Source organism: Danio rerio, chromosome 5, assembly GCF_049306965.1.
Source record: "Danio rerio strain Tuebingen ecotype United States chromosome 5, GRCz12tu, whole genome shotgun sequence".
NCBI classification, from domain to species: domain Eukaryota; kingdom Metazoa; phylum Chordata; class Actinopteri; order Cypriniformes; family Danionidae; genus Danio; species Danio rerio.
In genome coordinates, this window is record NC_133180.1 from 59,422,854 (window position 1) to 59,567,032 (window position 144,179).

Consider the following 144,179-nt stretch of genomic DNA (forward strand, 5'->3'; position numbering starts at 1 on the left):
TTCAATTCTTACAAAATAAACAAACAATAAACTACTATGACAAATCAAACCACTTTTATTGTCACATCACCAGCAGCACGTGTGCTATGATGAGTGAAAAGCTTAGGTGCTGGCAATGCACACAAAATACTAATTTACTTATTATTACATACCTAAAGTAGAGCTGTTCTATTTTCTATAAGACTGTGTACATTTAGTTGTGAATAACCAAAATAAACACTGATTAAAAACATGAAATTCTTTTGCATTTCCACTAAAAACTACAACATATTGTAACAAAGTAAATGCTAAACAATTTAATCACAATGTAGATCGAAGTGTTACAGTTTATAATTAAATAACAAATTTATAATTACATAACCCGTATATAACTGATGTAGTTACAAACAAGTGACGTTACGTGTTGGACACTTGATTGTACAATATGCAATATTTGCAGCTTTTAACTATTGTTATCGAACATTATCTATTACATATCCCTAATAGTCTAAGGCGTTACACCATTATTAGACATACTACGCTACAGTTATCATTAAAAAACATACTGTGTTTGAAATTTAATAATACACCTTCCTTTTGTTCTTATTACTTCAAATTTTTCTCACCTTATAGATGTGCAGGAACTGTAGTCGCTCAACAAAGCTGCAAAGTCTTCGCTGCATTTCAGCTGCCACCTCGCAAACTTCCTGATACGAGCAGCACGATTTCGTGAAAGTTTTCGAGCCACAAAGACGATAGACCGGCTCATCATTATGTTGTGAGAGGGCTGTGCACCGCTGAGGAGCAAATGACTCAAAAAAAATACCCACAAACCTAACAAAGCAATGGACTCCATTGTGCTTAGCGCATCTCCTACTGTTTATTTTGAGTACGTCACACTACAATGACACACTATAGTGACGTAAACGGGCTTGGGTACGGATGCTAAAACATAGTGTGAGTGCGGGCCGTCGGTGGAGTGGGGAGGGGGGACAAGCGTGCTTTGGCCCGGTTCGAGGCAACTGTACCTAGTGTGAGTACAGCCTTACTGTCCATCTCGATGAGACAAGGCCAGACACAGAGTAAGGAAACATGTAGATATTTATGTGTGACTAGTGATTAACCGGATGACTTGCAGGTGTGCTTGGTGATTAGAATTTGGGTGGGATCTTACTGATCAGTGTTGCCAGATTGGGCAGTTTTAATTATGATTGTGCGGGTATAAAATGACATTGATGTGTAGAAGAAATTTGGGCAGTTTTGCAACGGAACGCAATGCACATTTGCTGCATCCCAAATCGCATACTTATGCACTATTCTAGGCCATTTTGTAGTATAACTAGTATAAGTAGAGGGTTCACACTGAAAGATGTCAAAAATGTAAGTGCACTTCAAATACCCGGATGATGTACTTATTCGACCATTAAAAAGAAGTGTGGAATGCTGGACACTTCACGCACTCAACGGTCACAGATTTGATTACGTTGCGTAAGAGGAGGGGCTAACTGGGCAAAGGTTGTATGCACAAGTTGTTGGAAGATGGCGAACGATAACACATCTTATAAATGTAAGCTGAATTATAAAGCTTTATTGTAATTTGAACTTAAATAATTTGAACAACACTTTTTTTGAAAGCATATTCAGATGAATTCTCTTCATACGTATGCACATTATGAGCCACATATTGTTCGTTGATGATTGTTATTCAGATAAATGTTTTGTTAAATTTCTCAAAGGGACCGAGGAAGACACACGCAACCTTATTCCTTGGCGTGCTGCAAATGACGGCCTATTTACACGCCGTCGCTACGTGGCAACAAAATGATATGAGTAAGTATGCATGAAATGCTAATAATTTTAAGAGTGATGTTATAAAACATTGTACTTGTTTGTGTTTGTCTAGGGCATTTATCTCCCAGTATGACCTGGAGGGTAGAGTAACCTCCCCCGGATTATTCAATATTTTACTTTTGTTATAAAGTTCTTATGTATTGGCTATTGTTGTGAAGTGAAGACTGCTTAGATCAGTGAATGTAATTTCTTAAGGGATATCACTGGACAGTTTTGCTAGCAGGGGTGCTTATATGTTTATATATATATATATATATATATATATATATATATATATATATATATATATATATATATATATATATATATATATATATATGTATATATATATATATGTATGTATGTATGTATATATATATATATATATATATATATATATATATATATATATATATATGTATGTATGTATATGTGTGTGTATGTATGTATATATATGTATATATATATATATATATATATATATATATATATATATATATATATATATATATATATATATATATATGTGTGTGTGTGTGTGTGTGTGTGTGTGTGTGTGTGTGTRTATATATATATATATATATATATATATATATATATATATATATATATATATATATATATATGTATATATATATATATATATTTGTGAAGATTACAAGATTGCTTATAAGTTTACCAAAAGGTACATTAGGTGCATTTTAATACAAAAAGTGAGACATTATACTGTTAAGTTAACAGTTAGATGTGCAGTGCCACAGAAATGTTATTGAGAACCACTGCTATAAATCTTTTTCAAATTTTTTTTTTTTTTGCAGGACCTAAAGTGCCCCAAAACAGGAGTCAGCACTGAGGGGGGTGAGAGCACTGCTGCATCCTGGAAGTGGTACAGTTTAATGGATGAGGCAATTGGTGGAAGGCCATCCGTGACTCCACCTGTCCTCATTGCCTCATCCTCCCAGGCTGTGGCAGTGCTCTTATCTCCCTCTTTGGTGACTCCAGGACAGGAGGGGAGCAACAAATTTTGCCTCTAAAAGGAGGCGCCGGCAAAGGGCAGTGATACTTTGGTGGAAGTATTAAGTGAAATGCAGGAAAGGGATGAAAGGCTGGACCGAGAGATATAGAGGAAGAATTGAAGAGTGAGAGAGGAGAGAGTGGGAGGAGGAGAAAGAGAGGCCAAAGAGCGGGAGGAGAGGAGAGGAAAGAGGCCAGAGAGTGGTAGGAGAAGAGAGAGAGAGAGAGAGGCCCGAGAGTGGGAAGAGAGGAGAGAGAGAGAGAGGTCTGAGAGCGAGAAGAGAAGAGAGAGAGAGAGTGAGAGAGGCTCAGCTTAGGGAAGACAGGAGAGACCGGGAGATGGCAGCCAGAGAAAACTTGGCTTTCTGGCTGTACTTGAGAAATTTGTGAATAATAAATAGTAGATGTATTTAAATTGAGTAATAATGGTTTAATTTGGAAAAGTCATTTTTTATTTTGTTTTATTTGTAAGTGCATGCATGTAAAAGCATATATAAAAAACATCTCACTTTCATGTTGTTAAATAAAAGTACTTTCAATAACTCATGTGGTGTTGATTAAGAGTTGTGGTTAAGTTTAAACTATTTACAGTAACTAACTGTCATAAAATACACTTCTTTATAAACATTTAATCAGTCTGTACATACAATTTTTAACTTCATTTCATTGTTTTTTTTTTCCATTTTATCAGTTAGTGGATCCTGAAGTATGGTCTGCAAGTGCTGGAGCATAACACATTGTTGCCATTTTGTTTCTTTCTTCTGCCATGCAAACTGCATCCACTGCCTCCACAACAGCTTCATCCTCATCAACACCGTCATCTGTCTTATCTGGTTCCATGATGCCTCCATTGTTTAGGCAGATGCTATGCAGAACTGTGCAGCAGGCCACAACCTCTGGTGCATAAAGGGGGTCAATCTCAAGGGCTTTCAAAAAGATGGAGCGCCAACTTGTTTTCAGAACCCCGAAAACCCGCTCTACAACACTGCATGCTTTTGACAGGTGGTGGTTGAAAGCCTGCTGGATTGGTGTGTGCAGGGGGTCATCAGTCTGATAGGCTGGGACAGACAGGGGTATCCTCCATCGCCAAGTATATATCATGCAGGGGGAGGAGCCTCTGGTAGTATATGGGGCTGTGTTTTAGCACCCTGGCATCATGAACAAACCCAGGAAACCCTGCAAACACATCTAAAAATTTGCCATTGTGGTCACAGATAGCTTGGAACTGTATTGAATGAAATTATTTTCTGTTTAAGTAGCAGAGAGAATCAGTTGATGGTGGCTTCAGGTGCACATGACATCCATCGATGCTGAAGCCAACTTGTTGAACATTGGAGACCCAGCAAGCCAGGTAAATTCATTGCCTAATGAAGGTAGGTCATCACCAGAAGGGATAGCTATGATCTTTTTTATTACGCTGAGAACTTTTTTACTAATGTTGTGGATTTCTCTGTGGACAGTGGAGCGAGGGATGGCAAACGCTCTAGCAACAACACAAAAAGATGTTTCGCTTGCCAACCAAAACAAAAAACACAAGTGTCTCCATAACTGGACCCCAGCCATGGTCACTTTCTTCACCCAAAGCTGTCATCAAACTGTTGAATGACTGGTGAGAGAGACGAAAATCAGGGCGAAGATCACTGACACCATTAAAATAGATTGTCAGAAGAGGAACAGTGTTGTTTAGCTGGCAGTATTGGTTTGCCCTCTCTCTCTAAAATGGAATAACAAAGTGTATATTACAGATATATTTCAATATTTATGCTCTTTTTTTGTTGTTGTGCTGGCTGGAATGTATACAATGAAAACAAGTGGTCTTTTCAATGGAAGTCAGTGCATTATTTTATCCCATAAAATACAGTTTTACACACCTGAATTGAAATGAAAATGAGTACTGAATTAAAATTTATAAATATTAATGTTTTCCTTGTTAAATATTATTATTATGGGAAAATAGCTTTTAACTTGCATATTTAATGTAATTATGCTACCTTTGAAATTAAATAAGTTAATGTAAGTTATGTTTAAGTTTTGGTAAAATTGGCTTTGTTTGTAATACTGTAAAGAACATGAAATCAAGAAAATAATTACATTTCTACATTAGCATTAAAATACAGGCTGTTGCTACGTTTCTCCTCTGTGAGGCACTATACTCATGTTTACATTTCCATCAGCCATGGCACAACCTTCACCACCGTCACTTACTGCATTTATTGTTGCTTGTGCAAGCAAAAATATCCAACGACGACGATTACGTCTCCTTCTGGTAACTTTTGTTTTTGTTACTGGTACCATTTTGATAGCTAATATTACGTTACAAACGTAACGGCATTCGCCAGTGACGATTTCAATTTCCGGTTAGTACAAACCGTAGTGTGCCATTTGGGACAACATATATACACTATCCTGTTGAGTATGTAAGTGCATAAGTACATAGTGCATGAGTGCATAGTGTATAGTGTGCCATTTGGGACGCAGCTAGAGACTCCCGGATGCCCACAAACGAGTGATAATCTCCCGGAAATAGCGCGTCTCCCTCTCAAGCCTGGTTTATACTTCTGCGTCAAGTGACCGGCGTAACCCACGGCGCATGCAATGCCCGTAGCTGTGCATTTATACTTCTGCGCGCTGTCTCTGTTGGTTTGCATTAACACTTCCGAAACGCTAGTGGGCAGTGAGGTGTAAATGTTCCTCTATTTCGAGTTTCTTCGATGCTGTTTTGCTTTTCCTGAACACTTCCGGGATGTACAAATGGCTCAAACTCGCTCATTTTGAGGCAGGTACGGGCGGACATGCAACGACTTTAACTATGAGATAAACACAAAGCAAAACTTTCCATCCGGAGCTCCTTCACGGGACTCCACACTTGTAAACAATCGCTCCATCAGGCTCGCACCATTCACGCGGCTCTCGGTACCGCCCAGACTCTTCAGTGCTACCAAGCAGACCAATCACAGAGCTTGCGCTGCGCGTCATTGCAACATGTAGTTATAATTTTTGAAAGGTGCACGTCAGCGACGGCCACGGCGAAGGGCTATGCGTAAGCGCCGTAGCATACGCCGGCGTTTGACGCAGAAGTATAAATCAGCCTTCAGTTCTCAAATATGTCATGCACTTTTCTCACCCCTCCCCACCGCATTCCTCCTCGCTCTTCAGACACGCCACGGGCACCCTGTCAAACACCACAAAACCACCACCCCCCTGAGAGCTGAGCAGGACTCTGCAAAATAAACCGTGAAACTCTGACCAATGTGGGGAGAGTTTACTCACACATGACTTGTTTTAGCTATTTTGTTTAGTTTAGAAACTTTGCTTTTTGAAAGCGAACCGCACCAAGAACAAAGAACAACACTATAACAATTGTAATCCCTGTTTAGGAACAAATGATTCGATTCACAGGTGTGAAAGAACCCTGAGAACAGGATCAATAATGTGACTATGAATGTGGAGAATCTGGCCTGGTTGTGACAGCTATTGACAAAAACTAGAATAAATAAACTTAAAGCAATAAATATAAGTTAACACATAAAATATAAATCCTTCATTCATAACTCATTCGGTTTGAGTTTTGCTTAATATTATCAGTTTATGAGTTACCATAACTGTTTCATTAAGCCAAAGCCACTTTTTAAAAAATATGGTTTAAACTAAGTTGTTTCATTTAGTGATTTTCACTGTTCTTACAAGATTTACACTGCAGTGTAAGGGAAAAATGTGTAGGTTCTGCGTGTGATATTATGTGTTTCATTACAGGTGAGAATAGTAGGAAAAGAAACAAAACTTGTTTAAATTAATTCACATCAGATACAGTTTGTAACAAAATTTTTATATTTTTATTTAAGATTTCATAGTCATGATTTTAAACATGAGGTTGAAAAAAGAATACAGAATAAACAGGAAGTATGACTGTGCCTTTTTAAAAGGTGAATGTAATGTGATGTAAGTTTGACACAACGTGGTTGAAGTAGGTATTGCACTTCTGGTTCAAAAAACATTTTCACTCTGCCCTTCCTTTGAGGACTCAGAAGCAGTTTGCCAGATTGACGACATTAACAGGAACATTCCTGACTATTGAGCCTAAAGGCTGATTTAAACAATGACTGATTTAATAAAATATGCATTTTTTTAGCAAGGCAAACCAGGGTGCTGAAATATACTTGGGTAAACTCGAATTGGGCTGGTTAAACAGTACATAAGTAGGAAAGCACCTGGGCTGCATAAGATAGAATGTAAATTGCTTAAGGAATGTGCTGAGCAATTAGGACAGATTTTATGAGATTTTTGTTTTATCCTTTCAACAACAAAATGTACCTGCACTGTGAAAGCAGTCTACAATTATTCCTTTTCACAGAAGTTTTAGACCTGTGGCACTTACATCTTTAGTTATAAAAGGATTTAAAAGTTAGTTAAGAGGGAAATTATGCAAAAGACTCTAGAACCCTAGACCCCTTTCATTTTGTGCATAGGCCTAAAACAGGGGTGAAGGATGCATTAGGAACTCTGCTGCACATAGTGTTTAAGCATTTTGATATCCCTAAACATTGGCCAAGTTACTTTTTATCAAGTTTTCTTCTGCATTTAATAACATTCAGCCACATATTTTAGTTGAAATGCACATCAAAGAATTCAGGTTGGATCATATGCTTGTTGGATGGATTTTAACACAAATAATAGTAATAGCTATATTCTAATATTTGAAGGGGCAGCAAACATTGTATCACTTGCAGAAATGAATGTCATTCATTGTAAATAAATCAGTGATGTGCATGTTTTACAGTTTAAAAATTCAGTCCCTGTTATATTTTTTGGTTTAGTTCAAGTGTGAAAAATAAGAGTTGTTTGGAGAAAATTGTGAACCTAGGAACAAAATTAAGAGGATGAAACTGCATGACAATGGCTTAATTGTACCATAGACAAGTTTTGGGTAAAGCTCAGACTAGTCTTGTCAGAGGATTTTCATTATATGCATAATGTGTTTTACTCTATATTAGTCAATATTATTAGTAAAACAAATCCGTTCAAACTTTCATTTATTAACTCAGCTTTTAACTGTTTAAAGTCTCCAAGAAATGAAAACTAACCATATAATTTGGTTAGCTCAAAATGCTAGTTTTGGGGTAAACTGTTCATCTTTGCATGTCATTATGAAAAACTTTTTTGCTCTTCTATTCTTTAATAAAAATCTGAAAATGTGCTTCCTGCTTGTTTTCAGTTAATTTATGAGATTATGTCATTTTAAGGTAATAGGCGTGGCTAACACTGCTCCAACTGTCAGTTTTAAAGAGAAATGGTGAGCAGGAGGGGTCTTTTAGGTTGTAATAACTCTAATCTTCTAAACCACCTTACCTCATCTCTCTGAGTGAAATGCTTACTTTACTACGTCCATTCAGCCCATGGTAGAAAAAAACAAGCCACGCCCACTGTTCGTTTAAAATTCTGTTTCTCTAGGAACTGCGTCACATTATGAAAAGAATAATGATTGCAGCTTCCGGTTCAAAGGGACTTTAAATTTTGGTTGGGTTTGTATTGTACAAAGTACTTTGTGTATTATGTGTGATATACTTGTATGCTGCAACCAAATTGCCTTCAGGTAAAGACTAAGGGCCCTATTATACACCCGGCGCAAGCCGCGACACAGTTGTTGTTTGCGAGTTTCGGCTTGGCGCAAGAGTTGTTTTGACGTTTTGACATATGTGCGCCCATAGGCAATCTGGTCTAAAAAAGGAGGCATGGTGAGGCGCATTGCTGGCGCATTCAGATCAGATCAAAGCTGGTCTATTGTTCAGCGCAGAGCTCGTTAGTTGTGCGCCTCGCTTACACATTGCTTAATACACACAGGTTGTACAGCAATATGCAAATACCTTTACAAATGAAAAAGAATTTAAGGATGAAATTTATTAGTCTACATAAATATAAAAATCATACTTTCGTGCCTTCTTTATCTTGGGGGGCTTTTTCAGTGTCTCAGTTTTTTGACCACACTTCATTATCATTGTTCATCTACTCATTTGCTGGAAATTAGAACTGTATTTAAAAATAGTTTTAAAACAAATCTTTGTGCTTAACAAACGAAATCAATTATGTGTATGCTAATGGATGTATTTGCATACAACACGTTTCCCGTTTCCCTGAAAGCGTAAGTAAACAATGAGGAGGCTTATCTCTCATTCTCGCACTGTAGATGCTCTGTTTAACTGTTTTCTCTCTAGTGAAGTGTTCAGTTTTTCCACTTGCAAAGTCTGCCATGTAAATAACAAATGCACAATGGTGTGGGGCAAAAACGGGCTCTTAAAGAGAATGGGAGATGAGACTCTGATTGGTTTATTCTCAAAACACACCTATAACTCATTAAGAGAATAAGTTCAACCCTGTAAGACCATGTGCAACGACGCAAAGTGGATTTTTTTTCATCTTTAAAATAGCAAAAGTGTATTCTGACATGCCCTTAATGTGTTTGCGGCCTGTGCTTTGCGCATGGATCGTCAAAATAGAGCCCTAAGTAACGGACTTGGTATCATTTAAAACCTGATTCTGGATTTTAATTATTAGTATTTACTTATTTACTATATTTAATTATTTTCGTAAACCATTGTGACAGAATTATTTTGTATAATAACTCTTGGATAAAGGAAATGTAAAACATTAAATCAATGAATGTATAGAATAAAATGAATGACAAATGTAAAACAATTTTTTGTTTTACACTTGTCGGAACACACCAGGGGCGTCATGTATGAAGACTTGCGTGGAAATCATACTAAAACATTGCGTACGCACAAAGCTGTAAATGTGCGTACGCAGAAAAAAATTCAGATGGATGAAACAGTGCGTACGCCAAATCTCACGCATATTATTTTGTACATCCGAATGAACGTGAAACTAAGCGCAACATGCACGAGCACAAAACCCCTCCCTACCTCCTCCTCCGTATGGATATGCTAATGACTCTACTTTTGCAAAACCCAAGGAAAAAGCAAAGGCAAAAGCAAGCAAGAAGAGAAACTTTGAACAGAAAGTGATATGGAGGTGCTCCTTTCGGAGGTAGATCGGAGAAAAGCGGTGTTATTTGCAAGTTTGTTCTCCGGAATTAACAACAACAAAAAAAACAATAGAGTGGGGAGAGTTTAGCTGATGCGGTTAACACAGTTGGGTCTGAACATCCCACTGAGTAAATTAGAAAATAAATAGTGTGATTTATAGATGTAAAATGTTGCAGCACTCTTAACAGTTTCAGTGGCGCAGCTCGTAAAACAAATGTCAACATGTTTTGACACATTCGAACATGAACTCGGTAAGAATCCAGCATCTGATGAAATCTTTCTTCTTTTTCCCCCCCGCTACATATCAGATTTTGCCAACTATTTATCATGAGAAAGACAAGTAGGAATCATTAATAAGTTTGTGCATCATATTTTATTTGCACATTCATTGAATGGAAATGTTTCTGATTCACGCATGCAAATTCATCTTCAGATAGTGTCTTTATAGCAATGTGCGTGCAGTAGATAGCTCAGATTACATTGGGAAAACAGGCGACCGCTGCAAATTGCGCTTTAATGTTTAGCTGGTCAACTGTATGGTATGAAAACCCTATATACCTGCTAGATGAACCCGTCTCATACAGCTGCCATTGCAAGGCTCAGACACTTTGTAGAGAGCAATTTAACACAACTGCCTCTAGGAGTCGCCAATGGAAATAAAACAGACACGCACAAAAATGTGCGTATGCCAGCCATAAAGCTGGCGTGGAGCTGCACACATTCCCACGTTCAGTTCATTGTTAGTAAATCCAAACGTGAGTGATTCTGAGCGTGAAACCTGGCGTACGCTAAGTTTTTGTGCGTACGCAGCGTTGATACATGAGGCCCCAGGTATGTAGATGTGATACAAATTCAGAAATAAGAAAAGATGCAAGTGGTTTCTTAATTTGTTTGTGTTATGAGAAAAGGCAGCACATTTTTTTCTGTATTTGCTATGTGAGGGTTGTATGCTATGTATTTGCTATGTGAGGGTTGTATGCTGCCAAACCGATAAGGATCTTTTCATAATTTGCTGGAGTTTTTGTGTAATTGCATGTGTTTTCTTAAATAACAGCAAGTTAAGCTAGCTTGGCCACCATACATATTCTCTCACTTATGACTTTATTTATATTCTTCATTTTCTTAAGATGATATTAATATTACTAATTTCTCTCAATTTTTTTATTAAGTCTAAGAATTGTGTTTGCCAGATAACATCCTTTTTAAGAAAAAGCTTCTTTTACTAAATTGTTACTTTTAGAGCAGTATTTTCTACATTATGTAGAGTATTATATTGCCTTAGTAATGGCAGAGGATCCTGCTCACAGATGCATTCATTTTGGGATTATGTCAAATATATCACAAGATAACACCAAGAGATTAGTAATTTTACTAACTAGTTCCAACTTTCTGTTTAAGAAAAGTCACACAGGAACGAATTGTCAGATTATTATATCAGATCATATATATATATATATGATATGATATAATAATCTGACAATTTGTGTGTGTGTATATATATATATATATATATATATATATATATATATATATATATATATATATATATATATATATATATATATATATATATATATATTGTTAAAAAGAGATAGTAAATAGGATAGGCAGCAAATGCTCCCTGGCACTTTTAAAGTAAGTCAGTGGCGATCAGCTTTGACTGTTCTGACTGGTTGACTGTGCAATTTGGTACTTCTCTCTCACGTTCCGTCGTCTTTGATGATCAGTGGTTATTTCTAGTGTGTTCTCTGCTGGAAACCAGCCCTTCTTTCCATCAAAGAGACGTATGCCTTCGTACCAACCTTGAGGGGGGGTAATAAAAAATTTAGAATCCAATTTAGTGTTAAAGACTTGAGCCTACGAAATTTAATTGATTGCTTTTTGTACCTTCGTTGGTTTTGCGCAGCACATTGATGACCTCAGATACCTCCAAGCTAAGCTCATCTGCCTGTTGAGCTACATACCGATCGACACACTGCACTTGAGGACAATCTGATTGATACAACGCAAGCACACATGCACATGATGTTAATTATAAAGCATGATGTCGGTAAAAACAGGCTCTTATTCAAGTTTTTATTCAGAATGCATATTGTAGGACTTTATAGGCACAGCCAAGTCATATCTCAGTTTTTATTTTGAAAGATGTTTTCTGATTCATTTATTTACATACCACCCTCATTACTCAACTATAACTAATAGAATAAATAAAAATTTGTCATATAGCAACTTTACAGTCTTTTTTAATTTCAAGCTTGACATCCACTCATTTGCTAAAGAAGTCTTTTTGTCTTAAAATGATAAATGTTTGGTAATGTTTACAGACGCATGAAGGGGAAAATGGCTACTGGTTAAATTTTTAGAGAGATTTTTACTAAAAGACAATACTACATCAATATCCCCCTAGTGTTACAATCACAAGCTCACCCCAATCTTCATAAATCTTCTCCTCCCCAAAGGTTTCATTAATTGATGGGAAAGCAGCAATCCACCTATGCATGTCTGACCTGGGAAGAGGAGAGGGTATTAAAAGATGTCAATTAAAATTGATTGTATTTCAGATAATATATAATGATGTCATATTACAAACATAGCTGACATTTCAATTATTGGTATGCATAAAACCACTGCACTACATGCATCTTACTCTGTATTAGCCTTGAGCAAGTGTTCACAGGTGCTACCCCGATGGTTTTCCAGGAGGGTCAAACTGAAACAATGATCCAAGTGTGGACCAAGACTGTTTACTGTGGCCTGTACCTGAACCAAAGACCTATGAGCATAATCGATCACCGTAAAGCGGTCTGGACAACCACTGAGAAAAGATGGAGGCACAAAAAGTCACCACATGAGGCCAGAGATATAAAAATCTTGTACTTACACTAAGTTAGAAAATGTAGTTAATATTGCCTGTTTAGATTTTTAAGGATTATACCATCTTCTAACCTTTTCCTAGTTGTGAGAATGAGAAGGTCATTAAAAAGAAACATGTACACAGGGGAGCATCTGTTTCGCATACTGAAGAGAGACCCTCTTTTACTCAGTTCTTGTAGTTCTCCGTGTTTTTCTAGGCAACGCGTTTTAGAGACAATTGGAATGACCTGTAGAAATAAAAAGCATATATAACATGTTTGGAAGTGCTGCAATTTGACAAAAATAGATAATTTGTTTGCAAATTGAAATAATATGTCTCCCTCGTAAACTGTAAAGGCTCCTACACACCGGAACGCTTTTAGTTTGCGTTTATCGTCAGCATTTTATAAGATGTTTTTTCGTATTCAAACCCTGCCGATTTTCACTGGTGTCAAGCAGAAGAGTATGCAAAATCACTCCTTAATGTTAGATGGCACTATACAACTTTAATCTGCCGATTTGATTGGTAGAGAAGGTATTGACGCACTGCGTCAAAAAAAAAAAAAAAAAAAAAAAAAAACGAGCATGAGTCGTTTTTTTTTTAAATGACACTTTTGCGTCTGCCGTTTAGCGTGTTGGTGTGCACGATCACATTGTTCCCCTTTATTTAGTCACGAGACGTTAAACGCCGATGGAAAACGCTAGCAAAAAACGTCTCGGTGTGCAAGGGCCTTAAGAATGTACGGAATAAAAAGATTATTGTACAAAATTAAAAATTCTTGCTGGAATCTTTTTGAAGAGTGTTTGTCATTTCACTAATGCAAGATTAAATTTACAGACCTTAACTTTGTCAAACTCCAATTTGTTTGATGTGTTTATCAGCTCCTCCATCTGTTTCATCTGTCCCACCTGCTGGTTTGCCTGTGTGATAAGCTACAAACAAAAATGCAGACAATGAGAGGCATGATCAGATTTGAACATGTTACTTAGGGTGCTTCTCAGTATACTTCCTTATTCCCTAGCTACTCCATCCTCCGACCCAGAAGCCATTTAAGCTCAGCCAACTTGTAGGATATCTCAATCCTTTTCAATTGCATGATAAGGAAGTGAGAATCAATAAGAGAGGGGTATTCTTGAAGAGGTATGAGTGAAGATACACAGGTCGATCTTTTTTCCTACTGTCATCCATGTTAGGTAAGGGTTCTAAACTCGCTTTGGTTGGTGAACGTGTAAACACAGGACGCGACATTTCTGCAGTCATATTATTATAATCCCCAGCATGATTCAACAGATCTTTCAACACAGGTAGGTCCCTTCCCAAAACCATACACACAGGTAATGCATCCACCACCTCCACTGACATCAAATATGACTGATCATAGATTACAACACTCACTTTAGTAGTAGGACAGTTCTTTTTATGGCAATCCACGCATTGGGTGCTTTGTGTGTGTGTAAAGTACATGTTGTTTTCGGGAATATAGCATCACTTTATCAGTGTAAATGAGCCGCAGGCCAGTGACAAACTCCTTTTTCACAGAGACTATATGTGAAGCATGTGTAAATTTATCTTCTTTACATTTGCACCAATAATCACTACAGTTAGAAAAAATCAAATACACAATAAGCTATGTATTAGGTATAAAGTTATTGGATTGTAGTTTGTTTAAGTTCCTTTCATGTGGATGTAATACTTTTCAACACAAATAAAAAGCAGTTAATAATGGATTAATTCATTATTATTAACCAGTAAAATAATAAAAACGTGGTAATTTGTGGAGGTTGAAACTCTCACAATGTAAATGGCTATCTGTATAATTATTTAATTATATTTAAGAATCTACACAAGCAAGCTAAATAAGTCTTGTACAGTATTTATTAAAAGAAGTGAAGTGACACTAAAGAAAAGGATTCAAATTCCTTGCATCCTTTATTCAAATCCTTCATTGAAATGCAGCACATTATTAATGTTTGTGTTGTGTGTGAAATGCAGCTCGGTTTAGTACACCACCTTTTTTTTTTAGTATTACACCACTGTTAAGGTGTTTATGTGAAGTGCTTTCATGTAGGAGTTTCCTGAAATTTTGGGTGACTTTAACTGCAGTTTGGCAGTTCCACATTCACTCACGAACATTTCATTCATGCCCCCATGACAAACTGGGGTATTACATGCAAATAAGGAGTAAGAAGTGATGGGAAGTTCGGATCATTTTACTGACTCAGATCTTTGAGTCTCGTTCATCTAGATGTACAAATCTTTTTTTCTAGTCATTTCGTTCATTTAGTTCAATTTGCCAAAATATTAATAAAATGTTAAGAATTGCTTCCAAACACATCTACAACTAACCCAAAAGGTTGATCATACGACAAATAAGTCATAAATATAATACTATAAGAAGGAGAAAATAATAATTTAATGTTTACCTGCTCTTTTGTCTATGAAGGTATTTTTTTCTCTTTGCTCAGCTCACCTTTTCATGTCTTCAAATGTCAGTGGTTCATTCACATCACACTGACAGTCACATATAATTTTAACCAATGTTCACAGTGTGAGCCGATAAGAGCCATAATAATTAGTCTACCTTTCGGGTTTTCTGGTTCTTGAGTCGATCATTCATCACGTGACAGAATGACTCAAACCCGAGGTGCTCGAGAGTTGAACGGATCAAATCTCTTTTCGACTCTAAATGCATATGATTAGCTAGGCTTTAGTCTTTCACGTGATGAAGAAACGACTCAGGCCTGATAGAGGACTCGAAATATCAACTGATCTTCTCCCGCACTACACAACATGCGCATGAGCAAATGAATGAATCAGTTCATTCGAGTCATTCATTTTTTTGTCACATAACGTGAAAGAAAGTATAAGAGATGAGTTATTTAATAAATCAAATTGTCTTTTGTTTTGTAACATACAATGCTTCAGGCATTAGAAAAAAAAAAACAATGTTTAGTTGTTTTTTTTATTGTTTTATTATTATTTATTTTTTTTTACCACAAAAGTGTTATAACTAAACAGATTACTTTAAAATCACAATAATAAAAACAATCAAAAGAAAAAACAAAATAGTGCACATCAAGCTAGGCTTTTTTAGTAAATAAAAACAATTATGCTTTAAATTAAATAACACGTTTGTGCCATAAAAGCGTTATATCAAATAGGGTAACTCTTCCCAATAGATGTTTTTATGAATCAGCAATTTAAGTAAAAGATAATACAAATAAAAAAAATTAAAAAGCCACAGAGCCTAATGAGCTTAACAAATTGACTTTGGAATATTAAAACAACAGTGCACCGCAAGCTTGGCTTTTTTAAATAATTCAATAAACTTTAAAACAACATTGGCTTTACTTGTTGGACTTGGCTTAATGTTTGTAAGCAATCAAAAACAAAAGCTCTGAACCTTTGATAGGCTGAGTCTGTTTCTTTTGTCATTACTTATTGGTCGCAGGATAAAAGCTTCTGCTAAATGAGTAAATGCAAATGCAATCTTTCTTTAAAGAAATATTAGACCAATACATAAAGTCTGCATAGAAAAAAACATTTTTAAACAAAAAATGGGGTAAAAATGAACAAATTACAAATCACTTGTAATTGTAGAATTTGATTAATTTCTCATATAGCCTAGCTTAGTGTTTGTTTTCTGATCGCAACGCAGCAAATAGACAAAACAATATTTATATTTATAATAAATTTATTTATTTTATTTTTTCAAAAGCATGGTTTCATTTGTTTGTAAAATAACAGAAAATAAAACCACATATCCAGCAGAAAAAAGTAACAAACAACTTTGTGACAATAGGACAGACCTTTTTTATTTATAAATTTATTTATTTATTTTCCTTTATAAAAAGGATTTTAAGTATACATTGTTTGATGATTTTATAAAAAGTCTAAAATATGATCCATGATGCAACAAAAATTCAGTTTTACATAAATATTACTGACTGAGGTTCTCGTTGCAGTGTACAGTAGAGCTACAGTTTAAAATCATTAATGCACATAATAATAATATAATATTATTAGTAATAATAATATTATAATAATTAATGATAATGATGCACCCGTGTTTAAAGAGGATTTAGAACCATTTACTAATCCAATTCTGCTGTAGTGTCAAGTCAAGTAAGAAAGACGAATGACTCAAACCCGATAGAGGACTTGAGAGATGAACGGATCAATTCTTTTTCCGGCTCCAAACGCATATGATTGGCTTCTGCCTTTTCACGATGAACAACTCAAAGTAGTTCCCGAGTCATATTGAAGATTCATTCAAAATAAATTAATCGTTCAAGACCGGCCTATCACTAGTAAGGAATGGTGAGAGTGTTATAAAATTTAATAACACACGCCAAATGGAAAGAAAAAAAAACTTCCTCGTTTGTACTCACATGGGTGTATGTGTATGTGTGTGTGTGCGGTCCTTTACTGACAGCCTGTGTGTGGATCTTGTCGGAAAAATATAGTGAAAAGTCCTAAATGACGGTAATAGTTTGATTGCAGTTCAGTTGCAGTTTGATTGCACATGCAGCTCTTTCTGCTAATTTCTCTTTTTCCAACACTCCTCGTCAGACAGGGAGAGGGGGCGGGACTGGACTACTGATTTTCAAAGAATGGAAATTCACTCAGAGACCGTCCCTGCCAACAATCAGCTCCTTTGAATTTCATGCAGTATCCATTATCCACCCCTTCTACATAAATGTGGTTGTCATCTACCGCCCACCGTGTACACTAGGTCACTTCTTAGATGTACTGGATGTTCTTCTCTCATCTTTTTCTAATTATGACACTCCCTTGTTGGTGCTAGGTGACTTCAACATTCACATTGAAAGACCTCGAGCTGCTGACTTCCAGACTCTGCTTGCCTCTTTTGACCTCAAAAGAGCACCTACTTCTGCTACTCACAAATCAGGTAATCAGCTAGACCTTATTTACACATGACATTGCTTCGCTGATCAAACACTAGTAACTCCACTACAAATATCGGATCATTTCCTTCTGTCCCTCAAGATCCACATTACTCCTGAGCCGCCACACACTCCAACACTGGTTGCCTTTCACAGAAACCTACGCTCTCTCTCACCCAATAGACTATTCACCATTGTTTCAGACTCTCTTCCTCCATCTTGCAAACTCTCTGCACTTGATACGAACAGTGCCAATGATACACTCTGCTCCACACTAGCATCATGTCTTGACAGACTATGTCCTCTTGCATCCAGGCCAGCCCGTGCCAATTCTCCTGCACCCTGGCTCTCGGATGTTCTCCGTAAGAATCGCTCAAAACTTCGGGCTGCAGAGAGAATTTTGGCGGAAAACTAAAAATCCTGCACAGCTCTTAACATACCAAACTCTTCTGTCTTCTTTCTCGGCTGAGGTTACTTCTGCAAAGCAGACATACTTCCGTCAGAAAATCAACAATGCCACTAATCCTCGCCTACTTTTTAAAAACATTTTCCTCCCTCCTCTATCCTCCTCCTCCACCCGCATCCTCCACACTTACTACTGATGACTTTGCTACATTCTTTTGCACCAAAACTGCAAAAATCAGTGCTCAATTTGCTGCACCTACAACAAACACGCAAGATACACCACCAACACCACACACACTCACCTCTTTTCCTCAGCTCTCTGAGTCTGAGGTGTTCAAACTCGTGCTATCTAGCCATGCAACCACCTGTCCACTTGATCCCATTCCCTCTCATCTCTTGCAAGCCATCTCTCATGCAGTCATACCAACACTGACTCATCAATACATCTCTTGACTCTGGTTTATTCCCCACTTCATTTAAGCAGGCTAGGGTAACCCCACTGCTAAAGAAACCCAACCTGGACCAAATGCTACTTGAAAACTACAGACCGGTATCCCTGCTTCCATTCATGGCCAAGATTCTGGAGAAACTAGTGTTCAATCAAGTCCTGGACTTTCTTACTCAAAACAACCTTATGGACAACAAGCAATCTGGCTATAAGAAAGACCATTCACCTGAGACTGCCCTGCTCTCGGTCGTGACGGATCTTAGACTGGCTAAAGCAGACTCTAAATCATTAGTCCTCATCTTGCTGGATTTGTCAGCTGCTTTTGACACTGTAAACACCAGATCCTGGTATCTATGCTTGAGTCACTGGGCATTGCGGGCACTGTTATACAATAGTTCAGATCTTACCTCTCTGACAGGTCCTTCAGGGTGTCTTGGAGGGGAGAGGTGTCTAACCTACAGCATCTAAACTCTGGGGTACCTCAAGGCTCTGTTCTTGGGCCACTTCTCTTCTCCATCTACACGACATCTCTAGGACCAGTCATCCAGAAACATGGATTTTCCTACCACTGCTATGCTGATGATACCCAGCTATACCTGTCTTTTCAACCTGATGATCCCTCGGTTCCAGCTCGCATCTCAGCCTGCCTGTCAGACATTTCACACTGGATGAAAGATCATCATCTTCAGCTTAACCTCGCAAAAATGGAAATGCTTGTAGTTTCTGCCAACCTGACTCTACACCATAACTTTTCAATCCAGATGGATGGGGCAACCATTACTGCATCCAAAATGGTGAAAAGCCTTGGAGTAACGATTGATGACCAACTAAACTTCTCTGACCACATTTCTAGAACTGCTCGATCGTGCAGATTCACACTCTATAACATCAGAAAAGTCTGACCCTTCTTAATTAAACATGCAGCTCAACTCCTTGTTCAAGCTCTTGTTCTCTCCAGACTGGATTACTGCAACTTTCTACTAGCGGGGCTGCCAGCTAACTCTTTAAAGCCTCTTTAGCTGCTCCAGAATGCAGCAGCACGAGTGGTCTTTAATGAACCTAAAAGAGCACATGTCACTCCGCTGCTCATCCGTTTGCACTGGCTGCCAGTTGCTGCTCACATCAAATTCAAAGCTCTGATGTTTGCCTACAAAGTGACCTCTGGCTTTGCTTCTTCATATCTGCTCTCACTTCTGCAGATTTATTTGCCCTCCAGAAACTTGCGTTCAGTGAATGAACGTCGCCTCGTGGTTCCATCCCAAAGAGGGAAGAAATCACTTTCCCGAACTCTCGCATTCAATCTGCCCAGTTGGTGGAATGAACTCCCTAACTGCATCAGAACGGCAGAGTCACTCGCTGTTTTCAAGAAACGACTAAAAACTCAACTATTTAGTCTCCACTTCACTTCCTAATCTGCAATTGCCTCTCTGGCCATACCACTAACTGTGACTGTAACTTAAAGTCTGTAACTTAGACTTTACATACCTGAAACTTGCCTATAGCACTTATTCATTGTTGCTCTTATAGTTGTGTAAATTGCTTCCTTGTTCTCATTTGTAAGTCGCTCTGGATAAAAGCGTCTGCTAAATGACTAAATGTAAATGTAATTCTATTTCTGTTTAGTTCAGTTATGACTTTAGTCGAATTAAGGTAATTAAAAATCACGTTTCAAGTTCAAGCTAATGTAGGCCTACAGTTTAAAATCCATGGTTAACTGAACAAACAGTAAGTAAACACAAATACATCTAATTGAACATAATTAATTTTATCACCAATTATTACAGTAAAACAGTTTCTCAATGCATTTTGGAAACAGGAGATGAGCCCCTCCTTTGGGTAGCACACATATTCCGAATGCTTTCAGCAGAATTTAAATGAGCCATTTAAATCTAGTTAATTTCAAGATAACAGTGAGATTAATCTAGATTTAAAAATGATCTATGCCCACCTATAATATATATATTTTTCCATTAGCCTATTGATATTATTATTTTTTTATATATATATTTTATAGCCACACCAAAGTAGGTCTATCTTATATATATATATTTTTTGTAATTATTTTGTTGTTGATTTTATTATTAATAAGCATTATTACAGCTAGGCTACATAATCGATTTATTATTTCATTTTTTATTAGAATATATAATTAATAGGATTGGTGGCTCATTTGAGAGCTGAACCAAAAGAAGTTTAAGTGCAATAGGCCTCTACAATAAGGCAATAGGCCACAATGCCTATTTCTCATGCATTCCCTCACACACAACAATCCTTCCTTTGGAGACTTTAAAACACTAAATTAACGTTTGAGTACAGAGGCGCGTGCGTCTCTTTTAAGCAACAGCTGCAGGAGTGACGAGAATGATGCGAAATGACTGGTGTCAGATCAAACAGCGCAAAAGAACAATGATGTTTAATTTCTTAGTTTAATAAAACTTAGTAGGTCTGAATTAAGTAAATTTCCACAAAATCCCTTAATCGACTGTCATTTAAATTAACAATCAATTATAGGTGAGGCCGGACTGCGGGTTATGGCGCGCACTGGTTAGTCACGCTAATTTGAGCAGATGCCACTTTCTCTTTAATTCAATCCTTAAAAGGAGACCAAATCGAACCCGAATGTGATATGCAGTAAAGGAAACACTCCTGTAAGTAACCATGTCGCCAAAAAATATAAAGTCGGGACAACAGGCGAAATTTCAGCCGCAAACTGGCTCTGACAACATAGAACAAGCAAGCAAGCTAGCGGCTAATGAACAAAGTGACGCTGACACGAAAGACTCCACAAACCCAATTATTTTAGCCATACAGGCATTAAGGGATGATATGACTAAATATTCAACTGACATGCTTGAGGCTATCAATGGGTTGATAACAGAATTGGTGTCAGATTCCAAAAGAATTGACGAAGCAGAGGACAGGATATCACAAACGGAGAAAGATGTTGCGACCCTTCACCAAAAGACTAAATAACTGGAACAAACGGTTGAGGTGTTAACCAACAAAATCCAAGACCTGAGGATTGTGGACGTCGTTCAAATTTAAGGATGATCAGACTACCCGAAAAGGCAGAAGGGACAGACACATGTGCTTTCCCGGAGGATTGGCTTCCCAAAACAGGGGTGGACTAGCCATCTGGCAGACCGGGTAGTTTCCCGCTGGGCTGACGTACTTTTTGGGCCAGGCTGATCATCTTCTTATGACCTGATCGGCCCAAAAACACTTAGCAGACTGTCATGTTTTTCTTCCTATGTGATTGGCGATCCTGTGACACTCTGAGAGTAAGATGTTTCTTTTCCAGAAAGAGCAGCCCATGTGACATAATCTGCAGCCCATTGGTTCTTTTCTTTATTGGCATTGGGCTGACCCAATCACAAACTTCCATGTTGGGCTTTGTGTAGCGTGCAACGTAAGTGTGTATTTGTCAAAATAGTCGAGAGTCATGCCTGTTTCTCATGCGCGGGAGAGCAGAAGCGGCAAGAAGGCATTTGAATTTTGCATCTGCAGCGTACAGCGGAGCACAGATCAATACATTCCTGTCTATTCTATCTAGGTACCTATCTGCCAATTTAAATATCCTTTTTTTTTTGTTTTGTTTTACTTTTAATCTACACCACAGCCCGCGGCAACTTCCTCCTATTATGTTTCCTTAACCTGCAAGTCTTTGTTTTACTATTGATAAAGAATGTCTGCTTCTCAAGCTCTATGATTAGTGTCATTCATGTATTTTAAGATTCACTCCGTCAGGAGACAATCGGATAAGATTTCATGACATTGTGTTTTTGATCGTCAGCATGATGTAGGCTTATAGTAACAATAATATTTATACAATATGGTTGTAATGATATGCATACATGACCAAACTAGTGTGCAACTTAAGCAACTTTTTTTACATTTAGTTTTGTAGTTCGGGCACAAACAAGTATTTGTTGCATTTTTCAGTTGTTTAAGTTCATTTGATTGACAATGTAAAATCTTTTAACTACGTTTGATGTTTCATTGTTGAGTAAAACATTTTTTAAGGGTCTCTGATACATTGCTTTTATTATTTATCTTTATTTTATTAATCAACATTAACTGTGTGCGTCAGCAGGCAGTTTTTATGTTTATTATTTACAAGGCTCCCCCATACACACAGGCACACTCAAGATGGACTTCCAGTGTGGATTATAATTTTATTATAATAATAAATAAAAAAAATTAAGTTTTAAATTTGTCAACTCTCGTTATTTCCTATATATGGCTTTTGTAGAATGGAAGTTGGTAAACATATTCAAGGGCGTGCACGTATGGGGAGCATTTTGATAGATGTAGTTTTTTTTATCCCAGTCCAGCCCTGCCCCAAAATACTGACAGATTGCTTTACTACAGCTCCTACAATCGAGCGAGCAAAGATAAGTCGGACAAATAAATGCGAATCGAAATCCATGGACATCAGATATGGAATGCTCTATCCTGCTCACTTGATAGTGACCCACGCAGACAAGCGACATATTTTTAAGTCTCAGAAGTGGAGGAGTTTATCAACGGACTGAAAACATCTACATAAACGAGGCTATATTGGTAAAGGTTTAAAATGAAAGGCTAGCATACATTTTTGCTTTGTTTGTACATGGACATTTTCTGCACATTACTTGTTTTGCCCCCATGATAAAGACATTAATATGAATATTGTATATCAAAAATCTGATAGCCTACTATATAGTCTTGAAAACATAAGGTATCTTTATTTTCCTTTTCATTTTTACAAGGGCAAAGTGTTTGCTTAATTCGAATTACCATAAATTTTCTCATCAGCTTACATTGGTTATAAATTCAAATAGTTTAGCTCAACGGACTGTGGCTCTATTGTTTTCCATGAATGTAATTTGAAACGGGGTCCTCCGAAAAATAATCAAACAGTCAAATCATTGGACTCAAATATTATTAACTCCATTTAATACGAGCTTACACTTATTTGTCAGATCTAAAATTTAATAGTTGGAATGTAAGGGAATTAAATACAATTGTAACACTAAAACAGGTATTAGATGAGATTAAACAATTGAAGCTTAACATACTATTCCTACAAGAAACGCATCTGTTAAAAGGAGACGCAAGTCGAGTTTCAAAAAGATGGCCTGGTCAGGTTTTTTTCTGCCCCATTTACCTCTCATGCCCGAGGGGTTATGATTTTTATCCATAAATCGTTTCCTTTTCAGATGCATAAGCAATATATTGATCCATGGGGTAGATTAATATTCTTAATGGACTAATCGCGAACACGCAAGTAATAAAAAAAATTTCAGAGAACATTTGGTCCCTCTCTAAATTGAGCAAAATTTACTCAGCAGCAGAGTTAAAGTTAATGAGACATTGATGGGGTTAATTAAGTGATGATTGAGGACTGATGATGAACACCTGCTGTTAATAAGCAGAAACAGAAGAAAAACACAAAACTACATCTAACTTCAATCACACATAAATCACAATCGTACATAAAATAAACTAATAAAACACATCAAATCTTTAAAAATCTCAGCAGAGCATCAAGCAACTCCACAAACAGCAGCTTTACTTATTAACAACCTGTTTGGCCTTATTTCTGCCACACTTTACAAAATTCCATATAGTGATATTATTAAGAATTAACGAAGTCATTTTTTACAACAACAATAAAAAATAAATAAAATAAAAAACACTTTTTGTGTTTAAGCTGTCACCATTGAGGAAAACAGTAGTTGCTTTACTTGGACTCAGTTTCTAATGATTGTTACTCTTTGTTTGCCAAATAGTGTAATATAGCAAATATTGAATAAAGAGAGCAATTGTGCTCTGGATAATTGATGTGGCGGTATAGTCACTGTTCAATTCAGTAGAATTGTTTTTGACCTATTAAGTTTAAATAATGATATATCAAAATAGGAGCACTGTATTAAGAAAATGGAGCTCATCAATACTTTTATCAGATCACAAAACGGATAGAACATCTGAAACACTTAAAAACCCACAGACATAAAGAATCAGAGTATGTTTCTCAACTATGGTGTTTCTTTATATTTGTCATAGTAAGCAAAGAAATATTAAAATTAGAAATCAAGTACAGGTAAATCAACCACTTTTCTCCATGATGGTGACATCAGGGGAAAAAAATACATGTTTTTTACATTACATGTTTACATGTGATGTAAAATGTAAAGAACTAAAACAGTAGACTTTTGTGAACATCTGACTGAAATGAAGTCAATCAGGTAAGCAATGAGCGAAACTGCTGCTGCTTCTCTTCTGTTTCTGCTTATTAACTTTAACTCTGCTGCTAAGTATATTTAGCTAAATTTAGAGAGGGACCAAATGTTCTCTGAATTGAGTAAATTTTACTCTGAGGATTTTGCTGTGTACGTAATCGTACAGTAAGGTACAGCAGAGACTTTTAAAAAAGTGTGGTCCCTTTTCAGTTGCTTTATAAATGGATAGAAAAATTATCTCTCTAGAAAGATTACTGTAATTTAAAATTCAATGTAATGATTTTTTTAATTATTATTATTTGTATTTTTTACAGTATTGTATTTTATTCTATGTTAATTTAATAATTTATTTTAAATGTTATATTTGTTCAACAAATGTTGGGGTGGGAAAGTAGATTCTGAAATATCATAAATTAACATTCTGTACTGTTTGTTGGATTTTGTATTATAATTAAAATCAATAAAAATGTTTTACTAGGACTATTAAACAGCTGAATTTGCCACAAGTATGAAATAAAAGCACATCCGAACCGAGAAAAAGGCAGAAGCTCAAGACATAACAACTTTAAAATGTAAAAATATGACAGATGTTTGTGATCATATAGGCCTATAGTTAAATCCTTATTTTCCATGGAGCAAAATTCATCCACTAGCACAGTTGTATATAGAAGACCGGCACAAACAAAAATAAACACTTCATACAGGCTTTTCTTGTTGAAAAGATTATCCATATATTAACATTTTGTATAATTTGTATATTTAAGATATCCTATTTTTTAATTTGGTGAATTAACTTTAAAACAAGAATAACATTTGAGGTGAAGTACTTTAAAACAAGGTCCGCTATAGCCTATAGGCCTGGATTCAGTGCCAAAACACCAAATGCTTTGTCAAACAAAATAATATAAACACAATTGAAATGAAATATTCAAAGTTTCAGAGTACCCTATATTAAACCGTATTCACCATTATTGTCAAACTAATCCATTGCACCAGTTAGTTTTAATTTAATTCCTTTCATCAAGTGAATTGAATAAATCAGGCTTTATACTCTTTGCAGCACTAAACACAAATATATATATATATATATAAATATATATACATATATATATATATATATATATATATATATATATATGTTTTATAACTGTTTGCAACAATTCTGCTAACAGTCTGCTGCACTTCAAAGAAGTTCAACATACAATTATGATGCAAATAATAAAAATTAATAATTTATCATGCACTAAATTTTAGAGTTCCCACAATTCATTAAGACACACAGACATCAAGAATCAGGATATGAACCTCAACTATGGTTGCTAAAAAGATAAAAGATGCATAGTTCATGCCGCAATGCATGCTGGGTGCCAGCATAGTACAGAGCTCCCAGCATGCATTGCAGCATGAATAAATTATACTTTATATTCTTACAATCTCTTTCTTTTCCTTTATTTTGTGTTGTTTTTAGGAGTTAATATTTCAGTAGATTGCTTTGTATTGTTCTGGGTTGTTTTTTAATTTTTTTTTGTTTGTCACCATTATTGAGATTTAAAGACTAATTTTTGATGTCTGTGTGTTTTGCAGCACTGCCACAGAGCAAATATTCTTATGGTAAATTGTGTTTTTAATCTGTCATTAATTGTAGCTTCAGTGGTTTCATTTATGTATATAATTCATTTCTCACACATAATTTTCATCTTTCATGCTATATGTATAGTTAGGTTGACTACTACAATTTATTATAGCAACCAAAATAAAAGATAGATTTATAGCAAGTTGAAGAGCCCAACTAAAGCAGACTCTGTCCTCCATCAACTTCAAAAGAACAACAGAAAATTCATTAACAGCTTTTGTTCACAGAAATAAAGTCAAAGGTCAGTAATAAGTGAAGCTGCATGATGAGTTGTTTAATGTGATGAGTTGTTTTAAAGATGTTGAAAAATAAAAAAAAATATTGTCCAATTTTTTTAATTTTCATTCATTATTATTTTATTTAGAGTTTTATTCTCAGTTGATTTCATCTTTGGTTTTGGCTGTAGTTTGTGTTTTTCTTTCCTTCAGTGATTCTGCTGTTAACAGTTGTTCATCAATAATTCTCAATCCTCCTTTAATTAGACACTTTATCTCATTAACTTCATCACTGCCTGAGTGTTCAACCCACTGTAGAGAGGACACTAGTGAGGATTTTGCTTTGGGATTTAAGGGGTTAAATGTGTTGGATGAAAAATACAGACTGTGGAATGTATTTTAACAGAAATATTCTGTAAACTGAATTTCCGAATGAAAAATGTTGAAAACAGCAGACTACTGGCAACCACAGCTGCCGGTATTTTACCGTAAATTTTTCAGATATTTTACACTATAAGAGTTTGCTAATTTACACTCTCCGAGTGTTGATAATGTTAACACTTTAAAAAGGATTTTTTTAACACTTTTATAGTGGTTCCCATATAAACACTGAGGGAGTGTTAATTTTAACTCTAGTAGTTAAATCTACTATCTAAAATTTGCAGTGTGTGTTCGATAAAATACAGACTGTGGAAACAGTAGATTACTGGCAACCACAGCTGCCAGTATTTTTCCCTAAAGTCCAAAAAAAAAGAAAAAAGAAAAACAGCCAAATGTTTTTTGTCACCATTGTGGGGGAAAGTAGCTTCTGTGTTCAAGTCCAAGATGAACTAAAAGTATTTATAAGTTAAGCTGCATCTTCTTTTGTTTAAAGTGAACTATGTAGTTACTAATGCAGTGAAAATCTGTTTGCTTATTGCAATCACACATGAACACATTATTGCATCTAATGACTTTTTGTGAACTAAGCTATGATTTTGTAAATTAAACATTGCATCAGTTCATGAAATATGGTAATTTTTTGTAAATTTATACAGTTCTACAAAACTTTCATAATTTTCACAGAAAATTCTGCAACCACAGCTGCTGGTATTTTTTCGTAAATTTAACAGATATTTTACACTATGAGAGTTTGCTAATTAACACTCTCTTAGTGTTGATAATGTAAACACTTTCAAAATTGTTATTTTAGCACTTTTATAGTGGTTCCCATACAAACTCTGAGGGAGTGTTAATTTTAAATGTAAGGTAGTTAAATCTACTATTTAAATTTTAAATTTAAAACACAATTACAGTGTTTATATAACCATGATTATCTTTATAATGATATAAATTGTGGTTATTTGTTTATGAAACTAAGAATGGCAAATGTAGCAGGGCATTAAATTAATTTTTTTAAGTTTATTTCTTTGCTTTTTAACTCTGTAAACTATAAAATCATGTGTCTCACAGTTTGTGTCTCATTTTGTGAGCCAACTGACAACAGTTGTTTGCTTTCTTCTTTCTCCCCTGCTCTGCTGGTCATGCCCATTCCTCTCTCTGGTCGCAGCACTCCACGGACCACGCCCATTATTATGCTTTTTTTATTCAGTGATGGGCTTGAACCAAAAGAGGTTCAAGTTTTCCAATATTATTTCACTCAATATTATTTCACCCATAATGTGTGCATTGCAGTATTTTAAGCAAAATTGTGCTATTACTCTGCTAATTAAACACTCACACTCTGCTCTTCGGTGGAATGTGGTGGTTGCTGTGCTGGTTGCTCAGCCCAGTCGCGGCTTAGAGCGGGACATCCGGTGCCTCAGTCAAAGTTTATTTAGTCTGCATGGTGATTAGTCGCTGTGTACAAGCTTGGCACTTAAAACTAGCACACAGTTGGCTGTAAATCTATACAGAGACACAAATGGTTTTGTACTCTCTGCTTGGTCTGTGTCAGAGTCGTACATGTATGGCTGAATGCTTATCCTAGCTTAGCTTCTCACTCTCTGTCTGCCTGTCTGTTGTAAACACAGAGTGCGGGAGCTCTTGGCTCTGCCCCCGTTACGTTGGGCGGGAAGCTGAAACTAATTTTCATGTGAAGCAACACGCCCCTAAAACAGCGTGCTGTGTACACGCCCCCAACATGACACTTTTGTATACATTATAATAAAAACATCTGGGGCCTCATGTATCAACGCTGCGTACGCACAAAAACTTTGCGTACGCCAGGTTTCACGCTCAGAATCGCTCACGTTTGGATTTACTAACAATGAACTGAACGTGGGAATGTGCGCAGCTTCACGGCAGCTTTCTGGCTGGCGTACGCACATTTTTTGTTCGTGTCTGTTTTATTTCCATTGGCGACTCCTAGAGGCAGTTGTGTTAAATTCCTCTCTACAAAGTGTCTGAGCCTTGCAATGGCAGCTGTATGAGACGGGTTCATCTAGCAGGTATAAGGTTCCCATACCATACATTTGACCAGCTAAACATTAAAGTACAATTTGCAGCGGTCGCCTGTTTTCCCAATGTAATCTGAGCGATCTACCGCACGCACATTGCTATAAAGACACTATCTAAAGATGAATTTGCATGCGTGAATCAGAAACATTTCCATTCAATAAATGTGCAAATAAAATATGATGCACAAACTTATTGATGATTCCTACTTGTCTTTCTCGTGATAAATAGTGGGCAAAATCTGATATGTAGCGGGGAAAAAAAGAAGAAAGAGTTCATCAGACGCTGGATTCGAGCCGAGTTTATGCTCGAACGTGTCAATACATGATCACACGCGTCTTACAAGGTGCGCCACTGAGACTGCTAAGGGTTCTGCAACATTTTACACATATAAACCACACTATTTCTATTTTTAATGCACTCAGTGCGATGTTCAGACCCAACTGTGTTGACCGCATCAGCTTAACTCTCCCACTCTATTTTTTTTCTTTTGTTGTTAATTCCGGAGAACAAACTTGCAAATAACACCGCTTTTCTCCTGTCTACCTCCGAAAGCAGCACCTCCAATTCACATTCTGTTCAAAGTTTCTCTTTTTGCTTGATTTTGACATTGCTTTTTCATTGGGTTTTGCCATTAGCATAGTCATTAGCATATTCATACGGGGGAGGAGGCAGGGAGGGGTTTTGTGCTCGTGCATGTTGCGATCAGTTTCACGTTAATTCAGATGTACAAAAGAATATGCGTGAGATTCGGCGTACGCAGTGTTTCATACATCTGAATTTTTTCTGCGTACGCACATTTACAGCTTTGTGCGTACACAATGTTTTAGTAAGATTTCCACGCAAGTCTTCGTACATGAGACCCCTGAACTGTGTGTTGAACTGAACCTAAACTGGCACACTCAGAACAACCATAACATTAATATTAAATCATAAAAAAGGGTTAAACTATGTGCCCTTTAAATTAATGCATTGTCGGTGGAAGCAAATGAAATGCTATTAAATTTACTAAATATAGTTGTGCCGGATATTGTCAGGCCACACAAGGAAGACAATGGAGGTTAAGACTTTCAAGTATTTATGTGAAACAGGTAAGTGTTTAAGCAAAGTTCTGTATGTTAAGTCCAGTTCAGTACTTCTGAGTGCCTGTGATATTCTTTCATTAATTTTCTTGTTGGCTTAGTTCCTTTATTACCCGGGGTCACCACAGCGGAATGAACCGCCAAATTATCCAGCAAGTTTTTACGCAGCAGATGCCCTTCCAGCCACAACCCATCTCTGGAAAACATTCATTTAACTATGGAAGATTAAGTTGTGGTGTGGCGTTGCTCCACCTATACAAAATGTCTAAAATATTCTGAAGCTGCAATACTGTACTCTTGGTATAGTTAGCATGCAATTTCTGCTTTCTTTTTCTTTAAATATATATAAAATTATTGCTCATCAGTAACTAACAGTAACTTTTGTGTCCCTGTAAGCAAACGGGGACACATCATAAATAATTGAAAATTTGACTACTGCAATAATCAAAACCTTGGGAACAACTGTGGTCAGAACCAAAGAGTACAAGGCTGTGTTCTCTAGAAATCTCAAGCAGCGGACTTCATTCATTTACCTTTGGCTCAGTCTCTATTTCAGAGGTCACCACAGCAGAATAAACCACCAACTATTCTGGCATATGTTTTAGAAATGAAACAGTATGCCATGCACAAACAACACAAGGACAAGTGCGCACATGTGAACCAAGCCTCCCAGGGAGCACGCATGTGATCATTACAAGTATAGAATTTATGGCTCACTTGACACCGTGCATTCAGGGACAAGGACAAGAGGATAAGGACAAACTTGTCGCTGCAGCATGATGACTTTTATGATAATGTATGAGAGTCAAAAGTTGTGAATCTGTACACCAAAACATTTGACTGTGTGTAACTGCATCCCAAACAACTAAAATGATATAACTAAAGAAATCTCCACTGTGCTAAGTGTGAGAGGTTCTTTCATGTTAAGCTGAAAGATAAAAAAGATACAGTGTGAATGCAGGCCATCAAAGGAAAAGGGAGGGGGGACAACCATGCTTCGGCACGGTTTAAGGTAAACTGTGCCTGTTTAGAGTACGCCCTAAGTTGGAACCCCAGAAGAGGTTAATGTTGTACTCTTGAGGCACTAGATTGTCCCTAAATCTGCCATAAACTAAACATTGCCCACTGAAATACATTAATCCTACTGACAACAAATCCCATTGTTAACCTATTGCTATCCAATGAGAGAGGACACTGGAGCAATCTGGCTGCCGCTTCTCCACCAGATTCTACGTATTATGCAAACTTATTTAAGTTTATTGTTTTTAGTGTTTGTGGCACTTTGTACATCGTCTGATGTTGTTTGAGCAGGCATCCTACTGCCCTGTCAGGCTTTGTTTATCAATTCGTCCTCAAGCACGTCTTTGTGGCTAGTATGTGGCTATGCTATTATTTATTTTATCTTAGTTTTTATCAGAGCACATGGCAACACCTGCTTTAGTCACCTGGATTTTATCATGATCACCTACTCTGCAATGGGATTTTCGCTACCACTCTTGTGCTGCCCAAAATATTTCCACCGGGGCTCTCAACTGAACTCACAGGTATGCCCTGCTGGTCCAATCAACATGATTTGGTCTCTTAGACTTGTGGATCACCATCAATCTCCTGCGAATCTTGTTCATCTTCAAAAGTCTTTAAATGGAGTTCACCTTACATCAGTCAGGTTTTCTCATTTGCATGTTCTATTAACAACAATGCTGCTTCTATCTGTAATCTTATTGTGGACAATAAACACGTTTCTCTGCCTCTGTGAAACGTGGCATCAGACAAATAACTTACTTAAACTCTTAAGTTAGCCTGCCTGGCTACACATATTTAGAGTGTCCACGCTCCTCAGAGAGAAGTGGTGGCTTGGCTGTTATTTTTAGATCTGATGTGGCACTGCCTTCCTTTCCATCCTTTGAATTTTGGCGTTTAAATTGACTGGTCTATCTTCAGTACTGATTTTAAACATTTACCGTCCTACTAAACATAACTCTATGTTTTTTTCTCAGAACTACACTTGCTAGTGCACATTGTCTGGCTTTTCTCGTAATGGGTGATTTTAACTTTTACGTAGATAACACGGACTGTGTTCATGCTAATAGTTTACTAGACATTTTTGACTGTTCTCAGCACGTTCACTTCCAAATGCATAAATGTCACCACACACTAAAATTTGCTCCACTAAACTTTTGCTCCACAGATGGTTTGCTCCTTTGGAATGTTCTTTTAGATGTGGCTAGCCCAGATAGTCATGCAGTGTGAAAACATCTGTGACGAGTACTTTGAAAATCTTGCAGTCTGTACTCAGCATAAGTCTCTTTGGACACATGTGTCTGCTAAGTCACTAAATGTAAATGTATCTTTTTCATTTTACCTTAGACACTGAGGTTAGGGCCTTAGAAGCTGTCTCCTCCTCTTTCGTGCCTTTTGCAGTCCGCTTTTGGATACTCTACAAAAGGCTAAAATTAATCCAAGAACTACTATGTGATCATTTCACATTTTAGTGTTAAAAATTAGAAGAACAAGTTTTGAAACAAGTTGTTTTGTTTTTTAAGGAAAATTGTGTCTCACCTGTATAAGGATTTTGATGCGTGTTATTCGCTGGAAGGGCAAAAGCATGAAGGATGTGAAAGGCAAACGTTTACAGAGTGGAGATAATTCCAGGCGTCTCATTACAACTGCAAAATCTGTATTACTCTCCCTGCCAACACAGACACATACAGAACAATGCATTTAATAATAATCATTATTATTATTTAAAAAATAACTTTTGGATCATGGGGGTCCAAGAGTAAGATTGTTTTTAAAATTTGTTTTATGCATCCATAAGCTTTCATTACAGTTACAGTTAAACTAAAGTTCAGAATGGTTCACATTGCAAGCTTTATTTTCTGTGTATGTGTAAATGTCTCACATCAGTTTGCTGTAGGTCTTCTCTTGGTACTGCTGATTTCGGACATAATCAATGTAGACAGAAAAATGATTTTCTGAGTGTTCATAAATTATGTCAGACACATCAGATATCACCACACTCTCATCCACTCTCTTCAGCAGATCTCTTATAAACCTGAGGAGAATAGATATGTTTAATCATTACCTTGGAGTTGCTGACAGGGCTCACCCCACCAACACCACTATTAGGACAAATACTTTTTGTAAAATCTGATGAGACATATATCTCTATAGTGGTAAAACATAAAATACAATACAATTTTAGGGTAATATTTTTGTTACATTAACAAGTTATTAGTTATAACATTCAAATGGCCTTGTGGTACCTTTTAAATAAAGCCAGAGAACAGCTGTAACAGAGTTTAAAAGCGAATCGGACTGCTTATATCGAAGATATTAAACGCAGTCCGATATTGTTTTTTGAACTGATATCGGACAAATTTCTGATATCAATATATCGGATCGGGACATGCCTATAGTGGACTGCAGTGCATGTTAGTGTCTAACAACATTTAGTTACATGAATAAATGATAATAAAAAACAGATTGGAGAAACTTTTATACTTAATATTCTAATCATTTCACATGCCATTTATTTATTATTTATTTTTTGTGACAGCAAATGGCATATTATTTCTATGAGTGTGTAGATATGGCTTAATCTGTTTATTAATAACTATATAATGTTGGCTTACATGTTATTGCAAAGTTACGATGATTTTGCAGATAAGCTTTTTAAAATCTGACGATACATTAAACTCCAGCAAAAGTTTTTTTTTCTTCAGATTTTCAGTTTTTCTCTGGTGTCTGCAATGTTAAATGTCTCACGCTGTTGGTACGTTCTTAAAAAAGGAAAAAAATAATATATATATATATATATATATATATATATATATATATATATATATATATATATATTTATATATATATATATATATATATATATATATATTTATATATATATATATTTATATATATATATATATATATATATATATATATATATTTATATTAGTGCTGTTAACGCATGCGATTAATTTAAAATATTTAACGCGTAAAAAAAAAAAAATGCAATTAACGCAGTTGCAGGTTTTTTTTTACTTCCTGTTTTGGTGGACATGTGTTTAACATGCAAGAGATGTGAATAAGACCAAGGAAGCACTTTTTAAAGGCAAGTTTCAGTATAAAACAATTAGTCGCATCTCCAGGCTCTCCAAAGTTTCATGCAATTTCGGGTGTTTCATTTTTAACTTTCGACTTCTGTTGTAAGTTGATATGGCATGGCGAAAAGAAAGAAAATCCTCTGCATTTCGTGACTCGGTGTTCCTTTAAGGTGATAAAATCACTGCTTAGGCTACATGGTAGAATTTTAATAAGAGTATAATCTTAATCATATTAAAATCAGAGTATTGGTGTCTTTTGTGAATGAACTCAGAAAGTCTCTGGTGAAGTCGCGAGCTTTCAAGGACAGGGCATTACTCTGCCTTTCAGCATGAGCTCTCCAAGTTTACCGTGTTTCCTCATTAAACGCAACGAAAGCGTATGCTTCGTGTTGTTGTGTCAGAATCCTTGTGAAATACAGTAATACTTTAGGACGCTTAGTTTAAACAAATTTGATGAAAGTGATCATGCGTGTTGAATCTGAAGGGAGTCGCTCCAGTATGGAAGGCCGTTGGGGCCAAAACTTCTGCAGCGCGTTGTATGTGTCTGTGTCAGGCCCGTTGAGGGGTGTCAGGGGTGAAGTGAGCGACGTATCTGAGTAGGGGTGTGTGCGCGTGAGACGTACCTAAAGGACGGTGGGGGTGAGTTGCGCGCGACATAGGCTACCTGAAGAGCTAGGAGGGATGCGGGGGAGAGGGGTGTGCAATGTATTTAATGACTGGTTTGCAAGAAATTATCATTCATTTGCGGGCATTTAGGAGTCTCTGTGCACTTGCGGGATACTCCTAGTCTTAGCAACTGGATGAATGTAAAGGAGGATTAAGCTAAATTGTTTCTACTCTAATGTTCTCAACTCACAGCAATAAAACTTTACAATGAGTGCAACAGTTTGTATTCTATAGTTTATTATTATAATGGTTTATGGTTTATATCTTAATGGTTTATTGTGGGTATGTTGTTTACATGAATAAATCTGTGTTACAAGTTAAACAAAAATTCTATTAAACAATTATATTTTGAATTTTGAATCTAATAAACAATTATATTTTGAATTTAAATAGTTTTTGTCTTGCGTTTACATTAATTTTACATTTGAAAAGCCAAAATTACAAGTTTCAGTATTTTAAATGCGATTAATCGGGATTAATTTTTAAAAAAAGGTGCGATTAATTAGTAAATTTTTTTTATACATATATATATATTGTGACGAGCGTCCCAAAGGATCATCAGCATCGCCCAGGAAACTAAGGAGAAACACCTGAAAGCCCTCAACTCAGACTGATCGGCCCCAGCTGCAGCCCATCAGCCGGCTTGCATTTAAACTGCAGCAACACAGCAGAACGGGAAGAAGTCTCTCCAGGAGAACAAGCACTATCTCGCTCTCTCTCTATTTTCCCAGACAGCAGCTGAGAACCTGCCGGAACCACAGAGGCACTTCAATAATCCACTGTCACACTGGGAAAGGAGCACAAAGAGCACACAAGCCACCAACCTAAATTCACCACTGGAAAAACCTGTTGTAAATAAACCACCCTCCGGGGCACTTATATGAGCTCTCACTTGTTGTGTGATTCTTCTCCCTGTGACATCTGGTGGAGAATGCGGACAATTACAGAGAAGAATCACAGATCTCCTACCCCACACCATAATTATTATTAGGAGTATTTAAAAAAAATAAAAAAAATAAATAAATAATTTTTTTTTTTTCCCCAGTTTTGGTGATTCCTTAGTGTGGCTCCTGCAATTTATTTAGTTATTTATTTAGAATTATATTTATTTATTTTGGTTGCTTTTCTCTATAATCTTCAGGTGAACGGCCCCCGGTCCCCTCCCAGTATGGAAGAGATTCTCCAACGGCTCACTGAGGTTAGCATCTGCCAACAACAGATTGTGGAGCACCTTGCCACCCGCCAGGGCAATACTGAGCAGGAACTAACTGCCTTCCATGCCGCTGCCGCCCAAAGCATTCCGCTACCAGACCCCCGGGCCCAGGCCACAAAAATACTGCCAAAGCTCACTCCTTACGATGACGTGGAAGCTTTTCTGCAAATGTTTGAAAACACAGCCCATCGTGAAGGATGGCCACCCAAGGACTGGGCTCAGGTGTTGGCCCCCCTGTTAACCGGCGAGGCCCAACGTGCTTACTTCTCTCTCCCTACGGCCTCAGCAGAGAGGTATTCAGATGTAAAGAGAGAAATCCTGAGCCGGTTGGGATTGTCCTCAATCTGTGCAGCCCAGGGTTTCTTCGAATGGGAGTATAAACCCGAGCACCAGCCCGTGCCCAGATAGCAGAACTCACACGATTGGCACACCACTGGTTGTTGGAGGGCAGTCCCACAGCGGAACAGGTAGCGGAACGCGTGATCGTGGATCGCATGCTTCGAGCTCTCCCTCGCTCACACCGACGGGCGGTCGGTATGAGGAACCCCATAACCTCCCTGGACCTGGTGGAGGCCATCGAATTGGCGGATGCAACCCAACAACGGGATGGAGGGGAGCGGATGGTGCCGTTCCCCCGGAGGGTGGTCCAGGAGCGACGCACACCAGAGGGTCCCTCACGACCAGTCAACAGGCCAGCAGCACCCTCTCCACGAAATGAGCCTATGCCATCTGCGGATCCCCCGCAGCCTGGGCGAGGATGGTTGGCAGGCTGTATTGTTCACAGTGACCCACCATATGGAGCTCCTGAGGCCGACATCAAGGTCAATGGAAAACCGCTTCGGGCCCTTCTTGACTCAGGCAGTGCAGTAAGTCTGGTTCAAACTCATCTCCTACCCCCACGGAGAAACACAAAAACATTCCTTCCCATCACCTGTGTCCATGGGGACACCCGACAAGTTCCGGCTCGATGGGTGACAATCTCTGCAGCCCTGGGGGCTTGGTCTATTGAGGTGGGACTTGTGGAGGACCTCCCGGTCCCAGCCCTTATCGGAAGAGACTGGCCGGGGTTTGACCGCCTGCTTGCGACCACAATGCAGCCTGCCAGCCTTCAAGTAAGCCGCCGAAGATGGAGAGCCAGCCGAGGACCTCATCAGCGGCCTGCACTGGTAGCCACAGACAGCGAGAGAGACGGTAAGCCCCCTCCCCAATCTTCTAATCTGTTCTATGATGTGTTCCAGCAGGTAACGGGAGGGGGCTCGTTTGCTAAGGAACAACGGGATGATGACCGGCTGAAACATTGTTGGACCCAGGTGCGTGTCATTGAGGGCCAAGACACTCAACCATCACCCCATCCTCTCCCGCACTTTGTAGTTCAAAATGGGCTGTTGTACTGCGTCGCACAGCGAAGGGGGGAGGTGAAACAGCTACTTGTGGTGCCCCGTGCCAAGACAGAAACTGTGATGGACCTGGCTCACTCCCACCCGATGGCCGGTCACTTTGGAGTTGAGAACACCACACAGCCGATCCGGGATCGCTTCCACTGGCCGGGTCTAGAAGCTGATATAAAACGATTCTGTCAAGCCTGCCCCACCTGCCAGGTGACCTCGCCCAGAAAGCCTCCCCCCTAGCCCGCTGATCCCATTACCCATCATTGAGGTGCCCTTTGAGCGAATCGGGATGGACCTGGTTGGGCCGTTGCCAAAGTCGGCCCGGGGACATGAGCATATTCTGGTGATCGTTGATTATGCCACCCGGTATCCAGAAGCAATCCCCCTCAGGAAAGCCACTTCTAAAGCCATTGCCCAGGAGCTCTTCCTCCTGTCAAGCCGGGTCGGTATCCCAGCAGAGATATTGACTGACCAGGGTACCCCCCCCTCATGTCCCGGTTAATGGCTGACCTCTGTCGACTACTGCAGGTGAAGCAGTTAAGGACCACAGTGTACCACCCACAGACAGATGGGTTGGTCGAACGATTCAACCAAACGCTAAAACAAATGCTAAGGAAAGTAGTGGCTGAAGACAAACGTGACTGGGACCTCATGCTGCCCTATGTCCTCTTCGGCATACGAGAAGCGCCCCAGTCCTCAACTGGCTTCACCCCCTTCGAACTCCTTTTTGGCCATCAGCCCCGGGGCCTTCTAGATGTGGCTAAGGAAGCCTGGGAGCAGCAGCCGGCAGCCCATCGGTCCATAGTTGAGCATGTGAGACAGATGAGGGAGAAGATCGACCGGGTCATGCCGTTAGTCCGGGAGCATCTGGTCAAAGCCCAACAAGCCCAACAGCGCCACTATGACCGGGCAGCCCAACCACGGGAGTTCCAGCCCGGAGATTGAGTGATGGTCCTGATCCCGAATGCTGCCTGCAAGTTTCTTGCCACCTGGCAAGGCCCCTTCACCATTCTGGAAAAAATTGGGCCAGTCACATATCGGGTGAGGCTACCTGGAAAAAGAAGAGCTGACCAACTGTATCACATCAATCTTCTAAAAAAATGGGTGGGTACCAGGGACCAACTCGCAGCCCTCGCCACCTCCGATCCCGTGGTTGTAGATGTCAATCCTCACCTCTCGGCTATCCAAAAGGGAGAGCTCCATCACCTGGTCAGTCAGTTCTCTGATGTGTTCTCAGTACTCCCGGGTTGGACGAACATCATCAAGCATGATATCCACACTCCAGCTGGCAACATCATTCGACAACGGCCTTACCGGGTCCCTGAAGCTCGTCGGCAGGCTATTGAAGAGGAAGTAAAACAAATGCTGAAGTTAGGGGTGATTGAGCCGTCACGCAGTCCATGGTCCAGCCCAATCGTAATGGTACCAAAGTCTGACGGCACTCTCCGCTTCTGCAATGACTTCCGAAGGCTCAATGAGATCTCAGAGTTTGACGGATATCCCATGCTTCGGGTGGATGAGCTGCTGGATCGCCTGGGAAGGCCCGGTAAATCTCAACCCTGGACCTAACCAAAGGTTATAGGCAAGTACCCCTATCTGAGGAAGCCAAAGCCAAGACAATCTTCTCTACCCCAAGTGGCCACTGGCAATACCGGACCCTTCCCTTCGGCCTGCATGGAGCTCCCGCCAACTTCCAGCGGCTCATGGATATTGTCCTTCGCCCTCACCAAGCCTACGCTGCCGCATACCTAGATGATGTTGTCATTCATTCTGAGACATGGGAAGACCATCTAGATCGCCTGCGGAGAGTGCTGTCGGAACTCAGAAGGGCTGGACTCACCGCCAACCCCAGCAAATGCCACCTTGCGCTCCATGAAGCCAAATATCTGGGTTTTCGGGTGGGACGAGGGCTAATCCAGCCCCAGGAAAAGAAGGTGGAAGCAATTCGTAATGCACCAAAGTCGGAAACAAAAACCCAGGTACGAGCCTTTTTGGGGTTGGCGGGATATTATCGATGCTTCATACCTAACTTTGCCTCTCTAGCCGCCCCCCTTACAGACCTGACCAGGAAGGGGCAGCCTGAGAAGATCTGTTGGACGACTGCTGCAGAAGAGGCACTACACAAAGTAAAAATGGCACTGACATCTGAGCCAGTTCTTCGGGCCCCGGACTTCGCCTGCCCCTTCCTGCTGCAAACTGATGCTTCTGACACAGGACTAGGAGCAGTCCTGTCCCAGATACAGGAAGGTGAGGAACACCCAATCTTGTATATTAGCAGGAAGCTGCTCCCAGCCGAGAAGAACTACGCGACAGTGGAGAAAGAAGCTCTGACCATAAAATGGGCAGTTCTGGAGCTGCGACATTACCTCCTGGGCCGCAGCTTTACCCTTGTCACTGACCACGCTCCCCTACAATGGATGGCCCGGGCCAAAGATACTAACGCCAGGGTGACTCGGTGGTTCCTCGCTCTCCAGGACTTCCATTTTGTGGTACGTCATCGGGCCGGAGCCGCTAACGCCAATGCAGATGGCCTCTCTCGGGTCTGGGCAGCTTTTGCAGGTCTGTCAGGGGTCATTCCCCTCCCAACCCCTAAATTACCCCTACTGGCTCACATCACCCCTCGGACCAGGACGACGCTTAGGGGGGGGGGGGTGTGACGAGCGTCCCAAAGGATCATCAGCATCGCCCAGGAAACTAAGGAGAAACACCTGCAAGCCCTCAACTCAGACTGATCGGCCCCAGCTGCAGCCCATCAGCCGGCTTGCATTTAAACTGCAGCAACACAGCAGAACGGGAAGAAGTCTCTCCAGGAGAACAAGCACTGACTCGCTCTCTCTCTATTTTCCCAGACAGCAGCTGAGAACCTGCCGGAACCACAGAGGCACTTCAATAATCCACTGTCACACTGGGAAAGGAGCACAAAGAGCACACAAGCCACCAACCTAAATTCACCACTGGAAAAACCTGTTGTAAATAAACCACCCTCCGGGGCACTTATATGAGCTCTCACTTGTTGTGTGATTCTTCTCCCCGTGACAATAATATATATATATATATATATATATATATATATATATATATATATATATATATATATATATATATATTTAGTGCATTTGTTAAAATGTGTGGTCACCTGGGTTACTGAGACTGCAGCAAGTAATAATGCCCCCAAAAATAAGTAGTAATGGATTGTAATGAGTTACTTGCAAAAAAGTAATATACTACAGAAATTATTTGTGTAATTATTGTTTATGAATATTTAACCTAATATTAATTGCATTATGTTAAATTTATATTTCGTTAATTAATATTTAAATGTAAAAATGTTATTAAATCTGAGAAAATTTAATCTTGAGAAGGTTATCTTTGGGCTCTGGCTCCTTTAAAGGTGTAGTAGGTTATTGTCTTCAGACACAATTTTGTTGTGCTGGTTGAAAGTCTTTTCACATTCTGTGTCAGGGTTCTGCCACTCCAGTCTTGTAAATTCTTGTAAAATCAAAGTCCGGACACTAGCTCTGTCTTGTTTTGTATGTGGGACTTGGTTTTCTCTTGTTTTCTGTCATTGTGTGTTTCTATATGAACACCTTCATAGGCATGCACAGACCGTGTATGCTCCTGTTTGATGCGGGCGTGCGTGGTCTGTGCATGCTTGGGATGTGCGCTCTTGTACTAGTGTTTGTGTTTTGTTCTGTCTACATTGCGCTGTTTCATTCTTAGCCTCTCAGTCTGGTTGGTTTTGGTTTCGGTTGGCGCTGAAATGAAACATGCGCGTTGCATATGTGTGAGTGCATGGTAAGGTGCTTTCATCTATTGTGTGTTTGTGTCTTGTGTCTATGTTTGTGTTGTCTAAGCATGTGGCTGGGTGTTTACATTGTGGCTGCGTTCTTTTGTTGTGTGCTTCAGTGTTGTGCTTTTAGTGTTGTCTTGTGAACACGCGGTTAATGAGTTCTCTCATTGGCTCCCTGTTGTAGTCTGGTTTTATGTGAGCACATGGTTTGTGTTGTCTTTTGTGTCATGTGCTCTCCCATCTATTGTCTAGTCCCTCCCTCCTTGTTAACCTATTATTAGTTTATAAGGTTCAACTGTTTGTATGTTTATTTACTTCTGCTTATATTCTTCTCATGTCTGCTGTCCTGTGCCAGTTCGTTGCCGTATATTGCCTGGTCCTGTTGTGTGTTCCAGTCCTGAACTCTGCCAGCCTGGCCAGTCTACTTTATTTTGTTTGTTTATATCTTTTGTTAATGTTTCCTCCCTCAGGATAGTTTGTTTTTTATTGTATTTTATTAGAAATAAATACTTATTTACCCTGCACTTGGGTCCTCACTCCTTTTCCCCCCTCACAAATCCTGACATTCTTTATTCATGATTATATTCTGGGTAAGGCACAAGAGTAAAAAAAAATTCATCCAATTAAAGTGTCAGGCCGACACCTCCCATAATTCTGATAAATAGCTCAAACTGTCTGTCAACAATTGCAGATTTAAACTAATGCGCAGCCATTTTCATGCAGATCTGCTGTTTGTGCGTACATGTGCTTCGGGTTCAGGAGAGAGAAAGAGTTTGAGTGGTAAAAACTTGCTGAATCAAAACTTTTTAAAACCCTGAATCAATATTGAGTTACTTTTGCATCCAGGATGAAGGACGACAACCATGGTTGAAGGATTTCATTTAGACAGGTAATGTTCTGTTGCAAAACAATTTCAGCTTCTCGCAAAGCTGATGTGGATGTTGTTGCTACAAATGGGTTATATGCACAGAAGTGTTGTTCAGCCATTGAAATCTTCCGGTGAGAGATTGATATGACTATTTTCAGTTTCATAAGGTGTTTTACAGCATGAGTAATGTAGAGTTTTATTTAGTTTAACAACAAAACATCAGTAAATAACGCTATTCTACCTATCTCTTACTGAGGTGAAGTTGGTTTTATATTCAAATCGCATTGTTTAAGTTTTAAACAATGACAACCTGTGACGCGCGCCCAATATATTGTTTACCATGCTACTTTGAATATTCGGTCAAAAATATCACCTAAGTATGGCTTAGTAATGACTGTGGCATCCTGGTTTGGATGGCAGGGTTGGGATTGTGTTTCAGAGATTTACGCTAATTGGTTATCGCAGATCAGCTACTGCACCTTTAAGAGGCAGCAAGAGAGAGAGAAAAAGGAAATGTAAAAAAGTTGTAATGCTGTTGTGAGTACTGTTGTCTATGCTCCAGATTAAAGGAAAAAGAAACTAATTATCACCCCGTAAACCATATTTATTTATGATACCCACGTTGAAGAGAATGGTGTCTAAACAGCAAAAAATAAGGGTTACAAATACACATTCTCTGTTTTGGGGGTTATGGTTAAGAATGGGCACAGTTCAACAGGAGTAAGCAACAAATCTCCAGTATTTTATTTAATTTTTTTGATTAGGCAGAAGTGTTTTTTTAAAAGCAGCTGCTAAACTAAAGAGCTTTCTGTGATGCAAAAGGGTGACAGTACGTTGAAAAGATGATACGAAAAGGTGGAATCCAAGTGCATTTAAACTATGAATAATTGTGTGGACAACAGAAAAATAACAGGATATCCAAAAATCCAAGTGTCAAAAGAACAGTAATAAACAAAACAAGAAACTAAGTCAAGGTACAGGAACACAGCACATGAACAACATACCATACAAAAAACAAATGACTGATTCAGCTGCGTGTGTGATCAGTGGAAGTAAAACCTGGTGTATGTGTAGAGGAATGTAGGGATTTGTAGTTCATGACTAGATTTTAGGTTACCAGCGATCTCTACAGTACTTGATTGTGCTGGACATGACACAAAAGTACAAAATAAATTATGAAAAAAACTTTAAAATTAGGAAATAGTGTATTAAACTTTCAAAAAATTAAGTTCAGCCCTTTCCTTATTTTATTTACAGTAACACTTAATTTTGATGGTCTATTTGAGTATTAGTAGACTGTCTACTTACTGCTCCTTAACAGACATTTAACTGACTATTAAAAACCTAGCAAGTACATGTCAATTTACACACCCTAATCCCAACCTAACAGTCTACTTATAATTTCATGAGAATAAGTTGGCATGTAGATGCAATGTAACTTAAATTCAACAAACAAACCATCCAAATAAAGTGTGACTAAATTTCATTTTGAACATTAGAGTAAAAAAATGAAAAGTTAAGTTTCCATGTATTTCATCTATAACCCTAATGCATTTGTCTTTTAATCTACTCACCTCTCGCTAACTTCATAGACCTGCAGGAGGTTGGAGAAGAGGACTTTCCTATCATGAATGACCAGAGTCTCATTAAGTTCCCGTGACCCTAGGAAATGATCCTTCAGAACCCGCAGGGAGCGAAGGTAGGAGGCTTCAGAGGTGAGCACTTCAAACATGCTCTAAAATCACATTTAAAGATCAAATGTAAGTAAAACTGAAGTTGAGCTTTTCAACAAAAAAGTAAAGTTACGTCTTGTAAGGGAAAATTTCACTCACCTCTTGTCTCTGTTTTTCAGTGCGAGTGAGCTTGTGCAACATTCCGCTTTCCTTCACCACTGGTAAGTCCTGCCAGAGTGTAATTTCCTCAGGACCTCTTTTTGATTGGGTGCCAACTACTCCCAGGCTTCCATGACCCTCAAGGCCCAGGGTTTCACTAACACTTCTCCTGTTGCAATCAGGACTAACAGTTTGGATCTGACTATCTTCTTTCGAGAGCTTAGCCTGGTAAATTTGATATAGAGGTTCTGGGGATGACAAAATGTGTTTGAGAATGCTAGGTTATTTAAAAAGAAGATAAAAGACCCAAAGAAATTTTATTGAACCTAATTGAACCTAACAACCTTCAAACCACAATGTGTTTATTTCTGACTCTTCTGTTCTATTAATTTTAGTCATTTATAAATTTTAGTTTACCCAGATCAGCTGACTGGATTAAACATAAACATGTAAAGCTGGTGTATAATATGTATAAGGAAAAAAATATTAAAAGCAAGTTAATAAAATTATTAAGTTTAATTATTCAAATCATTGTTTATTTTTGGCTGAAATTTATATTTCTATATTGATATTGACAATGTGCCCACTATCTGATCCAAACTGTCTACTCATCCACATCTCAAAGACTTTCAGTGTGGTTGCAGTTGTCAATCAACAAGCTAATCTAAAGCCTTCATTTACAAATTAAGCCTGAATAATCTTTGGCGTTTTCAATCTGGCAGTGGTGTAAATTACTGTTTGTAACGAGTGAAAATAAAGGTGGCTTCTTTAAGAGAGAGAATTGCGTGAACAATCTGTAGACACATGTACTACAAGAACCACTTCTTTCTCTGGTGCTCGAATTAAGTTATTTTTCTTGTAATATAAAGTGATACAATTGACAGGAGGATAAAGAGCAAGATGTGAGCTTTGATTTATTTTATGCTGCAACACAAGTTAGGCAAGCTATCCTGTACCTTTAGCTAACTCAATGCATAACAAGTGGTGCCCCAACATTTTTATTTATGGCTTTGGATCCATGGTTTGCATGTAAATGCCTATGAAATTGTTTTGGTGGATGACGCAGAGAATGTATTGAATTTTCAGCTGTCGAGTGTGTGGTTGCACTGCCCGATTTCCAGTGGAGGAAACCCGGCGACACAGCTGACTTTTGTCTTCACACTTTTCTGTGGATTTCTATGTACACAGAGATGATCGTCATGAGGTTCACATTGCAGCTTTGACGGTGGTACGTTTTGACAGTCAACACTTTTTGCTGTTTGTGAACTTTGACTGGACATGCTATGACCTCTGTGTAGTTTTTGCATCCATTTGTGAGGATTGAACAGAAGCCGCTTTTGAATTAAAAATATTTTGCTCTGGACTTGGCCTAAATTTGAACTGTGAATTCATTTCCCATCGAGGACTCAGGGTGAACCTACTCCTCAGTGGGTTTTTAGTGAGTGGTTGGACGCATATAAGATTTGGAGCTTAATGTTCTTAAATGTCAGCCAATCTGCTTTGAATGCAAGGATTAAGATGGCTTGTCTAGAAACAGAACAAAAAGGAAATTAATGGATCTTATCAAAGACTTTGTTGGCTTGTTTGATTGTCACGGGCTACAATACTTTGGTGGAGCACGAAATCAATACAGGGGATGCAAAACCTGACCATCTCCCACCTTACAGAATGTCACCAGCAAAAAAACAGATCATTGAGGAACAGATTAAGATGATGCTAGATGAGAGCATAATTGAACCCTGAGAGAGCACATATGTTGATAGTAGCCATGTGGCTACGACAGGTTTTGTGTCAACTCATGGGGCCTGAATCAATTTACGCTTAAAGGTTCATATTCACTCCCCAGATTAGATGAATCATTGATTTTTCTCAAGGGTATTGGCGGGTGTCGATGTAAAAGCAGTCAAGACCATCAAGGCAGCATTTTGTATCTCACAGTGGCCTTTTTTATTTCAAAGTTCACCCTTTTGGGCTTAGTAATGTCCTAGCAACTTTTCAAAGAGTGATGACTAATGTTCTTGCTGGGTTAATCTACGGTGCTGTGCACCTTTAAGCAGCACCTAATAGATCTTCAGAAAGTCTTTTTGAGACTAGAGTCAGCTGGTCTTACACTGAACAAATGTCAGTTCTGCTTGAGTGAACTAACCTTCCTAAGATAGAGTCACTCCTAAAGGAATTACATCTAATTGTGGGGAGAACTGGATAATTTTGAGCTTTTGTCAGCTAATTTCATCTTCCAGGTTTAAAATGATTTTTGGGGCGGGATCAAAATCGGTGACATAACGCAAAACTGCAAGTTGAGTCATGACATCAGTTCTATGTCCTATCACTCCAGACCGCCAGAGGCAGTGCTGAAAACACCAGTGGAAAACCCTTCATGCTCGCGCTTGACAGAGAATCAAATAGCAAGTTGTTACCTTGTGACGTGCCCTGAGCTATAATAACCCTTTAACACATCACTTCTATCTCTTTCTCAATTTTACTTGTTTTGAGTTGAACTTGATGATATTCTGTGCATCTAGCTGCTGAAGAGGGCTTCAGGGTATATTCCAAGCTGTTTTGTCTATATTATATCACATAGATTCCAGCCATCTCACGGCGCACAACGATGGCGAGATACTGGTTGCATCATGCAAGTGGTTTGAATCTGCTGGATGCTGGCAGTTTTGAACACCTCTGGAGAAATAGACTTTTACGCCCTGGTTGCCTCGGCTGAGAGTGTGTATGAGCTTTAAACGTAGCATGAACTAACAGACTAAGGGAGGCAAATTCATCGCCTTCAGGGTAAGCTACTGAGATGGATTCACTGCAGTGTACTACATGCCCTAATGTTATGACTATTATGGCCGGACATCATCAATGTCCAATGTGTCTGGGTGTGAATCATCTTTAATAAACTGACTGATTCATGTCCGGAATGCTCTATTATGCTGCAAAAATTCGGCCTAAAACAGATGAGCCACTGTTGTTACAAGAGGATGTTCAGTCTAAGTTACAATTGACACCCGCACATACAGGACAGGAATTAGATGTGATGTCAATGGCTTCCTCTGACTAATTTTTTGAAAGCTTCCCAGACGTCGCGTTGAACGCTGCTAATAATCTGCATGCACAGCCATCACAGCACTCTGGTAGTGAGACTGTATCTGAAAAATCAGGCAGGTCGCTTTCAGTTTTTGCATCCCTGGTGCAAGAGAAGAGAGAATGGCATCTGGAGAGGGACTCTGCGCACAGCACACATAAATGTTTTGGAACTAACAGCGGTGTTCCTTACACTTTTGCATTTTCAGAGTGTTCTCAGGGGAAAACATGTCTCGATACGAATGGACAACAAAGTGGCTGTTTTTTATATCAACAACCAGGGAGGCACAAGGTCAAAGAATGCACTTCGAGGAGCTCACCATCTACTTCTTTGGGCACAGACCAATCTGCTTTCCATACGGGCATCATACCTGCCAGCAGGGGTCCCGCTGGGTGGGGGAAGTTAGGATGGCTCTAAGGGCTCACGCCGTTTTGGGGCCCCCCAGAGATAATATTAGGGGCCCACCAGAACCAGCATGCTCTTCACTTTTCACGACACCCACAAAATGTTGTCACTGGCCTCGTACGGGCCAGCAGAGCCCCTGCCTGCCAGGACGACTCAATCATGCTGCAGATTCCCTGGTCCATGGCTCCGTCTTTACCCGGATGTCATGCAAATGATATAGAGAATGTACGGAACTGCTGCAGTAGATGTGTTTGCAAACAGCCAAACGTCTCTGTGTCCTCATTGGTTTTCTCTGATGGACGAACCAGTATCTCTGGGCTTGGATGCGTTAGCTCACAACTGGCTGGACGTGATCTTGTATGCCTCTCCCCCATTGCCACTAATTTGGAAAACAATTTGCCGGCAAACACCATCTGCTGTTGGTGGCTCTGCATTGGCCTCTTTTCTCTGTGTTAATAGGACCACCCTGTCGTCTGCCGAGCAGACCAGATCTACTATGTCAGTTGGAAAGAAGAGTTTAGCACCAGCATCCAGATCGACTAAAACTGTGGGTATGTGGGTCTCTGGGGCCACCAGGCCTTTCCTGAGGGACACTGTTTTGAATGCGTGTGCTGCATCCACTAACAGGTTGTATTTGTGTAAGTGGAAGGTTTTTTGTGACTTGTGTTCCAGCCATAATATTGATCCTTTACAGTGTTCAGTAGGAAGCATTTTAAACATATTGCAACACCTTTTTGAGCTTGGACGTTCTGCATCAACACTTAAGGTGTACATTGCAGTTTTGTCAGCTCACCGTTCAGAGTTTGGCTCTTCTTCACTCATTCAAAGGGGTGTTACTTTCTGAAATTTGTGGGGCAGCAAACTGGGATTCAGCGTATATGTTTTCACAGTTTTAACTACTGAACATGACTCTTTTGCCAGCTGTGTGTACTACAGTGTCGACTGCCTGCCTGGAAGCTTCAGAAAAGGATTCCTAGTGACTTTGTTGGTATTCCTCTTCCACTAGTGCTTTCAGCACTGCCTCTGGAGCGATAGGAAATAGAACACTGGTTACTAACAGTGACTTAGGCCGTACTCACATTGGGTACAGTTGCCTTGAACAGGGCCAAAGCACGATTGTCCCCCCTCCCGTCTCCCCGACGGCCCTCACTCACACCATATCGGGCCCCGGCACGCTTACGTCATCGCTGCTGCGCTGTTCTGTGAGAAGCGCTCTCTATGGCAAGCCTTTTTAGCATTTAAATCTTTGTTCTGACTCCATTAATATATTTAGAGATATCTCTAATTATATTTTGACTAGTCATAATTATAATTCGACTAGTCAGAATGACAATTAGAGATATCTGCAATTACAATTGTACTAGTACAAAATCAGATTGGAGATATCTGCAAATAATATGACTAGTCATATTCCTTCATTCACGTCCATTTAAAAATATTTGCAGTTATCTCTAAATGAGTTTTGACTAGTCACAATTATAATTAGAGATATCTCAAATAAATTTTTACTAGTAACAATTGTAATTAGAGATATCTCTAACTGAGTTTTTACTAGTCATAATACATTTGAAGATATCTTTAATTCGTCAAATTTAGAGATATTTACAAATATATTTGAAGATATCTTTAATTATTTTACTAATAGTCGATTTACAGTTGTAGATATCTTGAATTGGATTTTTGACTAGTCAAAATTAATTTAGAGATATCTCTAATTACAATTGTGACTACTTGCCATACGCTCTCACTCAGCAGCACAGTGGAGATTTCTCTAGTTATATCGTTTCAGTCGTTTGTTATGCAGTGACATGCAGAGTCAAATATTTCACCAAACAGTCCTTAGGGATGCGGTGACACGCAGTCAGATATTTCGCCGAACAGATCCGCCACTTTTGGCGCTCATAAACAATCATAAAGCTCTCGTGCTGCAGGAATGAGGAGGTCTGCCGAAGGCGCGCAGCTGTCGTGCAGTGAGGGGTTTGCGTCTTTAATGAACTACGGCAGTTTGCGATCACTAAACAGTAAGTATTATTAATAAATCCAATGAAACAGACCCTTAAAAGTCAGATCTCGCTTTCAGTTTCGGGCTTTGGCGCGTTTTGCACTCACACACAAGCGTTTCGTGCCAAAGCCCAAGTGAACCGCGCTCAGGCACACCTCTTCCAACCGGGCCAGGGCCGGCCAAGTGAACCGTGCTTGAGCCCGATTCAGCGCACTCACACTTCCCAAACGATCCGGGAAACGGGCCTGGGCACGGTACGGATGGCATAGTGTGAGTAGGCCCTTAGTAGAAGACCGCTAGAGTCTCTGGTCACTCGATATTGCGAGAATGATCTAAGAGATAGAAGTGGCGTTCTAAAGGGTTATTATAGCTCAGGGCACGTCACAAGTCACGAGGTAACAACTTATTATTCGATTCTTGGTCAAGCGTGAGCATGAGGGGTTTTCCACTAGTGCTTTTAGCACTGCCTCTGCCTCTTCCACTAAGTCATAGAACCACAGTTATGTTAGTAACCAGCATTTCTCAATATTATTCATAGCGGAGTTTTCTTATCCCATGAGAAGAACCTGCTTCTTAATTATTCATGACTGCACGTGCTTTCCAAAGGCAAGACAGATCTGCCAGTGCCCAGCTGTGAGACATTATGTTGATGATTGGGTGAGACCACATCCACGGAACCACAGCACACATTTAGCCATTCATTAAGGGTCGTATGTGTTGTTTCCATGATCCACTGGGTTTGTTGCATGTTTTTCCCTGCAATCCTGTGAGGGCCGATCCAACAAAGCTATATGTATACAGCATGCATTTTTGTCGGGAGAGCAGAATGAGAATTGGAGAATGGCAGACTTTGTCTTTTATCAGTTGAGGTCGTCCACATTTAGACACATCGCTGTGCTGCTGTGTTTGCCTAAATCCTCCAGATTACCAGCAGGGCTAATGGTTGAAATAGGCAGGGCAAGAGACTTACTGCACTGAGTCTGCATTCAGACTCGGGGATTGAGGGAGAAGTCCTAATTTTTAGTGTTTATTTAAACACGATTATCTTTATAATAAATAAATTGTGGTTGTGTGTATATGAAATTACGAATAACAAATGTAGCAGGGAAAAAAATTACTGTTTATTTCTTTGCATTTTAACTTTGTAAACTATAAATGGCTCTTCTCACGGTTTGTGTCGCATTTTGTGAGCCAATTGACAACAATTATTTGCTCCCCTTCTCCCCTGCTCTGCTGGCCATGCTCACTCCTGCCTCTGCTCGCAGCGCTCCACGCCCATTATGATGCTTTTTTTTTAATTCGGAGGTAGACTTGAACCGACAGTTTTGGGTTTCATGGCCCTTTAACTGCAGTTTGGCACTTTCACCTTCATTCAGGAACACTTTATTCATGCCCTGTGACAATTATTGTATGCAAGTATGAACTGCTGGAAGAGTGTTGTTTTAATGGAATTTGAAACCGTGCATCATATGGGAAAAAAAAACGTCTGTGGTCCTACTTAAAAAAATATTGTCGTCTGTATAGACTATCCTGTCACAAAATGACCAAAATCCTAAAGGCAAGTAATAGTTTGATTAAGGTGTCTGTACTGCACTTCAATAATGCAACTAAAATAGGCATACCCCACATCTTAATTTGATTTCTGTTTAGTTTGATTATGATTTGGATTATAGTAATCAAAAATAGCTGTTTACATGGTAGACTCTTAATCAGAGTATTGTTTTGATTGTAATAAAATTACATATATAATTTTGCTTGCTTAGATGAAAAAGTCACCACTCATCACTGAAAGAATCTCACCATAGTCACTGTTTGGCTCCCAGTCACTGGAAATCCTCCGTGGGCTTCCTGTATTGTCAGATAGCCTGTATGAAAGCCACAATTACTACACCAGGCAACACATTCTTAGATTGAACAGATTGTAATGGTCTGGGTGTTTGCTACTTTAACAATACTGTTCGGAGTTTCCCCTGCGATCTATTGCACTTTCTTTCTTAGTAAAGAAAAAAAAAAACACACACACACACTTTCTGCAAGTGACGTGTGACAAGTATGTCTTCTAACGCAATAGGTCACAAGGTCAGTTTTTATTTTTTAAGACCAAAAAAGTTTAAAAAATTTTTTAAATATTTTGATAAAAAAAAAACTATTTTAATTTTAATCAAACTTTTTAGACAGCAGTAAGAAAAGATGGGCAGTACATGTATATTATAAATATAAAATAGTATATTGAAAATATGTATTAAATTACTTTTGAGTATTTTGTAATTTTTATTTTCCTGGACTTTTTTTGTATATTGTATATTGTAACTTGGATAACTAAGCTTATTAAGACAACAAAATATAGTTCTGGCTAAATGTAAGTTGAGATGTTGAATCATATCTGGAAAAAAGCAAGGACATGATACCCTACATTTGTTGAAAACCCTGTAATGGGTAATTTGCTTTATGTTATAAAATGGAAGAATATAGCAAATACCTTTGCTGCTCTAAAACATGGGAATTTTCTTGTTAGAGGAGGAGTGACAGCTTTCTAGCTTATGTTAGCTAACTTCAATACTCATTTTTTTTTTATCGACAATTTTAGAAGCTAAATATCTCTATTTGTCATTGTTGTCGCCAAAAGAGCTTGAGTATACTCTTGCTAGGACCTCTATTTGACATAATAAACACAAAGAAACTGAAAGTATTATCAATAATTGTCACATGCACATCATGGCAGTTTCAGGAGAGCAGCACCAAGCATCTTAGACTGGATGTTTTACTGGAGATTATAAGAAGTTTAGGGTTAGTGATTGGATGAAATTGTATCTGTTATGGCACCTTTAGTCTTATTGTGACATTAAGGCTAGTATTGTGGCAAGTTAGATGATCCACTCAGACTTTAGGTTTAAGTCTGATGGACCGAAGCTTCTGTCCTGAAACTGCTGTACATATACATGTAGCACTGTGGTTCTGCATTTGGGCATATCTTGCTCTGGCACAGATACATGATGCAATAAGCATTCAATCCCTTATTTTGTTCTTTTCAACCATTCTACAATAAATACAGTTAGTTATGTTTCAGGTGAACATAAACAGTTAGGACGTTAGAACAGTTAAGAAAGTAAAACCTAATTTGCAGTTGTGTGATATAGTACATATGGTAAATACACGCAAAGAAAGATGTGAAAATAATTCTGTATTGCTCATCTTTCATTTAAAAAAAATCACAAAAAATGCTGCCTAACATAGAAACAAAATAAATTTAAATTAAAGTCAATGTTATTTCTCCAATACTGTACATATTGGTCAAAACCATGACATAATTTTATTCAATCATTTTTTTAACTTTCATTTGCACAGAAATCAGCTCTATATCTTCTCCTATAATACCTGAAGTTGGAAGACTACTGAGAAGAGTTCACATTTTTTCTTACAGAATCTCAGATCTTATGGTTTCTCAGTCAATTTTGGTGCTCATTCCTCTTCATTTCACCTACTTATTTTCTATAGCTTAGGATACTGGGATGACCATCACTGAACCATACTTTTGTGACACAGCGATGCATTTTTGTGTAGATTTTAATGATATTTGTTCATTGTCATTATGAAAGTTCCAGCCATGGCCCATTGCAAGACCTTTAGAATTTGCTGTAAAGATGATTAAATAGAATGATATGATAGCATGATAGAACCTCCTATGCTTTGCTTATTTAGAGTCCCTATTATGCATTATAAAAGGTTATATTTTGTTGTTTGTAAATTTTCGTTGTTCATATGAACAATGTACTGACAAAGTCCAATACATTTAAGGAAGGATTGGCAAAGACTATTAATAACAAACGGATGGCGAATCCGACATTGCAGGTTAAGTTATTGTTTTAATCAGAAAAATAACAGAAACAAACACAGCACAGGGTTAGCTTGGCTATATTCCGGTACTGTTGTAAAAATGAATTTTAGCCGTTTATTCCTCATGACCAGCTTCTCAAACCGAACCATCTCACAGTGATCAGTGATGACTCATCTTAAGTCACAATTAATTCCACCCCACGCATTCTGCTAGTTTAAAGGGAAGTGCAGGTTCAAGTTTTCCTGGTTCCAGCACCTCATATATGAAAAGGTTTCGAATCAACATCAACATAAATGGCTAAAGATTCAAAAACCAGGACAATTCATATAATTGTATAATTTACTTTTTTTTTTTTTGAGAACTAATAATTTTAATCATGATGCACTTTAAAATTCAAACCTCAGCTATAAATAAAGAAAACATTACAGATTCAGCAGTACCCTTAACTGTGGACACATGCAATAAACTTCATTTAGTCAATAAAGCCATCTTGCCTGCTTTCTTTTTCTTTCTTTTTGTCTTACCATATATCAATATTGTTTGAAGATATAGTATGACAATGGGATTAAATATTGTGGTGGATTTAAATTTTCTTTCTTTCATTCTTTCTTTCTTTCTTTTTTAATTTCTTTCTTTCTTTCTTTTGTGTCTTTGTTTGTTTGAGGTTTTCTGACCCCAAAACTCATAAATGGAAACTCTTTATGGCAGATCCATTACTAATCCTAATTTGGCTGCTGAAACTAACCCTAATCTACTCTTTGTAAAAAAAAAAAAAAAAAAAAAAAATGATGGAAGTTGGTCTCTGTGTTTCTCACAAAAACTCCTGTAAAATATAAATACATTACTGGACTTTTGTGTTTGTACTCACCCTTGTGTGATATAAATTGTGAAAATATATTAAACTATTCTATACGAGTAATGGCATAAGAATTTTTAGAGGTGCTGACAATTTTAGTCACAGTGTATTGGAGAAATGGTGTATTGATTTTTGCTCGTCTCTGGCAGTGAAAAACAATCTGGCATTTATTTAAACTCTTAACATAGTACTAGATCTAGTTGAAGTAGATAAAGGTAAGTATAATAAAACAAGAACATATTTGGGACGGGGAGTCATAAGACCAAAGATATATGACAATAAATTACACTTTGAACATATTTTAGTAACGGGTAGTTGTTCAATTTCTGTGTCACTTCCCGTTTGGAACCATCCCTAACAATGGCGCATTAACAAAATAGCAAGTATCAATACAGCATTTAGAATGCTGTAGAAGCAAAAAATAAATACATTCAACTACAGGAAAAAAAATATACTTCAATAAATTGTTTAAAAAAATTAACTACTCCAAAAACTACTGAATCACTCAAGTATAATCACTTGAGTTTTTAAAAACAACGTATTGATGTTGTATACTTACTTTTCTTTGTCTATGGACTCCCAACCTTCTGCATTTTCATAACTCTCAGCTAGAAAGCAAATATGAACTTTTCAGAAAACTAGACAAATGTCTGATTTACTCAGAATAACATATTAAAACAAAAATTCCTCTGATTTTGGGAGGTATTATTTTCACATGTTCTCAGATAGACATTGGTGTTGGCTTGGCATGTTATGCTTAGCAAAAAATAAGTGTTAAATATCAAATTCATGTACAAACTTTTGAATGAACTGGATTTCTGTGCTGCGCTTGAGTGAAAAGCAATGTTTGCGAATTTTTCTGTGCTCACCTGTTGAATCCGGCAATCTTCTAGACTTGCAGGGGCTGATGTTTCTAATTGGTGGATAGCCTCCCCTAAGAGAGATCACACAGGCCAATGATGGCTGTGAGGACCGTTTTTCTGTTTTTTGTTTGCTTGTGGGGTGTAGAGGAGGCCGAGGAAGAGGTCGAGGGGGGACAGGTGGTGTGGTAAGTATATTGTCTTTTGATGGCAAAAGATCTAAGTATATATTGGCATCAGTGTGCTGTGCATATTGTTTGATATTTTGATACTTGGAGGACTGATAAGTCCTTGGAGGTAGAGGGGGTTTTGAGTGGTTTTGAATAGGCTCCTCAGCATATGCAAATCTCTTTAATGCTAATTTGTGAGGGCTGTGGTGATATAAAAAGCTTTGGCAATTTATGCATGGTGGTAATTCTTGAATGGGTTTTGAATGGTGAGTGGTTCTATTCTCCAGCTTTCCAACTTCATTACTGGTTAGGTGTAAAACACCTTCCTTTTTTTGAAGTTTAGTTCTCTGTCTTCCACTGTTTTGATGTCTATTACACTTTTCATTCACTGTATCCAGATAATTATTCTCTTCCTGTAGAGGTACCCAGACCAGTTTCATACCAGGCCTTTGAAGGTGGCAAACACAATGGCAGTGTTTCTCTTCTGACATGGTAGGTGGTGCTGTTGAGTCTTGACAAATGTCTGAGTTGCCACTTACAGAGTTATTCACTTCACTGCCATCAGGAGCTAAAGAAAAGAATAGTGGGGTGCTTTATTAATCACTATTCTATAATTAATGTCACAGGTCCAGATAAAAACTGCACTTTTATTTTTTCTACATTTTCTACTCTTATGTTTATGCAAGTAAAATAGTAATAATAAAAGATAATAAACAGAACTAAGAACTATACACATTATACTAAGAATATGATCAAGTTAACCAAAATAATAACTGATAATGAAAGGGGACAGTAAATTTGTGATATTTGGGAATAATTGGTTAAATTTAAATCAAATGTATCTTGCAATTGAAAGATTATATGCTCCTGTCCGCCAGTAAAGCAGTGCAAACATATTTATCTTGTTATCAAATTAAGCTGAATTTTTCCTGTTTTTTATTATTATTAATAATAATTAAAAATGCTATTTAAAATACAAATGTTCATCATTAACTATTTATTTTGGTTTAATATTTTTCAAAATACTTTAATACCTATTTCAACAATTTGAATCTTAAATAAATAAATTATGAATAATCTAAACGTACAAAATGTATTATAAATGAATAACAGCTCACAATAGCAGCATCAGCATTTCAGTTACGTTGAATAATTTTGGGTTATACTAAAAGCATAATCATGTTTGATACAGAATTTTCGAAATTTTACTTTACCTGAACGACCTGCATCCACTGCCAGTTGATGATTTATTTCATCTGCCTTCAGTTTTACCTCTAATTCTTTATGTTCACTTTTTGTAACTGAGGGTATATCCAATGCCTTGTCATCTGTTGAGGTAGGACATTGCAATCTAGCTTCAACTCCCAAATGCTTTTCATCTTGGCTTATATCTTTGGAATATCTTCTGTCTTTCCTTGTGCAGTTTAATGCCATTTGATTGTCCATTCCTGGTTCAAAGTTATGCAAAACCTGAGCCACTCTGCTAGAAGAAGCCAATTGGCTTGTCTTGTGTAAAGTTTTCAGGTTTGGTTTTGGTGGAAGGATGGGTTTTTGTGGAATTGTAGGTTTTCCATTGGATATTTTATGAATTGACTTATCCATCATTGATGCTCTAAAAAAGATTTATACATGCAGAAACACACATATACACTCATTTTAAAATGCCTACTGCAACAACTATTGCAACAGAATGAAAACACAAAAGACAAAAATAAGTTAATTTACCTTTCACTGTGCATTCAGGGTTGCCAAACTGTGTGAAATTCTATGCTGTGACCAAACCTGTTCTGAATGCTGTTAATAAATGTCACTTATAGTGGTTACTTCTCTTTTCAGATTTTGTCCTCTGGTCTTTCTCATAGCTAAGACGGAAGTAGGTCACCATGCCAAATGGACTGTTGTTCGTTACATATAGTGAATTACTAGATGCAAGGCATAGATTTTATTCTATTCTACAGAATCATGGATTTATTTTTATATTAAATAGTATATAGTTTAGAATTATTAAGATTTGTAAAGCTAGTTCCTACTTTTTTTGCTTACGTAAAGTACCCATAAAAAGTATTTGCTTCAGCTTTTAACAACTGAAAAGTCCCAGTTCAACATTTTAGTAAAGCAACTGATCCCGGACTGACCATAAAGACCAAAAAGAGAAGATTCTATTTTCCTACATAAAAATATTTTATTGTTATTGGCAAGATTGTAAGGAGAGTTCTAACAACCAAATGTATCATAAACTCCAAAAATGCTATGTGTTTACAAACAGTAAACAGATGACCTCTTTTAAACATCTTGAAATATATATTTGAACTACACAAGTAAACAAGGATCTCACTTCCTCTATGGCATCTAAGCTGATGTGTTACTTTTTCAGTTCCTTTTAAATGTACTTGGTTTAATTCCTGTTTATATAGCTAACATCCTCCATGACCAAACTTTATCTCATGTAACTTTTAATATATAAACATGTAATACAGAATCCGTAATGTTGCCTTACATACTATATAAAAATATATATTTTTACAGAATGTCAGAAGACCTGTTTGATTTGCTTACTGCTCAGTAATAGATTTAAGAAGCTCAAACAAGTGTTCCAAAACATACATATGGAGACCTTCTGAGTTAGATAATTGTTCTCTATTATACATACTTTACATAAATATGTACTTCATTGCTTTGTTGTCCATCATTAATTATTTCCAGCGCACACATCAGTTTCTTGTATGTTCTGCATTTTGCTCCTTTCTTCTACAGTAGCACACATCCCCCTCCTTTTGCTTCTACAAAGTTGGGATCTAGATCATTCGGGAGTTTTCCATTTTGTCCCCAAATGTTAAGTTCTCCGAACACACCTGTCTCAATCATCTCCTCCTGCCATGGAATTGGTACATTCCCAGTTGCAAACTCAGTGTAGAATTCGTCGTCTTTGTTGTCAATCACTACACCTTTCACAGTGCTGAATGCACCCACATCATCAATGTCCTTGGCATATACCATTTTAGGATCAGGGACAAAAGGTGGAGGAAGCATACCTATGTGAAAAATAAGAAGAATATATTTTTAAAGATACCAATAATTTGTTCAAACTGTTAAAATTGTTTGAATTCAAGTGTTTAAAATTATATAATGAATAACTCACCCTCATGTCGTTCTGAACCCCTGAGACATTCGTTCAAGTCCAGAAAGGTACTAAAAACATAATGTGACATCTGCTTTAAGGCTGTTTTTGCTACCTTTCTGGACTGAAACACTGCTCTCTATAGAGGATGAGGGAGCTCTCAGATTTCAAGTTAAATGTCATGTTTTTGAATGTTTGAACGTCCCAGGGATTTGGAATGACACGACGGTGAGTAATTTTACAATTTTGGGTCAATTAACACTTTAATGTTTAAGAAAGAGAGCAGTGGTACAGTAATGGTATTAGATGGTACTTTAAACACAATAGTAATTTTTGATATTTGAACTTTTATGCATTTTAACATTTAAAGCACTATAAAGAATAATGTCAAGTCTTAAAAAAATATGGTACTTTTTCCTAAGTGGTTTGTAATGCATATTCTTCTCTGACTTTATAGCTGATGGGCCATACCAGCTTCTAATCTCCCCCAGTTGAGTTCTTTGAAGAAAGACTGATTCTTCAGCTCAGCACACTCATTGTTTTTAAAGCCAAGTCTCTTCTCTGGATCTTTCTCCATGAGTCCTTCACAGAGGTCTTTAAGCTCCTGACTGAAAGTTGGGGGGTATGAGACAGGGTCATTCAGAATGCGGCGAGTCACTTCATTGTTGTCCACCTTTGATACAGCAAACAAGCAGAGGTAAGATGAGTAAGTTTGCCTTAAATTCCTCTTATTTAAAATGATTTACCTTTGTCAATACACATCTCTATCAGTGTGAAGGGTCCTTAACAGAAAGCTAAAGTATTTGCCTTAATGTACAAACCTGCTCTCCACGACACCTGAACGGTCCCTTGGCAGCAACCATCTCATACAGTGTGACCCCAAGCGTGAAGTAGTCTACAGTGTAGTCGTACTCTTTCTTTTGTAGCAGTTCTGGAGCCATAAAACCTAATGAGACATACAACATAATCTGCTTATTTTTAGTCAAGTCAACTTTGCTTATCCATTTATACAATACAGACTATATTAAAGCAGCTTTAAATAAACAGTCAAAATAATAGAATCAATTATTAGTGTCTGTGAAAATTCTAAGTAAAGAGCATTTTGCAATAAAGTCATTACAATAACAAATAAATGATGAATACATTTTTGTCAGGAACATGAATAATGAGTGGTTTGTATGAAAATGTTTTGTCTTTTACTTAACAGCTTAAACGAAACAGCTAATTCAATCCTAATATAAAGGATTTATTACATTTACGGGGTGGAATTTAGTGGAAATACTATAAGCATAATAACAAGATCATTTGCACAAGGTAAAGAAAGTGGGGAAAGATATTTCAAAAGAGTGAACAAATGAAATCCTAAGTCTTTAGTAATATGTAGGATCTTAGACCTAAACAAATATTATGAATTATTAAAGAAATTATTGCAGTAAGTTTCTTGTTACACATTAGGCAGTTTGAGTTTTGTTTGGGGTTTTTGCTGTTCTTTTTTTTTTCTATCTTTTTCTTTTAATTGGGTGATTTGATTTAGAAGTCTGCATGTGCATAAACCCAGGTAAGCTTATTGTTGGGATTGTTCTATTTATTATTTAGGGACTGATCTCAAGTGGTGCATAAGCCCTATAGGAATTGCTCCTTTTATAATCATCATCATTATTATTATTATTATTATTATTATTATTATTATTATTATTATTATTAGGGACTGAGCACTGTTGGCATGCTGGCCCTATTGGAATTGCCCAGTTTATTGTTATTATTCATTCATATGTTATTCATTCATTCATTTTCTTTTCGGCTTAGTCCTATTAATCTGGGGTCGCCACAGCGGAATGAACTGCCAACTTATCCAGCATTTTTTTTTACGCAGTGGATGCCCTTCCAGCTGCAACCCATCTTTGGGAAACATCTATACACACTCATCGACACACATAAACTACGGACAATTTAGCCAACCCAGTTCACCTGTACCGCATGTCTTTGGACTGTGGGGGAAACTGGAAAAAACCCACGCAAATGTGGGCAAAACATGCAAACTTCACACATAAACACCAACTGACCCAGTCAAGGCTCGAACCAGTGACCATCTTGCTGTGAGGCGACAGCACTGCCTACTGTGCCACAGCGTCGCCACCTATTATTGTCATAATTATTTTAATTATTATTATATATTATATACAACAGGTGAATCTTTGAAATTTTTTACTTATGCTTTTCTGGCACATACAGTGTTCAGAATGTCATGAAATTACACACACACCTCCAAGGCAAAAGATCATAGATGGGTGGGGTTGGGGGGGCTCTCAATACCACCTTTTGTCTACAATATTGGGGTAGTACAGTAACTGGTCACAAAAACTCATTACCACCAAATAATGTCAGCATGATACAAAAACATTTTAAAATGTCAAAATATTTGAGAGGGGTTTGGATGCAGACTTGTTGCAGTTACAATCAGAGCTGCATTCACTGCTTTTTAATGCACTTGTAACCCCACCGGTCCTACATCCCCCAACCCGCTCCGAGCTGGGATCAAACTGGCAACCTTCCGCATGGGAGTTGGTTGCTCTAACAAGGCGCATAAAGATAATGGCCTCTAGCATTTTTTGCTAGAGCCCATTTAGAGGTCAGAGGAGTGAGGTTTACTTGCACAGCACTTCACTAGGTGGCCTCCTTTACACTTACCCCCCTAAACTTCACTCCCATCTGGGTCATGGCACCAATGTAACTCCGCGTGTCCTACACCACCCAACCCGCTCCGAGCTGTGATAGAACTGGTGACCTTCCGCATGGGATCAGTTGCTTTAACAAGGAGACTAAAGACAATGGTCTCTAGCGTCTGTCGCTAGAGCACCTTTAGAGGTCAGAAGAGTGAGGTTTACTTGCATAGCACTTCACTAACTGGACTCCGTTACACACTCACCTAACCCCAACCCTAAACCTACCCCTTAAAGTGACGTCACTAGCTCTTTAAAATATGCAATCTCAGTTTGCATCAACAAGGCTGCATCCAGATACATAGAAATGTTTTGGATATCTTGAAGGGTTTCACTCATAGTGTGGGATTAAAAAAGAGGAAAGATTAGAAAGTAAGGTTGTTATACTTAGGTTCTCTACAAGATGGGGTCATAGGATAAGAAATCTTTTCTGAGAACAGTGTTAAAAACAGTTGTGCTGATTTATATTTTTTACTGTACAATAGTAATATAGCACAGTATAGTACAGTTTATTAAAATGATTTAATCGTATTTCTATTCATAAAAGTTAAATGTATTACAGCTTCCACAAAAAAAAAAAAAAATGAATGATTGGCTGCTAAGCACTGACAGACTCAATGGGAGTGCAAGCCTAAAAGCATTGTAGGAAGTGGTGCAACTTTCATTTTTCATGCGATTTTAGAAAGTAAAGCCCCCGTTTCACCTCCACAGAATTTATTTTTACATCTTTATTGAACTACTCCAAATGTATCTTGTGACCGCTCATTTACAGTGCAAGCCAAATCAGTGCTGCCTGCATTCTTCAATACTGATCCTTTTCACAACATTCTATATTTTAATATTAAGCATTTGGAAAAATCAGACCTTAAAATAAATATAACTTTAAGGTGAAATATGACATCTTAAGATGTGAATTGATACAGCATTTTAGTGTTGATAATGGGGTTTGGGCAAACATTCTATTTAATTATTTTTTTTTAAATACTTGTGCTGTACCACAGAATATTGTAACAAATAGCATCTTATTTAATTTGATGAAGAAGTTTATGCATGCAAATATTTAATTTACCACAGTTGCAAAGTGCAAAGTTTGAAAAAAAAAACACCTGGAAAATGTTTGAAAAGTCCTTAAATTTGACTTTGGAAAGTTATAAGAACCCTGCACGTCATGACGTGTAGTTAAATTTTTGCCACTGCTCGAAGGCTGCACCGTACCATAAGTGTACACTCCACACAATAAAACTTTTTTTAAATGCATATTGTGCTAATACTTTAAAAACACTCCCAAACAACCCAGGAAACCCTAGCAATTACAACTTCCCTAAACTAGCAATTCTCTGGTGTTTGTTGGTCTAATGCCGATTTGACATGCTGAATCAGTTCAACACAATCCAACATGAACCCGACAAGACACAAAATTAGCCAGACCGGCCCTTAGAGTATTAGAACTGAAAGTTTTCTGACCTGGAGTCCCTGCATATCCCTGTGTTTTGTCTTTTCCTGGTGGTAATTCAACAGCCAAACCCAGATCAGACAGACGCACATGTCCTAAAGCAAAGAAACATAAGACATTCTGTAAAGTAAGATATGAGAGATTATCCGTTAGTAGGTTTACATATTTGTGTTTCTCACCTGCATCATCCAGGAGTACATTCTCTGGCTTGAGGTCTCTATACACAATCCTGTGCTGGTGCAAATGCTCAAGCCCACAAATTATCTGAGCTGTGTAATAACAAGCTCTAGTTTCATTAAAGCCTGGATTCTTCTCATCCACATTATACATATGGAATCTGTAGCACAGAGAAAAAGTAAATGGTGGAGTTAAAAGAGTTTGGACAAACAAAACTAGCATTAGTACATCTGTAATATTGTGTTTTTTATTTAAAATACATTACAACATGTGGCAGGAGAGATAATTAGGCTGGGTGGCAATCTGTAAAGGGAGCTTCGTCGGGCGCTCCGCATTTAATTGCGGCTACAGTGCTGTCCTGTTTTCTGTTTTCTTAGGTTTAGTTTTCTGTTTTGTTTTCTTTGTCCTTAATTTAAATTTTCTCTTTTCTTAACTTTTAATTTTCTATCCTCCCGATATTTATTTTTTTTAAATACAAGGACTGTTTATTTAACAAATAATTTTTGTTGGTTTATTTATCTATTATTGCTTGTTTGAGTCCCATTTCACTTATCAGGTTTATTTGATTGTATACATTTACTATAAAGTAGGATCCTCATAGTTTTGGCTGGATTTATTTGTTTATTTTCATTATTTTAACTTATTACTCAAGCTTGTTTTGATTTGAGATTTTTTCCATACATTTGTGCTTTTTTTGTATAGATTTACTTGGGCTCTTTTCTTCATTATTGATGTTTTGGTTTATTTTCCTTTTTGATCGAATTGTTTCTTTTTGTTTAAGGTGGGATTTAATTGACTTTCTTTGTTTTCATTTATAAATTCTACTACATTTGGACTTTTGTTAATTTGATAATTGTGTAAATTGTGACTTTTCGCTTTAATTGAAGGGCATTGGTCCGACTTGTCTGCTTGTGCCAGAGTTCCCAGGGCAGAAGGCTAATTTTATAGAAGATTTTTAGGATTTTTCTCACTGTGTGCTGGTTTATGTTTGTACGTGTGTGTGTTTTTTTACACAGTGGAGTGCAGTGGTTTTCACTTGCCTGAAGTGCAGTCTGGCCACCTTCCCTGGCTGGTGAGCTCTGGCCCTGAAGCACAATTTGTAACTTTACGAACCACAATGTCAATCTTGCAATATTGTTTTTAATCATGTTTTTATTCGAGACATGTTAATAAAGTAATTTTTATTTTTTACTGCACCAATGTCTCTGACTGTAATTGGTGGAGCGAACTTGTGCGTGCCTTTTATATAGGTGGTGCATGTATCTTAATTCTTTGGGTGAAATTCCCAAGGTGGCGTAGTCGGGTTAATTTGCTGTAATTATTATTATATTTGGGGTCTTATAATAATAGGCCTGGCTCAAAAGTGGAGAGGGGTCTGGAAGCAGACTTGGTGCATTGCAATCTGAGCTGCATCCAATTTCTAACACTCTGCAGCCAGGTATTTGTTTCCTCCCACTCTCTGTAGTATTTTTTTCAGTCGCTTGTGTTTAAACTCTGAAACTTTAAGATGCGGAGAGTTACCTTGAGAAGCATCTGCCATGACTCTCTATCAAGACTTGACAAACCCAATCAAAATAGGAAATAAGGCATCTTCATAAAATAAGTGTGGGATTATTTGCATGAAAAGCAACTTTTAAAAAGTTGTAAATATACGGGACAAAACCCGTCCTGTATTGATTTTAAGGGAAGCGTGGCAACCGTAGATTACGCTTGATTGCTTTTTTCCCTCAATATTAGGAATACAAAGTTCAGTCTTGCATCCTTTCCTTGTAAGTTCAGACTTCGCAATTTTGATATGGAAAACAAACTCCTGAGAACACGTTGGAAAATCTTCAAAGGGAACAGTGTATAACCTCATTCACAAAAATAGTAAAAATTTGCATTAAAAATAGCTTAGTTGGCAAAACTGTTATTTTGTCCATCATTTATATATGATGCTACTTATATGACTTATATGATGGTACATTTAAATATGGATATTGCTTAATGTCAATTATTTAATTTCTAGAAATTTTAATTATTCTTTAAGATTTTCTCTTCTACCAGTTTCTGACATATCTGTGACACATCAGTTTCTAAAGTTTTTGACACATCTGTGACAATGTGAAGAATAATACAGCTTTTCAAATTTTTTTTATTGATTATTATTATTTTTTTTACTAATGCTTCTAAATGAATTTGATCACTTATTTACTTATTTTCTCATCTAACGTCAAGTCAACTTCTGGTTATTCTATTAACCAATGTGCTATCTGTGGTATGGTATGTGCAAACTGCTTTAAAGTGTCATGAACACCCTTTTAGTAGGGTATTTCAGAAATTTGGAAAAAGCTAGGCAAGGGGGTGTTTTCAGTTCTGTTGAGGTGGGCGTATCAAGTGTAGTAAAAGGAAAAGAATTGCATTAAAATGGAAATTTTATTACACACATAAAAACTGCAAATTTTCCCACATGCCCACTCAGAGTGAGTCAAGGGGGCATGAATGAAATGTTATTGAATGAAAGAGAAACTGCTGGAAAAAAAAATTAAATACCAAAATTGGCATAATTTTTTAAAAGTTCAATTTGTGGTAAAGAGTTCGATTTCCCATGTGAAGCCAGTCAGTAGAGTTTATAGCTAAATATTTTGCGGTGTTTGCATGTCCTTTACTTCATAAAATTCCAGAAAATAGTAATAAAATACCATTCATCACAATAAAAAACACCTAAATTGTTTTGCATTTTGTGTTTTTTTTTTTTCAGTCGGATAAAAATCTTCCATTCGTATATTAGCAAATATTTTGCTAATATTTCAAATAATATATATAAACGACAAGAGACAGCGCAGTGGGTAGCACAATTACGTCACAGCAAGAAGGTCGCTGGTTCGAGCTTAGGCTGGGTCAGTTGGCATTTTTGTGTGGAGTTTGCATGTTCTCCCCATGTTTGTGTGGATTTCCTCCAGGTGCTACAGTTTCCCCAACAATACAAAGACATGGGGTAGAATTGGGTAAACTAAATCAGAGTATATACAGGAATCGGAGAGTGAAATTCAATACCTATAAGACATTTTTAAGACACTTTCAATATATTTTAAGACCTTATAACCACTTTTCAACTGGAAACACTGGCAAGATTTTAACTTAAGTATATTTACTAGGGTTGCACGATACTGGAATTCGGTACCAACTGATACTGAAATTTTAAAAACGTCCATTTCCGACTAGCATTTGAGCGCTATTGAACACATACTTAAACAGTGCTGGTTAGCCATTGTGTTCACATGCCGTGAAGGTCATCGGTTCACCAAACTCACCGCTGTTTACTGATAGAACCACAGATACAGGGACATGTATCTGCGTTTTAAAGTGGCAATTGATCAGCGCCTCATTCGAATGTCAGCTTTTAGACAAACAAGCTGATCGACATAACTGAAACGCTTTAGTGTCCCTCTATCTTTGATTACACCCAGTAAACTGATGATGTTCACAGCCAATCTAAGTCATTTCTGTTGAACACGTGAACACAATGGCAAATCAGCGCTGTTCAAGAACATGTTTAATAGCACTCAAATGTTAGTGGTAAATGGCCGATTTTAAAATTTCAGTACCAATCGGTACCGAATTCCAATATCATGACAACCCTAATATTTTCTAGACATTAATGTTAAAATTTAATCCAAAACTAAAACATTATTGATACTGAATAAAAATCTATTAAATCTAGCTAATTCAGAAGGTTGGTGCCTATAAAACTGCAGATATAATGGTGTTGCTTTGGTTCCTGCAGTAAACAAAGCAGCATGATGTCAAATCTAGCAGGATTTTATTGATTCCGTAAACTACACATCATCCTGATATTCACAGATTTCAGGCAAACTTTATCTTACAATCATACATTGCATAATCAAAAAATATATAAAATTAAATACCTTGCAAAATAGCATTTAAGACGTTTTAATGCCGTTACGCAAGAGTGTATTGGGTTCTGTGCTGTGTGTGTGTGTGTGTGTGTGTGTGTGTGTGTGTGTGTGTGTGTGTGTGTGTGCGTGTGCGTGTGTATGTGTGTATGTGTGTGTGTGTGTCTCTTTCTCTCTCTCGTCCTGCTCCGTTCCTGTTTCCAGGTCACCCCGCCCTAATTACACATGCTGCGTGCATGCGCTGTGGTTGGTGTTCAGGGAACGCAGCATCTTTTAAAAAAGAAACCGATGTAGTCAGATCGCTGGGGGGAGAGACGGAGACGGAGATCTTATTTTAAACATTGTTTAAGTGTTTCCTATTGATTTATAAATTGTAAACTTTAAGGTGCTCTCCACCTTTTTCCTCTCCCCTCCATTTTGTGACATACATATAACTTGTCTGATATAAAGCTATAAGCTGAACACTGTAGGGTTACTTTGACACTTTTTTTGGTTTAGTTAAGGAGTAAGGGTAGTCTTTGTAATTTATTTTCTTAATTTCTTTTTAATTCATTAGGTAAGTTTTGGTTAGTTTATGTTTTGTTTATTGTTTTGGCCTTGCTCAGCCCTGAAGCTTTTTTTTTTTTCCATTTCTTTGTTTCTTGTAAATACTTGTAAAAACTTTTTACGACTTTAAAGGTCCTTTAAAGAACCTTAAAGGTCATTTAAATCATAAACCTGCAAACTGTTTATTTATTTATTTTCTTTAACTTTTATGTTTGACTTCAGTCCTAGATATTTGAGGTCGTAACAATACTTTTTAAGGGCCTTAAATTTCCCTACATTGATTTATCAACTTTTAATACTTTTTAAGACCCTGCGGACACCCTGGAAATTGTCTGTTAACGTATGTGTGTTAACAAAAGTCTATAGTTGTTTTCCAAATATGGATTGCAGCTGGAAGAGCATCCGTTGCATAAAACATATGCTGGATAACTTGGCGGTTCATTCCGCTGTGTTGACCCTTGATTAATCAATGGAGTAAGCTGAAAATAAAATAAATCAATGAATGAATATGAAAGACAATATTTAGCAGGGTTTGCATGTCCTTTACTGCATAGAATTAGGTAAAATAACGTTGATTACAAGTTGATTTAATAAAATAAAAGTAATTTACTTTTAATAAAAAGTACCTAAATAGTTTAGCAGATTGTGATTTTTTTTCAGCTGAATAAAAGACTTTTTAAAAATACTGTAAAAATCTCGTCTCATTCTCGTGAACCCCATCTCGTGTCTCGTCACGTGGAGTAGGTGTCTCGTCACGCCCCTAATACATTATATGTTTCACTTTTTGTTCAGTATTGAACTTTTTGAAGATATTCTAATTATATGACCAGCATGTTGTACTGTGTTGTAAAGTACACTGCAAATTTCAGATAGTAGATTTAACTACCTTAGAGTTAAAAATAACAGTCTCTCAGAGTTTATATGGGAGCCACTATAAAAGTGTAAAAAAATAACACTTTTGAAAGTGTTAACATTATCAACACCAAGAGAGTGTTAATTAGCAAACTCTTATTATGTAAAATATCTGTTAAATTTAGGAAAAAATACCAGCAGCTGTGGTTGCCAGAATTTTTCTGTGAAAAATGTGGAAGTTTTATAGAACTGTATAAACTGTGTAATTTTTCTGATACAATGTTCAGTTTACAAAATCATACTTTAGTGCACAAAAATGTTAAGTCATTATATGCAATAATGTGTTCATGTGTGATTGCAATTAGCAAATAGACTTTAACTGCATTAGTTACTACACAGTTACCTTTAAACAAAAGAAGATGCAGCATAACATCAAATACTTTTAGTTTATTTTGGACTTGAACACAGACGCTACTATCCTCCACAATGGTGACACAAAAACCGTTTTGCTGTTTTTTTTTCCTTTTTTTGATTTTACGGAAAAATACCAGCAGCTGTGGTTGCCAGTAATCTGCTGTTGTTAACATTCATAAATTCAGTTTACAGAATATTTCTGTTAAAAACACATTCCACAGTCTGTTTTTTTTTTATCGAACTCTCACTGCAAATTTTAGATTTGGTAGATTTAACCACCTTAGAGTTAAAATTAACACTCCCTCAGTGTTTATATGGGAACCACTATTAAAGTGTAAAAATAACACTTTTAATAGTGTTAACATTTTTAACACTCAGAGAGTGTTAATTAGCAAACTCTTATAGTTTAAAATATCTGTAAAATTTATAATAAAAAAACAGCAGCTGTGGTTGCCAGTAATCTGCTGTTTTCAACATTTTATATTCGTAAATTCAGTTTCCAGAATACATCCGTTAAAAATACATCCCACAGTCAGTATTTTTCATTGAACACATTTAACCCCTTAAATTCCAGAGCCAAATCCTCACTAGTGTCCTCACTACAGAAGGTTGAACACTAAAACAGTGATGAAGTTAATAAGACAATTAAGTGTCTAATTCAAGGAAGATTGAGAATTATTGATGAACAACTGTTAACAGCAGAATCACTGAAGGAAAGAAAAACACAAATTACAGCCAAATCCAAAGATGAAATCAACTGAGAATAAAACTCTAAATAAAATAATAATGAATAAAAATAAAACAAATTACACAATATTTTTTTTCAACATCTTTAAAACAACTCATCACATTAAACAACTCATCATGCAGCTTCACTTATTACTGACCTTTGACTTTATTTCTGTCATGTGAACAAATGAAATTTCTTGATGAAATTTCTGTTGTTCGTTTGAAGTCACCATGATGGAGGACAGAGTCTGCTTTAATTGGGCTCTTCAACTTCTTATTATAAAGTGTCTTTTAAGTATGTATTATTTAACACTACATTATTTTTACATATAACATGAAAAATCAAAGGGAAATTTAAGAGTCAGTCTGAAGAGATTAACTATGATATCAAAGTCATACTCTTCTGCTTGTTTTCTAATTAAGTATCATATTAATTATGAGTGAGGAATGAATAATATACATATAGGAAACCACGGAAGCTCCAACAATTAAAGATTTTATAACAGGTTTAGAAACACCATTAACAAAGAGAATGTTTGTTTTATGGCAGAGCTGCAAAATACACAGACATCAACAATTAGTCTTTGAATCTCAATAATAGTGACAAACAAAAAAATTAAAATCAAATAAAAAAAACAACCCAGAACAATGCAAAACAATCTACTGAAACATTACCTCCCAAAAACAACATCAAAAAAAGGAAAATAAAGAGATTGTAAGAACATAAAGCTACATAATTTATTTATGCTGCAATGCATGCTGGAAGCTTTGTACTATGCTGGCACCCAGCATGCATTCGGCATGAACTATGCAGCTTTTTTTCTTTTTAGCAACCATGGTTGAGGTTCATATGCTGATACTTGATGTCTGTGTGTCATAACGAGCAGCTGGACCTTGGTGCAAGTTTGGTGCATGACACTCTGATTATTAATTGCATCCTAATTGTTTGTTGAACCTCTATAAGGAGCAGCAAACTGGTAGCGGTATTGTCCCATGCAGCTTTAATACAAATATATTTGCATATTTTTATGAATTAACTCATAAAACACCTGGCATCATATCGATAACAATTTAGCATATACAGTATAGTTTCTCTTGACCTTTCTGGCTAAAACTGATGAAGTTTTAGAAACAAGATTATAACAATCAGAGAAACATTAACATAAAAGAGTAAAGGTTCAACAACTCAACTTAGCAGCCTCTGATCTCCATGATGGTGAGGTCAAATGAAATGTTTTTAATAAAAAACTATTTTTACAGAAATGAAGTCAAACTGTAACCAGTGAAGCTGCTAATGCTGTTATTTAATGGAGTTGTTTAATCTTCTGTTTTAATTCAGTTGGTTTGGTGTGAGGCTACATCTGTAGTTTTATTTCTTCCTTCAATTTCTTATTCCTTCAGTGATTGTGCTTGTTAACTATGGAAGTTTTGGAAAAACTTCCATAGTTAACAGCAGGTGTTAAACAGCAGGTGTCTGAATTCACTTATTTGTGGTCATTCACTCTGTCTAGTGGACTAAACTAATTGACTAATTTTAGGGCCAGGTGAATGGCGAGATTTCAGACACTCTGATTAGTTTCACAAAAACAAGGGTTTTCTACAAAGGTACATACATGTTACTCTGTATGACAAGGAGGCAAATCAGCTTTTAATGTCGAGAGGGTTATTTTACCTTTATTTAACTCTACAATTTTAACACTTTACTCGGAATAACCACAACACTTAAAATTTAACACCAATGAATTTGCTGTGTAGTATGATATTATGAGTTTTTAATCATAGCATGCTATTATAGTATGGATTTTAAAGTCTTATTTCAGATTTTTTAAAAGAAAAGTGCAGCCTTTTCATCCACTTCCAGTTACAGAGATGTATGCTAATTAATACTTGTACTTCTCACAATATTATTTTATTGCATGTTCCATATTGACAGCATGTGCAGTTTTTAGTAGTTATTGTCAAAATAATAAGTTATATTTGAAAAAAAAAATATATATATATGCCTTCGTGTGGGTTTCCTCCGGGTGCTCCGGTTTCCCCCACAGTCCAAAGACATGCGGTACAGATGAATTGGGTAGGCTAAATTGTCCATAGTGTATGTGTGTGTGTGGATGTTCCCCAGAGATGGGTTGCGGCTAGAAGGGCATCCGCTGCGTAAAAACTTGCTGGATAAGTTGGCGGTTCATTCCGCTGTGGCAACTCCGGATTAATAAAGGGACTAAGCCGACAAGAAAATAAATGAATGACTTGAATATATTGAATATTCATGTGAAGTTGTACATGTACATAAATTAAATACACTAAAAGTTAAGAGTTACAATAATTTAATTAAAATTAAAACATGCCTTGCACAAAGTTTTTAGTTATTAATTTACATTTACATTTAGTCATTTAGCAGACGCTTTTATCCAAAGCGACTTATAAATGAGGACAAGGAAGCAATTTACACAACTATAAGAGCAACAATGAATAAGTGCTGTAGGCAAGTTTCAGGTATGTAAAAAAAGTGTAAGAAGCAAAACATTAGTAATTTTTTTTTCTTTCTGGTAGTTAGTGGAGAAGCCAGAGGGAATTGCAGATTAGTGAGGAAAGTGGAGACTAAATAGTTGAGTTTTTAGTTGTTTTTTGAAGACAGCGAGTGACTGCCGTTCTGATGCAGTTAGGGAGTTCATTCAACCAACTGGGCAGATTGAGTGCGAGAGTTCGGGAAAGTGATTTCTTCCCTCTTTGGGATGGAACCACAAGGCAATGTTCATTCACAGAACACAAGTTTCTGGAGGGCATATAAATCTGCAAAAGTGAGAGCAGATAAGAAGGAGCGCAGCCTAATCATTAATACATTTGAGGTAGGTCTCTACTAACAATTAGTCTGGCTGTGGAGCGCTTGGCATATTTATTTATTTATTTATTTTTACAAAGCCTTAGTTAAATTAAACAACATTTCTATAAATTTGAGAAGTACTTTACTGGTATCTTGAGAAAACTCAATATCACTGACTTATTTTAAAGGTGCCCTATAAAGAAAATCTGGGTAGGCATTTATAACCCTGCCGGTCCTACACCACCCAATCTGCTCTGAGCTGGGATCGAATCAGCACCTTTCCACTTTTGAGTTGGTTGCTCTAACAAGGTGGCTAAACACCATGGCCTCTAGGATCTAGAGCACCTTAAGTGGTCATAGGAGTGAGGTTTACCTGCACAGCACTTCACTAGCTGATCCTCCTAAATCTCACTCCCATCTGAGTCATGGCACCAATGTAACCCTGCCAGTCCTACACCACCCAACCCACTTTGAGCTAATACCGAGCCGGCAACCTTCCGCATGGGAGTCAAATAATAAGAGTTCAATTGGCCATACCATGAGCCTCAAACACCATTGATTTCTTGTTCTTGTTTTCATATAAAGCCTGCAAGAGTAAAACCCAGGTAAAAAATCTGAATACAATACCAACTGTTTGCAATGCTCTGAATAATTGAATGTACTTTTGGTAATGTTCTACATTATTTAAACGTGACTGAGCTGTGTCATCAGGAGATCAGAAGCCATAACACAGACACATTCAATTACTTTCTAGGGACATTTTATGGTAAATAAATGAGCATATAAAACTATTGCTGAAGTTTTTTTTTTAACTTACCTAAGCCACATGCCTACTATGTAGATATCAGAGAATAATTGTTCTTATTTTTATCAATGCATTATATGGGAACTTTTTTAAGGTTTTATTTTCAGTAAATTTATTTCAGTTAAGGCAGTTCAAAGTTGCAGTCTGAAATTGGCCTTGAATCTAGTATCTGAAACCAGGGGAGTATGTAATATTATGTGCAAAAAAACTATTGGCCACTCAATAAAAAGAGTACAACTACAAGCCACTTACAGAATTATATTTTTTGAAATGTCAATAAACAAGTATAAGCCAAATATTTCACAAGACTTAAATAAGACAAGACTTTTCAGTCAGTGTAATCAAGTATACGTAAGTGCAATATTGAGTATATATATATATATATATATATATATATATATATATATATATATATATATATATATATATATATATATATTCAGACTAATATCTAAAATGATAAAAGAGAATCGTACAAAAAAGCCCTTGCTTGCCCCGCCTTCAAGCTCTTATTGGTCCACTGCGCTAGAACAGAACGCAAAAGGATTGGCTAATATCAGCTGTCAATCACTCAGTTCCGATGGCAAGGTGCCACAGCCGCAAGAATGTAAAGGTCTTGATACGAGAGAATGAACCCAACACTGACAAATTTCAGGTTAAAAAAAAAATGTATTGGTTAAAAGTAAAATGTAATAGAGCCCCGTTACATTATTCCTTCATAAGCCCATTTCAGTCAGATAATTCCTGCTTTCAGATCCACTAAAATGGCAGGTGACAGTCAACTCAAGCAGATCTGTGCTGTCTGAAGGCAAGGTGGACACTCATCTTTCTGAAAATAAAAAATTACTTAAAATTGATTGAAGATGAGTTTCAGATAAAAACTAAATTGTTATTTTCTTTTTATTTGTTGAATTACTACAATATTACATTTATTTTTATAGGAAGCTTTTTAGTTTAGAGTATAAAGAAGGATTTGTTTTATTTTCTGCTAAGCAGAAACCCCAGTATAGCTCTATTACTGTTTAAAGCAATCGAAAAAAACAAGATCATACTTTTATGATGTTAGTTTTAATACAATAAAAAAATAAAATTAGAGAAATCTTCTGGCTTTTTTCTTTTTTTACTGTATCAAAAACACACCGAACTATGACACCATTGTCGTATCAAACCGAACCGTGATTTTTGTGAACCAGTTGTTCAACTGTCTTGATCATGCAGCTTGAGCCCTCAACTTTACCTTTTCCACCAGAGCAGCTCACTCACATTCCACACAGAATGTCCGAATTTTAATATGGTGTATCTTGTGAATATTTATGTTTGAAATCATTTAAAATCTCTTTGTGTAATTGGTAAAGTGGTCTTAATTGCACCGTAATATTTCAAAATTTTCCTTATATCTGTTAGTTTGGGTTTTGGCTTTGTTAAGATCTTTGCCAGGTACTGGACTTCAGGGAAAATGGTCTTCACATCAACTCATGACCGGACAAGGTTAAAATCAGCTTATTCCATGATTTATCAGGGATTGCTATAGTGGATATATATGTATATATATGTACATATGTTTTACACTCCCCATGCCCCTCTAGCTACAACCCAGCACTGTGCTGGGAAACACCCATGCACTCTTATCTGTCACACATACACTCAAACACTATTGCCAATTTCATTTATATTCTTTTAGGCTTAGTCCCTTTATTAATCAGGGGTCGCCACAGAAGAATTAACCGCCAACTTATCCAGCATGTTTTTAACGCAGCAGATGTCCTTCCAGCTGCAACCCAACATCGGGAAACACCCATACACTCTTTTATTTACACACATACACTACGGCCAATTTAGCTTATTCTATTCACCGATACCACATGTCTCTGGACTGTGGGGGAAACCAGAGCACCCCGAGGAAACCCACGCCAACATAGGGAGAACATGTAAACTCCACATAGAAATGCCAACTGACCCCGACTGACCCAGCCCAAGGCTCGAACCAGTGGCCTTCTTGCTGTGAGGTGATTGTGCTACCCACTATGTCTGTGACAACATTAATAATAATATTAATAATAGGAATAATAATAATTATTATTAATAGTAGAGCGGGGGCTGCACGGTGGTGCAGTAGGTAGCATATTCGCCTCACAGCAACAAGGTTGCTGATTCGAGCCTCAACTGCGTCAGTTGGCGTTTCTGTGTGGAGTTTGCATGTTCTCCGTGTGTTTGCGTGAATTTCCTCCGGGTCCCCCACATGCCCAAAAACATGCGGTATAGGTGAAATGGGTAGGCTAAATTGTCAGTAGTGTGTGTGAGTAAATGAGTGTGTGTGGTTGTTTCCCAGGTTGCAGCTGAAAGGGCATCTGCTGTGTAGAACATGTGCTGGATAAGTTGGCGGTTCATTCCACTGTGGTGACCCCTACACCACATTAATAAAGGGATTAAGCTGAAAAGAAAATAAATGAATGAATATTAGGGTGATTTCTGAAGGATCGTGTGACTGAAGACTGGAGTAATGAAGCTGAAAAATTATCTTTAAAAATCACTAGAATAAATGATTAAATAAAATTTTTACTTTTGCGTTATTTTATAGTGCAATAACATTCCACAATTTTACAATTTGTACTGTATTTTTTGTTAAAACTTTGGTAAGCAGGAGAAGCTTTTTTTAAAACATTTAAAAATCATACCGACCCCAAACTTTTGACCGGTAGTCTATAAACAGAAAAACATTGTTTACTATTGTAGGCTAATAATGTTCATTCATTCATTCATTCATTATCTTGTTGGCTTAGTCCCTTTATTAATCCGGGGTCGCCACAGCAAAATGAACCGCCAACTTATCTAGCACGTTTTTACGCAGCTGATGCCCTTCCAGCCGCAACCCATCTTTGGGAAACATTCACACACACATTCATACACTATGGACAATTTGGCCTATACAATTCACCTGTACCACATATCTTTGGCCTTAGTGGGAAACTGGAGCTCCCATACGAACGCAGGGAAAACATGCAAACTCCACACAGAAACGCCAACCGAGCCAAAGCTCGAACCAGCGACCTTCTTGCTGTGAAGTGACAGCACTACCTGCGCCACTGCTTCACCCATGCTAATAATGCTGTATTAAGTAAAGTAAAAATAAAAACTTAACACAATGAGAATAAGAATCTTCAGGTCACAGTGCATTCTATATATTGTATAATGTAGATTGTAATCTGCTTGTATGCAAAGCAAAGAAAAAAAGAAAACAAACATCTTACACAACTAAATAAGTGAGAGTGCACAACCAATTTACAAACGCAGGACAAATAATACACAGAAAACCACTGTAAAGCTAACTTTACTATTAGGCCAGGTGTATTTGCATTGTAAATTCCCAAGCTATCGTAAAATATGATTTAGAAATTAAATGATCTTTAAATGCCTTTGGCATATGTATTTATAATGGTGTATAACATGTAGACCTATAGTTCAATTAACATTGCAGTGCTGCTTTCTAGTGACCTCTACATAACAATCATGACAGATATAAAAACCAAAACACTTTTTGTACTGATGTGAATTTTGGTTACTTGATGGTTGCAATGCAATGCCTCGTAATAAGAGAATTAAGAAAAAGAAGGAGAGGAAGCAACAGCAGGCAGCCAAGGGTAGCAGCTCACTTCCATCATGGATCAGGCAAGTTTGTGGCAGAGAAGAATAAAAGGAAGGAAATAGTAATTCTGATTTAGAAAGAGAAGCAATAGATGATGTACAAGAACTTACTGGTGAACAAGATTCAGGAGATACTGCAGGAGAGTTGCAAGAAGATGTAAGAGAGGAAAGCCAGTATAGAACTGCTAGTATAGATCAGGAAAATGTGGAGACTGGAGCCGCTGCAAGAGAGTTTCAGCCAAAAGAATAAGGAGAAAAAAGACAATTTGGAACAGGGATGCACTGATCCCGATACTTGGTTCGGATATCGGTTCTAGACCGGCACCGCATATTTTTGCTGGATCGGTTATCGGTCAGATGGTATCGATCTAAATCCAGTCTTGCATGTGCGCTCCATTCTAATGTACAAACCAACAAAAGCCACGGAGGTAGCAAATTATAAGGCACTAGAAAATTATCATGTAGGCTACTATATCTCAAATGTTCTGAAGCCATTCTATAGTTCAATGAGAAGTACAGTTGAAAATTCAAGGCCTTAAATACATGTTCAGTTCAGTGCTTCATAACGTTGTGCCTTTCAGTCATTCTCCATTTATTCACAATTTGCGGTCATAACAACATGAAAAACTTTCTCCAAGACAATTTGTTTCTATTAAAACAGGTAATCAGTGGAGAAATACATCTAGTTTTGCATTAAATGGGTTAATTTTGACCTGAAACATTGAGTTCATTGCTGTTTGTAAATCATGTGCTGTGTCTCTTAGATCAGCAGATCCCATTCACAACACTAAAGAATACTTTCAGTGCTGCCAATAGTTTGTAAAGCCTGGCTCATTGTGGTCAAAGTATTTGATTAAATTAAAGGGCACCTAGGTTACCCCTTTTTTCAGATTTAATATAAGTCTTTTGCGACTCTAGAATGTGTACGTAAAGTTTCAGCTTAAAACATCCATCAGATTTTTCATTATACCTTTTACAAGATCCTGTTTTATATATGTTTCCACCAGGGGGTGGTTTTGTTGTACTGCGCCTTTAAGACGAGTCATCCCCGCCTACTGTTTCTACGTGCCCTCCCGTGTGCTTTAATCTCCTCCCTCAACTGCGTCAGACAACGGACAGACTTAAAGGAAAAAGGTCTCATGTAGCGTTTGTGAGAAATACTACAGTAAGAACTTTACTAATCAGTATTTGTTGTGAAGTTGCATTGATGAGTTCACACACCCAAAAAGATCCTTTTTCAGACAAAAAATAATTTTTTAGACATGCTTTCAGTTTCTCCATCTCAACCGAGGCGAGATTAAGCGAGGGGATGTTTATTAAGTAAAACTGGCCTCAGAATGTTTAGTTTAGTCTGCTTTAAACCTGCAAAAAAAAAATCAGGCTTTGCTAAAAGGCTGGTTATTTTAGCAACGATTGGGGTCGATAGTGGTAGCCGATTACAGATTTTAAAAAAAAATCTTAATATTTTTGTAGGGAGTCAACGGATCGTTCCAGAACCGAACAAGTCACAGACCATATTATCCTTAAAAGATTGGCTGGTGCCTACATGTCTGAGCTTTGATTTCATTTTCAAAGCATTCCACAGGCACCCAGCAAAAGGCAATCCACAGGATGACTTGCCAGTCGCGGTCACAACTGCGTGCTAATTAACTTTTACACCTTAAAACAATAAGAGGCTCTACAATCAAAAACCCACCAAATCGGTTTTTGAGAATTACCTTTTGGTTCACATCTCCTTTGGCGTCTGCAAGGAATACACATTCTCAGGCAGACACAGAAGCGATCAGAAACGCTTCCAAAGTTTAATGGACATTTTAGTAAAACAGTTTGTTTTAGTAATGTATGTTTGCTTTATGTTTCTGTAGGTTTTTGTGTATACATGTTCCATGTGTTTAACAAAATTGTTATGGATAGTTATTGAGTTCCCCTTCGGGGGGAACTTCAGCACTATAAGTGGATTTGATTGTAAAATCCACGCATTGGGAGGTTCGGTTCAGAAGCTACTCGTCTGAAAGAGTATTGAACGGGCCAATTAAGAATGAATTGGCAGCGCAAGCCTGCGCAGGTGAGCGGCATGAGCAATCAACTGAGTATATAAGCTCACCTGGCGCCAGCAGACGCTATCCTTTTCGCTTCAGAGACTTTCTGATCGAGTCGATGAGGGTTCCTCCTGCTGTGACCAGCGATTCTGAGCGAACGAGAGCATTCTCCCGGTCCAGAGTGTGTGCACGCAGTGGCAGACGGTCGAGCTGGGTTTCTCCCTTGCCTGGCGTTCTTTGGGTCCGGTCCTCCAGAGCGGTGCGTATAAAGTTGCAAACTTCACAGAAAGAGCAACACAGTCGTGCAGCACGTCCTTATCAGGACGGCGCTCCGACTGTGCGTTTCTGGATGCGGTGGTTTCCTGTCCTCGGATGATGGGCGCGGGCACTGCGTTACATGTCTGGGGGTCCAGCATGTTAATGCGCTGCTCGCGGGCAGTTCATGTCGTCATTGCGATGCCATGACTGTTGCGCAAGATCGCGGTTAGCCTTTGCAGAAGGGCGAACCACCCCAGTTGTCCCCTGCTCTGCAGCGGGCACTCGGGCAGATCTGAGGGTTTCAGCGAGAGATAATCCGTCGCCCACGGGCCCGCGGACCTCCCGCTCCTCTAAGCGCTCCATCCAAGCTTCGGGCGGGGGAAGCGATCCGTCTAACAGATGGTAGCCCTTACGCCCGATGACACCGGAGACCAGATGTCCATCGCGGCATCGGAGGGTGGGCTTTCATTGTCCGATGATGATCCAGACCCGCTCGCCCCCTTCGGGCTGGTGAGCGCTGTCACTACGGATCCTGAAACGGACATGTTAGCCGTGCTTTCCCGGGCTGCTTCGGCCGTGGGTTGGAGATGGTTTATCCCCCAGCTCCGCGGCCGGACCGACTAGAGGGGCGTTCCCTTCTTCCCGGAGGTGCACAGTAGGCTCACGCGGTCTTGTAAAGCACTTTTTTCTGCTCGTGCTGCGTGTTCCTCCACCCTAACCACTCTTGACGGTGAAACAGCCAGGGGGTATGTGGCGATTCCTCAGGTTGAGTGCGCGATGGCGGTAAATCCGCGCGGCGCCTCTTCTTGGCGGGGTCCGCCTTGTCTCCCATCCAAAGCCTGTAAGTTATCTACCTCCCTCGGAGCTAGAGCTTACATAGCTGCGGGCCAGGCTGCTTCCGCCTTGCATGCGATAGCCACCTACAAGCGCTACCAAGCGCAGGCGCTGGCCGAGCTGCACGAGGGTGGGTCCAACCCAGGCTTACGAGCTTCGCACCGCCGCCGACTTAGCTCTTCGGACTACTGAGTCCGCTGCGTGTGCGTTGGGGAGGACGATGTCCACATTAGTGGTCCAGGAGCGCCACCCCTGGCTGATATGCGCAAAGTCGACAAAGTCCGCTTTCTTGACTTCCCCATATCCCCAGCCAGGTTCGGCGACACTGTCTGTGAATTCACCCAGGAATTCAAGGCGGTGAGAGAGCAGTTGGTGGGTGATGTCTTATCGGCGGTCCGTAGCCCGCTCCGCCCGCCGTGCCATTCATACCTGCTCCTCGCCGAAGGCGCCCGCCTACGAGAGCTGCTCCGCCCCCGCACACGCCTTCGGCGAAGCGAGCGCGTCGGGCACCTCGGAAGCAGGCAGCCCCCCTGCCCAGAACGCCGCTAAGTCCGGCAACGGACCGCGAAGCGCCCCTGGGACAGGCCATCTGGAGAAGAGGGAACTTGCTCTTTCCCCGCTGGAGGGCGGGGCCCTATTTCCAACGGCACTTTTTACTGCCATGAAAACATTATGAAAGGGCACTTTTCACTTCCCCAGATGTGACAGCCCGAAATCTGCCAGTCTGGGACGCTATGCTTTCTAGCTTGCAGATTCGGTGCGTTTCGCCAGTGGCTCACGAGCGCTGGGAGGACGGTCCTTTCTCCCACCCCTCGAGCCTCCCCTCCGGAGCTCGGGTTTGGAGTGAGAGCAAATATCTCACCTCCAGCTTTTCCGTGGGACCCGCGAGCTTCCCGGATCAGCACACCCACTCCGCGCTGCCCCACTGCTGGTACGTCAGCGATTGTAGCGATGAGTCCATTAGCGAGAGCTCTGCCTGCCTGGTTAGCGCGGGCCAGCTCTTCGCGGTGGCTCATACGCACAATCAGACTCGGCTATGCGATTCAGTTCGCGAAACGGCCCCCCCAAGTCACGGGTGTGTATTCACCAGGGTCAGCCCCCTGTCCGCCCCTGTCTTGCGAGAGGAGATTGCTGTCCTCCTGGCGAAGGATGCAATCGAGCCGCTCCCTCCAGCCGAGATGGAGAGCGGGTTTTACAGCCCACGCTTCATCGTGCCCAAAAAGAGAGGTGGGTCACGGCCAATCCTAGATCTGCGCGTTTTGAACCGCTGCCTGCACAAGCTGCCGTTCAGAATGCTCACGCAGAAGCGCATCCTCCGGTGCGTTCGTCCTCTGGGTTGGTCTGCAGCATTAGACCTGATGGACGCGTATTTCCATGTCTCCACTCTTCCTCGCCACCGACAGTTTCTGCGGTTTGCGTTTGAAGGTCGAGCTTGGCAATACAAAGCCCTCCCCTTCGGGCTCTCTCTGTCTCCGCGGGTCCTCACCAAGCCCGCGGAGGGTGCCTCAGCGCCCCTTCGGCTCGCGGGCATCTGCATACTCAATTCTTTACGACTGGCTGATTTTTGCCCTCTCTCGGAGCAGTTGATTATGCACAGAGACAAAGTGCTCTGGCACTTCCACCTGTGGGGGTTTCAGGTCAACCGAGAAAAGAGCAAACTCGCCTCCGTGCAGAGGATCTCTTCTCTCGGGCTGGAGCTGGACTCCGCTTCATGCCGCTCGGATTATTCTATATGAGTCCCCAGACGCGCATGGCACGCGCGCGCACACCGAGTCTCTGTTACTGCGCTGTGTCGCCGCGCCCTCAGCCCTTGGAGCGACCCCTCGTTCCTACAGGCCTGGGTGTCTCTAGAACAGGCGTCCAGTCTTGTTGTCGTTTCAGCAGACACTTCCAACACGGGCTGGGGGGCTGTGCGTTGCGGGCATGCGGCTGCGGACCTGTGGAAAGGTACCCAGTTGCATTGGCATATAGCCTGGAGCTGTTGGCAGTGTTCCTCGCTCTCCACCGTTTTTTTCCGGTGCTGGAGCGGCAACACGTGCTGGTCAGGACGGACAGTACGGTGGCGGTGGCGTATATCAGCCGTTTAGGGGGTATGCGCTCTCGCCGCATGTCTCAGCTCGCCCGCCGTCTGCTCCTCTGGAGTCATCCGCGACTGAAATCGCTGCACGCCATTCATATTCAGGCAAGCTCAACCGTGCAGCCGATGCGCTCTCACGGCAGCCTTGCGTCCTGGAGAATGGAGACTCCACCCCGAGTCTGTTCAGCTGATATGGGCGCGATTCGGGGAAGCCCAGATCGATCTGTTGCTTCCCCCGAGATCGCTCATTGCCAGTTGTTCTTTCCCTGACCGAGTGCTCTCGGCACGGATGCACTGGCTTACAGCTGGCCTCGGGGCACGCGCAAATACGCGTTTCCCCCAGTGAGCCTGCTCGCGCAGTTACTGTGCAAGGTCAGGAAGAGGACGAGGAACAGGTTGCTGGTTGCGCCCCTCTGGCTCAACCGGACCTGGATGTCAGAGCTCTCCCTCGCGATAGCCCTCCCCTGACAGTCCCTTCGAGAGAGCACCTACTCTCTCAGGGACAGGGCACCACCTGGCACCCTCGCCGATCTTTGAAGAGATTTTAGACGCGAGGAAGACTTAGGTAACCTCCGATCGCGGTGGCTAATACCGTCACTCGGGCTAGAGCCCCCTCCCCGAGCGCGCCTATGCCTTGACGTGGAGTCTATTCACTGAATGGTGTGTCTCTCGCTGAGAAGACCCCCGTAATTTGCCAGATCAGCGTTGTGCTTTCTTTACGCCGAGAGAAGTTGGAGAGCAGGCTGTCGCCCTCCACACTCAAGGTTACGTGGCTGCCATCTCCGCTCTCATAACGCGGTGGCTGGCAGCACCGTGGGAACGCATAACCTCATCATCCGGTTCCTCAGGGGCGTTAAGCGAATTAATCCACCCCGCCCCCTCTCATGCCCTCTTAGGATCTCGCCCTCGCTACACAAGCCGCGTCAGATCCCTTCGATCCTCGACTCAGTATCTTTCTGTCCCTGAAGACAGCTCTGCTGGTCGCGTTGATATCGATTAGAGGGTCGGGGACCCGGAGGCATTTTTCGGTCAGTGACTCGTGCCTGTAATTGGGCTGGCTTCTCTCACGTCCTGAGACCCCGCCCGCGATATGTGCCCAAGGTTCCTACCACTCCGTTTTAATACGAGGTAGTGAGCCTGCAAGCGCTGCCCTCGGAGGAGGCAGACCCAGCCCTTCTTATGGTCCAGTTCGCGTTTTGCGTATTATCCGGACCGCACTCAGAGTTTAGATCATCTGAGCAGCTCTTCGTCTGTTATAGCGGTCGGCAGCAGGGAAGTGCCGTACCGAAATAAGTTCCCACTAGATTGTGGATGCCTTTCTTTCACTATCAGAGCCGAGATGAGCCGCGTCCCCCGAGAGCGCGTGCGCACTCCACTCGGAGCTTCGCATCCTCTCGAGCGCGCGCACGCGGCGCCCCTCTAACAGACTTCTGTAGAGCTGCGGGCTGGGTGACACCCAACACATTTGCAAGGTTTTACAATCTGCGAGTGGAGCCTAATACCTCAAGGGTATTAGGTAACCCTTGGTGATTGAGGAAACAATTCGGTAGGGTGTTGAAACACGCTTGCTGCGCCATTTTCCCTAACACGGAGATACGTGCGCCTTTTTATCTGTCAGTAAAGTTCCCCGTCAGGTGAGCCCTGCAGATTCCTCCGTGGCCCCCAGCACTGACTCAGCGGAGGAGTCACTTGCTGGCCCACTACGTTGTAGGTCTGCCCGCTGGTCAGCCCGCGTTTTGGGTAAAGGTGCCTGCTATGCGCGATCCCCACTAGGCGATCCCATATGCTTATTCCGCCACGGTTAAGTCCCCCCCCTGGGCGGACCCGTGTCTTCCCTCCCCGCTAACCACTCTTTTGCTATGCGAACTCCCCCTTTTTTAGGGCTAGTCCATATGTAAATTCTGCCATCTATCCCCCCTTGGGTAACGGATGGCCTCCGCAGCGTCCTCCCTATCGGGATTGCACGCTTCCCAACGTACTGTCGTATTTTCCTAGAATTATCTAGATGCTCACGACTTCCCAAAAAATATATATAAATCCGTAAAACTTCTGTTGAAGTAGGATAAATTAGGGCCAGGGACACGTTGGAGGACCGCGCCCCCCATGATGTGGGTGCGTCACGCTTGCTTGACTATCTCCTCATCGGGGGTGTTGGTAAGGTGCAGTCATTATGGCGCTTTCAATGGGCTCCCAATGCGTGGATTTTACAATCAAATCCACTTATAGTGCTGAAGTTCCCCCCGAAGGGGAACGTTCGAGGTTACTAAAGTAACCCTTCGTTCCCCGAGGAGGGGAACGGAAGCACTATACTCCGTCGCCATAATGACTGTCCCTTAGCTGTTGAAAGTCTCTTCAGCTTAAAAAGGATAGCGTCTGCTGGCGCCAGGTGAGCTTATATACTCAGTTGATTGCTCATGCCGCTCACCTGCGCAGGCTTGCGCTGCCAATTCATTCTTAATTGGCCCGTTCAATACTCTTTCAGACGAGTAGCTTCTGAACCGAACCTCCCAATGCGTGGATTTTACAATCAAATCCACTTATAGTGCTTCCGTTCCCCTCCTCGGGGAACGAAGGGTTACTTTAGTAACCTCGAACGTTATAGCACTCAGTGACAAATGAAATCTACAGAATGTTTGTAAAATACTTCACGTTTGGTATTGATTGAAAGCTAGAAATGTTTCAAATGCATTGGTTTATATGAAGAAACCACACTATGAAAGGTGTTCATGTTATGAGACTTTATTTTAACAACTATGCTATCAAAGCATCACCGACACAATTTGCCAACCCGGCCTTCTAGAGGGCGGAAATGGGGTGTGACTCCACCCCGCAGCTTCTCTGATTGGACAAGTATTGTGTAGACCCAGCCTCTACCAAAGCCTATAAAACTTCTGGGATATCCAACATCCATATCCCTAGCAACCGACTCCATTAATTCCTGAAAGTAAGGAATCCCCTCTTCACCGACGAAGGAATTCCATCACGTCACTGAAGTTGCTACGCTGACCAATCAGCTGCGCCGGGATTTCCCTTTGGACCAGTCGAGGAAACCAAAATTCCATCAGAACGCAAGTAGCACAAACAAGGTTTCTATCCATTGCTGAAACTGGTGTGAATTATATTAAGGTAGTAAAGAATAGCGAAATTCTCTGCTTTTATGGTTTTTCTCAGGTTGCAATGCTAAGAACTTAGCAAAGGCTAGAAGTTGAATCCAGTTAGTCAAAACTCTCCTCAAACTGCTTGTGCTTGTGTGTATGTATGTGCATTTGTTTGTTTTATGTAGATTAGTACTTTGTGTTATAGAGTAGCAATAAACTTTTGTTTCATTTTAAGATCCGTGTCGGTGTGTTGAGTGCTTTATAAGTTAATGCCTCAGCTTCAAATACTGCTACCTTGCTCATTAAATAATTAGATACTGTTTTTATACTGTTGGCCATAATAATAATATAATATAATAATATAATACAGAATTGCTTTACACTAAACGTTCTTTTGCGCATTGGTCTGGAAACGTTCTAGTGCATTTGCTGGACAAATACTTAAGTTAAGTGTACGCTTTAAATAATTCTATGTGAATCATGTTCGAATCTTTGATTTGAATCCCCAAAGTTTAAACATGATTTAAACCAAAGAGCTGATTCTTACATATTATGAAAGGAAACATAAGCTGGACCACAACAGATTAATGGCACAACGAATGCTTAAGTAATGTAGTTTATAGCAAGCATCATGTTTGTAGTTAGGCTCCGTTTACACTGCCAGTTAAATGTAACCCTATTCCGATATTTCGCTCATATGTGACACAGATCGGATCTGTTCTATGACCGTGTGAACACGAAAAAAACACATGCATTCAGATATTCAGAGATTGGTTTCAGGCCTCCTTCATATCTGGAAATAAATCAGATATAGATCGGATATGTGACAATGTGGCTGTCATTTAAACAGGCAGATTGGATTTGAGGCATTCTGTTCTGTACATCATTAAACTTGAGACAATGTGGTGCTTCTCCGTGGTTTAATGACAGAAAGAAGAGTGTGTGTGGAGATGCCGACGCGGTAAACAACATCAGAGGAAATACAGAGAAGGAAAGTGGTCAGTCGCCACGATTCGCTCCCACCAGACCTGAGATCTCTCTCGTACCCACAAATTCCTCTGAATGGTGAAGGACATCATAAAGCATATAAACCATAAGCGCAAGCTGCGATGACGGCCCTTTCCCACCTCCGCTTCAAAATCATTTTAAAGTTGGGCAAACTTTGTGTTGTAACTTTTCCTTTTTGTCACTACTACTACTACTTTGTCACACACTGTGGGCTACACATAGAATAAGTTTATTCTCTTCAACACCAGTGAGCACACAGGCAAAGGCTACAACTTTAACTACATGCACACATCAGGGCCATACCATTACATAAGCTTGGTTGGCGGTAAATCTGGACTAAATCATTCAAACCATACTACACTTTGCATATTTCGCAGAACTAAAACAAGACAATTTCTTCCATTGTGGCTAGTGTGACACAGATGCTAGAACCCGCCTTCATGCATGCGCTACATCTTAAATTGTATGGCAAGTGTAAACACATGAATTGGATATGGATCACAATCAAACAACGTGTAAACAAACAGGCAAACAAATCAGATATAGGCAACAAATCGGAATTGGGCATCAAGACCTGACAGTGTAAGCAGGGCCTTAGATTGTGCCATCTGTCATAATAGTATACAGCAAGTCTATAGGTCTGTTATTTTTACTAAAGACGAGTTTCACCACAACTGTAAAAACTGTATTATGTTTAAAAAAAAGAAACAGCACATTATCGGGATAGGATCTGTATCTGTATCTGTCGATACGATAAATTTGGTATCAGGATTGGATCGGTTTTTAAAAAATTGTATTGGTATATCCCTAGTTTAAAAGTGCTAGTATAGATCAGAAAAAATGGATTGGAGACTAGACCCACTGCAGGACAGTTACTGTTAAAAGAATCAATAGAAGAAGGCCAGTTTGGAAGTGCTAATATAGATCAAGAAAATGTAGCGACTGGAGTCATTGCAGGAGAATTACCGCCTGAAGAATCAGGAGAAGAAAGCCCATTTAGAAGTGGTAGTAAAGATCTGGAAAATGTAATGGAGAATGGATCGACTGCAGGAGAGTTACAGTCAGAAGAAACAAGAGAAGAAAGCCAGCATAAAAGTGCTGCAAATAAAGAGGATGTAATTGCAAACTAATGGTTTTAAATAGTCCTACTAACCCTGCCCACATGCAGATATTTAATATTAATGTGACAGATATATTGAAACGTGTGAGAAAGTCAAACCTTGCCAGCCTGTTATGACATTCCCAAAAAAATGCAGAAGGACAGTCTCTTTAAAGGGAATGGTAGACAGATTGCCAATGGTTGGAATATTCACCTAAAAATGATGCCATCTACTGCTTTGGTTGTGGCATTTCTCTAAGAGAAGAAAAGTTCAATGACAAAACAGCCTGGAAGACATTAGGCATAGATACATGGAGGAGTGCCATTGGAAAAATTAAAGAGCATGTCAGCACAGAGGCCCATATGATAAGCATATTCAGGAGAAAACAACACAAGAGAGAGAGAGAACGACAAAGGAACAGAAAAATCCTAACATGCTTGATTAACATTTTCTTGTATCTGGCATGATAGGGGCAAGCTTTAAGGCAGGCAACTTTTGCTGCTACTACTTTAGCACTACGCTGGAGGGGATGATGATACAAGCTCAAGTGCCAACCAAGGCAACTTTATTGAACTTGAGAAAACATTGGCCGAATACATGTAATGATGCTGCATTTGGATGCCATCCATGAAAAACAAGCCTCCATGGAAAGACACCAAGTGTCCCTTCTTTCAAACATAAGCCAGATTGACATAATAATGTCTTTGGATACCTTCATTAGGAGGAAAATACATAATTAAATCATAGAAGCTCAAATCCTCTCGATCCTTGTGGATGAGACCACAGATGTCTCTCACAAAGAGCAGGTATCCTTTGTAGTTCGCTATGTAAGTGACATGGAAGTAAAGGAGCATTTTCTACAGGTCTGCACTCTTTGAGTCCACAACAGGAAAAAAGTTGGAGAATATTGTCATCTCTTTCCTTCAAGACAATGGACTTGACTTTAAGAATATCAGGGGTCAAGGATATGATGGAGCTGCAAACATGAGTGAAATGTACAAAGGTCTACAGTCCAGAATATGTGCACACAATGAAAAAAACTCTGTTTATTACCAGCTACGCTAATTGAATTTGGTATTCATTGATAGTACTAAATCCAGTGTGTTGTATATTTAGCTGGTCATTATCTTAAGTTTAATTAATGTGTATATTATACAATTAATAATTAAAGAGCGCAGGTCACATTAGGAGTCTGGTAAATAAGTGATGATGTTGATGTTAGACATGATTACGAGATTTGTCAAGAGTGTGAGAGTTGTGGAACAAGAAAGTGAAGGACAACATTAAAAGTATAAAAAGTTCTATTACATCTTTACAGACATAACACAGTCTGTAAAGATTGTTTTATGACATATTTCTCCTCGTAGAGAAACTGTATGTTTTCTGCACTGGTTCTACAAAGAGGCATACATTATTTTTAAAATGCCAGCAGTCATTGTATCCTGGTCAGCATGTTGTTAATATGCAGAAGTTGTCTGACATTCTGTGGGCCTGCAGAAAAAGATCCCTGAAAGCTGAAAGATTTTGTCCAATGTCTTTCTTATGGTGCAACACTCATCTGTGCAATAAAGTAAAATATTAGTTTTAAAGTGATGTTTTGAATTAGCAACAAGTTTTATTCAGCTGTTTTTATGGTCAAGGAGGGGGTGCACATTTTTGGAATGGGTGATCTAACATCATTTTTAATTATTTATTTATTTTTTGTTTTGGTGAACAATTTCTAATAATTTAACCGATTAAGTATTCAGTCTACTACTTAATTGCAAACAAACATTTTTAGATAACTAGGGTGGTTTATTCAGTGCAGATTAAGTGTGGTAGGCGGCCCAACTTTTTGCAAAGCCCAAAATTGCTAGCAGTGGCCCCTGGTGCTGATATAGAGGAGTATCACACAGCTTCTTATGTAATATTGCTCATATATAATACCTCCAAAACAAAATAACATTTAACAAATTAAAAATGATAAAACAGGTAATATTTTCTCAGTTACACATCTTGGAAAACAATCAATGTTGTGTATGTCACCTTTTACATCAGTTGTTGCACCAAGCTGCAATTGCTAGACAACAAGACAACCCTACACCAGATGCTGTGTGTTTAAAGTTTTCTGTTTGATGTAAAATAATGTCATACATATTGTTTTGATTACATTCTAAAATTAAAATCAATTAATTAATAAAAACCTGAATTCTGCTTATATTAATGACATCTTCACACAAACATATAGATGTAATTAGCACCTGAGGTCTCCTCCATTCATGATGGTCATGACCAGGCAGAGGTCTGTTTTGGTCTGGAAAGCATAGGCCAGTGTCACAATGAAACGACTGTGGACTTTAGCCAGGATTCGCTTCTCGATAATTGCACCCTATGAGAAATCAAGGAATAATAAGAAGAAAAAAAACAACAAGGAAAACAAGGTAAATCAGAAATATTTTTAAAATGGTGGCCACATTTAGTTGTGCATGTTGATAAGTTGTTAAATTACTACTGGACAAAATTGTTTGGCTAAAACACGTATTACCAAAAAAATATCTATTTTACATATTAAACATGTTTCAAGCTTTATTTTATTATTTATTATTTATTCATGTTTCTTTATCACACTGACATGGTATGATTTAATAGGTATTATTTAATTGTTGCATCCAAAAAAGTTTGCAAATTATATGATTTTAGCCAAAACTCCATATAGCAATACTACTATACTTGGAAAGCTCTTGCATTATTTGTAAAAATAAAAAATAAAAAAAATAAATAAATAAATAAATGTATATATATATAAGGGCAAATATTATTGGTATTTTAAATACAAAATGCAATTAAGTGTTTAATTACTACAACTAACTACAAAATAATTACAAATAATGTAATACTTATTAAATCAACAATAAGCCTGAAATTAGTTTTCATATAAAAAACAGAGTAAACAGTTTCTGAACAAGACTATAAATGTTAACAAGAGGTTAATTCCATTTACTTCACTAATACCTTTAAAGGCAAGAAGATTATGCTCATTTTACATTCCTTACTGAACTCTAGTTCATTTGCGTTGCTCCTTTCTGCTATGGCTTTCAAAATGTTTTATGAAAATTCCAAAAGACTTCTATCATTTCTTTCATTAATTCCTGAAAACATTTATCTTCTTCCTTATCTCTCGGTCTTATTCTCAGTTGCACCTGAGCTGCTTTTTGGAGTATCAAGCAGAGCCTGCAAGCCTCTTTGCGCTGAGCCAATACACTGCAATTAGAGCTGCTTAAAACCATGTTCTCAGATTAATCTAATCTCATGCCTTTATGTGTCACTTTCCCCTTTTCCTAACTGCTATTTTACCTACTATTATGGAACTTTGGCATTCTTCCACTTGCACAGTTTTGCATACTTATAGGGATTTGAGGTTTGCACATCTCTGGACTAGTCTGGACACTGGATTAATATAATATGTGGTTTGCATGGGATACAAGTGTGTTTTGTTTTGTAATACATGTATCTGTTAACCTCTATCTCTTACGTCATATCCTTTACGTTTCTTCAACCTCTTCTTGTTCAGTTTCTTGTTTGCATACATCTTCCCTGTTGCCTTCATTTGACAAGCATGGACCTCACCAAATCCGCCCTTCCCAAGCACCCTAAAATCCATAAACCAGTCTTCAGCAACAGGCTGGCTCTCAAGCCATTTAAACTGTACATAACGTAGGAAGTACATGCTGTCCTTGAAGCCAGTGAGTGCTTTAGCTTCAAGGTGGACAAGGAGCTGCTGTTCACTCTCTTTAAACAGATCTCCTCGAATGTTCTTGAAGTCCTCTTTCACCCTGCTCACAGCTTTGTCTCCCAGGAAGTCACAGAAGTTTTTGGAGGAAGACTCATAGTATTTGTTGACTATTTTCTGTGCTTTCTTAGCTCGGTCATTTTCCTGGGCAACGATGTAATCTTCGATATCTTTCCACAAATCTACAGGATTCTTGTAATCTGCTTCACTTTCAAGGTATTGTTGAAAGAGACGCTTACCAATTGGTTGGCGTACGCACATACTGTCAAATGAAGTATCCACTATAGTCTTCATTTGTTCACATTGTCTGATGTGTGGCAGGTTGAGCTTGCTACGGTATTTTTTGTCACGCATAGTTGCTGCAGCAGCACCATCTATGCTCCCACGTGCTGAAACATAAGCAGAGTTGGCCACCACAGTCTCCAAACCTCCAATATCCATGTCTAAGAAAGAGAAAAAAAAGCGCTGAAGGGATATCAGGGTTAAACATTTGTTTATACAGTATGTATGTCTGTCTGTCCATCTGTCCTACCTGTCTGTATCTACACGAGTATAAATTACATTATTTGTGTTAACTTTTACAACTGTTAATCAATATATTTAGCATTAGTTATTGCCTCTTCTTCTTTGAGGTACTGCCTAAGGTGGCCTAAGGCTTTAGGGATCAATCACAAACTATAACATTTCGAGTTCACATCTATCAACTCCCTGTAGATCTGTCAATGTGATAAAAGCTTGTCACAAATGCTCTCATCTATTAATTCTCTTTCTCTTGACCTCTCCAGATGGTATGCAAAGAAATTCTTCAGGTTGAAAGCAACAACATCATTGTCATGTTGTAGATTAGCAAAGAGAACTGCAATGTATCTAACCAAAGATGTACATTTAGCTTATGTGAATATTAGAATCTTGTTTGAAACATTTGTGAATAAAGCACTCTATCCATCCATGTGTTCAAGAAATGCTATACATAGATTCACTATAGACAGTAAATATAAACAGTAATGTTGAATATAGACTTTGACTGATGTTTTTTAGATTTATTAAAATAACTTGAGATACTGTCTCATGGAGCTCTGATCCACGCTCACAAGAAGTAGTAAAAATTGATGGCAGTGTTTCCCAGAACAGCCCTGATTCTTTCTCATCCAATTAATGTTAACTATTAATGTTGTCTCACCCTTAATACTTCAAAGCTGTGAATGTGACAGAGCTAAATTGTTTTGCTAAAATAGTAAAATACTATGTCAGTCTCCCTCCATTACATGGTGTGCTTTTAATGACAGCGGGTGACCCGACAAGTTTACCTTCCTGATGATTTATGGGTCAAGAAATACTCATGACCATTTTAAGAGATTTAATTTTTATCTTGAAGTTTCAGGACTTTTCTAAAACGACCCCAACAATTTATATATATATATATATATATATATATATATATATATATATATATATATATACATAAAGACAAATATATATAGGGTACAGCAATTGTCTTAAAGGACAATGTTGGCCTGTCAGTTATAAAAACCATTCCACAAATGTGCACCCCCTCCATTGATATCACAAAACTATTATAATTCTGTCATGAATTTTACAAAAGCATCATTAAGATTTTTCTTGACCTCAACTACAAGAGTGCAGATTGAATAATAAAACCAATTAATTTAAAAATAAATTAATAAAACGTTTTAATGACAAAGTATGTTTTTTCAAAATATTTTTGACACAATTATAATGGCCTCAAGACAATAATGTTTATGACAGATGTATTACTTCTATGATTGATTTATTTACTAACTGATGTCCATACAGTAGTTTTGATGCCTTAGTAATGAGGTAAAGGTCAACTCAAACAATGTCATTTTTGTATTTAAATTACAAAACTGAGTGAATGGCACTTAATGACAGTTGTCATGAGCATGCATAAAATCTCATTCATATTTATGACATATATCATTATAAAGTTGCCATGGCAGTTTTATGAATACCCATTTTAAGTGTTAGTCATTTTGCTATTGAAATTAATTTTTCAAAAGATTTTTGGGTTAACACACAGAGATAAATTTAAGAATGCACAGTTAGGACATCTCACTTAAGTAAAAGAATGCTGAAAATATGTCTGTACTTTGTTTCCTGTCCTTTTTCATATATATTGATATGTTTAGTTTTAAACAACTTTTAATTAAAAAAGCCAAAAGCATAATACACCTGTGTATTTTGAATAGTTTGCATCTGTATAATTTGCGAAATGTCTCAACAAATAATAAATAAGTTTTACCCTTGCCACATCACACCAGCATAATGTATGCACAACATTAAAAAAAATCATCTTATTACATAAATAATTCATCTTTAATCTCCCTACCTTTGTTTTTGTAACTCTCCCCTTTGTTGAATCCTTGTGACAAAATAAAACCAATTGAGGTTTAAAAGCTCCCAGAATCAAATCCAAAGCATCTGTCCTCTTTCATTCAGCATTGTAAACTTGGATCGCGCACTGGTACAACCTCCCTCAAGATAATGTAATTTATTGGCTTGCCTCATTCTTTCTTTCCCTCCCTAGTTTCACTCTTGGTTTGATTGCAAATAAGAGAGAAGAGTGAGGGGGAGCTTATAGTCCATCTGAAATCCAAACCGATAGTTCATTAGGCTATGTGGATTATGGTCCGTGGCTTAGAATGGAAGAGACTTGTCACAGTCTATTAGTGTAAGTCTCGGTGGGTCAAGTTATCAAAAGGTCACTGCACAAGCAACAAGCCCCTGATCAGGATGCATTAACTGCTGTCACTCCATCTTGTGTGACTTGGTCTCTGTCAGAAATTAGTCATTCGAGATTAAAATGGCAGTAATGTGCACAGGAAGGTTTTTTTTTTACATTACAATACAACATTACATTTCATTACTTACACATGAGCCATGTTTGTCCTAATGAGCCCTGAATGAAGAAATAAGAAAAGCATTTGTAAAATTTGTTTAGAAAGCGAACAATTGCTACAAGCATTCACGCATTTCTGGAAATAAATTTCAGCTTTGTCATTCTGTGTGTAACCATTCTGAACTGCAATCTAATGGTTAGATACATTTTCTGACATTTAAATAAATTTGGCTCTTAAAAGAAAATCACACAGTTAAATCAATTATGAGCTGTTGAGTTGCACTTAATGTTTGTGCTCTCACTGCACCTGCACAAAATCAGAAATACTCACACAACCTGGTTCACAGTGTTACAACAGTAACACGGGACCAATCATGGTAAATCACACAAAGAATAAAAAATGCATGATATTCTAATCATATATTTGATAGATACAAACTAATTAAAAAAAGGAATTAATATGCATTCATATGCATAATGTGAGCAGTCAAGTCACAATCAGGCCTACAGTGTGAATACAGTGTGAGCAAATTAATCATGAGCTTTGGCTTTACAGTGTGAGCTGGTACACTATACAAAAAGATTTGTTAAATAAACTTCACTTAATCAAGTCACATTGTTGCATTCGCTGGGGGTGGGTTGAGTGCAGTCTGGTGAAGGTAGTGGATGCCGTGTTCTGTTGTCTGTTGAAAAGAGAGGAAGAAATGTTAGCATCTGTGTCAGTCTCACAGAAAAAGTGGTGTCTTCTTTGTCACAGTCACAGTATAATTCCTTAGCGATTGAATTAGAGGTTGCTTTTCTAAAGAGCACTGGCTCGGGTAAGCGTGTAGCGTAACCGCCAACTACAAAAACTTATAGTTTTCATAACAATCATTTATGAGTGTGTGTGTCAGGTTTTGTACCTTGGAGACTAGCGGGACTGAGCCAGGGCAAACACAGTATTACACAGTGATGTCTGCTTATCTCCTCCTAAAACAGCTTCTGCAGACAATGTGTGATGTTTTGAATGTTTTTAATATTTTTGTGGCAGATGAACACAAGTTGCTTTCTTTATGTCCAAAACTAAAAGATTCAGTAAAAGTAGAATGACTGCGATATGTAGCAGTCTTTCCATTTTGGCGCTAGGCTTTTGTAACCGTCACCTAACAACAGCCGTAAACAAAACAGCAGCTCGATGAAGCAAGCGTACCATGGTTCAGGAGGAAAAAACACAGTGTGAACACACTCCAACCGAGAAGGCAGCAAGGGGGGAAAATTAAACTTGGATACAGTCCAGGCAATTGAACCAAGTGTAAAAGCACCCTTATTTACAATCCAGAAAGTAAGTGCAATGAAAAAAGGTAAGAAGTGCTCGTAGTATAGGCTTCTGGATGTTGAGTAGGGTGTTCTTCAGGGGTGGGTTGAGTGCAGTTTGATGAAGATGGTGGATGCCGTGATCAGTTGGTCGAGTCTGTCGAGAGAGAAAGAGAGAAATGTTAGAGGTTATAGCTAAATTAAGTAGTGGTCCCTTCTGGTTATATTCTCTCTCTTTGGCAGCAGGTTCTGGTGATGAGGTGAGTCCATGTGATTATGGCTCTCTGGCGACATTGGAGAGAAGTACTGGCCACAGCTGACTAGGGGTGTAACGATACACCAAAGACACGGTTCGGTTCATTTCACGATTTTGGAGCCACAGTTCGGTTCGGTTTCTTTTTGCTGTGCGGTTAGGGTTTATTTCATCTTAACAGCAATGCTAAGGAACAATAGACTTAAAAACAACTTAATAACAACAACATCTAAACTTTTTTTTATTAACTTGCCATCACATTTTACTACAATAAGGATACCCAAGGAAACAACAAAAATTAAATAAAAACCTCAATTAAAGAATAGTAAGAAAAAAACAATTCTCTTCAGTGCAGCCATCTTAACTAAGTAAACTAGAATTAAATAACTGCAGTGTAGACTAGTGAAAGATCAACAGGCTTGTCCTCTGTAAGGACATTTGGAATATTCCATTAAAGGGGGGTGGTCCACTATGATATTATATTTTAAACTTTAGTTGATGTGTAATATAGGTGTGTGAACATAAACAACATCTCTGAATGTAAAAAGTTCCAAGTTCCATGCAAAGGGCGACCTTTGTTTTTACAGAGTTAGCTTTGCAAAGCCTACAATGAACGAATTTTGGGGACTACAAAAAATACTTCCGCCCCCTGTGACATCACAAAAGTTCATTACTGCGCAAACGCTATAGCAGAGATAAAGCTAAAAATGTGTCTAAACACGACTGTTTTCACAGAGCTTCGTCTGTTTCTGTATTTGGGCTCATAAAGGACACGACACAAAGACAGAAGTGCTTACAGTTCAATATTAATTATGTTCCAGAGAATTCTAAAATACACAGCAAGCATGATTTGACAAAACAGCTCCAGAATCTCTCCCAGTTCAGTGCTGGATTTGGCTAAAATCTCCTCAACAGAAGATGTCAGGTACAACCAGTAAGTGTTTTTATTTGTTAAAATTGATCATGACATGTACAGTGTCTAGTGTTATCCGAATGCTGTGGCAACGATGTAAACAATGCGAAATACTGCTTTGCGGGCAAATGATTGAGCTACATATTCATATTTATCAGTCAAACTGCTGTAAACACACACACACACACTCAACCAGCACGTTCGTGTCTCTTATGTGTGTGCGCACGGGACTGCACTGATTGTCTTCAGGCAGCTTTTCCATGTGTTTCACATGTCAGATAATGAAGTCGCAAAAGATATGTGGATGATTCATATTACTTATACCTGCATATTCCAGATACAGAACAATTAATCCAGGCTCAAACAGGTAGCATCCCACATCGTGTGCTTTATTCTTCTGTCACGATATATATTACAGAAAATAACTGAATCGGAGCATCAGGGAAAAAGAAAGTCCAGCGCACATGCGCTTGTTACAGAAAGTTCACAAATTCACACACACACACACACACACACACACACACACACCTACACACACACAGACACAGACATAGATGGAGACAACATTCACACCACACATACACGCAAACGCTATTAAAGGTGCCGCACCCCAGTTTCACTCGTTACAGACACTGTCAGATTTTATTATAAAGAGCAGGCAGAAGGCTGACTGAGGTTTACACAGCAGAAAAGCGCATGACATGGACCCGATTCGCCAATCGCAGCACATTATAACGATGACCAATCAGAGTCACTTAAGGGTGGGCCTTTCAGGGGAACAAGGAAATCTGACAGTCGTTTTGATGTTAGCTGAGTAGCTGTGCATAATCAAAGTGAGATATATGAAAAAATAACGCGATTTCCTTCAAGTGAAACATGAACACACACTGCTTTGCATCTTATAAACACAACCAAGCCTTAAAATTACATTGTGGACCACCCCTTTAAGTTTTAAGTTCTTTTTCAAAAACACCATAATGTCCACATTTATTAGGTAAGCCTTTTTGTCTGTGCAGACACAGACAGTGATGCTCATTTTTGATTATCTTAAGTTATCAGATAACTTAGATAGATAGGTTTCCATTTAAATAATGAATAAATATACATATGTACTTGTAAGGTGAAAAATCAAAAATCCTAAATCAATAAGAATTTCCTAGACAAGCAAAACATATTGTCTTGTTTTGAGAAATAATATGGCAATATTAAGAGTTTTTTCTTAAAACAAGCAAAATAATCTGCCAGTGGGGTAAGCAAAATAATCTTACGTCAAAAGAAAAAACAAGATTAATTTGCTTACCCCATTGGCTGATTATTTTGCTATTTTTACATTGCCATGTATAGGTTGTATTTTGCCTCCCGTTAGTTATGCATGTATGGCCGTTATATCCATGGGCGATGCGGATAATCCGATGGTCGGCTAATGAAAAAATACATTATAATTAATTGCGGGTGTATGTAGTGGCACATGGCAGTGGATCATCAAAAAAGCAGAATAGGAAGAAAAGCTTTGCAGAATAGGAAGATATGAGACGCCCAATAGTGATGGATGAAGTCAGTGCAAGAGTAGCCTACTGTTAAAAGTTTTAGTTGGAGGAGTCATCAGAGGAAAATTGCTCTTGTTCTGGGAGAAACAAAATCGGTTATTTCCACGACTGCAGCGCCTTGCGAGGAGAATCTTGTTCATTCCTACAACACACGGTGCAAGGGAATGCAGCTGGCCGAGGCGGAGATGGCGTAGGGATATAAAAAGGCCACCAGGAAGTACGGAGGAGAGCACTTTTTCCTTTAATCTCGTTTTTCGTGTGTTATGCTGACATGATTATGATTTTCGTTGTTTTTGATTAACTTTAGTTTGGGTAAAATTATTTAGCTTTATGTTTACCAACTTTGAGAATATTTTTGTTTTTTGTTCAATTTTATCTTGATTGATTTGTTAGTTATTATATTTAGATACACCTCCTCAAGTTCACTCTTTTCGCAGAGTAAGTTGGATAGGGAAGATGTCCTACAACTTCTATTTTGCAAACATGAAGAAAATGTATTGTTAAAGACATCAGGTAAGAGTTGAAGGTCATCTTTGTATTTATTTTATTCTACAGTTCAGCATAGGGAAGAATGCGGCGCTTGGCGCTCAAGACCTTTCCTTTTCATCAGTTTTTAGCGAGGTAAAGTGTTATTCATGAGTTAGAATTGTTTTGTTATATTTCTTTTTTTTTGTTTGGTTTCACTATCATCCCCTTACTCGAGTTTAACTAATTTTTGTTCGATACTTTGTGTAAATTTGCCACTTTGTTATATTCCTTTTAATATTGTAAATATTTCTCTTTTTTGTATAAATTTGGGCATTATTCTGGTTTCACTTTTGTACATTAAATCACTTTTGTTGGCAGTTCTGTTGTCAGTCTTTTGCTTCTTCACATTGTGAAATTTCCACACATTTTAAATGTTATTCCTTATAAATAAGTTTCGTGAAACAGTTCCGACAGATAGGCGTGTGCTTTGTCTACGACACAAATTATATTTCTGTACTCCACTGGAAAACAAAAATCTTTCCACACAAGTGACTTAAATGTGTCTGGGGGATCTGCAATCTCAATAATTGCGAAGCAGCCATCCTGCGTACAGTAGTGACAGAGTGTTGTCGCTCACTCAAGTCACATGACATGCACTTGGAAAATACTAACTTTAAAATATAATATTTAGAACAAAAGCTCATCATTACAATATTTTAATCAAATGTGATAAAATACAGTTGTGTTTAAATTATTTGAGTCAAAATTAGTGCGTTAACGCATGCGATTATTTTGAAATAATTAACCCGTTAAAAAAAATGTCCGATGTGTGTTCAACATGCAAAGAAATATGGATAAGGCCAAGGAAACGCTTTTTGAAGGCAAGTTTCAGTATAAAACAATTAATATTGCATCAACAGGCTCTCCAGCGTTTTCTCCAGAGTTTCATGCAATTTCTGGTGTTTCATTTTTAATCTTCGACCTATGTTTTAATGGAATTTGATACCGCATGGTGAATGGAAAGAAAAACCTCCGCATTTCGTGACTCTGTGGTCTTTTAAGGTAGACAAAAATAGCTGCTTACATGGTAGACTCGAGTGTTATCTTAATGATATTAAAATCTGAGTATTGGTGTCTTATGTAAATGTACTCAGAATGAATGTGTCATTAAGTTTGACGTGTTTCCCCCTTACACACAAGTGTCTGCTTCATGTTGTTGTGTCAGATTCCTTGTGAAATACAGACATATTTGAGAACGCTTAGTTTAAGCAAATTTGATGAACGTGATTATGCGTGTTGAATCTGAAGGGAGTCGCTCCGCCTGCCCTGTCCTGTACGCGGTGTGTGTGTGTGTGTGTGTGTGTGCATGTGTTTCTTAGCAACAAACCTGCATAAACGTCTGTAGCCATTAAATCAAAAAGTTACGAATTGCCGTGAGATTGCGCTGCACTCTCAGCTCACATCATTCAACAGAAAAGGGCCACATTGTTCCCGGATAATGTCAACAGACTGGACTGTCTTAGCATATGACTGAATGTAAAAGAAGACTGAGTAAAATTGTTCCTACTTTATAATTACCGTTCTCAACTCACAGCAATACATCTTTACAATGAGTGCAATTGTTTGTATTCAATACTTTATTGTTATTATAATTTTTTACATCTGCAATGCCTGTATTTTGCCTTTTTTTTTTTGCAGTGCACTTAGAATCCAACTTGGAAATCTTTTTTTTTTTCTTTATTGGCATTGATTGTTTTGAAATTCAAATGGCATTAACATGCCTGTGTTTTTATTTCTGTAATAAATATGGCTGTCAAGCCAGGGTCTTGATGGTTTATTGTGGGTATGTTGTTTACATGAAGAAATCTGTGTTACAAGTTAAAAAAAATTCTAATAAACAATTATATTTTTAATTTAAATAGTTTTTGTCTTGCATTTACATTAATTTTACATTTGAATAGCCAGAATTAAAAATTTCAGTATTTTGAATGTGAATAATTTTTTTAAAAAGGTATGATTAATTAGTTAATTATTTTAATCGATTGACAGCACTAGTTTAAATTGCTTCAATTAGTTAGAGACAAGTGACGTCAACCTCAACAATGGGCAGCAGGGGGCGTGAGAGTACTGCGGTACGACACAAGAGTTCCCCTTCGGTTGGGGAACTTCAGTGCCATAGAGTGGATGAAATCCACGAATGGGAGGATTCGGTTCAGAAGCTGCTTGTCTGAAAGAGTATTGAACGGGCCAATGAATGCAATGAATTGGCAGCGTAAGCTTGCACAGGTGTACTTCAATGCCAATTATCCCAGCATATAAGCACACCTGGAGCAAGCAGACGCCATCCTTTTCGCTTCAGAGACTTTCTGATCGAGTCGATGAGGGTTCCTCCTGCTGTGACCAGCGATTCTGAGCGAACGAGAGCATTCTCCCGGTCCAGAGTGTGTACACGCAGCGGCAGACGGTCAAGCTGGGTTTCTCCCTTGCCTGGCGTTCTTTGGGTCCGGTCCTCCAGAGCGGTGCGTATAAAGTTGCAAACTTCACAGAAAGAGCAACACAGTCGTGCAGCACGTCCTTTTCAGGACGTCGCTCCGACTGTGCGTTTCTGGATGCGGTGGTTTCCTGTCCTCGGATGATGGGCACGGGCACTGCGTTGCATGTCTGGGGGGTCCAGCATGTTAATGCGCTGCTCGCGGGCAGTTCATGTCGTCATTGCGATGCCATGACTGTTGCGCAGTAAAGATCGCGGCCAGCCTTTGCAAGAGGGCGAACCACCCCAGTTGTCCCCTGCTCTGCAGCGGGCACTCGGGCAGATCTGAGGGTTTCAGCGAGAGATAATCCGTCGCCCACGGGCCCGCGGACCTCCCGCTCCTCTAAGCGCTCCATCCAAGCTTCGGGCGGGGGAAGCGATCCGTCTAACAGATGGTAGCCCTTACGCCCGATGACACCGGAGACCAGATGTCCACCGCGGCATCGGAGGGTGGGCTTTCATTGTCCGATGATGATCCAGACCCGCTCGCCCCCTACAGGCTGGTGAGCGCTGTCACTACGGATCCTCAAACGGACATGTTAGCCGTGCTTTCCCGGGCTGCTTCGGCCGTGGGTTGAAGATGGTTTATCCCCCAGCTCCGCGGCCGGACCGACTAGAGGGGCGTTCCCTTCTTCCCGGAGGTGCACAGTAGGTTCACGCGGTCTTGAAAAGCACTTTTTTCTGCTCGTGCTGCGTGTCCCTCCACCCTCACCACTCTTGACGGTGGAACAGCCAGGGGGTATGTGGTGATTCATCAGGTTGAGTGCGCGATGGCGGTCAATCCGCGCGGCGCCTCTTCTTGGCGGGGTCCGCCTCGTCTCCCATCCAAAGCCTGTAAGTTATCTACCTCCCTCAGAGCTAGAGCTTACATAGCTGCGGGCCAGGCTGCTTCCGCCTTGCATGCGATAGCCACCTACCAGCGCTACCTAGCGCAGGCGCTGGCCGAGCTGCACGAGGGTGGGTCCAACCCAGGCTTACGAGCTTCGCACCGCCGCCGACTTAGCTCTTCGATATGCGCGAAGTCGACAAAGTCCGCTTTCTTGACTTTCCCCATATCCCAAGCCATGTTCGGCGACACCGTCTGTGAATTCACCCAGGAATTCAAGGCGGTGAGAGAGCAGTTGATGTGTGATGTCTTATCGGCGGTCCGTAGCCCGCTCCGCCCGCCGTGCCATTCATACCTGCTCCTTGCCGAAAGCGCCCGCCTACGAGAGCTGCTCCGCCCCCGCACACGCCTCTGGCGAAGCGAGCGCGTCGGGCACCTCGGAAGCAGGCAGCCCCCCTGCCCAGAACGCCGCTAAGTCTGGCAACGGACCGCGAAGCGTCCCTGGGACAGGCCATCTGGAGAAGAGGGAACTTGCTCTTTCCCCGCTGGAGGGCGGGACCCCATTTCCAACGGCACTTTTTACTGCCATGAAAACATTATGAAAGGGCACTTTTCACTTCCCCGGATGTGACAGCCCGAAATCTGCCAGTCTGGGACGCTATGCTTTCTAGCTTGCAGATTCGGTGCGTTTCGCCAGTGGCTCACGAGCGCTGGGAGGACGGTCTCCTTTCTCCCACCCCTCGAGCCTCCCCTCCGGAGCTCGGGTGCGGAGTGAGAGCAAATATCTCATATCCAGCTTTTCCGTGGGACCCGCGCGCTTCCCGGATCAGCACACCCACTCCGCGCTGCCCCACTGCTGGTACGTCAGCGATTGTAGCGATGAGTCCATTAGCGGGAGCTCTGCCTGCCTGGTTAGCGCGGGCCAGCTCTTCGCGGTGGCTCATACGCACAATCAGACTCGGCTATGCAATTCAGTTCGCGAAACGGCCCCCCAAGTCTCGGGTGTGTATTCACCAGGGTCAGCCCCCTGTCCGCCCCTGTCTTGCGAGAGGAGATTGCTGTCCTCCTGGCGAAGGATGCAATCAAGTCGCTCCCTCCAGCCGAGATGGAGAGCGGGTTTTACAGCCCACACTTCATCGTGCCCAAAAAGAGTGGTGGGTCACGGCCAATCCTAGATCTGCGCGTTTTGAACCGCTGCCTGCACAAGCTGCCGTTCAGAATGCTCACGCAGAAGCGCATCCTCCGGTGCGTTCGTCCTCTGGGTTGGTCTGCAGCATTAGACCTGATGGACGCGTATTTCCATGTCTCCACTCTTTCTCGCCACCGTCAGTTTCTGCGGTTTGCGTTTAAAGGTCGAGCTTGGCAATACAAAGCCCTCCCCTTCGGGCTCTCTCTGTCTCCGCGGGTCCTCACCAAGCCCGCGGAGGGTGCCTTAGCGCCCCTTCGGCTCGCGGGCATCTGCATACTCGATTTCTTTACGACTGGCTGATTTTTGCCCTCTCTCGGAGCAATTGATTATGCACAGAGACAAAGTGCTCTGGCACTTCCACCTGTGGGGGTTTCAGGTCAACCGAGAAAAGAGCAAACTCGCCCCCGTGCAGAGGATCTCTTCTCTCGGGCTGGAGCTGGACTCGGTCACCATGGCAGCGCGCCTCTCCGGAGAACGCGCTCAGCTGATGCTGTACTGTCTGAGAGAGCTCGACAGTAAAATAGTGGTCCCACTGAAACTATTTCAGAGGCTCCTGGGGCATATGGCATCCGCAGCCGCTTCATGCCGCTCGGATTATTCTATATGAGACCACTTCAGCACTGGCTTCACGATCGAGTCCCCAGACGCGCATGGCACGCGCGCACACCGAGTCTCTGTTACTGCGCTGTGTCGCCGCACCCTCAGCCCTTGGAGCGACCCCTCGTTCCTACAGGCCTGGGTGTCTCTAGAACAGGCGTCCAGTCTTGTTGTCGTTTCAGCAGACGCTTCCAACACGGGCTGGGGGGCTGTGCGTTGCGGGCATGCGGCTGCAGACCTGTGGAAAGGTACCCAGTTGCATTGGCATATCGCCTGGAGCTGTTGGCAGTGTTCCTCGCTCTCCACCGTTTTTTTCCGGTGCTGGAGCGGCAACACGTGCTGGTCAGGACGGACAGTACGGCGGCGGTGGCGTAAATCAGCCGTATGGGGGGTATGCGCTCTCGCCGCATGTCTCAGCTCGCCCGCCGTCTGCTCCTCTGGAGTCATTCGCGGCTGAAATCGCTGCACGCCATTCATATTCAGGCAAGCTCAACCGTGCAGCCGATGCGCTCTCACGGCAGCCTTACGTCCTGGAGAATGGAGACTCCACCCCGAGTCTATTCAGCTGATATGGGCGCGATTCGGGGAAGCCCAGATCGATCTGTTGCTTCCCCCGAGATCGCTCATTGCCAGTTGTTCTTTCCCTGACCGAGTGCTCTCGGCACGGATGCACTGGCTTACAGCTGGCCTCGGGGCATGCGCAAATACGCGTTTCCCCCAGTGAGCCTGCTCGCGCAGTTACTGTGCAAGGTCAGGGAGGACGAGGAACAGGTTGCTGGTTGCGCCCCTCTGGCTCAACCGGACCTGGATGTCAGAGCTCTCCCTCGCGATAGCCCTCCCCTGGCAGTCCCTTCGAGAGAGCACCTACTCTCTCAGGGACAGGGCACCATCTGGCACCCTCGCTGATCTTTGGAGGTCATTAGATGCAAGGAAGACTTAGGTAACCTCCGATTGCGGTGGCTAATACCGTCACTCGGGCTAGAGCCCCCTCCCCGAGCGCGCCTATGCCCTGAAGTGGAGTCTATTCACTGAATGGTGTGTCTCTCGCAGAGAAGACCCCCGTAATTTGCCAGATCAGCGTTGTGCTTTCTTTACGCCGAGAGAAGCTGGAGAGCAGGCTGTCGCCCTCCACACTCAAGGTTACGTGGCTGCCATCTTCGCTCTCATAACGCGGTGGCTGGCAGCACCGTGGGAACGCATAACCTCATCATCCGGTTCCTCAGGGGCGCTAAGCGAATTAATCCACCCCGCCCCCTCTCATGCCCTCTTAGGATCTCGCCCTCGCTACACAAGCCGCGTCAGATCCCTTCGGTCCTCGACTCAGTATCTTTCTGTCCCTGAAGACAGCTCTGCTGGTCGCGTTGATATCGATTAGAGGGTCGGGGACCCGGAGGCATTTTTCGGTCAGTGACTCGTGCCTGTAATTGGGCTGGCTTTCTCTCACGTCCTGAGACCCCGCCCGCGATTTGTGCCCAAGGTTCCTACCACTCCGTTTTAATACGAGGTAGTGAGCCTGCAAGCGCTGCCCTCGGAGGAGGCAGACCCAGCCCTTCTTTATTGTCCAGTTCGCGTTTTGCGTATTATCCAGACCGCACTTAGGGTTTAGATCATCTGAGCAGCTCTTCGTCTGTTATAGCGGTCGGCAGCAGGGAAGTGCCGTACCGAAATAAGTACCCACTAGATTGTGGATGCCTTTCTTTCACTATCAGAGCTGAGGTGAGCCGCGTCCCCAGAGAGCGCGTGCGCACTCCACTCGGAGCTTCGCATCCTCTCGAGCGCGCGCACGCGGCGCCCCTCTAACAGACATCTGTAGAGCTGCGGGCTGGGTGACACCCAACACATTTGCAAGGTTTTACAATCTGCGAGTGGAGCCGGTTTCCTCAAGGGTATTAGGTAACCCTTGGTGATTGAGGAAACAATCCGGTAGGGTGTTGAAACACGCTTGCTGCGCCATTCTCCCTAACACGGAGGTATGTGCGCCTTTTTATCTGTCAGTAAAGTTCCCCGTCAGGTGAGCCCTGCAGATTCCTCCGTGGCCCCCAGCACTGACTCAGCGGAGGAGTCACTTGCTGGCCCACTACGTTGTAGGTCTGCCCGCTGGTCAGCCCGCGATTTGGGTAAAGGTGCCTGCTATGCGTGATCCCCACTAGGCGATCCCATATGCTTATTCAGCCACGGTTAAGTCCCCCCCCCCTGGGCGGACCCGTGTCTTCCCTCTCCGCTAACCACTCTTTTGCTATGCGTACTCCCCCTTTTTAGGGCTAGTCCATATGTAAATTCTGCCATCTATCCCCCCTTGGGTAACGGATGGCCTCCGCAGCGTCCTCCCTATCGGGATTGCACGCTTCCCAACGTAATGTCGTATTTTCCTAGAATTATCTAGATGCTCACGACTTCCCAAAAATCTAAATCCGTAAAACTTCTGTTGAAGTAGGATAATTTAGGGCCAGGGACACGTTGGAGGACCGCGCCTCCCATGATGTGGGTGCATCACGCTTGCTTGACAATCCCCTCATCGGGGGCGTTGGTAAGATGCAGTCATTATGGCGCTTTCCATACTTCTCCCATTCGTGGATTTCATCCACTCTATGGCACTGAAGTTCCCCAACCGAAGGGGAACGTTCGAGGTTACAGAAGTAACCCTTCGTTCCCCGAGGAGGGAAAGGGAAGTGCCATACTCCGTCACCATAATGCCTGTCCCATAGCTGTTTGAAAGTCTCTTCAGCTTAAAAGGATGGCGTCTGCTCGCTCCAGGTGTGCTTATATGCTGGGATAATTGGCAATAAGGTACACCTGTGCAAGCTTACGCTGCCAATACATTGCATTCATTGGCCCGTTCAATACTCTTTCAGATAAGCAGCTTCTGAACCAAATCTTCCCACTCGTGGATTTCATCCACTCTATGGCACTTACTTCTGTAACCTCGAACGTTTCGCGATACGTAACGTGGTTGGTGTATCGCAATAATTCAGGTCGGTTTGTAACATCGTTACACCCCTACAGCTGACAGAGTAAATAGTTGACCTAACTACTGAGAAACACCCATACACTCTTGCATTCACACCCACATATGGCCAATTTAGCTATTCAATTCACCTATAGCAAATGTCTTTTGACAGGAAAACTGCAGCAGCCACAGGAAATCCACATGAACACGAGGTAAAAATGCCAACTGAACCAGCTGGTGCTTAAACCAGTGACCTTTTTGCTACGAGGCAACAGCACTACCCACTACATCACCGTGTCACCAGTATAAAGAGGTAAAAAGATGTGCAACATGCAAAGTACCGTATAGGTTCTGAATTTAAGGTGTACCTTTCTATAAAGTGCAAAGGAACAAACTATAATGCTTGGGAAAGAGGGGGTAATAACAAGATATCCAACATGCAAAGAACTGCGTAAGTATATTGAATTTACGGTGAAGTTTTCTGGAAGTATTCCATACATATAAAGAATGTATGCAAGAGGGAGACAACCTTATGCAACCAGCAAACACCTGCTGAAGTATATTATTAAAGGGTCATGACACCCCCCACCTTCGGTTGAGGTCCACCTCAGAATTTTTTCAAAAGTTGCATCAGAGTGGGCATGGCCAGCAGAGCAGGGGAGAAGGTGGGGAGCGAGCAACTGTCAGTTGGTTCACAAAATGAGACACAAACCATGCGGAAACCCATGATTTTATAGTTTACAAAGTTAAAAGGCAAAGAAATAAACAGTAATTTAATGCCATGCTACATTTGAAATTTCATATACACATAACCACATTTTATATCACATTTTACACATTTTATATCATTATAAAGATAATTGTGTTCATATAAACACTAAATGAGGACTTTTCCCTCAATCCTCGGGTCTGAATGCAGACTCAGTGCAGCAGGTGTCTGACCTGTCTATTTTAACCATTAGCCCTGCCGGTAATCTGTAGGATTTAGGTGAACACAGCAGCACGGCGATGTGTCTAAATGTGAATGAACTCCTGATAAAAGACAACACCCGCCATTCTCCAATTCTCGTACTGCTCTCCCGACAAAAATGCTTGCAGCAAACACCTTATCTTATAGGATATCTTATAGGATAAGAAAACTCTGCTATGAATAATAATGAGAAACTGACACGTCATCTTTGCACATGCAGTTCTGCGATACGTCGTCGATTTTTATCACGCCCAAAAAATAATTTTAAACCCGGAAGCTGAAATTAGCTGACAAAAGCTCAAAATTACCCAGTTCTCCCCACAATTAAAGCCTAACAGGTGCTAACATTGTCCTAATTGATGCTCAACACACACAAATCTGTAAAAAAAATCTCTAAACAAGTACTCGAGGGTTTTGTGAGGTCAAAAGACATGCGGTACAGGTGAATTGGGTAGGCTAAATTGTCCGTAGTGTATGAGTGTGTGTGAATGTGTGTGTGGATGTTTCCCAGAGATATTTTGCAGCTGGAAGGGCATCCGCTTCGTAAAAACTTGCTGGATAAGTTGGCGGTTCATTGCGCTGTGGCGACCCCGGATTAATAAAGGGACTAAGCCGACAAGAAAATGAACGAATGAATGAAATCACAAAAGCAGTGATTTGGCTTATCTTTAACTGCGTAAGAGCTCTAGACTTAAAAATCATCTGTGGAGGTTCCCTGGTGAGGCAAGAGGAAAAGAATTGACATGAAAACAAAAAGAGAGAGATCAATAAAGAGAGAAAAAGAACAGAACACTGAGACACAAGGACATTGAGTGGGTTTAGCACAACAAACAAGTGTCACATATGTGTAATAGTTCCTTTCTGCTAGAGATGGGTCCTAGCAGTGCAGTGGAGAAGACAGTGTGTGTATTGGGTTTAGGAAACATAGCTAGGTGTAGGTGTCTTCTTAAAATGCCACATATAACAAAAATTTGTTAATGTTATACTATCAGTGTAGGATAGTGGGTCTGTGTTAGCAAGTTGCTTCCTCCCCCTTTCTGGTCACTTGGAGTTGAGGGACTGGAGTTAGCATGGCACAGGTAGGATTTGGATTGATTCTGAGTACAGCGGAGTGGCAAACAACCAAGACAGCACTCTTAGGAATTGGAAGGGTTTCATTCACAAGTGTTTGTGTGATGCAGTGGTGACCTGAGGCATCAGGTGTTGAGTTAGCGTCTAACTCTGGTGTTCAGGTACAGTCTATTGCGTCTTTAAAGTTATGTTTTCCTTTCAGGGGATTCAGATTGATCAGCACGGAATCTTTGTGGGTTCGTTCGTTGACTCCTTGGAAAGGCTGCGTCAAGGTGCTGCTGCTTTGCCTTGGAGGTACCACTGGACTCCCTCGAGCTTGTCCCCCTTTGGTTTGCAAATGAGGAGGACCTGTTCCACGGTCTCTCCCGGGAAAGTTCAGGTGAGTGTTATCGTCCAGGCAGTCTACCCTAGCGGGTGTTCCGCTGTTTAGGTCTGGTATCAGCATGACAGTCTCGTTTTCGGTTGTAAGACGACACATTCTACTCACTGGGAGGTAGTTTAGCATTATCTGGACCTTGGGCACCCTCAAGGGCCAGATCTTGACTTTAAGTCTTGAAGTCATAAACAGCAGGGATTTTGGCACTCTTTTCTGAAGTCGCCTTTTTTATTTCATATTTTATTAACATTTTAACTATTAACTACAAAACACATTGAAACACACCCACAGACAATGCCCATTTATAACAATGCAACGCTAAATAATGATAAAAATAAAGAAATAAATAATAATAATTATAATAAATAATAATACAAAAAATAATTATTACTATTATTAATTAATTAATAAATAGAATATGTACATATAAGCATAATAAAACTACAATATATATATATATATATATATATATATATATATATATATATATATATATATATATATACATACATACATACACATACAGATATAAAGAGATAAAATAATATTAAAATAAAACACATAAATTTAATTATGACATACCATAACTCAATATGCAGCTAAAAAGAAGCATCAATAAGGTCTAAGTAAGGAATCCAGACTTGATGATGTAAGGAGTCAACGGATCGTTCCAGAACCGAACAAGTCACAGACCATATTTTTCTTAAAAGATTGGTTGGTGCCTACATGTCTGAGCTTTGATTCATTTTCAAGGTAATCCACAGGATGACTTGCCAGTCGCGATCACAACTGCGTGCTAATTAACTTTTACACCTTAAAACAATAAGAGGCTCTACAATCAAAAACCCACCAAACCGGTTTCTGAAAGTGCCTTTTGTTTCACGCCTGCGACCCACGTCTGAGAGGAATACACATTCTAGGCTCACAAAGAAGCGATCACAAGCTTCCAAATTTTAAATGGACAAACAGTAAAACTGTGTTTATTTGAGTAATGTATGTTTGCTTTATGTTTCTGTAGGTTTTTGTGTGTACATGTTCCATGTGTTTAACAAAACTGTTATGGATAGTTATTGAGTTATAGCCCTCAGTGACAAATGAAATCTACAGAATGTTTGTGAAATACTTCATGTTTGGTATTGATTGAAAGCTAGAAATGTTTCAAATGCATTGGTTTATATGAAGAAACCATACTAGGAAAGATGTCCTTGTTATGAGACTTTTTTTAACAACTATGCTATCAAAGCAGCGCCCACACAAGGTGCCAACCCGGCCTCCTAGAGGGCAGAATTGGGGTGTGACTCCACCCCGCACCTTATCTGATTGGACAAGTATTGTGTAGACCCAGCCTCTACGAAAGCCTATAAAACTTTGAACAAAGGAATTTCATCGTCGTCTTATGCCGGTCATCTTTGCCAGTCGTCACCACCGTCGCTGCCCGGACGTCGCTCTTCTCGTGCCATGGCCGTTACATCGCCTCGCCGGAAGCCTCGTTACATCACGGAGCAGACTGCGACCTTTACTTGCAGCCGGCTCGACCCCCGATCTGCTTGTGCAACAACTAGCCATCAGGTCAACACATCCAAACTCTGAAACTCACCATAACTACAGGAACCCAGAAAGGACTTCGAACGCCGCCTCGTCCAACATCTGTATCCCTAGCAACTGACTAAGGAAACCCCTTTTCACCGACGAGGGAATTCCATCACGTCACTGAAGTTGCTACGCTGACCAATCAGCTTCGCCGGGATTTCCCTTTGGACCAGTTGAGGAAACCAAAATTCCATCAGAACGCAAGTAGCACAAACAAGGTTTCTATCCATTGCTGACACTGGTGTGAATTATGTTTAAGTAGTAAAGAATAGCAAAATTCTCTTTGCTTTTATGGTTTCTCTCAGGTTGCAATGCTAATAACTTAGCAAAGGCTAGTAGTTGAATCCACTCAGTCAAAACTCTCCTCAAACTGCGTGTGTATGTATGTGCATTTGTTTGTTTTACGTAGATTAGTACTTTGTGTTATAGAGTAGCAATAAACTTTTGTTTCATTTTAAGATTCGTGTTTAGTGTGTTGTGTGCTTTATAAGTTAATGCCTCAGCTTCAGATACTGCTACCTTGCTCATTAAATAATTAGATACTGTTTTTATATTGTTATTGTTGGCCACGTAATAATATAATACAGAATTGCTTTACACTAAACGTTCTATTTGCTGGACAAATACTTAAGTTAAGTGTAAGCTTTAAATAATTCTATGTGAATCATGTTCGAATCTTTGATTCGAATCCCCAAAGTTTAAACATGATTTAAACCAAAGAGCTGATTCATACAATGAAAGCCTCAGTAGACATATGAATGACACAAGTAAGAAATTCTAAGGGAACCATTTCCCTAATAATATTGTGCCACCCTTTCAAAGATGGGGGTTTGTCACTAATCCAGTTTATCAGTATGTTTTTCCTGGCAGCGAAGGCTAAAATGTCTAATAAACGATTACTGAATTTATTAGATAAACGTCCTACCGGGAGACCTAAAATTAAAGATAGCGGATCCATCTGTAGCTGAAGTCCAAACATACGGCTCATAAAAGTAACTACTTTTGCCCAATAAGCTTTTATAACAGGACAATTCCATAATAAATGGGTGTAGTCTCCCACTTCCACCTTACATTTAACACAAAGTGGTAAATTGTTTGAGTTAAACTTGCTTCTGAGAAGTGGTGTAATGTGTAATCTGTGAACAATTCTTAGTTGAATAGATTTGGCCCTGTTGCAGAAAGAGATCTTTTTAGCCTGAGTCCAGATTAGATCCCATTCCTCATCTGTAATGGTCAGCTGAAGCTCCCTCTCCCATATCCTTTTAAGCTCCTGAGTATGCACCTCTACATATTGTAGCAAACACTCATGCCACGTTGCCCTGGTCGCAAATCCGCCCCAGCTGGACCATCATCAACACCGGATCATTCACAGCTGAAGATCATCAGCCAGGGAGGCATATAAGCCAGCCCCACGCAAGAGGAAGATGAGCTTCATTCTCTAATGACTCCCTGCGCTAATGCTTGTGTCTCTCTGTCTCTCCCACAGCTGACTCCAGCTCGTGACGATCCAACACCCGACTACTCACTGTCCTTCACCTACTCCCCGGAGCACCACACCTAAGTAGAGCACCGTATTTCACCTCACACACTTTGTAAATAAAGCACCCTCCAGGGACTTGCCTGTAACTTAACGCAACTGTGTCAGTGTTTTCCCTCTGCCTCGCTACAACTGGTGGAGAATGCGGGCAATTGCAGAGGGAAAAAAATTCTGAAAAAACACTTACCAGTAAGGAAAAATAACCGCTGAATTTTTTTTCTTTGTGTTACAGACAGGCATCCGCTCTCTCTCTCTCTCACTCACGCTCTCTTGCTCGGCTGTCATCCTCTCCTGAGCCATGTCGTTGGAAGAAGTGGTACGCCATCTAGCGGAAATTTCAAGGAATAAACAAGTGATAACAGAGCAGCTCACCGCCAGACAAGACAGAATGGAACAACACCTCCGCCAAGCGGCTGGTCCTAGCCAGTTCCCCGAAGTGAGCGCCCATCATCATATCACTAAACTCAGCGACCTGGATGATATCGACGCTTATTTACACAACTTTGAAGTGATCGCCGAAAGAGAACGATGGCCGAAGGAAAGTTGGGCGAGGATGTTGGCGCCATTCCTCAATGGAGAAGCTCAACGAGCTTATTTTGCATTGGAGACACCAAAAATGACGATTATAAAGCATTGAAGAAGGAGATACTCGCCAGAATGGGGCTATCAGCGCAGCAATTCTCACAGTGGTCATATGATGAGAAGCAGCCAGTATGTACCCAAGCAGCTCACCTTTCTCGGTTGGGGAGATTATGGCTGTTAGGAGGAGATCCTTTGGCGGTCCAGGTTGCTGAGAAAGTGGTGATTGAAAAGATGATGAGGGCTTTACAAGACGACTACGCACACTTACCAGCATGAGAAATCCTGAATCGCTGGCCACCCTGGTGGAGGCAGTGGAGCTGGCGGAAGCCCACGTTGCCAGGGAGACGGGGGAGAGAGCTGCTCTGCCAACCCGGGGGGTGAACGCACCATGGCGGCCGGTGGAGGGCACAACACGACCCGGCAGCAGACCGGCGGTCCCCAGCCCAGTCGACGAGCCGATGCCCACAGAGCCCACATCACACTCGACCCCGGCCTGGACAGCGGGGTGCGTGGTACACCGCAACATCCCTCCCGAAGCTCCCACCCAAAGGATATATCTAGACGGGGAAAACACAAACAGCCACGTTGGATACAGGAAGCGCCATAACTCTAGTTCACCCGAAAACCTTAAAAAGTCATCATGAAGGAAAAGGTTGAATCCCAATTACGTGTGTGCACGGTGATACCCGCCACGTACCCGCACAGAGAGTGACCATCGCGGCTAAACCGGTCAGCTGGCGCATTGAGGTCGGAGTGGTTCCGGACCTTCCTGTGCCCCTCCTTCTGGGCAGAGACTGGCCGGGGTTCGATGAACTCCTCACCCACCATCAAGCTCTATCGGCTCGTCCAAAAAAGAAGAACAGAGGACGGGCTCAGTGGGACCACCAACCAGCGTTGATGGCCACCGAGAGCGACAGAGGGGGTGAGTCATCATCGGCTAACTTATATTTTGATCTGTTCCAACAGATAACTGCAGGAGGCAATTTCGGAAGAGCGCAACGAGAAGACGAAACGCTTAAACACTGCTGGCCACAAGTGAGAGTTATTGACGGTAATAACTTTTTTAGTTTCCCAGCCCTCACCCCCTCCCACATTTCATTGTACAAAATGGTCTGCTGTACTGTGTCGTAGAGAGGCGGGGGGAAAAGAAGACACTATTTGTTGTCCCGAGGACCAAGAGGGAGACGATTTTAGAGCTGGCACATACCCACCCGATGGCTGGACATCTGGGAGTTGCCAACACAGTTAAGAGAATCCGCGATCGTTTCCACTGGCCCGGTCTGGATGGAGAGGTGAAGAGGTATTGTCAGGCATGCGACATCTGCCAAAGAACGTCTCCCCAACGACCACCCCCCAGACCTCTAATACCCCTACCCATCATTGATGTGCCCTTCACCCGCATTGGCATGGACTTGATAGGGCCTTTGCCGAAGTCGTCCCGGGGACATGAACACATCCTTGTCATCCTCGATTATGCCACCAGATACCCTGAAGCGATTCCCCTGAGGAAAGCCACGTTATCGGCGATCGCAAAGGAGCTGTTTCTGATATGCAGTCGAGTAGGAATTACAGCAGAGATACTGACCAACCAGGGCACCCCCTTCATGTCCCGGTTGATGGCAGACCTCTGCCGCCTCCTCAAGGTAGAAGAAATAAAAACATCTGTTTACCATCCACAGACTGACGGCCTTGTAGAGAGGCACAACAAGACACTAAAGCAGATGCTCCGCCGGGTGGTGGCAGAGGACGGGCGCGACTGGGACCTCATGATCCCATACGTGTTGTTTGGAATCCGAGAAGTTCCCCAGGCCTCCACAGGCTTCACCCCCTTTGAACTTCTGTTTGCCCGCCAACCCCGCGGGCTTTTGGATGTGGCTCGTCAGGCTTGGGAGCAAGAGCCAGCCTCCCAACGGTCGGTGATCGAGCATGTACGGGACATGAGAGAACGCATTGAGAAAGTCATGCCCATCGTCAAACAACACCTGACCGAAGCCCAGCGCGCCCAGCAGAGATTATATAACCGGCCCGCCCAACCCAGAGAATTCCACCCAGGCGACAAGGTGATGATCTTCATACCCACCACAACCTCAGTTCTTCGCATCCTGGAAGGGGCCATACACGGTGGTAGAAAGGGTAGGGCCAGTAAACTATCGAGTCCGTCAGCCGGGACGAAGAAGAGAAGAACAACTATACCATATCAACTTAATAAAGAAATGGGTTGCAGCTCCAGGCCATCTAGTTGCCTTCTCAGAAGAAAGTTCTCCCGTCGTCCACATAGGTGAGCAACTCTCACCAAATCAGAAGGCGGAGCTGCAAGCCTTGGTTGGTCAGATCAAGGATGTGTTCTCAGAGAAACCGGGCCGAACCACCATCATCCAGCACGACATAATCACTCCACCTGGCACCACAGTCACCACCCGGCAGAGGCATTATCGAGTACCAGAGGCTCGCCGGCTGGCTATCAACGAGGAGATCCAGAAGATGAGAAAGTTAGGAATCATCGAGCCATCCCGTAGCCCGTGGTCCAGCCCTATAGTGATAGTCCCCAAACCCGACGGTACCCTCCGTTTCTGCAACGACTTCAGGAAACTTAATGAAATCTCAAAGTTCGACGGGTACCCCATGCCTCGGGTGGACGAGCTGCTGGATAGGCTTGGTGGAGCCCGATTCATATCCACCATCGACCTCACCAAAGGCTACTGGCAGTTACCACTAAGTGAAAGCGCCAAGGAGAAAACCGCCTTCTCCACACCCGGTGGGCAATGGCAATACCGGGTTCTTCCCTTCGGGGTCCACGGGGCCCCAGCCAGATTCCAACAAATGATGGATATCCTGCTGAGGCCCCCCAGCCATATGCAGCAGCATACCTGGACGACCTTATCGTCCACTCCGAGTCATGGGAAGAACATCTATCCCGGTTGCGGAGGGTGCTCCTAGATCTTCGAAGGGCTGGGCTCACAGCTAATCCCAAGAAATGCCACTTGGGACTAGCAGAAGCCAAATACCTCGGGTTCCACATCGGAAGAGGTCTCATACAGCCACCACAAAACAAGGTCAAAGCACTACAAGAAACTCTACAACCGACCACAAAGACCCAGGTATGTGCATTTCTGGGGTTAGCGGGCTACTATAGATGTTTCATACCTAACTTCTCATCCATAGCCAGCCCTCTGACAGACCTGACCAGAAAGGGGCAGCTGGAGAGGATACGATGGAACAGGGAAGCAGATGACGCATTCCGAGCCCTGAAGACGGCCCTCACATCCTCACCGGTACTGCACGCACCTGACTTCGGCTGCCCCTTCATTCTACAAACGGATGCTTCCGACTCGGGCCTGGGCGCGGTCCTCTCCCAGGTCCACGGCGATGAAGAACACCCCATCATGTACGTGAGTCGGAAGCTTACCCCTGCAGAGACCCGGTACGCAACGGTGGAGAAGGAGGCCCTGGCGATCAAGTGGGCAATTCTGGAGCTCAGGTATTATCTCCTTGGCAGGAAATTTACCCTGGTGACCAACCACGCCCCGCTACAGTGAATGGCTACAGCGAAAAATAACAACGCTCGGGTCACCAGATGGTTCTTGTCGCTCCAGGATTTCAACTTCAACGTATATCATCAACACCGGATCGTTCACAGCTGGAGATCATCAGCCAGGGAGGCATATAAGCCAGCCCCACGCAAGAAGAAGACGAGCTTCATTCTCTAATGACTCCCTGCGCTAATGCTTGTGTCTCTGTCTCTCCCACAGCCGACTCCAGCTCGTGACGATCCAACAACCGACTACTCACTGTCCTTCACCTACTCCCCGGAGCACCAGAGAACCACACCTAAGAAGAGCACCGTATTTCACCTCACACACTTTGTAAATAAAGCACCCTCCGGGGACTTGTCTGTAACTTAACACAACTGTGTCAGTGTTTTCCCTCTGCCTCGCTACAATATGTACAAAGAGCATTATAAAAGTATGTGATCTGCTTGCAGGAAGGGGGATTCAACAACATTTTCTCTACAACTGACATGGAAGGATTAGTAGCAAGTGTAGTACTTTTAAAAATATAATCCCGAATTTGAAGAAATCTAAAGAAATTAAATCTGGGTAGCTTATATTTTATGACCAGGTCTTCAACAGACATTAACAAGCCTTCGTCAAACAGATCACAAAGTCTGCATAACCCATAAGTATTCCAAGTTTAAACCCAGAATCTGAGATGCTGGGCAAAAACTCTGGGTTATTGTAAATGGGGGTTAAAGAAGAGGACAAATCAGCTCTGCCCTCTATCTTGCATATAATAGACCAGGCTTTCCAAGTATTACATACAACTCTGTTATCACATAATGTCTTGACTTCCTTAAAACTCCTAACAAATAACAAATTTTGTTAAGGACAAGATGATTGTGAAGCTTCTAAATCAAACCAAATTGATTTAGGGTCCACTTTAAGCCATTCCCCTATGAACCTGATCTGACAGGCCAATTGGTATTTTCTGATATTTGGCAAATCTAAGCCCCCCAGAGAACTAGAAAGCTGCAATTTGGAAAGTTTTAGCCTTGGTTTACGCTTATTCCATATAAATGAGCTAAGCCATCCATTTAATTCTTTTATTTGGGATTATTATTGGAATCATCTGTAGCGCATAAAGAAGCCGAGGCATTATATTCATCTTTACTACAGCAATCCTTCCCAGCCAAGAGAGAGGGAGATCTGACCATTTAATCAGATCATTACGAATTTTTTGTAGGAGTGGAATAAAATTAACTTTAGATAATTGACAGATTGTGGGTGTAATATTAATTCCTAAATAAGTGAAGCCTGAATCTGGGAAGGAAGACCTATTAAATACCTGTGTGCTAGAATGTTTTAAATGCAATGCAACCGATTTGGAGTTTATCCTGTAGCCAGAGAGGCTACCAAAAAAATAATTATATCTACTAAACTCGGTACTGGATATTCAGAATTAGAAAGAATAAGCAGGATATCATCTGCGTAAAGTGAGATTTTATGCTCTTTAGCACCTACCGACACCCCAAAAACAGTAGTCTCCTCTCTTATTGCCTGAGCCAACGGCTCAATCGCTAAAGCAAACAGCAATGGGGAGAGAGGGCACCCCTGTCTAGTACCCCGAAACAGAGGAAAATTATCTGACCTGTAACCGTTAGTGACAACAGCTGCAAGGGGGGAAGAATAAAGTAAATTAACCCAACGAATAAAATTGTCACCAAGGTCAAACCTTTCCAAACTGTAAAATAAATAAGGCCACTCCACCCTGTCAAAGGCCTTCTCTGCATCTAAGGATAATATAAGGGTGTCAGTACTGCGTTTATGTGACAGCTTAATAATATTAAGAAGCTGTCTAATATTGTTACTAGAATTTCTACTCTTAATGAAGCCTGTTTGGTCTTCATTAATTATAGATGAAAGTATTTTCTCCAGTCGTAATACAAGTATCTTGGAAAGCAACTTTAAATCTACATTCAACAAGGAGATCGGCCTGTAGGACCCACAATCCTCTGGGTCTTTTCCTTTTATTAAGATAAGGGAGATATTGGCCTCTCTAAGCAAGAGAGGGAACATGTTTGTCTTCAAAGAATAATCATACATGGCTAAAAGATAATCTAGTAATAAGTTCTCAAATTCTTTATACACCTCACTCCCTAGGCCATCGGGGCCTGGAGATTTACCAGAATGTAACCTACATAAAGCCACTAAGGCTATCCTTTTTTGAAATGGGGGCATTCAGCATTGTTCTTTACTCATCAGATATACTAGGGATTACTACGTTATCAAAAAACGTTTTCATAGCATTGTAATTTTGAGGAGAGTGTTGAGAATTATACAAATCGGAGTAAAACTGCATAAATGTGGAGTTTATAACTCCAGAATCAAATGATTGTTCTCCTGTAGAGTCCCTAATAGATGTAATTAACTGTAAACTAAATTTATTCTTTAGTAAATAAGATAAATACTTATTAGGTTTATTACCATGCTCATACAATCTTTGCTTCGAGAATAATATTTTAGTACTGGCCTGCTGTGTTAACAATGAGTCCAATGAGGCACGTATTACACTTAGTTTTTCTAAATTAGTGGCAGATGAATTTTTTATGTGATCCTCTGTAGCCATTTTGAGTTCTAGTTCTAAATGTTCCTGCTTTTCTTTTTGTTTCCGTTTCTTTGTTATGGAATAAGATATGACAAGTCCTCTAATGTAAGCTTTACAAGTCTCCCACAGTATGGATGAATTATCTATCGACTCTGAGTTAATTGACCAAAAAATCCTAAATTCGGAATTAAAATATGAAATAAACTTATTATCTTTAAGCAATAATGTGTTAAATCTCCAATGTTTTGTGGATTTAAAAAGTCCTCCAACTAACATGTCTAGTGTTACCATAGCATGATCGGATATCACTGTGTTTCTTATAGTAAAACTGCATACATACTGCAAACCAGCATTAGGATTAAAAAAAATCGATTCTTGAATATGACTTATAAGAAGGGGAGTAAAATGTAAATTCAGTTCGCAGCGGGTTTAGAGTTTGCCATACATCAATGTAACCTAATTATTTACATATGGAAGATAAATCTTTAGATTGCTTAGAGGGAGGGTAAGTCTTAGGGTGCAGTCTGTCCAGTAAAGGGTTCTACACAGTTAAGATCGCCTCCTATAATCACTTTACCTGAAGCAATATCTAACAAGTCTGAAAAAGCCTTTGTGAGAAGCTAAGGGGTAAAGTTTGGTGGGGAATATATGTTTAAAAGTGTTATCTCTTCTCCGAACAACAATCCTTTGACAATTATATAACAACCTTTCCTATCCTTAACAGTATTTAAAATCTTAAAATGTACATTTCTGTTCACAAGTATAGCTACCCCCCTACTATTCGTTGTAAATGGAGAAAAATAAATATGACCTATCCACTTGTGTCTAAGACTGGAGTGTTCCTTGTCATTTAAATGAGACTCCTGCAACAGGGCCAAATCAACATTCTCTTTACTCAGCCAATCAAAAACCTTCCAGATTTTCAGTTTTCCATGCAAACCGCTTACATTCCATGTAGAAACTCTTAACTTGTTAATAACCATTTATACACTTTTTAAAATGTTATAGGTAAAATGAGAATAGATGTAACTTAAAGCTTTTCATCCGTATAATCCACTGCAATGAAGTTTCACACACAATAAAGCTAAAGAAACCAAAAAAACGTGTAGACCTTAAAAACGAAGCATTTCTGGGCAATAAAACATACATTCAAATTCAAAAACCAAATTTAACAAGATCAGAAAATAACTATGACAAATATAACCTATATAAAAAAACTCCAAAAACAAAAGGAGGCATTTTTCTTTCTCAGGAAAGAAAGGCACCTGGTCTCGGTGCTAGAGTACGGTGAGCCCTTTCAATCTTAACATGTCCTGCTTTAGTCTGCAAATGAAAAAACTACGGGATCCATTTTGAAGAAATAACACCGCGTTAGAGCCCTCTGCCCCTTTAGGTAAGCCGTGAATGCGAATGTTTTTGCGCCTTCCTCTATTCTCCAAGTCATCTATGTGGTCAGTAAGTGACGCGACTTGACTTTCCAGCGTGAGTACACGGGCATGCATGCCTTCTGTAAACTCATTCGCCGCTGCGATTCTTCGTTCGGCCTCATCCAGTCGAGTCTTGCAAATCTCCAATTGTTGAGAATGAATTTGTAAGAGCTCAGCTAGAGGATCAAGTTTTGCGTCTATCGTTTTTGAAATCGATTCCGTCATTTGTTGAAACGCCTTTGCCATGGAAGCGCTTAACTCAAACTCACCGCTAGTTTCGACCTCACAGGGTACCGGTGATGAGGTCGGGGAGGAGTCTTTCTTCTCGGGTTTCTTTGCAGTGCAGGGCATTTTCAAAAAAGATTGTGGCCAAAAAGATTCCATTATAATCAAACGTCAAAAACCATAAGGTTGCAACAGATTAATATTAGTAATTCGCTTATTGGTGCAGGAGCACGTGAAAAACGTAGTTACACTCTATCCGCCATCTTGCCCTCCTGAAGTTGCCTTTTTTGACATAGGCTTTATATGCCAAATCTTGTATTTGTAAGAGTGTTCATCATGTGGGGGCATGCAAGAACCCCAAGAAGGTGGCTTACCCCAGGATGGAGGTTTCTCAGGAAGAGAATTTTAAAGTTCAAGTCCTCTTCCATCTCAGGTTTATTGTGAGTGCTGAAGTAGGCTTGTCTGAGTGTGCTGTAGTAGGCTTAAGAAGACTCATGGCGACCTTGTTTTATTTCCAGGGCAACTACTTAAATTCTTGTTCAGACTCTGTGTCAACAAACACTTTGATGAGGGCTTTTCAGAGCAGGAGGTAATCAGTCTTTGTGTGAGCAGGCTGACAGTCCAGAAAGCTGCGCACTTCAGGTCGTAGCAAGCGCACTTCAGGCATGTCTTTGACAGTGACATTGTGTCTCATTTCCAGGTGAAAGTCTATAGCTGCGTCCCAAATGGCACACTATACACTATGCACTCATGCACTATGTACTTATGCACTTACACACTCAACAGGATAGTATATGTATGTAGTGCTGTCCCAAATGGCACACTAATGTTTTTTTACTAAGCGGAAATTCAAACCGTTTCCCTGATGACGTTTGACTGTTGCCAAATCAGTGAAATAAACGACTGAATTATCAAGTAATACCTGCCGTGAGTATTGCCGCATTCACCATCGGGAGGCGCTATAATCACTCTCGTAGGAGAATTTTGCTTTCACTATCCAAAATAAATAAAGTTATTCAACATGTGCGTCCGATCGCTCCGCCCCTTCCGCTACGTAAGCAAACCTGCGGTCGTTGAGTGCGTGAAGTGTCCATCATTACACACTTCATTTTAGCGGCTGAATGAGTGCATCATCCGGGTAATTGAAGTGCACTTATTAAAGTGAACACACTACTTACACTATTTATACTACAAAATGGCGTAAAATAGTGCATAAGTATGCGATTTGGGACGCAGCTAATGTCTTGCAAATGGGCGTGAACATTGATGGAGTCCAGCTGCTGCATTAGTCGTCTGATCTCATGTCTTGCTTCATACAGTTGACTTTCAAGGGCTTTGTTTCTGCTGTTCTTGTCTTTAGAATCAGCATTTACTTTTTCCAGTAGCTGTGTGGAATACTTAAGCTTGTTAGCGTCATCAGCATGGTCCGCTTAGGTTTGTTCCATTTCTTTGGTGGTGGCTGCTGGAGTTTCTTGAAGTTTATCGATCTCCTCTTTGATAGCTTGATCAGTCTCATCTGGCTGTTCCGGTCATTCTTGAGCATCCAGTTCTAGCTGGTTGATGTGGGATTGCACCCATGTCAGCTTGTGCTGGAGCTGGGTGGAATGCCTGTCACTCAGCTTGAGGGTGGCGATGTGAATTTGACTTAAAGTACCTGGATCTTGGTTAGATCTTGGTTAGGTCTTTGTGATTGTAGCTTTTGCTTGGGTCTTGCTTCATAAGGCTGTTCAGGTTCTCATCCAGCTGGTCCTGTGTAAGATGCTGTAGCGTTTCAGCGGCCTTAGGGAAGAGGTTGTCTGTTGCAACACTTAGCCATGTTTCTAGGTCCTTCCAGTGGTTAACAGGGTCTTTGTCCTGGTTCAGGTCTTATTCAATTCAATTCACATTTATTTTTATAGCACTTTTAAAATGTAGATTGTGTCAAAGCAACTTCACATAGAATATCATTGTAAATTAAAACAGAGTAGTTCAGTTTTCAGAGTTTAAGTTTCAGTTCAGTTTAGCTTAATTCAGTGTGGTTTAATAGTCACTACTGAGAGTCCAAAAACTAAAGAGCAAATCCATCGATGCACAGCTCTACAGATCCCGAACCATGCAAGCCAGAGGCGACAGCTGCGAAGAAAAAAACTTCACCAATTGGCGAATTGATGAATTAAAAAACCAGGCTCAGTTGGGCATGACCATTTCTCCTTTGGCCAAACGTCTTGTGCAGAGCTGCAGTCAAGGCGACCAGAGGCTGGAAAGCTGGACGTCAGCGAAGACTCGTCTGTCCCTGAAGTGTCACAGGAATCAGTCACATGCTCTCCACTCCTCCATGACCACCACAGCAGCTGCTTAGGATACGGCCTGGTCCAGGATATGTAAACCTTGGGATCATCTCGTCGCTGGTCTTGGATCGAATCAGTGACGCTGCATAGTCTGAAGGCCTCAGGGATAAGTATCCCCGGTGAAAATAGAGAATAAAGAGAATAATTAGCACAACTGCTGTTCATAGTTTAATAAACGAGATACAGAAACCTGCATTGAGCACATTCATGTATAATACAGCTAAGTGATGCACTGAATTTAAGCTTTACTAAAATAATAGGTTTTAATTTAGTTTTGAATTGGGAGATTGTCTAAGCCTCGGACATTATCAGGAAGGATATTCCAGATTTTAGAAGCCATAAATGAGAAGGCTTAACCTCCTTTACTCGATTTTGCTATTTTATGTATTACCAGAAGCCCTAAGTTTTGAGATCTTAAAGAGCGAGTTGGATTGTAGCGAGACAGAAGGTTGGTTAGATAAACAGGCGCTAGATTATTTAAAGCTTTATAGGTAAGTGCTGTGATGAGTCAGAAGGCATTGAATCCATTTGCAAGCTTTATTAAAAGCACACATGCATACAAACACAAAGGGGCAATCCAGGAGACAGAACGTGGGACAGGCAAAAGTACAAGGCAGGCAGATATCTTACTGGTCAGAATAACAGGCTGGAGATCAGGGGCAGGCAGATGTCTTTCGTAATCGTAGAACAAGCGCAGGGTCAGAAACACAGATCAGTCCGAAGCAGGGAGTATGGAACGCTCAGAAATGACAGCCAGGCAAATCAAGACTTCGCAAAGAACCAGAGCGTGAGTGTGGTATATATACACGAGAGCTGATGAGCTGCACCTGGACCGCAATCAGTGCCAGGTAGCAGGGCTTATGGGAGTTTGAGTCCGTGAGTCGAATTAGAATTCTGGCGATGGCTCCCTCTGGTGGTGCACAAGAGGATTGGCATCGCCCTCATTTACAACAGAACCCCCCTCCTGCGAGTGGCTCCTGAAGCGAGAAGGCACCTGACGCCGGGGTCTACCGCGCTGTCGGGGGGCTGGTTTCTCTGGGAACCTCTGATGAAACTCTTCCGTGAGAGTTGGGTCTAGGATATCCCTAGCATTCACCCAGGACCGTTCCTCTGGACCATACCCTTCCCAGTCCACCAGATATTGGAGGGCGCCACTCCGACGTCGAGAGTCCAGCACTTCTCGAACGAGATAGGCTTCCTCGCCCTCGATCATGACAGGTGAGGGGGTCCTGGTTTCCAATTCCTCCTCAGCCGCCTCCTCTCGTGGACCACCAGCAGGTTTGAGTAATGACATGTGGAAAGTAGGAGAAATACGATAATGATTAGGCAAGGCTAAGCGGAAAGACACTGGAGTAATCTGGCGTAAAACTTTGAATGGCCCTACATACCTGGGACTGAGTTTGCGGCAGGGTAATCTCAGACGAAGGTCTCGTGTCGACAACCACACCCACTGCCCTGGTTGATACGTGGGTCCCTGGCGTCGATGACGGTTCGCCTGAATCTCTCTCCTCCTAACTGCCCTCATGAGATGTCTGTGAGCCTGATTCCAAACATCCTCACTCCGTTGCAGCCAATCCGTGACAGCAGGTAACTCAGTGGGTTCTCCGGACCATGGAAACAGAGGTGGTTGGTAGCCAAGAATACATTTGAATGGCGTAATACCCGTAGCTGGCTTTATTAATGAATTTTGTGCATACTCTGCCCACATCAGATACCGGCTCCAGTCATGCTGTTGCTGATGACAGTAGGAACGTAGAAATCGGATGACTTCTTGATTCATTCGTTCAGTTTGACCGTTGGATTGAGGATGGTACCCTGAGGTGAGACTAACATTAATATTTAGATTTTTACAGAGAGCAGACCATACCCGGGAAGTGAATTGGGATCCCCTGTCTGAGACGATATCATCAGGTAAGCCAAACATTCGAAATACATGATTGCACAGGGCTTCTGCGGTTTCAAAGGCAGAGGGCAATTTGGGCAATGGTTTTAGGCGACAAGCCTTGGAGAAACGATCAACCACCGTGAGAATGACTGTGTTATTCTGGGAAACAGGAAGATCCGTGATAAAGTCCACCGCTATATGGGACCAGGGTCGTTGCGGAACAGGTAGCGGTTGTAATAAGCCAGCAGGGGTTTGGTGAGATGCCTTCGTTGTTTGGCAAATTTTACATTTCTGAACATAATTAATCACATCCTTCGTGAGAGACGACCACCAGAAACGAGCTTTGACTAACTCCAATGTTGCAGTGATGCCTGGATGCCCCGAGCTGGGAGTGTCATGAACATGGGTCAGTAATCTGGTACGTATATTATTGGGTACAAAAATTAGGTGAGTCGGACAGTCTACTGGAGGGTTGTTTTCTCGGTTTGCCTCTTGGATCTCGGTAAGTATGTCCCACTGTACTGGAGCCACTAATAAGTTTGTGGGAAGAATGGTTTCATCACTAATTGTGGGTTTATCTTCTGATAGCCTGGATAGTGCATCTGCCTTACCATTTTTACTCCCTGGTCTATAGGTGACAATGAAGTTGAATCTGGTGAAGAACAAAGCCCAACGAGCTTGTCTGGGATTTAGACGTTTGGCTGAGCAGAGATATTCCAGATTCTTGTGATCAGTTAAGATGGTGAATTGCTGACTAGCCCCCTCCAGCCAGTGTCTCCATTCTTCCAGGGCTAATTTCATTGCCAGTAATTCGCGATTTCCCACATCATAATTTCGTTCTGCGCTGGTCAATTTAAGGGAGAAGAAGGCACATGGATACATTTTGGATGGCTGACCCTGACGTTGGGATAACACCGCCCCGACTCCTGTGTTGGATGCATCCACTTCCACAATGAAAGGTAGGTCTGGGTTGGGATGACGGAGAATAGGAGCTGTGGTGAATTGAGTCTTCAGATCACTAAATGCTTGGCGTGCTTCAGAGGACCAGGATAGTTTGTGGGAGTTTCGTTTGGTCATGGCTGTTAACGGTGCGGCTATTGCACTAAAGCCTCTGATAAACCGTCTATAGAAGTTGGCAAAACCTAGAAATCGCTGCAACTCCTTGAGATTCTGGGGTAACGGCCATTGTTGAACTGCCTGTACTTTCGTGTCATTCATAGCAATCCCTTCTGCACTGATGACGTAGCCCAAAAAGGCAATCTGTGTCTGGTGAAACTCACACTTCTCTAATTTGGCGTACAGACGATGTTGAGTCATGCGCTGCAACACTATACGTACATGTTCAACATGTTCCTCCATTGTGTTTGAATATATAAGGATGTCGTCTTCAGTGTGTCCTCAACCCAGTTAGTTTGAGCGGCGAGAGTGCGAAATGACAAGGCGTATTCTGCAGCTGTGTTACGCCCCTGGGTAAGAGAAAGTAACTGCTCACCGGGGCTTCTCCCCTCTGCTGGGTGCTCAAACACTTCCCGAAACTGCTTGAGAAAATTTTCAAACTTGGGGTAGTTACATTCCTCCTCCTTCCATATCGCTGTAGCCCATTCCAGCGCTTTCCCCGTTAACAGATTACATACAAAAGCCACCCGACTAGAATCAGTGGGATATAATGCAGGTTGTTGGTTAACAAATAGTTTGCATTGTAATAGGAAGCCTTTGCAGCGAGAAGGTGAACCATCAAACTTTTCAGGAAAAGCTAATCGGGGACTTACGGTAGCCGGAGCACTGGAGACATGCGTTGGCTGAGGAGCTGTCATGGTAGCAGGCGGGGTAACTGCAGGATTCGGATGACGGAGTTGTTGCATAGCTCTCACCAGTTCTTCCGTGAGAGATGTTAGATGAGTGAGTTGTTGATGATGGGTGGCTAACTGAGTGGCTTGAGCGGAAAGTTCAGTAGAAACTTGTGCTAAAGCTTCTGGTCAGAATAACAGGCTGGAGATCAGGGGCAGGCAGATGTCTTTCGTAATCGTAGAACAAGCGCAGGGTCAGAAACACAGATCAGTCCAAAGCAGGGAGTATGGAACGCTCAGAAATGACAGCCAGGCAAATCAAGACTTCGCAAAGAACCAGAGCGTGAGTGTGGTATATATACACGAGAGCTGATGAGCTACACCTGGACCGCAATCAGTGCCAGGTAGCAGGGCTTATGGGAGTTTGAGTCCGTGAGTCGAATTAGAATTCTGGCGATGGCTCCCTCTGGTGGTGCACAAGAGGATTGGCATCGCCCTCATTTACAACAGTAAGAAGCAATATTTTTAATTAAATACGAAACTTAACAGGCAGCCAGTGTAAGGAGGATAAAATTGGGGTAATATGGTCATATTTTCTAGACCCGGTAAAAACTCTGGCTGCTGCATTTTGTACTTGCTGAAGTTTGTTAATAGAGGATGATGGGCAGCCAGCAAACAGAGCATTACAGTAATCTAGCCTAGAAGTCATAAAACCATCGACAAGTTTTTCTGCATCTAATATGGTTACCAAACTTTGTAACTAAGTGATATTTCTCAAATGAAAGAAGGCAGTTTTTGTGACATGGAATATATGATTTTCAAATTTTAAATTGCTGTCTAATATGACACCCAGATCTTACACTAACTTTGTATCTGTCAGGGGTTTTTGTGTTTTCTCTGTCTCCCTCTTGTGTCTAGTTATTTGTATGCAATTTCACTTGTTAGCGATTCCCGTTTCCCCGTCCCCATTAATCTCACCTGTTCTCCCTAATTATTTGGCTATTTAGTCTCCCCTTCTCCCTTGTTCTGTGCTTGATTATTGTTTTGTGTCTGTATGTGTGAGCTACCTGTCCCACCTGTGTGGAAGACGAAAGCACATGAAGGACGAAATCTACGTCCACGAGATCCCGACCGACTTGGACTCAATTATTGAACTCTCAATCCGCATAGTTAAGCGCTTGGCGCTGCGCCGACACACCCGCTCAACGCCCCCTGATGTCACTGGGATTTCCCCAGTGCTGGATTGTAAATCCCCTGATACACATGCTTCCTTCTCAGTTCCGATGGAGGTGGGAGGGGTTCATTAGTCTCCATTCGGGAGACAGCGAAGAATCAATTTTGGACTGTGTCTGTACTGCGGAGGCTAAGGTCATCGTCTTTTTGTATGTCCAGTAAGAGCCAATGTTCATCAAGTGAGTCGAGACCTTCTGGCGAACTCTTCCACTCTGTTTCCTAACACCCAGACAAGAACTCTGCTGCCTGTCACACTCTGCTGGGGAGGGTTCTCTATTTCCTGCTCCGCGTTGCTGGATTGCGGCGCAGAGGAGAGCTTTATTGACGAGACGTTTGCTACCCCCGCTTCAGCCACATCAAGACGCATCCACAGATAGACTGGATAAATGAATTTGTTTTATGTTCTGTCATACAAACTGTCTTGTAACTGCTGTGTTTCCCGTGTCCTCTTTCTCTGTGTTACAGGAGGAGCCTGTAAATTTATCGGATATCCCCGAAGCTTACCACAATCTGCGAGCGGATATTATACAAAAACCTATTTTATCTCTCTCTTTAATGACCATATACAGATCCACAGGACCCTGTGTCAACTTTCTAAAAGAGTTTTCTGGTTTTATTTCTGACTTACTAGTTAAACTGATAAAATACTAATTTTAGGAGATGTAACAAATATGGCCGACCAGATACATAACTATTTTGCTTTTATTCCACGACAGAGCCAACTTTGCCCAGAGAAGACTCGAAACCTGATTCCAAGGTATTTACGACCCAAAAGGAATGTGCCATGCAGCATTAAACAAGGAACGGTTCAGGACTCTTTAAGCTGCTTGTTTGAGACTGATGTTTTCATATAAACTTTACTCTCTTTATGTTTAATCATGTGTTTTGCAACATTTTCCTTACTCCTTTATCAATATCTTAGTTTTAATTTCTTTGTTTACAATGTTTGACTCCACCAAAGCCAAACAAATTCATAAGCGGTTCAAGTTTGAACTTTTCGTAAAGCTTACTTGCTGTACTAATTGATCGTCGACATTTTATGTTAATACGAGTGCAACATATTAACATTTCAAGAGACTTTGTCATGGTCCTGTCCTGACAGTCTTGTCTGTCCTGTCAGTGTTTAATGTTTGCTTGTTTGTCCTGTGCATATTTACATTTCTAAGTCTTAATTTGTGTTGGCCATGTGCTCCTCTCGTCTTTCCTGCTTGCTTTTTGTTACCCCGCCCTCTTATTTAGACCTTGTTATCCTGATTGTTTTCACCTGTCCCTCGTGTGCTTTGTTCTATACAATGTGCTGTGTGTTCTCGTTTCTTTGCTGGTTCATTCCATGTGAGCTTGTCTTGTATCCTTGCCTTGCATTTGGACTAAGCTTTTGGTCATGCCTGTTCTAGTTCACTTGTCTTTTTATTGTTTGTTTGTAGCTATTACTTTCTTTCGTTGTTTCTAGTGTTTACTTAATTTTGTGTTCTAATCTTTATTTTACTTTTACCCTTAGAGCCATTGTTCCGTTTTTCTGTCAGTCCTAGTCTTCTTAGTAGATAATTATTAGTAGTTGTTTGATTTGTTTAATTACTCTCTTTAGGATTCTAGAAGTCTTTATTTCAGTTTTGTTTTATCAGATTGCTAAAGTCTGTCTTTCTGTCTTCTAGTATTTAGATTTTATTTCAGTTTTAGTTTATCTTATTGTATATTATCACTGTCTGTTTGTTGTCCTGTCTTGTGTCTTATAATTTTACAGTCCTATTCCTTGTCCTGACCTCCCTGGTCTGACAGTCTGGAGTTTAGGTGGCCTGCTCCAGAATCTAGATCTAGTTTTGACCACTGTTGCTCCTACTCCTGGCTGGCTGTTCATTTTAGTACTATCTTGTCACAACCACTGGCTTCCTTGTGTTGTTGTCCCTATCGTTTGGACCTTATCATCCCCCTGTGTGTCTACTTGCGCCTTATTCTGTCAATAAACCTCTTTGTATTGTTACGACCTCAAAAATGTCTAGGGCTGAAGTCGAACATAAAAATTATAGAGAAAATAAATAAACAGTTAGCAGGTTTGATTTTTAAATGACCTTTAAGGTTCTTTTATTGTGAGAAGGTGGAAAAGGTTTGTATTTACAATAAACAAATAAATGAGCGCAAACAAAAGGCTTCAGGGCTGAGCAAGGCCAAAATAACAAACAAAACATTTACTAACTCCACCCCGAAGATAACTTACCTACTGAATCAAAAATAAATGAAGAAAATAAATTACAAACACTGCCCTTACTCCTTAACTAAACGAAAAAACAGGAGAAAATCAGTGTCAAAGTAAATGGCACTCAGCCCCTACGGCGCTCAGCTCATAGGTTTATCAAACGGTATTTGACAATCACAAAAATTGGAGGGGAGAGGAAAAAGGGAGAGAACACCTTAATGTTCACAATTTATAAACAAACAGAAGCACTATGATATGTTTTCCACACGAACGCCACACTCTTAGAAAAACTCTCCGTCTCTCCCCCCAGCGATCTGACTCCGTCGGTTCCTTTTCAAAGGATGCTGACTTCTCCCAGCACCAACCACAGCGTACGCACGCAGCACGTCCAATTAGGGCGGGGTAACCTGGAAACAGGAACGGGACAGGACGAGAGAGGGAAAAAGAGAGACACACCCACACAGTAGCACAGAAACAACCCAATACGCACTTGCGTAACACCCCCATCCACAAGAGTCAAATTAATTTTGACGATATCACTAAACTGAATAAGCACGTGAAAGAGCATCTGCAACAATGTTTTCGGATCCTTTTTTATGACGTATCTCAAGATTAAATTCTTGAACTACAAGTGCCCACCTCATTAACCTCTGATTGGAGTTATACATCCGCGTGAGAAAAACAAGGGGATTATGGTCGGTATACACCATCACAGGATCAGAACTACCTCCAACATACACCTCGAAATGCTGCAACGCCAGAAGTAATGCCAGTGCCTCCTTTTCAATAGTGCTGTACTGTCTCTGAGCTCTGGAAAACTTCCTGGAGAAATAGCATATCGGATGGTTAATGCCAAGTTTACTCTCCTGAGTCAAAACAGCTCCACAACCTACTCCACTTGCATCAATTTCAAGTTGAAAAGGACGCGTAAAATCAGGTGCTGAAAGTACAGGCGCACTACACAGGAGATCTTTAGCTGCACCAAAAGCATGATCACACTCAGAGTTCCATTTAAACTCTCTATTTGTGCTCAACAGATCAGTCAATGGGGATACTATGGTGGAGAAATTCTTGCAGAAAGCCCTATAGTACCCGATCATCCCTAAAAAACGTCGCAACTCGCGCTTCGTTTTAGGCACAGGAAATTCCCTAATCGCTTCAACTTTAGCGTTAACAGGGCGCACTTGCCCCTGACCCACCTGCTTGCCAAGGTAAGTAATCACTGCCTTACCAAATTCGCACTTAGCTAGATTTACTGTTAAAGAAGCTTTGGCAAGCCGTGAAAACACTTCACGCAAGGTGTTAATGTGACTAGGCCATGAATTTGAATAAATGACTACGTCATCCAAATAAGCCTCGCAATTTGTCACACCAGATAATATTCTCTGCATGAGACGTTGGAAGGTGGCTGGAGCGTTTCGCATCCCGAAAGCCATGACTGTATATTGCAGGAAGTTGTCCGGCGTCACAAATGCAGAGACGTCAGAGGCACGTGCACTAAGCGGCACTTGCCAATAGCCCTTCAATAAATCTAGTATAGTGACATAGGTTGCAGCACCCACACGATCAATGCAATCTTCTATCCTGGGAAGAGGAAAAGAATCTTGTTTCGTAACTGTTCAGTTTGCGATAGTCTGTGCAAAACCTGAATGTGCCGTCTGTCTTTGGCACCAAAAGACAGGGCGAGCTCCACGGGCTTGAACTTGGTACTGCAAGGCCATTCTGCAACAGGTACTCCACCTCTTTTTTCATCTCCTCTCTCTTCCATGGATTAACCCGATATGGATGCTGTTTAATGGGAGAATAATTCACAATTTCAATATCGTGAAACAACACGTTGGTTTGAGTGAGGGTGTCAGAGAAGAGAGATGAAAACTGGGTTAACAACTGTACAAGAGCTTTTCGATGGGAATTATCAAGGTAAGATAAATGCTCATCTAACCCTTTTAATATTTCTGAATTTGAAAGTCTAGGTGGTACTGCCATTTCCTCACGAGCAACCCATCCATCCAATTCAGACTCAACACTAGACACAAGTGCAACTGGGACAACAGAATTATTTTTAGCATCACTGGATCTGCCTACATATGCTTTAAGCATGTTAATGTGGCAAACACGAGTTTTCTTCCTACGATCCGTGGTACGAATAATGTAATTGGTGTCACTCAGTTTTTGTTCCACTGGATATGGGCCAGAAAACCGTGCTTGTAGAGCAGACCCAGGGACAGGCAGTAATACCAGCACGGAGTCGCCCACCTGAAAACTCCGGTTAGTACTATGTCTGTCAAAACGTTTCTTCATTTTGTCTTGTTTCACAGCCAAATTTTTTCGTGCTATTTCACACACACGATGTAAACGTTCACACATTTTATTCACATAGTCTAAAACAGACATAGGGTGAGGATTGACATTTAGTAGCTGTTCTTGGAGCAGTTTTAAGGGGCCACGGATTTTGCACGGAAAATGTGCGCAGCATAGATTTTAACGTTTGATGGAAACGTTCTAGTACGCCTTGAGACTCAGGATGGTAAGCACTCGACAGCTGATGTTTAACAGTTAATTCACGCAACACTTGCGAGAATAAAGTCGACGTGAAATTAGAGCCTTGATCTGTTTGGATAACTTTCGGCAAACCGAAAGTGGAACAAAATTTAATCAGTTCTCTGACGACTGCTTTGGCTTTAATATTGCGCATCGGAACTGCTTCCGGATACCTCGTAGCTGCACACATTATTGTTAATATATATTGATGACCAGCTTTAGATTTTGGCAATGGGCCAACACAATCAATCAATATACGCTCAAACGGTTCACTAGTGATTGGAATTGGATGCAGGGGTGCAGGAGGTATAACCTGATTTGGTTTGCCCGCTAACTGGCATGAATGACATGAACGACAATATGCAGACACATTCGATTTAAGTCCTGGCCAAAAGAAATATCGCAATATTCGGTCGTAGGTTTTTCTAACTCCTAAATGTCCAGAAAAAACATGGTCATGTGCAAGCGCTAGAATTTGCCAACGATAACCCACAGGCACAACAATTTGATGAACACAATCATCGTCCTCCCACTTACGTATTAGCAAATCATCCTCCCAGATGTATTGAACTTTGCCATTAACGACAGTGCCCTTATCTGCTGTAGAAATGCACTCTCGCAGTGAAGGATCATTTCTTTGCGCGTCTATTAACTGCGCACTCCCAACTTTTAAGTGAACGTCAGTACCACCCAGTATTTCAGCCAGATTTGTAATTTGCTTACTGTCAAGACATGTATCTTCAGATGTACCTTCACTAGACATCTGCATGAAACTATCAGATAAATCCATCTCCTTCCCTTCATTACGAGCTTGAGCCCGCGTCACTACACATGTAGGAAATGCATTTGGGAATTGAATAGATACATCTGACATTTCATCAATGACTGGGGTATCAACCACAATAGGAACAGGGAAAACTTTCCCACCTGCCAGATCATTGCCCAGAATAAACTGAACTCCCTCTACTGGAAGATCAGAACACACTCCAACACAAACATTTCCCGTCACTAATTCAGTTTGCAAATATATCATGTGCAGGGGAACTGTAACACAGCCTGAACCCACTCCTCTTAGTATGACATCAGAACCAGTATAAGAATCAGATAACAAATTTAGAGTGCTTCGAAGCATCAAAGACTGAACTGAACCTGTGTCCCTCAAGATAGTTATTGGTTTAGGAACACTTTCAGCATCATGTGACACCCACCCTGACAGCATAAAAGGTTCAAACCCCCTCTGGTCTGAATTTAAATCTGTCTCCTCTGTAGCTGCACGTATAAACCCCACACTTTTAGGTTTAACTGACACATTTTTCTTTTTCCAGGCCTCACAGTCTGCTATCAAATGATTAGCATCCAAACAGAAAAAACACACCCTACCGTCCCCGGAGCGGTTTTGAGGAATCCTTCTATTGCTGAACCCAGCCCCTCGCCCTGGTTTAGCAGTATTATTGATCCAACCTCTGACCTGCATTTCAGGACCCTGGACAGCAGCCCTATCAGCACCTTTGACCACAGGAGAGAAAACTGTTCTGTGTGTTAATACAAACTCATCTGCCATTACAGCAGCTGTGGACAGAGACACTACTTTTTGTTCATTCAAATGAATAACAAGATTCTCAGACACGGAGCTCTTAAAGTCCTCTAATAAAACTTGCTCTTTCAATTGCTCAAACGTTGTGGTTTTATTTGAAGCACACCATTTATCAAATAAAGTTCGTTTTTCCCTTGCAAACTCCACAAATGTTTGTCTGTCTGTTTTCTTGTGAGCTCTAAATTTTTGTCTGTATGCCTCCGGCACTAGCTCATATGCACGGAGGACAGTCTGTTTAACAACGTCATAAACAAGACTCTGTTCCACTGGCAACGCGGAGCACACTTCCTGCGCTTTGCCAATTAATTTACATTGCAGCAGGAGAGCCCACATCTCCTTTGGCCACTGCAATGTAGCTGCCACACGCTCAAACGCAGTAAAATAACTGTCTACTTCAGCCTCTCTAAATGGTGGAACCAAATTAATGTTTACTCACATCAAATGCTGGCAAACTCACAGGATCAGTTACGGCAGCAGCAGGACTAGATGAGGCTAGTGCAGGGCCACTGGGTAGCTGAGCAAATGACGGAGAGGTAGGTGAACGTATCGGAGAAACCCCGACCTGCTGAAACAGACCACGATCTCTCTGAAGTCGTTCTCTCTCTATTTCCAGCTCTAGCTCCTTTACCCTAAGCCTTTTACTCTCAGTCTCTGTCCGTTTAACTTCCAATTCCAGTTCCTTCAACTTTATTGCCAACATTGGATCTGACGCGGTCACCGCAGCATTAGGCTGCGCTTGCGCTGAAGACGGTAACATACGTGGCTCGGCGGAAGAGAGCGGTGCAGATAAAGGCTTCTCGTCGGCCGTGACCGGCGAAGCAGCGCTCGCTTCTGCACCACGCTCTACCGTTTCGTCAGGTAGAATTTGTTGCAAAACCAATTCATCATGTAAATACTTTTTAATCGCTTTTTTAGACTCATTCTGTGACATGGGAATTTTAATTAAATCATCTTTGCGGCAGCGATTTAATTGTTCCACGTTCGGAGCCAGCGTAAAAGAAATCAAGTCAAACTCCATAATCCAATCCGAATTATTTTTCCCACACCACAAGAGAACAGATAGACAAAAGTTTGACTTACCACCCACATGCAGTCAAGACAGTTGGTTGAAACAGCTGACACAGAGTCGATATATTCCAGTTTCTGCAAACAGTAAAATACATAAACTATTTCCTCTTCTTCTGACAAACCAAAAGACGAGCCCCCAATTTATGTTACGACCTCAAAAATGTCTAGGGCTGAAGTCGAACATAAAAATTATAGAGAAAATAAATAAACAGTTAGCAGGTTTGATTTTTAAATGATCTTTAAGGTTATTTTATTGTGAGAAGGTGGAAAAGGTTTGTATTTACAATAAACAAATAAATGAGCGCAAAAAAAAAGCTTCAGGGCTGAGCAAGGCCAAAATAACAAACAAAACATTTACTAACTCCACCCCGAAGATAACTTACCTACTGAATCAAAAATAAATGAAGAAAATAAATTACAAACACTGCCCTTACTCCTTAACTAAACGAAAAAACAGGAGAAAATCAGTGTCAAAGTAAATGGCACTCAGCCCCTACGGCGCTCAGCTCACAGGTTTATCAAACGGTATTTGACAATCACAAAAATTGGAGGGGAGAGGAAAAAGGGAGAGAACACCTTAATGTTCACAATTTATAAACAAACAGAAGCACTATGATATGTTTTCCACACGAACGCCACACTCTTCGAAAAACTCTCCGTCTCTCCCCCCAGCGATCTGACTCCGTCGGTTCCTTTTCAAAAGATGCTGACTTCTCCCAGCACCAACCACAGCGCACGCACGCAGCACGTCCAATTAGGGCGGGGTAACCTGGAAACAGGAACGGGACAGGACGAGAGAGGGAAAAAGAGAGACACACCCACACAGTAGCACAGAAACAACCCAATACGCACTTGCGTAACAGTATTGTTCATTGCTGCAACTGGGTCTGTTTTCTTGCATTCAAACGTGACACTTTAACATTTCTGCCCTGATTTGCTTAAAATTTGCCTATGCAAATTCCTCTGCCTAGAACGAAGCCCCATAAACTTAGTGATTCAAGGAAGTTAGCTTCTAATTGGTCAACTTTCCAGCGAGGGTGGTTCCGAACCTGCGCTATATAAGTTGGAACCAGACCTATGCCTCTCTCTCTGTTCAAAACCTCTCTCTGCTCTGAAACAGGCTGCCCTGCAACTCTACTCTGTCTCTCTCTCCTGGCTCCAAAGCAACCCCCTCTCTGCTCTGAAACATGCTGTTTTGAAACTTTTCTTCAAACTCTCTGCAACTTCTTCAGAAACTCAGAACGAGACCTAAGCATTGAAACCTCCAAAAAAGCAGGCGGAAACTCAGACAGAAAGGGTTAATCGCACAGCTCGGACATTTCATATCCCAGAATCCTTCTGCTGCTTCAGCTTGAAACTATGGACTTCCCCCCACTTCAACCCTCGTGAGAACAAAGGAACAACAGGCAGACGCAAGTATCCACTTTTTTCCAACTTCTAAGCTGGTGTGAACTAAATTCAACCCCCAAGAGACAATAGAAGGGTTATATTGAATTTTGATTACGCTTGGTTTGCTTTTACAAACTCTGAGGTTTTCCCATCATTACATCCTCTCAACCTCTTACTTCATGTTCGTTACTCCTCCCTATGCTTCTATGAATGTGTGTTAGTGTTAGGTGTTAGTTAATGTTAGAGTAGTCAATAAAGTTTAATTTTGTATAAAGAAAGGTGCCTGTGTATATTAATGAATCTAATGTCTTAAACTTTGATCTTGTTACCCTGCTCAAACTTAATGGGTTTATTTTGATAGTATCGCTGAACAATCCGTTTGTTCGGATCTAAAGAGTCGATTCATTTGAAGCCCTGTTCAAATGAATCTTCCTCCCGCTAAGCTAGTCCGCTATAATGGTCCAGAAGGTACGCGAGCACTGTAATCTAAATCATAACTCGCAACATTATAACGGCGAAAAGGCGCGGGAAGAATAACCTTGAGCTAATATAATAATTTGTTACAGATTATTGATGTAGATATGCGTGCTAGTTAATCTACATTACTATTATAATTTGCTACATGTTTATTTTGGGAGAATAAACAAAGCATTAAATATGTATTTTTACAGAGACTTTAAAGGGGTGGTCCAGAATGTAATTTAAAGGCTTGGTTGTGTTTTTTAAGATGCAAAGTGATGTGTGCTCATCTTTCACTTTAAGGAAATTGTAGTGAAGGCTACCTGATACCAGAGGCTAACTCGTTTGTGTATAGCAGTGAACCAGGTGTGTCTGTTAGCACACGACAGAGGAAGGGATGAAATCAAACTGATTTATTGTGGCAAGTAAGTATGAACATGAGAGAGAAGAGCCAACTGTAAATATTAGCAGATATACAATGAAATGTCCAATTGTTTCCGGTGCACAGGTTCAGAGGATGATCAGAGATTAGAGCACTATTACCAGTAGCACACATACCTGATGTTTAGGCCCAGCCTTGAGATTGGTTTGAAGTCTGTGTATGAAGACAGTGGTCCAAAGAGCCTTCAGAGTGCTATGAGCGTATCACTTGGCCATAGACGCATAAGAGCGCTTTCATCACAATATACTGTAGATTGTACTTGCTGTTAATTTGTGATGTCCTGATTAAATGAGCGTGTAGCCGATGAGTTGTGCTTATGAAAGTTATAGTTTCTCTTTAACAGACAAATAATAACACTCCAGCATCAGCAATCAGTAATATACATCATTACTTTAACAATCTTACACATGACAGCAGTAACATATACATTATAGGCTCTTCCCTCACAAAATGAACATGATTGGATATAATCACACACTAACATCCGCATTTACTAACAAACATGCATATGAATCACTTCAGCTAAACAACAGTGAATACGATCGCGATGCTAACGCATACTAATTAGCATAATGACACATCACGTATCTCTGTGATGACTGGGACTAATAAGTATAACTACTAAATAATTGTTATAACCGGAACTGTACTTACTTTCATAACACTGTGTTTTGCAGCGCCACTTTAGACAACGAGTCACACTTGGCAGTTTCTCGAGCAATAACAGTTCTCACTCTATTCAGTAGTGCCTATTGCGGTTTCGGTTTGTGCCGCGATTTCAAAATAAAAGTTTCTGAAAGTCAACATTACTTAATGGCCTTTTGCACAGAAATCATGTTGTTTTTTCATATATCTCACTTTGATTATATACAGCTATTCAGATAACATGAAAACGACTGAAATATTTTCTAGTTCCTATCGATGGGTCCCTGTAAAAGTCACAAATTTCTCTGGTAAACCAATTACTTTACTGAGGAATCGTAAACTGGCAGATGTATTCCCTTGCGTCGCAGTGAAGGATTTTGAACTTTTTAAAGGGTCAAGCCAAACAGAAGTGCTTAATTATGAGAATCAACTTTCATCTCATTCGTCAGCTGGTTTATGGGGATCCAAGACTGTTGGCCTTTCTGACATTGACATTCAATCTTGTTTTGTCAGCTCTAAAGAGAAGTTAGTAGAGCTGCTGGCGAGATCCAATGACGTGTTTTCCAAGCATGCTTTGGACTGCGAAGAAGTGAAGAGTTTTGTCCATCGCATCTGACTAATGGATGAGTGCCCATTTAGACTTCCTTATCGAAGGAAGGGCGAATCATCAATCCCTATTATTTCCTACTCGGTGGTAAGTACGGCCCACTTCTTTCATATTTTATTAATTTTATTTATAGTATTAGTTGTTGTCTTAAACTACCTTAAGAAGCTGTGGTTAAGTAAAATGAGCATAGCATCTCAGTGATCAACAACACGACTTTGTATTAAGGTTATAAATTAAGGTGGATTAATGTATTCAAAGAGACATAGTGTATATGCATGTATGTTACAGATCGTTAACGTTACACAACAGAATTCCCCCTGAGACACTGAATTGATTTAACATGCTGTGTATTTTTTCTGGTAAATTTTATAACATATTGTTTTATAACATAATGTATAACATAATAATGTTTATAAAATAATGTACAACAGGAAGAGGAATTGGCTATTTTAAATTTTAGCATGTGTTGCTTTCACAGCTTTAATAAGTGTGAGTTTTAAATAGCGGTTTGGAATACATGGCCCTAAAACCTAGGTAGGCTTTCGTTTCAGAATGGCTGGTCCAAATACACCTAAATCCCAGAGAAAGGTTTCACGTGTTTCGTCTACAACCTATTAAACTGAGAGAGAACCAGAGTTATGCTCCAATGAAGAAAGAGAGACCTACTTCAACAAAGTTTCTCCATAAAGATGATTATATTGTGAAGACTGCATTCGCTATTTCTGAGGATTTTGTTGTCAGGTATAGGTTTGACAAACTGAGACGTACTTTGAGGATCTACACCTCTGATGCTGAAAATTCACGTCGATGGATACCTGTCTATATTTCCATATAAAGAATGGGGTCTGTTTCACACATATGTATGGAGAGACTTGTTCGACTGCGGTGACAAGTCCCTTTATGTAGCGGAGTGGGACGGCATAATGGCAAATATAAGGTATTGTGTGGTTGCAGATCACTGTAAAAAGTTACCAAATGACTGTGTTTACATATTCTTTACCAACAACAAAGACGCCCTTTGTGATCACACGTGGCCTATCCCCCGTGCTAAACATAAATACTACGAATTGTGCTTCCTGTTCCAGTGGAAAGATATGTGAATAATTGACATTTTTACATCTATTAACAAGATGTTTAACTGGTGCTCAATGTATGATCGTTACAATTCTGTAAAAGTTAAATTGTTCCAGCCTGAAAGTTGATGCTGAATCAGAAGACAGCCACATAAGCTGCACACATAATAACGTCATTAAAAGGCCAGCTGATCTGCAATTCTCTACACTCTCTCACCATGTCTCAAGAACCTACATCCGCCTACTGCTACAGCAACTCGCTCAAAACCCTTCCTATACTGCCTGATGACAACCCCACATCCTTGGAGACCTCACCATATCCTCGTGACAACAAATGGCTGGATAAATTCTGCATGAAGCTGGGATACCACAACTTAACTTTTCTCTCTACCCCATATGGTAGTACCTGCACTATAGCTGGAGCCGTGACCTTTGTGGCTGCTGATGAAACGGAGGGATGCCTGCTTTCTGATGGGTTTAAAATATTTAAAGCTTTAAAACATTATAGCTTGTGCACTGGACCAATTTGGAAAAAGATACACCCCCTGAGAGTTGAGGGAAACGTGGACATGTGTATTATTTCTGCTCAGTGAAATAAACAGTTCTCTACGGCCACGTGTGTCGTATGTTGGATATGATCATGTAAAAAACTAAAATGAAAATAAAAAGCTCTGAAATACTTAGAAAATAAAAGCTCTTCCAAAAATGTCAATGATATTCAAAGGGAAATTGCCTGTTATACTAGGGTTAAAACCAGAAAACCCCATAGAAGTTCCAAGTGTAAATCTTATTAGTGGGGCAAGGCTAGTAACGTATGCTCCATATCAAATGGATATAAAGGCAGAGTTCTACACCTTGTAAATTTATACAGACATAATAGAGTATCAGTCAGTTGGTGACTCATGTGTGCCCCTATTGAGATGTGTTCATATGGAGGGTGCTAACAAAAAGATTGCCAGTGTTGGATATGTGAAGCCACATTACATACCTGTAAATAAAGCATCTATTACAGAGATAGCCATTCAAGTGAAGGCGATCAAAATCAAGACGTGCGTTACGCTTATAGTAAAGTGTGTGCTAAGCTGCACTTTAGACCTGTGAAACACAATTTTTTAGAAAAAGTCATTTTAAACAAATGATTGAAAATGGTGTATTTCAACACTTACAAAATGGATCTTGAAAGGTATCTGACCTATTACCAAAATCAAGCCGGCAACTGCAACCCTGGCTATGCAGGGGGCGGTGTGATGTATGGTGCTGGATTGGGTGGTATATATAGAGGCTTTTTTAGAATGGCTATACCATTACTCAAGAGCAGATTCAACATTGCCAAGCCTCATCTCAAATCAGCGGCTAAAAACATTCTAAGTGATGTTGTAAGCAATACGCTAACAAGATCTTTTACAGTTTTCTCAAATGCTAAAACACAAAAGGTATTCCTCTTTTCTACCCCTAGAAAGTAAAAAATTAGATTTTAAAAGAGATTCTGTTTGGAACAACTAACACTCATTTGGGGGATGGTGGGTCTCTAGTGGAGGGAGGGTCTTTGGAACGACCGCTGGGAAACGCAAACACCCATTTGGGGGATTGTGGGTCTCTAGCAGGGGGGGTCTTTGGAACGACCGCTGGCAAACGCAATGGATGAGCTCACCGGGGGCGTTGGTTAGACCCAGGGGAGAGCCCACCAAGCCATGCCCGGATAGAGACCACTCTCCCCGGCGTGTCCCGCGCCTGGAGGTGCTAGCGCGACCCTGGGTTTCGCTGACCTGCCGTTGAGGTTTCGGTAACAGTGTGAAATAGAGCACTTAGTGCAATTTTTTATTTAGCGGTTGAACGAACCAGGGCTCTAAAGAGGGGCCTGTTGCCCCAAGACATGCGTTCGAACCCGGGCAAGCCAGGTGCGTGCTACTACCCCGGTCCAATCAAAGACCCAGGCCTCAAAGGCCACCAAAGCAGCCCCAAGACATGCGTTCAAACACGGGCAAGACAGGTGCGCGCTACTGCCCCGGTCCAATCAAAGACCCAGGCCTCAAAGGCCACCAAAGCAGCCCCAAGACATGCGTTCGAACCCAGGCGAGGCCAGTGGGCTGAACCCCATGGGAGTCAGGGGCCCATGGCTGAGCTGCCAACCCGCGCCACAGCGTTCGTCTCCCCGCAGTCCAGCGCGCGCGCGCCCCAGAGAGATAGGGGGACGTAGCTGAGCTGCCAACCCACGTCACAGCGTTCGTCTCCCCGTAGGCCAGTGCACGCGTGCCCCGGAGAGATAGGTGGACGCAACTAAGCTGCCAACCCGCGCTACAGAGTTCGTCTCCCAGCAGGCCAGCGCGCGCGCCCCGGAGAGATAGGGGGACGCAGCTGAGCTGCCAACCCGCGCCACAGCGTTCGTCTCCCCGCAGTAAACATGGGATTTCTGACGGGAGACAACCCTTCCTGGCCTACTTGTCGGGACGTCCCGCGCCTGGAGGTATTTGCCCGACACCAACACTCTCTGACTCCCCAACCAGGCCCCCCAAAGCACCAATGGGGTCGGCCTCTATGGGTGTGGCAGATCCTCCCCGTCCTGGGCGTTCTATCAGGGAGGCATGGGGGTGTCCCTCCGCACACAGCGCCCCCCCCCCGCCCCCCCACCCCTTCCAGCCTCGATCCGTGGGTAAGGACCCAGATGGCCCGTCTGGCTATGACCCAGAGCTTGTCTGCCGCTCATCCCGCCAGCCCGCCCCCCTGGACTCCGTTTCCCCCGCGCCGATACTCGGCCCGTGCCCCTGCCCCACGCCCCTCGCCCTGCGAGGGCTAGGGGATGCTCGGTGGGTTCGGTCGAGTCACCCGGCGTGGTGAATCGAGCCCCCAGGGGCAGCGTAGGGAACGAGCTGGTGTAGGCTTCGATTCTCCCCCCGCCCGAGTGTGTGTGTTTGCATCCCGTCCGTCCGCCCGCAACGCCGCCCACCCCCTGGGTTTATCCTTGCTGGCTTCCGGCTGAACCCCACCCCACCTACCCTGCTCCCGTGGGGGGTGAGGGTGGTTGGTTGGCGGAAGCTAGTGGTCTTTGGCGAAGTGAAACGGGCCGGGCTTACGGGCTGTCTGGACCCCCCTTTCGATGGTTGGTGCGTATCAATGTTGTTGTAGCAGGTCGTAAAAGCAAAAAAAAAAGCTCCCGCGGCCAGCGCGTGTTGAGCTGCCCCCCAAAACGGTGCATGTTCAATGGGGCTCAAACAATCCCCTTCTTGGGGTGAAAAAGTGAACGAGAAAGGCTGTGGAAAAGCTACCGCAGGCCAGGGCAGCAATGAAGGGGGGAGGGAGTGAGTTGGGACACCCCTCTCCCCCCTACTTGAGAGTAGTAACAAAAGAAGCGCTGAACCGAATGGATCCTGTAGGACATCGGCTTACACCCCCTGGTGCGGGGGGGGTGTCCTTCCCCTTTAAGAAATACAGGTCCACCAACGTCATGATGCAGAAGTGGACGCCGCCTCCGCCCGCTTATCAACTGCCGCACCTGGCGTGTGAGTCTCTTTCCCCCTCTGCATTGGCTCTAGCACAGTCATGGTTGAATGTGCCCTATGCTTCAACATTTACAGTCGGCTGGCTCCTCACCTGACGGCCGTTCACAAGGTGACCAACTCGGACGAGAAGCGGCTAATGCTCGCGCTGGCCACCGGCCGCGTGGACACGCGGAAGACGCCGTGCCCGGTCCCGGGCTGGCGTCTTAGACAGGCACTTGAGGCAGCACGCAGAGCTCTCGGCCTATGGGCTATGGGGCCATTCCCGGACCACGTCCCCGCGCTGAGTTGAGTATAGTTCAGGCACTTCACTGTCGCTGTGCTGGGTTTGTGTCTTCGGGGAAGTTGACTCTTGGTTGTACTCGTTCCACAGACCTTCTCTTGGGGGAGTTTGAAGGCTACCAACTGGACAGCGAGCCCACCGCCCGCCTGCGGAACAACGTCACTTCGAAGATAGGGAGAATCAAAGCCTTCCTTGGTTACATGGCTAGAGGCACCGCGGAGCCAGGAACCTTCCTTTTCCTCAGTCAACCAGCCCGAATCCGAGCTTGGGCCGCCCTGCTAGGCCAGACACGGAGGGCCGAGCCTACGAGGCAGCACTATCTGAAGAACGTTGCCCAGTTCCTGGACTACCTATCGGAAACCCCGCCGGCCTCCTGTCGCCTCTCCAGCACGGCCCTGGTTCTGATTCGAAGGGAGATCAGAGCTCTTATTCGCGGCATACACCGGCGTGTCGTCGTGCATGAAGTTCGAACCAAGCAGGCGAAGGAGAGCAGACTGATCCCCAAGGCCAGCCTAGTGCGCTGTCACCAGACCGATGGAAGGAAAATCCCTGCCCTGCTAGGTAAGCCAGCCTTCCGCCGTTCCAACGATTCCCCCTGTTCGTTCCTCCGGGGAACCAACAGCTCTTGGCTTTGTCTAATTTCCTTCATGAGATAGCCACGAGTCCAACCCAAGCACTAGGCAACAGTGGCACTTTTATGGCTTTCTGGCTGGTTACCTAACCTCCATCTCTGGGCACTGCTGTGGAGTCTTCCAGAATCTCACAATCCAGGAGGTTGAAGAGGCCTCCAGAAGCCCCAACGAGTCTCCCTGGAGGGAGCCAGGCTACCTATTTCTTTTTCACTTCCAGAGCCAGTCCTTGTCGGACCCTGAACAAGTACTTTCAGTCTGCGTGGATCAGTATGGGCCTTCCAGGCAAACCCACCTTTACTGACGTACGGACTGCGATCGCGACCCATGTGAGTATGCATGTGACGCCCCTGTAACTACCACCGGCAGCTTCGATCCTAATCAAGCTTCTCCCTGTCTGTCTCTCTCTGACGCAGGCAAAGAATGCACACTCTTCAGAGGATCGCCGCAAGGTGGCGCAATTAAGTTCTACGCACTTCACCTCGGACCTCTCCAAGCAAGCGAGCGCCGCAGACTATTTGAAAGGGCCCTGGTGGAGGAGGAGGATGGGGAGGCAGCGGGCAGTGAAAGCCCCCCGCAGAAAGGGCACAAGAGGACAGAGACTCCCGTGTCTTCCCTGGTAAATCAGTGTCTCTTTGGCGTGGACAGCAGAACGTGTGGCATTGGCTAACTGCCCTTTATGTGTCTCTTTTCCAGGAGGGAACCAGCAGGAGGACGC

General features: G+C 40.8%; 2 protein-coding genes across 2 annotated transcripts; both read right to left on the bottom strand.

The window, feature by feature from the left end:
* Window positions 1-11,457: 11,457 nt before the first annotated feature.
* Window positions 11,458-56,986, bottom strand: arhgef15a (Rho guanine nucleotide exchange factor (GEF) 15). The gene is made up of 16 exons (XM_017356341.4): window positions 56,863-56,986; window positions 56,352-56,749; window positions 54,977-55,705; window positions 54,667-54,715; window positions 51,217-51,281; window positions 43,928-44,175; window positions 43,670-43,830; window positions 32,970-33,122; window positions 32,627-32,756; window positions 32,430-32,504; window positions 13,557-13,649; window positions 12,810-12,964; window positions 12,511-12,678; window positions 12,291-12,370; window positions 11,751-11,855; window positions 11,458-11,665 (listed from the first exon to the last, which is right to left on the bottom strand). The coding sequence occupies exons 1-16, from the start codon at window positions 56,874-56,876 to the stop codon at window positions 11,514-11,516; spliced, it is 2,775 nt and encodes a 924-aa protein (XP_017211830.1). The 5' UTR covers window positions 56,877-56,986; the 3' UTR covers window positions 11,458-11,513.
* A 317-nt stretch (window positions 56,987-57,303) lies between these two features.
* Window positions 57,304-93,083, bottom strand: grk1b (G protein-coupled receptor kinase 1 b). Its single transcript, NM_001017711.2, is given in 8 exon segments — window positions 57,304-58,169; window positions 58,727-58,928; window positions 59,077-59,201; window positions 62,440-62,523; window positions 62,608-62,765; window positions 88,965-89,092; window positions 90,236-90,936; window positions 92,862-93,083. Coding segments are annotated over 7 exon segments (1,680 nt in total). The 5' UTR covers window positions 90,935-90,936; window positions 92,862-93,083; the 3' UTR covers window positions 57,304-57,885.
* Window positions 93,084-144,179: the final 51,096 nt, after the last annotated feature.

Excerpts from the sequence above, each read along its gene's own strand:
- arhgef15a (XM_017356341.4), bottom strand. Across the intron at positions 32,757-32,969 it reads AAGACCTACAGCAAACTGAT|GGAGAGTAATACAGATTTTG; the intron begins GTGAGACATTTA and ends CTGTGTTGGCAG. Across the intron at positions 12,965-13,556 it reads TGGAGTTTGACAAAGTTAAG|GTCATTCCAATTGTCTCTAA; the intron begins GTCTGTAAATTT and ends TTATTTCTACAG.